We start from the raw sequence: 139,229 nt of genomic DNA, 5'->3' as shown, positions 1-139,229 counted from the left end.
GCCAGCCTGGAAAGGATGCTAAGTCAAAGGAGCCAGGGGACCCGTGAGCCTTGCCCACTCCTCCTTTATCCTCAGGTTAAGTATGGCCCTCAGTTCATCCTTCCCTTTCCCTGGGTGCCCTGCCCCAGCCTGCCCAGCCTAGTCTCCCAGCACCTAACCCAGGGTGACTCTTCCTCGGGAATTCCTGAATTACACACTAGTAGTAGCAACTCCAGATCCCAGGCAGGAAGGGGAGGGAGAATGGGAGAGAACAGGAGGGAAGGAAGGACGGGATCTTTGAGAACTCATCCCCAGTCAGGTCCAAGGCCAGCAATTTGGAATCTGCCCTTCAACTCTGAAAACCCAAGTACAGAGAAAAACGTTTATAAAAGATGTTTAATAATGTAAATATATTTTTAAATGATTGTGCAAGTGTGCACATTATATCTTTTTTGCTTTGCTTTCAGCGTTAACTCATCATTTATAAACATAGTTAAAATTTTAAAATTGTATTAAACAGCCTACAGCAGCACCACTTAGCTAACCAGAACTGAAAGTGCTGCATTCACCTAAAAAAAATAAAAATGCCATTGGGAAGGGGGAGGAAGCCATTCATCAGTACTAAAAGGAAGAAGAGAAGGAAAAAGCAGGCTCTAGAAGTAGCTGCGATCTTAACATCCTAGGCTTAATGTCTACAGATGCCAGGCAGCAGTGCTCTCAAAATAAAGCTTGGTGTTTGCAGTTAGTGGAGAGTAGTGAGGACCATGAGGACTGGAGGGCGATGCCCTGGATTAAAGTGGCTGCAGCCAAGGGGGCAATGCAAGCCCCATGTGGTGCTTTTCCCCGTTCAGGAGACGGGGGAGTCTGGTAGAGTCGGCCCTTTGTATTTTCCCATGCCACGTCCACGGATTCAACTCTGAACCAAAATCCCTGAACTTATCTTCCTGTGACCAGGAAACTCCGAGAAGGAGTGTGTGTCCGCAGAGACTGACGGATGGATTGGAATTCACTACTGTGGAGAGAATGGAATTTTGTAGGTGCAGAGGTGAATTACTTTATCTTGAGCTACTTCCAGTCTCTGGAACAGCCATTCCTTGCCCCACTCTGTATCCGAACTAACCTTGTGGTAATAAATAAAAACTTCCTAGAAACTGTAAATTTAGCAGAGTGCTAGCTTCCACCAATCCAAGAGCCAAGAATGCCATGAAGTAGCATCTTGGGCACATAGACTAGCTCCTCCCACCTCACTGAAGCCGCCAATGTGTTTTAGAGTCGCCTTGATTTATGATTCTCTCTCCATTCTGTAAAAACCCTAAGGAACTGCTTCTATGTTGGAGCATGGAATTTGGGGTAACTGAAATCTGTGTTCCTAGGCCACGGTCACTCAGAAGGGCCCCACAATAGCTCTCTCTTACTCCCTTTATGACGAGAGCTGTGGTTTTTGTGTCGGCACCACCACCATGGATGTGTGCTGTGCAGGGAGGCCTAGGAAGGTATCTGCAATGAACATGTACTATTTTTTCCTCTCATTATTCTCTACCATGTGTAGTACAGATCATCTAGAAATTACTTAAAGTACACAGGTACTATATAAAAAGTTATGTCTTAGACAAGGGACTTGAGAGTCAAGGACTTTGGTGTCCACTAGAGTCCTTGAATTGGTACCTTATAGATACTCAAGGGTAACTATGTGGTTTTTTTTTTAATTTTTTTAAAAGAAAGTTAAAAATGTTTTAGATTTATTTTAAAAGTTATTTTATGTGTGTGGGTGTTTTGCCTGCATGTGTGTCTGAGCACCACATACATTACCAGTCCCTGCAGAGGCCAGAAGAGGGTGTCAGATCCCCTAGAACTGGAGTTACAGACCTTTATTAGCATCTTGGGTCTTGGGAATCCAACCTGGATCCTCTGGAAGATCAACAAGTGCTCTTAACTACTGAGCTATCTCTGTAGCCCTAGCTTATCTATTCCATATATAACTATACATAGTTGTGATATTGAGACAGGTTCTTACAGGCAGCCCTGGCTAGCCTGGAGCTCACTATGTATACTGAGCTGCCTTCAAATTCTGAGAGATCCACCTGCCTCTGCCTGTCCAGTGCTGGCACTGAAGGTGTATGTGCTACCTCACCTGCCCCTCACCCCCCAGCATGCACGTGCACACTCCACACACACACATGCATGCACGCACTCACGCATGCACGCACACAGAGTTTGCACACCACCAGGTCCTGGGCACTCACCACCTACCGGGTGTCTACTGCCAAATCTTTCAAAATCTGTGCCAATGACAGAGACAGCAAGAGTCTAACATGCCAAAACCCAGGCGCTGGCACCCCAGGGTTCTACAAAGGAAACTTCAGCTGGGGTTTTGCCAGGACTCGGTGTGAATGTTTGTGGCAAAGATCTCAGGAGAAATGATTTTTTTCAACTATCAATTCACCAACACCTGAACAGATAATAAACTATTCATCTGCCATTCTGGTTAGCAAAGTTTGGGTGCAGCTGGTTTTCCTCCCCCACAGCATCAAAACAAGTTTTCTCTGCACTTGGGCAAGTGATTTGCTTCTGCCTATTGGAGAAGGACCCCGTCTCTGACCAGTGGGTGATGGAGAGGGGATAGGATGAAGGCTAAAGGAGCCCCGGTCTTTCCAGGCCACATGGTGACTCCTGCCCTGGTAGAACACGAGGCCTCCAGGTCCCCCGGTGTTTCTGACCCCAGATCCTTACTTCTGGGGTCTCCCAGGACCTAGAGAGTGGAGCAACCCTCAATGAGCTCAGGGTCCTTGGAGCTGGGGGTCGTATGCCACAGTGTCCTGAATCCCAAGGCCAGCCACTCTAAAGCCTCACTGTAAGGGCCACATGGTGGTAGAAACCGTTTAGCCCCCCCTCATTCTATCCCTGAGGGGGGTCTGGAGAGCACTTCAGATCTTCCCAAGGTCACTAGCTGGTTTGCAGCAGACTCTGGGCTCAAAACCCTTGCAGGCGGAACTGGACAGAAGCCAACATTTAAGCCGATGTCAGGCGTCAGTTCGATGTACAGCAGCAACTTCAGGAAGGGTTGTGCAGAATAATCCTGAGGGAAGCAGCTGTCTCAGAGAGGCAGAGGAGTGCACATAAGGAGGACCAGGGCTTAGGGATTCTTGCATGAAGACCATGGAGAGACCTTTCGATCTGATAGATCTGCAAATACAACTGCACACTGGCCTCTGACAAATGCGGTCTCCAAAATTCTGTCATGGTGTAGTATACAGCCCGAGGGGTCTCTCTGAGAAGCCTGGTTTATGTTCAGGGGAAGGGGTAGGTCTGAGGAAAAATTCCTAAATCTGGATTCTTGGATCACCCCAGACCCACAAAACCAGTGTGCCTAATGTTGATGCTTCCCCTGGCATAAATCCCCTTTCTGCCCCCTAAATCAGAGAAGAATAGGGACATTTGGCTTGGCTGGGACATCCTGCAGGCAGCTCCTACCTAGTCTTGACCAGACCCCTAGGAAGTACTCCCCTAGAAGTGAGTGCCACTGAGGATGAGGGAAGACACAGTACCTGTCTCCAGGGAACTTCACTTCCCAGTGAATTGGCCTGGTCTGGCTTTCTCTAGCTTCTTGCGCCTCTCTGGGGGAATCTCCTGCAGGCTGATGCCATGGTTGCTGGCCCTGCAGGGAGGAGACTGCAGCCTCAGCAAAGAGAAATAGGGGTGAGGGATGTCAGGACTTGTTATTGCTGCTTGGGATGAGGACCAGACTTGGTGTGGGAGGCAGGAAGAGAGGGCAAAGGCACAAAGGCCCCCCCCCCCCCCCCATGGCTGGCGCCACTGAGTCTCCAGCCATCCAGCTGTGACCCAGCAGGTTCAAGTCAGCCACTCACCCTGGCTGCAGATCCGGTGGTTTGGGGATGGGCTTGTTGAAACCCAGTCTGCCCACAAGCCAGTACGTGTCCTCAGCACCCTTGCCCTGGGAAAACACAAAAGAGGGGGGGCTTAGGCAGACCAGGGTGAGGGATGGAGAATCTTTAGGTCTAGGTGAAACGGGGAGACCCGATATCTGTAGGGTCCCCTACAAAGCAGCAGCGCGTGGGCCACGCACCTTCAGCTCTGTGCGGCCTCGACACTCCATCTGGAAGCCCTGGTCCAGGGCACAAAGAATCCGAACAGTGCTCATGTTCACGTGGATGCGGTAAGCTGAGGCAGTGAGGGACACCATGATCTCAAAATTCACCTCCCATCTCCCCATCCTGGGTCATTTCCCCTGTCCGGGCTTTCTCCACCTCCCCCAGCTCTCCTGGTCTGTTACACTCACGCAGTCCGGTGGACTCCATTCGTGAGGCTGTGTTGACTGTGTCCCCAAACAGGCAGTACCGAGGCATGGTGAGGCCCACCACACCAGCCACGCACGGGCCTGGGGAGATACGCCAGGTCAGAGGGCAGGTGGGCAGAGACTGGGTCAAAGCTGGCGGTGCCCTGCAGCTAGGCTGCACAAAGGGCCTGGAGAGACCTTAGCACCCACCCTCTCTATTAGCTCCCCCAATAAAAACACCCTTGTGTATTTACTTCAAGGCAAGCCCCCTCCCCAGCCCACCTGCAAGCGTTGCCTCCTATCGCTGAAATCTGGCACCCAGAAGCTGGGAGGGGCTGAGTATTTACCTGAGTGCAGACCAATGCGAATGCGCACTGGAACCTCAGGCATATGGCGCATGCGGAAAGAGCCTACGGCGCTGAGGATGTCTAGCGACATGTTGGCAATCTCTGCAGCATGCCGCTGCCCATTCCTTTGTGGCAGCCCGGAGGCCACCATATAGGCATCTCCAATTGTTTCCACCTGGGGGAAGGGGTTGTGTCTGCTCAGTTCTGAGCACCCCTCCCCTAATTCTTAAATCAGTGTCACTTGTCTGGAGGTCTAAACGGGTCAGGGCAGACATCCTGGAAAGCCACGCTGTGAGCTAGGAGTTGCACTGGGGCCTGAAGGAAGAGATTCGTGATAGGAGGGCTGAGGAAAACTAGCTGGTGTCTGGAGGCGGGTGGAACTGCTTCATTTAAACTGATAGAGCCAGGCAATGCCTTAAAACCAGCAGTCGGGAGGCAGAGGCAGGAAGGTTGCTACTAGTCTGAAGCCAGCCTGCTCTAAACAGCAAGTTCTAAGCCACAGGTATACACAGAAAACAAGACTGAAGGGCAGGAGGTTTTGTCTCTGCGCACTCCACCTTGTAGACATCGTGGGCACCAATGATGGCATCGAAGAGGGTATAGAGGTCATTAAGCAAGTCCACCACCTCGATGGGCTCACTCATGGCCGAAATGGTGGTGAAGCCCACAATGTCACTGAAGTAGAGTGTCACCTCCTCAAAGTACTCAGGCTCCACAGGTGTCCCCATCTTCAGGGCCTCAGCCACAGATCTAGGAATGGCAAGCAGCAAGGTCACCTGAAGGCTGCCCCCATCTTCCCACCCTTTCCCCACACTCCACATGGGCACCCACGGAGGCAGCATCTGTGTGAGCAGCCTGTCTGTCTTCTGCTTCTCCTGTTCTAACTCCTCTGTGCGCTCTCGAATCAGGTCCTCCAGGTTACTGGAGTATTGCTCCAGCATCCGGAGCATCGAGTCGATGATGTTCATCTTCCGGCCCTTGTTGATGCTCTTGAACTAGGAGAGGAGAAAGCTAGTAAAGTTGGCTGCCATGGCCCTCTCTGTACTCTCTCATGGGGCTATATATACACCTGAGATCCTGCCCACTCCTACGTATTTGGATATTACTAGCAGGTATGTGGAAAACGAAGGCTCCCTCAGAGAGTTGCTCTGAGCCGGAATTGACAAGGCACTGAACTCAGGCTAAAGGTTTTCCTGTCTCAATAAACAAAGCACATAATCTGACTCTTATTCAATGTTATTGATTTGAATTAAGTATTTCTCCCACTCAGAGTTCTCTTTCCCACTCCAAAGGCCTCCACAAGCCCTCGTTGGCTTTCTAAACCTTCCCTACCAAATTTGTAGTCCTTAGGTTAACCCTAAGGAAAGAGCCTAAAAGGTAAGGCTCCTGCCAGCCTGCTTGTCCATCTGGGACCCCAGGGCCCAGCCCAGTCCCCGCACAGTCCCAGCTCCTGACCAGGTCAAAGGTGTGGTCCATGGAGGGCCGAAGCTCTGGCTGCTCTGCCCAGCACTGTGCCATCAGCCGGATGCACTCCATGGGTGCCTGGTCCATTGACACCAAGGGCCGACACAGTGGAGGAGGGTTCTGCACCCTCTGTATCACCTCTAGAGGCAAGAAGAGACTGTGAGAAGTGGGTGACCCCAGAGAAAACCCACCTCTGACTCTAGCCTAAGATGGGGGCACTCATGATTCCACGCTGGTCTCCAGCTCGCTGTGTAGCAGAGGACCACAGGCTTGTACCACCATGCCCAGTTTATAAGATGCTGGGGATTGAGCTCGGGACTTCGTGCACACGAGGCAAGTCTCGGCCAACTGAGCTTCTTCCCAGAGGGGGAGGATTGTTTGTTTGTTTGTTTATTTGTTTTATGGAGACGAGGTTTTTCTGTGTAGCTTTGGTTGTCCTGGAATTCACTCTGTAGATCAGGCTGGTCTCGAACTCACAGAGATCCACCTCCCCAGTGCTGGGATTAAAGGGGTGTGCCACTACCGCCCTCCTGGATAGGATTTTTTTTTTTAAATTAACACTTCCAAGCCTTAGGAGATGGCCCAGTCAGTAAGTGAGGCTGGACAACTGTGCAAGCACAAGCAAGCGCATGCAAACTCACGGTGAGTAAGCACAATTGGCCAAGACAACCTGTCAGGGGATCAAAAGCACAGTCACTAATAACACGCACTGCTAGCTAATCGCAACACACCAGCAGTGACCGCCAGAGCCAGTTTTCAAAGGCCCAACCAGAACCGTTCCTGTGGCAGCTTAATTTTCCTAACCCCATAAAACCCCTAACCTGTTTACAGGAAAGAGCTTCTGTATGGGAATCTCCTGGAGTCTGTGCATTGACTTCTCGTCTCTTCCCCCCCTCCCCCGGGAAACAGGAACTGCACACAGGCAGCAGCCACAAGCCAGCAAAAACTACAGGTAAGTGCCTGGCATGCAAGACCCAACCTCAGCGTGGGTCTCCGGCAGCCACATTCAGATAACTTTTAAAAAGCCAGGCAGAGTGGAGTACACCTGTAACCCTAGAGCCAGAAAGGCAGACACAGCGGCCTCCCAGCACTTGCTGGCTACCCGGCATAGTTAACTGGTGAGTTCCGGGTTCAGTGAGAGACTCTGTCTCAAAGAACAGAGAGAACCACCAAGGAAGACATCTGACATTGACCTTTGGCCTGCGTTTGCGCACACACACAACTGTCTGGACACGTAAACACACACAGACTCTATACACCAATAAGTAAGTAAATAAAGGCTTTAGTTGGTGGGGGAGTGTGATGTGGGATCTCTAGGCGTAACCAGAGGGCCCTGAAATCTGAGTGGGAGGTGATGGAGACAAACAAACATTTCTGAGCATAAGACAAGTAAGGGCTGGGGTGAGAATCCTACAGATGGTGCGTGGTTTGGATTTGGATCCTCTCACCCCTCAGTTTCTCCCCCTCGGCTTTCCTAGGATCTCTGAGAATCTGTCTGTGTGGTGGAAGAGCAGGGTGGGTTCAGGGTCAGGACAGAAGCTGTTAAGGTCTGTGCCCTGGAACACCGCCTCATGTTTGGCTTTCCCACTACTGTCTTCAGACCCCAGCTTTAAGAAAAGAGCTTCACCTTATTAAAGAGCCACACTGGGTCTGGCCTGGCTGTTTTAAGTGCAGGGTGCCTACCCGGCCCCAAGGCACCTTACCCTCGGGTGTTAGCTCCAGCATGGCATAGGGGGTGCTGCGGCACACGACCTCCTGCATGATGATGCCCAGGCTAAAGACATCGCCAGCTAGTGTTCCCCGTCGCTCCAGGGCAGGGTCCCGAAGCAGCTCTGGGGCTGTCCAAAGTTGATCTAGGAGCGAGAAAGAGGGGCGTGGCTGCGAGAGAGGCTGCAGTGACTTCGAGGTCCAGACCCTCATTCTCACTGGTACTAATTAACCCTATAGCCTCTCAAATATCTCAGAGCAGAGACTATTTGAGATTCAAAGCCTTTCAGAAAAAAAAATCGCCTGCCCTCACGAAGGCTGTGCCTAAGGAAGACTCTACCTCCGGAGCCAGCCTTCAGCAAAGTCCCGCTTATCCGCATTCCCAGAGCTCAGGCTCTCCCTACAAACTCCACGTCCCCAGCTAGATGAACAGTGCAAGGAGGGGATGGAGGGAAAAGCACTTGCAGCTATGCGGATCCTAGGGATGCTCCGGGGCCAGGGAGGCAGCTGGGGACGCCTACCCTCCGCACTGGGAGGCTCAGGCAACACCCTTTGCGCTTCCAGCAGTCGCCCGTGGCCATGATCTGTCACCTTGAGCACGAACCTCCCGTCCACCACGCAGTTCCGAGACTTAAGCCTCCCGTGGGCCACACCGCGATGGTGCAGGTATCTCATTCCCTTGGAAGGAGTAGAGGAAGAGGCAACCTCAGTTCTCTTGACTCCTCCTCTGCCAGCACATCTCTACATCCTGCAAACACGCGCGTGCGCGCGCGCGCGCACACACACACACACACACACACCTTGATGAGGTCCAGCAGGAGGGAAGACTTGAACATCCAGTCCAGCTTTATGTCTCTCTGGGCCAGGAGGTCATGGAGGGAGCCCCGAGTACAGTGCTCTGAGACCACAGCCAAGATGCCCTCCCCAGGGGTGGCAGGGCTGTCTGCTGTCCCTGCCAGGAAGAGCCCCAGGTAGAGGGCCACATTCTCATGCCGGAGCTCCCGCAGCTGAAAGGCAGAAACCAACTGGCATTTTTTTTTTTTGCCCAGAAAGCAATGCATGGAGCACCAGTTATCCCCCCCGTATTCAGTGCCTGTTTGGAGGCATCCCAACTGGGAATGTAGGACTGAATATGGTAAGTAAAATAGGGTGGAGGTGGGAGGACGTCCTTCTCCACATAGTTCTGCTCAGATTATGAATGGCTAAACTAACAAATGAAAAGACAAACACACACTGGGGATTAGGGCCCAGCCAGGTCCCACTTTGCTGAGGGACTGAATTAACTGCAGAGTTAAGTGAAGCCACAGGGGAAAGAGCAGGCAAAGGAGCCACCACCTGCTCTTCCTAACGTGGCAGTCTTTAATGAAGGACCGGAGAGACCAAATGCCATTGCTTTCCGGTTTTCCCCGGGGCCACATGCCCGTTTAAGGGGCTGTTTTCATTCTAAAGACCTGGTGACTTTGCCCACACCCCAAGGCAATCCACTCAAGTCACTGGCAGCTGTGATCACAAGCTCCCGTGGCTGCCTTCTGGAAAGAGGTTAAACCAAGGGTGCTCAGCGCCGGGGGAAGAGGGACATGGAAGCTGAAGGCACCGAAATGAGTTCTTCTACTGCCAGCTGCCCACTTTGTTTTCTATGTCGGCACAGCGGGGGCATTGCACACAGTTGTGTGTCCTCACGGAAGTGGAAACCCATTTAAATTTGTTTCCTTGAAAAAAAGGTTTGTTTGTGTGTGCGCATATCTGCATAGGTGCATTGTGTGGGCACAAATGTGCCATGGCACCCATGTGGAGATCGGAGGGCAGCTTGCAGGAGTCGGCTTTTTCCTTCCATTGATGTGGGTGCTGGGGAACAAATCCAGGTGGTCAGGCTTGATCAGACACCTTGGTCCACTGAACCATCTCGCTGCCTCCTCATTTTTACTGTTTCTTTGTTTTTTAAATCATTTCACTCAACACAAATCCACTGGCCTCCGGTATTCCAGACCTGTGCTGGCTCCTGGGAATACGGTAGCACCCTCATTCGGCTGCCAGTTCACAATGGAGACAGATAAGCCAGACTGTGGTTGACGCGCAACTTTTGTGATAAATTAGCATGTCACTTGCCACATATAAGTTGTGATAAGAACATTAAAGAGAAAAGCTAATGTCATGAGAGAGGATGGTGGGAGGGCCTCTCTGGCATGGAAGGAAAACCCCATAGCCTGCTACAAAAAGAAGCCATCTACTCCCCATCATGGGTTACCTTGGAGAAGGCTGTCTTGGTGGCTGGGCGGATAGCCATATGGCGATCCCCTGGAAATTTCTTCAGCCAAACCCAGTCTCCCTGTAGCAGAAGGTCAAGGGATTCAGTCCTTAAAGCCTCAAGATGCAAGGTGCTCTAGGGAGCTCCCATTTCCACTGACCCAGAACACATCTGTCGTAAGACAGAATATCAGATACAGGCAGCTCAACGTATGCCCGTATGCTCCGCAGGTAGCTGGGTCAGAGCAGTGAGGAAGGTGTGAAGCCGTGCGTGGTGCTCCTCACTCCCCAGATACAGCCATCAACACTCACACATATGCAGCCCACATCACTACCCCTTGTCAGGAGAGAGCACTGTGCTAGAGCCGGCAGGGATTATTGGGAACTAGTTATGCAGGGAGCTGTCGTCCCCCTGGTCCTGGCCTCACTGTCTCTGCCTGCTTGCAGGGTCAGTCCATGCTATGCCACGGTGTGGCCACTTGCAGTGATCTGCTGCTGTCATCTGGAACAAGGAGCCCTTTGTTCTTAATTTGCCCTGGGCCTTGCTAAGAGATGTGAACTACAAGAGAGTCATGAGGACTTGGTGCCGATTCCTGATCGGCATTTGGATATAATGTGAAGATACTTTATAATGGTCATTAAAGACTGGAAGTTGCATTTAGTGGGCATGGCCAGAGAGAAGAAAGGCTTAGTTAGCATAGGCAGAGGGTGGGCCCATGCAAAGAACAACCTGCTAAAAATAACAGTAACGTGTCTGAGAAGCAGTCACTGTGGTCTCAGGTGACACAGTAAGAACTTTTGCTTTCTCTCCAGGAGCTTGGGTGCTCTCCACACTCCTCTTGCTGAGTTGAGTTCTCCGGTCCTCCTCTCAGTATCCCGAGGCACACACGCACATGACCTGTGCCACATTCGCATGCCCTGTGCCACACTCGCATGCCCTGTGCCACACTCGCATGCCCTGTGCCACACTCGCATGACCTGTACCACATTCGCATGCCCCATGGCACACTCACAAGTCCCGTGGCTCACAAGTCCCGTGGCTCACAAGTCCCGTGGCTCACAAGTCCTGTGGCTCACAAGTCCCGTGGCTCACAAGTCCCGTGGCTCACAAATCCCATGGCACTAGCACATGTTGTTAGTGTTCTCTGACATTCCTTCCCTGAAGTAAGTTTGTGAAGCTGACCAGAACTGGTTGGAAATGTTGAGGGGGTGGGGCAAGGGACTCTCAGTAGAGAAGGAATTGGCCTCACTGGCTGCACCAGCTTGCAGGCTGATCCCAGCAAACTCCACAGCACCCCCAGCCTCCAGCTTTTGGGTTTTGGGAAGTCCTCACCTGGACTTGTGACAGAGAGGATTTCCAGATTGGGTTGCTAAGTACGTACCCAGCTTCATCTCCCTGCCTGGAGCCTGCGAGATGTGACCTGACTCCCACCCCCCCACTCCAGCCGGAGGACGTTTCCTCTGACTCTGGTCCCAGCATCTTCCTTTTCCTCCCCTCCTGAAGTACGGGTCAGGCTAACTGGGGATCAGCTCACCTCATAGAGGCCAATGTTGGTGTTCTCTGGGGCCTGGCTGGGGACACTGCGAATGTCTGATGTGCTCCGGGTAACCAGACTGGATCTACTGCCTTGGGCCATCTGAGGACAGAGGTCAAAGCAAATATCAGAATCTATTCTGGGGCTAGAGTCCTGGGGTGAGGCTGAGTTCTGTGGGTGACAGAGAAGAGAAAAAAATCTACAGGCCAGGTGGAAAGGGCACCCAGTGCACCACACTCTACAGTTTACAAAACAGATATGCAGTTTCTAGCTGGACCTTCACACCAGCCCAAGACCGACTGTCACCCCTATTGTGTAGAAGAGGTCTCTGATTCCCAAGGACAAAGCTGGGGCAGGAGCTAAGTTTCTCACGCGGGAGCTGGTGGGTGGGGTGGGGGGTGGGGTGGGGATGGGGAGAGGCTCAGGGAAGGGTCCTATGGATCCTAGCTCCCTGCTTTCCTGACCTTCCGAGAGCTGCCCCCCTGTGGGTGGAGCAAGGTAACATCTTCCAGAGTCAGGATGATCTTGTTGGGGCCCGAGACCATTTGTATATGTAGGAGTCGGTGTCTGGTGCGGGGAGGTGGGCATCCCCATGAGGTCCATAAGAGGCCAGCAGGGGACAGAGCAGAGGGGTGATATTAGTTCAGGGAGGTGGACTGGGATGTAGCTATTCCCCAAATATGCCCTGGAACTCTGCCAACTCCCTGGATGTTTGTGTCCCTCCCCAAGACAACTCGCCCTGTCTTGTGGACCTCACCTGGTGTCTTTGTGGCACAGTTTTACTTCCCCTTCTCACCTCAAGTAATGAGCCAGGAGAGCTCCAGTCAGTCCCATCCCTATCACCAGGAGGAAGCCAACAAAGACCAGGCCTGGCTCCACTCCTGAAGGGACAAAGAGAGGACACTTGAGTGCCTTAAGAGGAAGGAGGCATTCAATCAGTCATGCCAAATCTAAGAAATGGGCTTGGGAGCTGGGTGAAAGATCACAGATTCCTCAAAGGGGGGGTTTGGAGATGCCACAAGGGTCCTCAGGGGTTCTGGAAATCCTTGAGAGGGGTCCTGAGTAAGCTGTGGGCTAAAGGAGAACCTGAGAGAAAAACGGGAATTCCCTCTGTCCTACAGCTTTGTGACTTGTCCATGCTGACTCTTAGTAGGAGCCTGAGGGTGCTCCCAGAGGGTGCTCCTCTCACCTCCATTGCAGATCACATCTGGATTGAACCAGCAGGAAGGATCTGGCCCGGGTGCAGGTCCACCTCTCGGGAAGTGCACTGGGGGCCCAGCAGAGCGCAGGGAGCCTCGGATGGGATCCAGCAGGTGTGTGGTGAAGAGCCGGTCTCCTGATGCATCGGTGTCCAGTAGCACAAAGGAGGGCTCCTCTGTTCTTCCCAGGTCCCCGCAAAAGCCAGAGACTTGGGCTTCCTGAACTTGGCGGGCCACAGATGTGCCTGACACCCAGCCACCACCCACAGCTGCTCTGGCTTTTGTCACTCCTCCAGCCAATAGGAAGACAGCGTCGTAGATGGTTCCGAAGAGTGGAGAGACCTAGAGGAGAGCAGAGAGTGAGGACTTAGAGCCCATAAATGGGTGAGAATTCACTGGCCTGCCTGTCCCTTTATTAGCTCCACTGATTCTGAGGGTTCCTATCTCCATCCACCCCAGTGTCTGTTGGTGTAGACTGCAGCTCCTTTTAGGAGCTGAGTTCTCCTCTCATCATGACCGTGACTCGCCATAGCCTAGACCTTCCCATCTAGGGTTTTGCCTGGCTTATACTTTTAACGCCGTCACCTGTCATTCATCTAAAGCCCCCCCCCCCATTCTTTGCTTATGCTCATGTCTTCCTGTTGTTGTGTATCTAATTTATTGAGTCATGGTCTTTCTACATTGCTGAGATTGACCTTAACCTCATTCTGTAGCCTAGGCAGATGTTGGATCTACCCTTATTCCCGCCTTCCTTCTTTCCTCCTCCTCCTCCTCCTCCTCCTCCTCCTCCTCCTCCTCCTCCTTCTTCTTCTCTCTCTCTCTCTCTCTCTCTCTCTCTCTCTCTCTCTCTCTCTCTCTCTCTCTCTCGCACACACACACACACAGAGGCCTGGAACTTCTGATCCTCCTGTTTCTAGGTGGGAACTCGGCAGACAGTGGTACATCCCCAGACGTTGAAGTTTTGATCCTCCTGCTTCAGCCTTTTAAGTAGCAAGGATTATTTGCCCACATCACCAGGCCTGACTTGGTTATCAGTGTTTCTTCCATGCCAACCCCAAAGAGGCGCTCCCATTGGTACCTCTCCTCACCACTATTCCCAATTCTTATTTCTTGGGATGGTGGACACCATGAAACACCAGTGACACCGCACTGTGTGTGAGTCCTCTGCCATGAGCGAAGTTTCCTTCCGTTTAGGGGGAGAGACAAGAAGGTTAAGGAAGTGCAATAGTGAAGGGGTGGGAAGTGGGAGGGACAAGAAGGAGGGAGGAAGAGGTGGAAGGTTCTGGGAGTAGTGACCCTCCCCCAGGTCACGAATCAGAATTATCTAGGGGAGAATGGGGCAGAAGAAAAACTGAGAGGACGCATTCAGGGAACCTAAAGTGGCTTAGTCTGGCCAAAGCTCATGGAAGGTGTGAGAGAAATGGAGACTCAAGTCCTGCTAGGCCATGTGAGGAGCCCTCCGTCTAGACAGGACAATGGAGGTCCCCAACTCAGGGTGCAGGAAGCCATCCAGAAACAATCAGGAGGCTCTGAAGCACGGCTGGAAAGTGTAGAGCGCACCCCATTTCTGAAGCCGGATCTCACTGGTGTTGGGGAGAAGCTGGGTCACATGAGAGATGGGAGATCCCAGATTTGGGCTCAGAAATGCTGCAGCCGGAGTCTGGGCAGTATCAGCAAGGGAGGAGAGTATGAAGGGACTCTAAAGACCTTCAGGAAGAAAAAGTAACCGGGCTTCATGCCTGGGCTTGTGGGGGACAAAGGGGAGACTGGGTCTCCAGAGTGGACAGCTGGCAGCACTGCGTACTGACAACTTATGAAAGCATCTTTGCCCTCATCTTTCCCTCTCCTTCCACTGACGGACAGATTCCCCCATCCCATCTCACTCTTTATCGATTATTTCCGTTCTTTCTTCCTTTCTATCCCAAATGTCTCCGTGGAGAAGTCTAGAGGCATTGGTGGGGAAGAGTTCAGCATGCTTGCCTCTGCACCCCACTCCCCACCTTAGCCTTCTTTCAGGGGGTCCCTTTTGAGTATGGTTATGGATGTTTATTCATTTGGGAAAAATTGATCCTAAGGCCACACACTATCCCGGCAAGCATCCTTCACTGTGCTGTCTGATCATCTCTTGTTTTTGAGACAGGCCCCTCAGTGGACCAGACCCACCTTGAATTTACTCCACAGCTCAGAAAGGCCCTGCTCTTTCTGTCCTCTTTCCTCAATCTTCCGAGTGTCTGAGACTGCAAACCCACGTCACGATGCCCGGCTGAGTACAACCTTCTTGATTGCTAATTTTCTTCCTACTGATATCTAGCTTCCCTTCAGCCTCACTAGTTTCTAGATTTCCTGTGTGACTGGGGCGGAATTAGGTGATCTGAATTGGGATCCGGGAGATCAAGGAATTCTGATTACTACCTGGGTGTTGGAAACTGCCTTTGGATCTGATTCTAGAGTCCCAACCCCATGTAGTTTTAAGAGCACCGGTGCGACCAGAGAACAAAGTCAAGACCCCAGAAGAATTGTCTCTGGGCTAGGGTGAATCTGTATCTCCTGCCGTTCCCAGAACACCAGCTGCTTGTTATGGAAGTTTTTGAGGTACTGGGTTAAGCCTGCTGTGAAGAAAACTAAAAATGACGTGGCCGTTTAGGATTTACTCCTTGGAGGTGGATTTGCGAGGTCTCATTGCCTACTCTTGGGGGTAATCATAGTAATGAATGCCCTAAGCAAGACCAGAACTTCTACAGCACCCAGACAACTCCAGATCAGTGTGACTACTGACTATTGGCTCCACCCCCACTTTCCCACTGGTTCCACCCTCCCCTTTCCCACCGTCTTCACTTTCCCTTTCCCATTGGCTCCACCCTCCTTATTCCCACAGTCTCCTCCCTTCCCTTTCCCATTGGCTCCACCCCACTGTCTTCACCTCCCCTTTCCCATTGGTTCCAACCTCCTTATTCCCACAGTCTCCTCCCTTCCCTTTCCCATTGGCTCCACCCCACTGTCTCCACCCTCCCCTTTCCCATTGGCTCCACCCCACTGTCTCCACCCTCCCCTTTCCCATTGGCTCCACCGACCTCCCTTTCCCACTGTCTTCACCTCCCCTTTCCCATTGGCTCCACCCTCCTTATTCCCACAGTCTCCACCCTTCCCTTTCCCATTGGCTCCACCGTCCTCCCCTTTCCCACGGACTCCTCCCTCCCCTTTCCCATTGACTCCACCTCTCCTTTCCTGTGGTCTCCACCCTCCCCTTTCCCATTTCCCACTCTCCTCTTCCGGCTGGTTCCATCCTTCTCTCCTTGTCCGTTTTCGCTCACTTCCCTGGCTCTCCTCCCACATCTCTTTTCATTAGTCCATCTACCTGCTGCAGGTTGAGGTCAGCGGGCAGCTCCTGGTGCTCTTGGGCCCTGCGCAGGCTGTCCTGCACGCTGCCTCCCGGAGGACAGTGGCGCGTGAGTGTGAGCACAGCATCGTGTGCCCTGCGAAGCTGGGAGCTGTTGACAAGTGGAGCCAGAGTCTCCGGGCCTGGAGACAATGCGTAGTGAAGAGTGTCGAAGGGCAGGAAGACCAAAGAGCCATCAGCTAGGCCCAGCTCTTCTGCGGCTTCCAGTAGGTAGCGCTGCTCCTCGCCGCCCAGCAGCACCGAGTGCATCACCATGATCACTACTGCAGACACAGAGACTCGCTCGCTAAGTTCCCCGCTACCCGCAGGACCCGCCCATCTCCCCTCACTCTACCGTGGGAGCCTACCTCTAACTCTAGGCCCGTCCCGGATCCTCCTGAGAGCCTCCCGAGCTCCAGACAGGTCTGAGGGCTCCATGGAGGTCACTAGGGCAACTGGCAAGCCCCGGGCCCTGAGTGCTGTGGACAGAGCACGTCCCGCCTCCACCCACAGGTCCTGGGGCGCCGTGATGAGGGCCACGCGCGCCCAGCGGAATGCTCGAAGGAGAACATAGAGAGCATCTGCAGCTGGGGTCACCGCCGGGGCTGTAGTACCCGCCGCCTGCGTGCCTGGGCAGCCCCAGGGCACCAGCGCTACTCCAGCCTCCTGGGCTAGTAGTTCGGCTGGCCGGCAGGCTGCGGGGTTCACTGGACCCACCAGACCAGAGACTCGAGACAGCGCAGAGGACACAGCCCCTAGAGAGCCCGGGGTCAGGCAGGGCTCTGGCAGCAACGCAACCTCGAACCGGGGGCCGCCATCTAGGGCAAGGTCACGATTCAGGCGGTCAGCGGCCAGACGCGCAGCCAGATCCGGGCGGGCCCGGGCAAAGATGGGGTCGCAAACCCAGGGGCCCAGGACTCCCACTTTGAACACGGCCGAGAGGGCAGCAGGCGGCGGGAGCAGTAACAGGAGCAGGAGTCCGGGAAGCCGAGAACCTGACCAGCACAGGACCCGAGAAAGACTGGACGAGGACTGCCACACAGGGACGCAGGACCCGGCCTCGGGAAGCCCACTCGCTGGCAGGAGCCACTCGGTCATTGCCTTCTTCTGTGAAGAAGGGGAGAGTTGAGATTCCCCAGCGCTCCCTTAGGGTTCTCCGCTCCAGCCGGTTTTTCAAATCCCTCCCAACCCTAAGGATGTCTAGGCTTCCACACACTTGGCCCCTAGCTGGGGGCAGGGCACCGTCCCAAGGTCTCTTTGGCCTGGCCTGGCCTGCTCGTCCCGGCTTGTTTATCTTCCCTCCCCAGTCACTATCCTCACGTTCGGAGAGGATACTCCCACGCCCTCACACAGGACCCGAGTCCACCTAGTGGGTCATTTCCTACTTACCGGGTAGTCCCGGGCTGGGGCCTGGCTAAGGGGTCACAGGGTCGATGCCCCTTCGGTCTCCCCTGGCAGCCCAGCCCAGGGCGGGGGTGTGGGAACAGCCCATTGGAGCCCTTAATCTCCTCAAGCCGATTAAGATCTTTTAATCAAGCATAGAGGGGCGGGCTGATGGAGGCTGAGAGCCCCTTCTGTGCCTCTCTCGGGTGGGATCTGCGCTGCTTCCAGACAGCCAGGGCTGCTTAGCTAAACACTCAGGGAAGAAAAGTAACAGAATCAGATCTGTACCGCGTGCAAACTTATTATCAAGCTTTAGACTTACTCGTGAAAATCAAAAGTTTATGTTTTTTCAGTTGTCTCCGCAAAAATTGCATCAGCTAAGAATCATCACTGGAACCTTGAGTGTTGGCGCACACCTTGAATCCCAGCACTCTGGAGGCAGAGGCAGTCGGATCTTGGAATGCAAGGCCAGCCTGGTCTAAAGAGCGAGTTCCAGAACAGCTAGGGCTACACAGAGAAACCCTGTCTCGAAAAACCAAAAAGAATAAAAAATTAAAAAAGAATCATCTGTGGATACTAAAACTAGGTGGGAAATATGAAGACCGTCAGGATGTTTTGTTTCCCATGGTTATAAACCCCATCTATTGCTTATAGGTTGGAAGACAGCAGACAAAAAATTGTTGCAATTTTAATTGTAAAAAAAAAAACCTATAGTGGGTGTTGTGGCCTTTAATCCCAGCACAAGGGAAGCAGAGGCAGGTGGATCTCTGTGAGTTTGAAGTCAGTCTGGTCTACCTGAAACGTTCCAGGACAACCAGGACTACTACAGATCCTGTCTCAAAAGTTACTTTATTTCATATGTATGTATGTATGCCTTAGTACACGTATGTGTTCCACATGTGTGCAGGAGCTGATGGGGGTCAGAAGAGGCATCAGAACCCCTGGGACCAGAATTACACATGGTTGTGAGCCACCATGTGGGTGCTGGGGACGGACCAATGTAAGGGTTTGCACTGCTGAATGGTCTTTCCAGGCTTGTAATGGCTGCAACCCTCCCCGCCCCACCCCTGGGCTGGTGGTTTCCAGTCTACAGGGACAGGACAGTTATTTGCCCCTTCACTGGCTAGTGTAGATTAGAATGTCCTATTTAATCCCTTGCATGATTACTTTCTCTCCCTGCTGCCCTCGCTCCTTCCAGCTCATACACCACCTTTGGGGGAAAACTTTAAACCAGTAAAGATATAAAAATGCTACAAGGAGCCAGACTGTGGTGGTGCATGCCTTTAATCCCAACACCTGGGAGGCAGAGGCAGGCGGAATTTCAGGCCAGCCTGGTTTACAGAGTTCCAGGATAGCCAGACACAGAGAAACACAGACATACACATACTTTAGAAAATAAAATCTTTAGCTGGGCATGATGGTACATGTCTTTAGTCCCAGCAGCCAGGAGGCAGAGGCAGGTGGATCTTTGTGAGTTCGATGCCAGCCTGGTCTAGAGAGTGAGTTCCAGGCCAGCCAGAGCTACATAGAGAAACCCTGTCTCAAAAATAAAAATAAATAAAAGTTATTGGATTTCTTCTGTATGTTAAGCACTATTTTAGGCTCTGGAAACACAGCAGTGAATTAAGACTTTAAAGTTCCTGTCTTCATAGGGCTTACATTCTACTGAGAGCAGAAGACAATGTTTATTACAGTATTATTTACAAGTTCAAAGGGTGGAAAACATAGCACGCCCAGAAAAACATGAAAATCTGTTACATTTCGGTTGGAGATAAATATTTCTTATTTGCTGCACCCTGCAGGAGTTGGTCCAAGGAACCTGAGTGAGGTGACACGGGATACAGAAACCACAGACACACCTACAGCAAGCCTGCAGTTGGGGGGCCCAGGCTCTCTGGGATAACAGGGCACCTAGTACTAACCCAGGAAACCTAACTGGGGCAGGAGTTCTTTGTATACAGCTGAATAAGGAGGCGGGTTTTTGATCCGCAGCCAGAAAAGGATGCAAGGTCCAGCTCATCTTGGTATGAAGTCTCAGTAGGGATCATGCTAGGCTGTAAACAATGGGAGGAGGAAGCTGGGGTGAACTACACTCTGTTAACATTAGGATACCTACCAGAGGAAATCTTCACTATCCCCCCCTCATGCAGTTGAAATATCTCATATAGGTAAAATCCTATTGGTGTGGGACCGTGGTCTGTATTCTGTCTATTACATTTTTTTTGTTTGTTTTGTTTTTCTTTTTTTTTCATCTTTTTTTAAAAAACTTATTTATTTATTAAAGATTTCTGTCTCTTCTCCGCCACCACCTCCCATTTCCCTCCCCCTCCCCCAATTACGTCCCCCCCCCCCTTCAGCCCGAAAAGCAATCAGGGTTCCCTGTCCTGTGGGAACCCCCACCTCCATCCAGGTCTAGTAAGTTGAGCATCCAAACTGCCTAGGCTCCCACAAAGCCAGTGCATGCAGTAGGATCAGAAACCCATTGCCATTGTTCTTGAGTTCTCAGTATTCCTCATTGTCCGCTATGTTCAGCTAGTCCGGTTTTATCCCATGCTTTTTCAGACCCAGGCCAGCTGGCCTTGGTGAGTTCCCGATAGAACATCCCCATTGTCTCATTGTGTGGGTGCACCCCTCGCGGTCCTGAGTTCCTTGCTCATGCTCTCTCTCCTTCTGCTCCTGATTTGGACCTTGAGATTTCAGTCCTGTGCTCCAATGTGGGTCTCTGTCTCCTTTCATCGCTTGCTGAAGGTTAATATTCAGGAGGATGCCTATATGTTTTTCTTTGGGTTCTCCTTATTTAGCTTCTCTAGGATCACTAATTATAGGCTCAATGTCCTTGGTTTATTCTGTCTAATTCAGTTTAAATAAATGCTTATTGGCAGGAAGTATAGGCAGGACAACCAGATAGGAAGTAGAGGAGGGTCAAGGAGAATAGGAGAATTCTGGGAAGAGGACAGAGTCCCGGCCCAGACACAGAAGAAGCAAGATGTGACTGCCTCGCTGAAAAAGGTACCAAGCCATGTGGCTAACATATACTAGAATAATGGGCTAATATAAGTTATAAGAGTTAATAAGAAGCCTGAGCTAATGGGCCAATCAGTTTATTACTAATGTAGACCTCTGTGTGATCTCTTTGAGACTTAATGATTGCGGAAGCCATGCAGGACAGAAACCCTGACAACACCCTATAATATTTGTCCCTTTTAACTTGTTTATTTGTGTGTCTGTGCACACAAGAGTGTGATGCACCCACACCACGGCACACTTGTAGTAGTCAGAGGACAGCTTGTTGGAGCCGGTTCTCACCTTCCACCTTGGGGGACCCAGGGTCAAGCTCAGGTCACTATGCTTGGGAACAGTTGTCTTTACCGGCTGAGCCCTCTAGTGGAGCCTGTCCTTTTTTATATGGCTTATTTCACCCGTTGTAATGTTTATATGACCGTCCCACATAGCAGCATGCGTGTTTCATTTCGATGAAAAGTATTCCATTGAAAATATTTCTATGAATTCTTTGAGAATGCCATGCAGGCACACAGTATATTTTACTTGTGTTCAATCCTCCCACGAAATCCTTCCAGATCCAATCCCACCTCATCTCCCCCCCCCAACTTCATACTTCTTTTATTTATTTATTTTTAACCTGCAGAGTCTAATTTGTGCTGCTCACATACTCCTGGGTGTGGCACCATCACCGGAGTGTGGTGGACCTAGCGGGACCACATCCTTGGAGAAAACTCCCCACACCCAGAAGCCGTCAACTGTCACTAGTTCCTCAGCTTCGGGGAGGAGGTTCTTTTTAAGGCTGAAAAGCGTTCCCCTGGGCACACGTACCACACTTTGTAGATCTGTCCATTTGTCCATCCACTCTTAAGTTGCTTCCACCTTGTCTGCTCCGGAGCACAAAGACCTGAGCTTGGCCCTGGGTCCCCCAAGGTGGAAGGTGAGAACCGGCTCCAACAAGCTGACCACTCCATGTGTGTCGTGGCATGAATACTTCACACTCATGTAGAGAGCAAAGCCACTGTGCCCTTAACAACAAATCCATTCTCTGGAGCTTAGAACCAGAAGCAAAATTTGTGGGTTGTACAGGGATTGATTGAAGAGACGGTGTGGTGAGTTTTAATTTTATTTAATTTCTACTCACTGCACTATTTTATAATCAGGTGGTAGAATATTTAAACCTGTCCTGGTCCTCATTCCAAGATGACATAGGCAGCTGTGTAGCCGCCACACTGACCCACCTTGTTTAGGTTCCTTTTCTGTAGTCTGCTGATTTGTGTTCAATCTGTAACGCACAGAGACAAAACCGCTTCTCCTATAGGAAGGGTGGGGCCGAAGCTTAAAGCAGCAGCCAGCCAAGTTACCAGAGGGCAGAATTATAATTAAATCCGAAGCCTATAAATAACCTTCACTGCCCCAGGAGGCGCAGAAGGGCTGGGGTTTTCTTTCTATAGGAGGAAAGGGAAAAGGTCTTTCTTCCTGCTTCTGAGCCCCTCTCTGGCTCCCTCCGAGACATGGAGGAGTTCACAGGAGGAATTCTTTTCTATTTGTGGAATCACTGTGGCAGCAGATAAGAAAAAAAATTAGTCTTTGAAAGAGGCAAAACAATTGTGTGTGTGTGTGTGTGTGTGTGTGTGTGTGTGTGTGTGTTGGGGATTAAGCCCAGGGCTTTGCATACAAACACTCTAGTATTGAGCTACAACCCCCAAGCCCCAAACAACTTTTGAAAGAAAGAAACAAACTTATCTTGAATTTCAGAGTAGCAGACCTGAGATGGAGGCAATAAGACCTGATATTAAATACTAAATGAAGGGTTCAGCCTGAGTCAGAAAAACCACTGAACAGAGGAGAGTAGAAGCAGGGCTCCATTACACTATAGTTTATAGTGGCTACAAAACAGCAAAGGAGGAACAAAGAAATAGATATCATGTCCCTTTCAATGAAACACGCAAGCGAACCACACACACACATAAAAACAGAGGCATGGGCCGGGCGGTGGTGGCGCACGCCTTTAATCCCAGCACTCGGGAGGCAGAGGCAGGCGGATCTCTGGGAGTTCGAGGCCAGCCTGGTCTACAAGAGCTAGTTCCAGGACAGGAACCAAAAGCTACAGAGAAACCCTGTCTCGAAAAATCAAAAAAAAAAAAAAACCCAGAGGCATGGGCACAGCGCAGTAGTGAAAACATGAGGCCCTGGGTTCTGCTATGTCCTGGAAACCTGAGAGGGACAACGAGGGAATGAGGACGTGACAGACGCTCTTACAGAATAGCTGTGCTCTCTGATGGAGGGCACCTACTACAAATCAGCCTGGGTGAGTTCACTACACAGGGCACAGGGAGGAGTTAGCCAGCTGGCCTGGGGAGGAGTCTCTGTAGAGGAGCAGCAGTCTCAGGCCACACACATCTGGGAGGAGGAAGCTGCAGTCTTTGCTTTCTGTGCGCTCTGTCCGCTGTCTAACATGGATCAGAGGAAGGCCTTGCCAATTCCCGTGAGTCTGGGGTCCTTATCAATAATACACATACAGCAATAATACACATTACTCAGGGTTTCCAACCCTCAGCCTCTATCAATCAATCAGTAAGTAATTTAAAATTCTCTGTGCTCTCTGATTACAGAAACAATGTGTATTTCTCATACAAATCAAAGGATGCAAAAATTAAAAACAAAAAAGCCTTTTCCGGGTGGCTACCATCAACAGCTTGTGTGTGTGTGTTCGGCGGTGTCTATGTGCATGTGTTTGGGTGTGTGTGTATTTAGGGGTACCTGTGTGTGTATTTGTGTGTTTGTTCAGGGGTGCCTTGTGTGTGCATTTGCATCCAGTCATACTTGTGTGTGTGTGTGTATGTTCAGGGGTGCCTGAGTGTGTATATTCAGGGGTGCCTGTCTGTGTGTTTGTGTGTGTGTTCAGGGGCACCTGTGTGTGTGTGTGTGTGTGTGTGTGTGTGTGTGTGTGTGTTCAGGGGCACCTGTGTGTGTGTGTGTGTGTTCAGGCATGCTTGTGTGGAAGTTGGAAGTTAATCTCAAGTTTCATTCATCAGATGCAGTATATCTTATTTAATTTTTTCTTAACAATTAAGACTTTTGTATTAATTCTTAGGGATTTTTCTTTAGAACATTTGAGGTGGGAAGACCCATTCCAATGGCTACTGAAGATCGGCTGAGACATCCAGCCTTGTGCACCAAACCATGGACTATTGGGTTCTTGGGCTGTTGGACTGTTGGACTAGCTGGACCACAGCCTGTAAGTTACTCTAATAAATCCTACATGCATTTATTTATTCTACCAGCTTTGGTTCTCTAGAGAACGCTGACTAATGTGGGGTGTGGTATAGAAGCCCATTTAGTGTTATAAGCTCAGCAGTCTCTACTGAGCTATCTCCCCAACACAGTCAATGTCTATTACAATTCATACACAAGGAAACAGATAATTTTTATGTTCTGCCTTTGTATGCAATGCTGGGAATTAAAACCAGGGCTAGAACATAGCTTATCAACACAGTTCTTGTTTGCATATATAAAATTTAGATAGAGTTTGATGCCCAGGACTAGGTGTGTGTACAGAGGTGTGTATTTGGGTGGAAGCCTCACCCCAGCCCCTGGCATCCATACCCAAAGAGTCTGGATGGTTTGGGTTAAAGCTTCATCCCAAACCCTGGCATCCATATATCCAAAGAATCTGGGATGTTCAGGCGGAAGTTCCACCCAAGCCTCCTCCCCTGGGAGTTGCCTCAGAGCAGTCCAGACCCCACAGCTGAAAAAGTCCACCAAACGACTCCTCCCCAGAGATACTCAAGACCACTCCCAAAGGGCATTTAAACTGCCCCCCAAGAGAACACATGATTTTCTGGTCTTCCTTCCCCATCTCCTCTCTGGGGAGCTGAAAAGCCATTTGGGAGTGTTGGTACCCATCAAACCTGGGCTTTTTCTAATTCCTTTTGATTTGGTGTGATCAGGATTAGTGCACTGGTAGAGAAGCTTATTGGCAGGCAGAAACTTTTCCGTGTGTTTTATGAAAAACAAAATAAATGAATTAATAAACAGTGCAAAGTTTCCCTCCCTGACCCATTCCCTGTCATCTCAGCTGGGCCAAGAGGGTCTATATAACATCTGCAGGCCTTTCTAAAGAAAACATTTTCAACATTTTATTCATTCATTCATTTGTTCATTTATATGCATATCTCTGTGAGTGTGTGTGCACACGTGTACAGGTGCGCATACCTCTATGCACAGAAGCCAGAAGAAGGTGTGAGATTGTTCCAGGTGGAATTGCAAGCATTTTCCTACACGCCTGCCTTATTATACGGTGCTGACATTTAAAGACCATCTCTCCTAGCTCTGCACTGCAAGCACTGTATGCCACTATGCACTGTAGACCATTGAGCACTGTAGGCCACGGAGCACTGTATGCCATGGAGCACTGTATGCCATGGAGCGCTGTAGGCCATGGAGCGCTGTAGGCCATGGAGCACTGTATGCCATGGAGCACTGTATGCCATGGAGCGCTGTAGGCCATGGAGCGCTGTAGGCCATGGAGCACTGTAGGCCATGGAGCACTGTAGGCCATGGAGCACTGTAGGCCATGGAGCACTGTAGGCCATGGAGCACTGTATGCCATGGAGCACTGTATGCCATGGAGCACTGTATGCCATGGAGCACTGTAGGCCACTGAGCACTGTAGGCCATGGAGCACTGTATGCCATGGAGCACTGTATGCCACTGAGCACTGTATGCCACGGAGCACTGTAGGTCATGGAGCACTGTATGCCATGGAGCACTGTATGCCATGGAGCACTGTAGGCCATGGAGCACTGTATGCCACTGAGCACTGTAGGTCATGGAGCACTGTATGCCACTGAGCACTGTAGGTCATGGAGCACTGTAGGCCACAGAGCACTGTAGGCCACAGAGCACTGTAGGCCACAGAGCACTGTAGGCCACAGAGCACTGTATGCCATGGAGCACTGTAGGCCACAGAGCACTGTATGCCATGGAGCACTGTAGGTCATGGAGCACTGTAGGCCATGGAGCACTGTAGGCCATGGAGCACTGTATGCCACGGAGCACTGTAGGCCACAGAGCACTGTATGCCATGGAGCACTGTAGGCCACAGAGCACTGTAGGCCACAGAGCACTGTATGCCATGGAGCACTTTAGATCATGGAGCACTGTAGGCCACGGAGCACTGTAGGCCACAGAGCACTGTATGCCATGGAGCACTTTAGGTCATGGAGCACTGTAGGCCACGGAGCACTGTAGGCCACAGAGCACTGTATGCCATGGAGCACTGTAGACCATGGAGCACTGTATGCCATGGAGCACTGTAGGCCATGGAGCACTATATGCCATGGAGCACTGTAGGCCATGGAGCACTGTATGCCATGGAGCACTTTAGGTCATGGAGCACTGTATGCCATGGAGCACTGTAGGCCACAGAGCACTGTATGCCATGGAGCACTGTAGGCCACAGAGCACTGTATGCCATGGAGCACTGTAGGCCATGGAGCACTGTATGCCATGGAGCACTTTAGGTCATGGAGCACTGTATGCCACTGAGCACCGTATGCCATGTAGCACTGTAGGCCAGGGAGCACTGTAGACCACTGATCACTGGAGGCCAGGGAGCATCGTAGACTACTGATCACTGGAGGCCAGGGAGCACTGTAGACCACTGATCACTGGAGGCCAGGGAGCACTGTAGACCAATGATCACTGGAGGCCAGGGAGTACTGTTACTGTCTCTTTAACTGGCACTCTGGAGATGGTGGCTGAGCCTAGCTTGTTGGGATGTCAGAGATCATATCTTGACCCTACGAAGTCGTATAAAAATGGGATTTAGGAAAAATCAGTTTAATGTGCTTTCTGTTTGCTCTAATGTGTGCATGTTTATTAATCATGTTAACAGATATTGTGGGACAATGTCTTTTATCCTGTTATTTGTATTATTTTTAATAAAACGCTGATTGGTCAGTAGTCAGGCAGGCAGTATAGGCAGGGCAACCAGGCAGGATGTAGAGGCCGGGGAACAGGAGAATTCTGGGAAGAAGAAAGCTCAGTCTGCTGTCATGACCCAGCCACAGAGGAAGCAAGATGTGACTGCCTCACTGAAAAAGGTACCAAGCCACATGGCTAACACAGACAAGAAACATGGGCTAATAAAAGTTATAAGAGTTAATAAGAAGCCTGAGCTAATAGGCCAGTTGGTTTATAATTAATGTAGACCTCTGTGTGTTTATTTGGGACCGAATGACTGCAGGACAGGGTGGGACAGAAACCCCTGTCAACAGATAGATGCACACTTTTTTGGGGGGCGGGTAGGGTGAATTTTTGAAACAAGGTCTTGCTATGTAACTCTGTCCTGAAGCTCACTATATAGACCCGGCTGGCCTCTGCCTCCCAGGTGTGTGCCACCATGACCCTTTATCTTGGTGTGAGGCATCAAGTGAGCTTCCGGCTTTGCTTCCCTCTGGCTGGTGCCTGATCACCCTATTGAATAGTTCACTTTCCCCCTTGTTTTCATCATAAGAACATCCCTGAGTGCGTCTGCATGTATTCCTGGATTTTCTCTTCTGTTCTGTTGGTTTTTCCATCTAATCTGGCAGATCTCTGAATTTGAGGTCAGAATGGTCTACAGAGAGAGTTCTAGGACAGCCAGGGCTACACAGGGAAACCCTGTCTTGAAAAACCAAAAGCAAAAAACAGAGAAACAAACAAAAGCCAGTAACACACTGTTTTCATTAGAACAAAGAATGTTCCTAGCTAGCTAGTACAATTACCCTCTCCCTCTGTCTCATTGGATCTCTTTTCCAAAAATTTCCTTTTTGAAAATAGAAAATTACTATTTTAAAAGTTAAATATGCCGGGTGGTGGTGGCGCACGCCTTTAATCCCAGCACTCGGGAGGCAGAGGCAGGCGGATCTCTGGGAGTTCGAGGCCAGCCTGGTCTACAAGAGCTAGTTCCAGGATAGGAACCAAAAGCTACAGAGAAACCCTGTCTCGAAAAATCAAAAAAAAAAAAAGTTAAATATTAAAAATATTATTTTAAATTAATTTTTATTTATTTATCGATAACTTCATACTTACATACTCTCTCCCCAACCTCGAAACACATTCCCTTCCCCCACCTTCATGTCTTTTTAATAATTCACTGATTCAATCTCATGCATGGGTGTGGGGCTATCCAGCGGAGGAGTGTGACAGGGGCCACAACCCCAAAGAAATTGAATCTCCCTTCCTCAGCAGCCACCAGCTGCCAACAGCTCCTCAGTTAGGGGCGGGGCCTTGAAAGTCCCCCCGCTCCGAGCTGGGATTTTGACTGATTTATTTTGCTTTGGAAACTGTATAAATGGCCGTGTCATATCTAGCCGGGAGCATTAGGAAACACTCCCCCACATCCTCTGACTCCTGTGCTCTTTCTATTTCTTCTTTGGGGATGTTCCCTGAGCCCTGGGGGCGGGAGGTGGATATGGCTGTCCCATCTAGGGACCTCTGAGTGTCTCATGAGCACCCTGTTCGCTTATTAGCAGCCCTCTGACTGCCGAGAGTAAGTGCTGTCCACGCAGACAGACGCTTCTGCAGCAAGACAGAGAGCCGCACAGGTCTGTGGGTACAAACGCAAATATCTGAAAGGCAATTTGACAACATGAGCATCAGCCAACAGCATTAGTAAATCTTCTCCCTAAGGACTGTGGCCTCTTCAGTCTTGGGCTTTTGACCATGTGTTCACTACCTAGTATGAATTCCCTCCTGGGAGGAGACCTCAAATCCAACGGAAAGCAGCTGAATCACCTGAAAAAGGAGACTTAATTGAGTCATTATGGTTTTGTTGTTGTTTTTTGATTTTGTTTGTTTGTTTGTTGAGACAAGGTTTCTTTGTATAGCTCAGACTGTCCTGGAACTCAGAGATCCACCCGCCTCTGTCTCCTGAGTGCTGGAATTAAAAGGGTATGCTACCACCACCCCAGGAGGGAGAGATTATCTTGATTTCTTGGTTGACTTAGTTAATGTAGAAGGTCCAGTCCACCATGGACAGTGCCGTGTCCTGGGTAAGCGGTCCTGGGCTGCTAAGAGCTGGCTAAGCATCACCCAGAGTCAGCAAGCATGGAGTCAGAAAGCTACTAAGCAGCCTGCTACCACGGCTCCTGCCTGGCTTCCCTCAATGACGGTCTGTGGCCAGGAAATGGAAGCCAAATAAGCCTTGTCTCCTCCCTAAATTGGCACAGTTGGAGTGTTTGTGCCGAAGCAACAGAATGAAATTCAAACAGTTTGTCTGTGGGCATGTATATATGATGTGAATCTGTGGTGTGTATATACAATGTGTGTCTGTGGGTGTGTATATAATGTGTGTCTGTGGGTGTGTGTATACAATGTGTGTCTGTGGGTGTGTATACAATGTGTGTCTGTGTATGTATATATGTACGATGTGTGTCTGTGGGTGTGTATATACGATGTGTGTCTGTGGGTGTATATATGCGATTTGTGTCTGTGGGTGTGTATATACAATGTGTGTCTGTGGTGTGTATATACAATGTGTGTCTGTGGTGTGTATATACAATGTGTGTCTGTGGTGTGTATATACAATGTGTGTCTGTGGTGTGTATATACAATGTGTGTCTGTGGGTGTGTATATAATGTGTGTCTGTGGGTGTGTATATACAATGTGTGTCTGTGGTGTGTATATACAATGTGTGTCTGTGGGTGTGTATATAATGTGTGTCTGTGGGTGTGTATATAATGTGTGTCTGTGGGTGTGTATATAATGTGTGTCTGTGGGTGTGTATATAATGTGTGTCTGTGGGTGTGTATATAATGTGTGTCTGTGGGTGTGTATATAATGTGTGTCTGTGGGTGTGTATATACGATGTGTATCTGTAGGTGTGTATATGCAATGTGTGTCTGTGGGTGTGTGTATACGATGTGTGTTTGTAGGTGTGTTTAAGAGAGTTTTTTTCTCAACACTTCAATGTCCTATGTCATAAATAGTTTAAGTAATGGCTGTAAGCTTTCTAAGATGGCAAGTTGGTTGGTTCTCTGAAAGGGCCAGTGAGTAAGCCCTCCACGTAATTGGAGGGGGTGGCTGATATTGAAAACTCGAAAGTTGCCAGGCATGGTCAAGCACTCAGGAGGCAGAGGCAGGAGGATGTCTGTGAGTTTGAGGCCAGCCTGGTTTACATAGTGAGATCCAGGACAGCCAGGGCTACACAGAGAAACCCTGTCTCAAAAAAAAAAAAAAAAAACAAACAAACAAAAAAAAAAAAACAAACAAAACAAAACCCTTTAAAGTCAGCTTGGAATTTGGCTCTGGGGTTTGGAAGTTGGCTGTTCTAAAGCTAAGAAGCCTGAAGAGGGAGGCTGCACCTTTGGTGATGAAGTCCAAGTCCTTGGAAGCAGCTGGTACCGCGGCAGCCGGAGGACCAGGCTACACTCAGTTTTGTTGACAGAGCCTGTCTTTCTCAGTTGGGCAGATTTTCCACACCCATGTGGTCCCAGGAATGCAGAAGTTATTCCAGGTATGTCGGCAGGCTGTAAAGATGCTACCCAAATTTCAGGGAGAGCTCTTGACCACCCCACAAGCTGGGCAGATCTCACTTGGAAGTATTTTATTGCATTTATCTGTTTATCTGGAGAGGCAGCGGCCTGGCATGCTTGTGGAAGTCAGAGGACAACTGGCAGGGGCTGGCTCTCTCCTACCGGTGATGGTGGTTGCTGGCTTCTCTTTTCTGCCCACCGGGTCATCTTGCCAGCCCTAGAGCTCATTTCTAAGTGGGAGCAGGCGCTCCGGGATTTTGAAAGGTTGGTGAACCGCATGTGTGAAACCTCATCTTCTCTGGGCCTGATTTGGTTGCTGAAATCCTAGACTCCAAGTCGAAGCCAGGGTGGCCTATATTTTGCATTTTCCTGTGGGAGGGATGTGGCCAGAGGGTGGGCTTTGAAAGGCTGGATTTTTCTATAGATGGCCCCAACCGCACTCCTCACATCCCACAGTGTGATTCTGACGCTTCTCCGTGAGTATCTGCACCCCCTGCTTTTGGATCTGGGTGGGGCTTGTGGTAATGACAGAAGCCATGTTATGTGGTTTCACAGGCTAGACCATAAATCTCAACAGACAATGTGATAACATGAGGTACCCATGCTGAGAGGAAGCCCAAGCAGGCCGCTCATGCAGAACTGAGGGAGTGACGGGGAGAGAGCGTGCACTCCACAACTACAGGATTTTTTCTTTCAAATAAATTATTAAGGTATAATTTATAAGCTATAAATATACACAGGTTAATCGAAAGAGTCTCAGTTCTAGTATTTTAGTCAGAACATCTTGTTTTATTCTTTTAATATTTATTTTAGTTTTTAAAATTTGAGGCTAGGTCTTACTCTGTAGTCCTAGCTGGACTAGGATTCACTATATAGCCCAGGCTAGTCTCAAACTTTCAATTCTCCTGCCTCAGCTGCCTAAGTGTTGAGGATTATAGGCATACATCACTGGTTGCACACCGTGGAAGAGAGAGGCTAAGTCAGGTCTCTCCTTCCACCATGTGTGGGTCCTGGGGATCAAACTCAGGTCCCAGGCTTTGCAGCAAATATCTTCACCCTCTGAGCCACCACGCTGGCTCCTGCGCTCCAGAAATTAAGCTCTCTTAATTAAATTTTCACACATGCAGTTAGGACTCAACCACGTGACTCACTGGCTCCTTTCCCGGCGCGGTTCCTTGTTTTCCCTCTCTGCTGTGCCCTTCACGTAGTGGGGCTATAAATGTGCGCAGTGTACCCAGATATCCCTGCTGGGGAGACTTTATGCCTGTGACCAATCTCTTTTTTCCTTCCTTCCATTGGCAGAGAGAGAAAGGACATTATCTTGAGAGTTATTGGAAGTTCTGTCTCCTCCAGAGATGTTATCTTTGGAGTAAATAAACCCTCATTTTAAAGTTTGTCTTCTCCACGGGACCTCCCTTATTTTCCCATCGGTTTTCTGAGCAGCATCTGAGCTAGGTAAGGCGGTGACTGCGCTAGCCCCTCCCCCTTCTCTGTCCTGGTCCTAAACCCTGTTGGGTACAGCTCCCCAGGCTTCTCCTGGTTTGAAGCCCACCTTTGCTTACATCCACAAGCTCTGACATCTGACCACTCCCACCGTTACAGAAATCCCCAAGCACATACTACTCTTGCAGAGAATCTGAGATTGGTTCCCCGCACCCATGTCTGGCAGCTCACCAGCACCTTTAACTCCACCTTCAGGAAGTAAATCTTAAGAAAAAGGAGTAGCGCTCCTGGAGACTCTTTGAGAAACCCACACCCATACTCTCAGGCAGGCGTGGCTTTCCTTCCCCTCATTTTAGTTTACAGAATTTAATTTGTTTCACGATTTATTTTTTTGTATGCATGCTTGTCAATGTACCATGTGTGTAGTACCCACAGGTGCCAGAAGAGGGCATCAGACCCTTTGGAACGGGAGCTAATTGCGAACTGACTTGCCTGAGCTAGCAATTGAACCCCGGGGTCTCTGGAAGAGCAGCCAGCGCTCTTAACTGCTCAGTCATCTCTCCAGCCCCCCTTTTCCCTTAACCTTCAAGCTTACGCCCGTTATTGTGAGTGACTGTCCTCAGAGCCAAGCAGCTACTATACTGAGTAGCTCAGCTGTGCCCTCTTGCAAAAGGGGGGCTTTTTTTTTTGGCTGCTTATACGCCCTCATAGAGGGAAAGGGAGGTTCATGGGGCCCTCGCCGGAGCAGCCAGCTGCTCCCTATCACCTGATGTGGCCTCAGGAAGGGGCGAGTGTATGTGGGAGGGGAATAGAAGAGACATTGCATCTCTGAAGCCACGGGGGAGGTCCTCATCCATGCAGGGGGAAAGTTGCTCAGGTTCAGAATGGTGGGGGAGGAGCAGCCACACCCCTGTGCTCTGTAGAGCAGCACAGAAAGCTCACTGGTCCCCCGGAGTGAACGTTAGTGGGACTGTGCCTCAGTTTGTCTTTGGGAGGAGGGGTAGATGTTGTTTATGTTCCCTTCTTAGAGGGAATTTTAGCAACATCTATATTAAATATTTTTAATAACCTCCAATTCTGCTCATTAAAAAAAATGAGCCATGCTCTTAAGAGGTATGGCAACTCCTGACTGTAATCCTAGAATTTGGGAAGCTGAGGCAGAAGGATTGCAGTGAGTTGCAGGCCAGCCTGGGCTACAGAGTGAGCTCACATCTAAGATAAATGGGGGGTGCAAAGGAACACTAGAGAGGACTCAGCACTTACTCTTTAGCCTGGGACAGGGATGATTCCAGGACCTGTGTGAGGAGGTCCACAGCCACCTGTCACCCAGCCCCAAGGGACCCGACCTCTGGTTCCCACACCCAGCTGCATCCATGGCTCTACCCCCGCCTCCTAGTTAAAAAAAATGTCAGGCTCTTTCTCTGTCTCATCTCCCTAGGTCTCACCTTTATTCCTGTTAAGGCTCCCATGCTTGCCCTCACCTTGTTATATTGCTGTTATTATGAATTTGATACATTAATGTGTGTGCGCACACAGGTGAGGTCAGGGGACAGCGTGTGGAGCCAGGTCTCTTGCCTGATGAGCATTCTCGGGATTGGTCTCAGAGCAACAGCCTGTGTGACAAGTGCCTGTACCCACCGAACATCTCGACGGCCCACGGACTCTTTTAACATTGTGGATTAAACACTGTACTTCGGAGTGATCTCCTCCTCCTCCCCCTCTTTTTCTTCTTCCTCCTCCTCCTCCTTCTTCTTCAGACCACAGACTTGTTTGAAAATAGAACTGACTAAAGATGGAAATAATTATAAATCCAAATAGCGTCCTCAGGTTTTTTCTAAGCCGGCTCCTTGGCTGCCTTTCTGAGTCATGCTGATTTTTAAAGCAGCCCATCCCATGATTCCCTGCTCCCATTTAGTTTTCCATTTTTGCCATTATGTTCTAAACTTCCAAGAATTCTTTGTTCTCTGGTTGCTCCTTTTAATCCAACAAATAGTTTTTATTAGCTTTTAACTATATAATACACGTAAACATTTCCATTTGAACCATTTGTAAGTGTACAGCTTGGTGGCAGGTAAGCAAGTGACATGTGTGTGACCACTACCACTGTAGATACCATCTATAGCTACTATCTATCTATCTATCTATCTATCTATCTATCTATCTATCTATCTATCATCTATCTATCTATCTATCTATCTATCTATCATCTATCTATCTATCTATCTATCTATCATCTATCTATCTATCTATCATCTATCTATCTATCTATCATCTATCTATCTATCTATCTATCTATCTATCTATCTATCTACACACTATCCGCCGCTCCATTTTCTAGGAGTCTGTTCCAGATATCTCACGCACTACAGCGCACAGTCCTCTTTGGTCTGTTTCCCCAGGTTATTCTCAGGGCTCCTCCGCGTCGCTGCATACACTGAACCCCATTCCTCTTGCTGCATTGTGTGGATACATATTTAGTACCAAGCTGTTTGTTACAATTCAGGTTTCCGCCTTTAATGGGGGTGGGGGTCATTTTGCATATCTCCCAGTGGAGAACTGGATTGTTCTCCCTTACCCACTTCCAGGACACTGTCACTGATGGGTCTTTAGCTTGGGAGCGGAGGTGTGGGCGGATGCGATGGAGACAACGAGGGGACTATGTGGATTCCTCCAACACGTGCACAGATCATCTTTAACTTCCTCCGATGGGCCATCGCCTCCCCTCAGTACCACCCGAGTACAGAGTAGGGCACCCGGCACAGGCCCAGGACTGGATCACTCACTGAGGGCATCCCCAAGAGTAAGGCGAGGGCACCTCGGGCTTGAGCGGCCAGGGAGACCGTGTGTGCCTGGGGCTCCTTTGCCCACTGCTCTGTGTAGGACATGATGGTGAGTCGCTCTCTCCGGGGCTCAGCCCCTCTGATGGCAGCGACTGGGTTGCGGTTGCAGTTGGGATTTGCTGAGGGCTGCACCTGCCTCTTCAGGCTTCTCAGCAAGCTTCCTTCCTTCTCTTGATCTGCCTCCTAGGCTGCAGCAGAGCTCGGATACTCCGGATATTCCGCTCTCACTGTAAACCCACTGCTCGACCAAGCTTCCTGGAGCCTCCTTTGAGATCAGCCTAGGATAGCTCGGCTCTCTACGGAAAAACAACCCTTCTTCCTGTTTTCTCCGGATGTATTTTCTCCGGTTTTGGATTTGCTGGAAGTGATCGTCTTTGTTGCTGCTGAATTATTGCCTGTCTCTCTTTGCTCATTTCCGTGAGATCTGGGGAGTGAAACCTGAGCTCAGTGAACTCACGGAGTTGGACAGTTCGACTGCCTTACACTTTTCAGTGTCGTTTCTCTTCCGCCACATTTTTCCCTTTTTTTTTTTTTTTTTTTTTGATGGTTATGGCAGTTGATTCCTGATTGATGTTCTGGCCCATTCTAAACTAACTGCACACTTTAGAGACATGCCTTCTTTGGGATCGTGCTTTCGAGCTCCGAAGGACTGTGGGAATGCTCTGTGATCAGGACTATGAGTAGCAGCAATTACATGCTTTTCGAATTAGGAGAAATGTTTTAAATTGACCTACATGCACTATAGGCAGACTACTGGGCCATGGGGTGGAGTGAAATAAAGGCCTAAGAGCTAAAAACAGTTATCCACCAGGGGGCGCTGTAGACCACGTTTGAAGTTTTTTTTCCTTTTCTGGTTTTGGTTTTGTGAGGTGGTTTTGTTTTCAGAGAATTGCTGCTTTGTGCCTCTCTTGAGCCACTTTAGAGCATGGCTCTCTGGGCAGCGGGTTAGTGAGGCCACAAGAACATCCTGGGTAAGGCAGGGGGCCAAGCTACAGTCGTCTGGTTCCAGGGAGACAACTCGGGGTTATGAGGTTTCCCCTGTGACTGGCTTTGTTGACCACGAGGCTTTCCTTTCTTTTTAAAATTTACTTTTTTGACAACTTCATACACGAATATAATACATTCTGGCCCCACACACCCAGTTTCTCTTAGCCCCTCCCCCACCAGCCCCCTCCCATCATCGTCTTTTACTTGAATTTTGTTCCGTGACCCACTGGGTTTAACCAGCGCCACCTGCGTGAGCACGGACACCTCACTAGTGGCTTCGTCACTCAGGACAATGACTCCCTTTCCCCCAGCAGCCATGAGCTGCCCATAGCCTCTTCCCCATCCATGTCTGGATGCTGGCCGGGAGGTCTTGTGTAGCTGGTGTGAGTGCCGTGTGCCGTGAGTGCAATAGCCATCCCAGGCCCAGAACACGGCCCTTCCCAGCTCTCTCTGGCTCTCACCTTCTTCCCCCTCCCTCTTCTGTGGGGATGGTCTGAGGTCCTGTTGAGAATCAAGCACTTGAATGGCAATTGCTTACACTCAGCACTTTGACCAGCCATAAGAGTCTCTGCGTTAGTCAGCAGTCACTGAAACAAGAACCTTCTCTGACAGGGCAAAGAGCAGCACCGGTCTAGGAGTATAAACATATATATTTAGGAGCTAGTCTGACAATATGTCCATTCAGAAAACAGAAGCAGTGTGTTCACCCCTCGACTTCAGACCTCCCCAGCTATGGGCCTTGAACCAGGTACACAGTACCAGGTATGAATGCCCTCCAGTGGTACAGCAAGCTTTCTTGTTGGACTATCTTTGGGCCACCAGCCTGCAAATAATGACATGGAGACTTATTACTAATTATGAAAGCTCGGCCTCAGCTTAGGCTTGTCTCACTAGCTCTTATAACTTAAACTTACCCATATTTTCATGAATCTATATCTACCATGTGGCTTTTACCCCTCTCCCATTTTGTGTGTCTGACTTGTTCTGCATCTCGGTGTCTCTTCTTCCTCTCTCTGCCAGGAAGTCCCACCTATCCTGCCTAGCTATTGGCTGTACAACTCTTTATCACACCAATCACAGCAGCGCATCCTCATACAGTGTACAAATACCCCACAGCACTGTGGGACAGGTCTATTAGACCCACTTGATCACCCCGTAACAGTTACACCGCTATTGCTTCAGCGGGCACGTCTTGCCTGGCAGGTTGGCATGGCAACATGCAAAGGAGGCTCTTCTTTCATAGCGGCAGAAGTGAAGGCCTCCCAGCCTTCCAAGCTTAAAACAGCTCTGCTTGCCTAACAGCCTCAACAAAAGCCTAAAAATTCAGCTTTTGATGCAGAATGTATCCCTAGAAATCTAATCTCCATCAGCTTCCCACCTATGCACCGGAATTGCTTGCATGAGCCACCACAATAGAAATCCATCTAGGTTGGTCACGCGTCCACCTGGAACCTATCTCTGTCATCAGGTGATGTGATGGATCATCCTGGGTTTCCTGGGGCTAAGGATGGAGCTAACATGGCCGAGGTGACAAGAACTAAGAGCTCCACAGAAAAACCCAGCTCTGTCTACTGGGGCTGAGTGGGAGGGAGCTCACACTACGCTGTCCTCAGACAGCAGGCTGGAAGGGGAGGGTGGACAAGACGCAAAACACATAGAGGGGTTTCCTGTCTTGGAGGATGTCTTAGTTTGCTTTCTAGTGTTTTGATAAACACTATCCCCAAAATTAACCGGGGAGAGGGAAGGGTTTATTTCCGGCTTTCAGTTGTCCGTAGTGAAGCGAAGTCAGGACAGTAGCCTGGAGGCAGGAATTGAAGCAGAGGGCATGAAGGAACTCTGTGTTCTGGCTTCCTCTCGTGACTAACTCAGCCTGCTTTCTTATACCACCCGGGACCACTTGTCCAGGGATGGCACCGCCCATAGTGGGCTCCGCCTACCCCGCTGCAATCATTAATGTCCTACGGCCTTGTCTATAGGCCATCTGATGGAGGCATCTTCCCAACTAAGGTTCTTCTACCCAGGTGACTGGCTTGTGTCATGTTGGTAAAATTAGCCAGGACAGGTGAGCAGGCAGGGGTTTATCAGCTGTTTCATCTTTCGTCTTCCCAAACCACATGTTTGGGTAAATTAGCATCACTTGCCTGATTATAGAATTAATCTTAAAAGTCGGTATACTTTGGATCTGAAAGTCCCCTTCAGGCTCACACTTTGGAGCATTGGTTCCTCCCTGGTGGAGTCGTTTCTCAGGCTGTAGGACCAGTTTTAGGAGGTAGGGCCCAGATGGCAGAAGTAGGTCAAAGAAGGTGGGGTTTTTTTTGTGGGGTGGGTGTTGAGATAGGGTCTCTCTACATAGCTCTGGCTGTCCTGGAACTCACAGAGATCCCCCTGCCTCTGTCTCCCCGGTGCTGAGATTAAAGCCCTACACCACCATGCCTGGTGAGGGTGGGCTTTTGAAACCCACAACAAATCCTCAAAAAGTGGTTTAGATTCTGTAAAATGTGGAATTTACCATCATGCAGCCAGTCGGGGTCTCTTGCCTTACACCCCTGGCTCCATGAACCTTCTCAGTCTGACTAGGACCGAGAGGATAGATCTTGTCACTAGGCGTACAGCCAGCTAATAAGGGCTATCGTCTGTCCATACCGGTACTGAACGACCAAGATGATGGAGCTAAGTCCGGTTCAGAGCCAGTTCCCCTGTAGCTGTGGGGCGATCAGCTGTCTAGAGAAGCCGCCGCTCTGATTGGCCATTACCCATCCAGAAAAGAGGTCACTTTCCTTGTGCAATGGCCTCGACGACAGTTTTCACACTGTGACCCATGGGTCCTCGGGTAAGTGGATTCGTGGATTCTCCCTTCGTGTCTCACTCTCTGGAACTGTGTGGAAAGTAAACAATTCTAATAACCACAGAAATGGGCTGGAGAGATGGCTCAGTGGTTAAAAGCGTGGACTATTCATCCAGAGGACCAGGGTTCTGTTACTAACACCCACCCACAACCGTCTGTAACTACAGTCCCAGGGGATCTGATGCCATCTTCTGGTCTCCCTGAGCACCAGACACATGTGTGGTGCACGGATATACATACAAAGAACACATGCATAACTTTAAACACTTAAATACAGAACAGTGGGCTTGTGTTGTCAGTGGCCGAGCGACCTAGCATGTGAGCCAGCCCAGGCTCAGCCTAGCTCCCACAAAACAAACCCAGGTACTGCTAGCTGGTTGTTAAGGTGGCTTCCCTGACGCTGCTGAGTTCTGGGCTCCCAGCTCTGAGAGGGGCTTTCTGGAAATGCCTGCTGCCTTGGGACTTCCTTGTTCTCCCACTTCCCAAAGAACAAGTTCAACTCCACTCTGCTCTGCCGACCATCTCTCTGTCTCAGGAAAATTAAAAATAAAAAATAGATGTATATCTTTAAAAATCACAGTGCCTTGGGAGGCAGAGGCAGGTGGATGTCTGTGAGTTCAAGACCAGCCTGGTCTACAAAGTGAGTTCCAGGACAGTCACGGCTACACAGAGAAACCCTGTCTCAAAGAAACAAAAACAAACAGAAAGAACCACAGTAGTATAAAAAGCCGTTGTGGAAAAACAGTTCTTTCCTTTCCTCCTTCTCTCCCCTCTTCCAGTAAAGGTGACATTTCCCGCAAATGTGTGTTCCTGTCCCTCCTTTCTTTCAAAGAGGCAGCAAGCACTCTCTGTCTGGACCTGCTTCAGTTAGTGGTGGCAGATCAGGAACTCAAATCAGTACCTAGAACTCTCCCTTCTCCCTCCCCGCAGTTCCTGTTATGTTTAGCACATCACGTGACTCGCACATACGCGGTCTCCCATTTGGGTTACTTCCACACTGCGGCTGTGACTGTCTCTTCTGCATAGACGTGTGTATTCCTTACAGCGTGTCCTTGTGCTGTCGTGGGGGGGAGGGAGGGCGAGGCTATCGGCTTCTCGAAAACTTGCCGGCAGAGTCTGTTGTCCAGCTTTGGGCTTGGGGAGCCCCACCAGTCTGTAAAGGAGCCGAAAAACGGCTGACTTTTAGCTTACATTGTATTTCACTTCTGTTCATGTGTTTCATTAACCTTTTAATATTTACTTATTTATTTATTCCGCTGAGTGCCCCCCCCTGTGTGTGTGTGTGTTTCAGAGGGGAACTTTCATGTGTTAGTGTTTTTCTCCCACAGCGTGGGTCCTAGAGATCGAACTCAGGTCATCAGGCGTGTCCTTACTCACTGAGCCATCCCACTGGCCTTCATTATTATTATTATTATTAATTACTATTGATAGGGTCTCTCTATGTAGCCCAGGCTGGCCTCGAACTCACAGAGCTTTACCTGCCTCTGCTTCCTGAATACTATGATTAAAGTCATGCGCCACCACACTGTGCAAAAACTTGTTTTTTATGTAATGGATTTAGTCATTTTATTTATGGTTTCTGGATTTCTTTTCTTTTTTTTTTTACTTACAAACATGCCTTTGCAAACATTTATGTGACCACTAGAGGGGGAACGACTCCGAGTTTAACAGAGAAAAACATCTCCCAACCGCGCCCTTTTCCTTTGGAAGAGTTTAGCCTTCTCTTCAGCGTACTGTCCGTGTCTGGTATGGTTTCTCCCACACAGACTGCACACACTGGGGCTGACAGTCCCTCCTGGGCCCTGATGGCCTTTCCCGTGAGCCCCTGGGAGTAAGCCATCATAAGTGGCATCTAAGCTACTAGAGGTGGTAGGTTTCTTTGCAGTTCCCTGTCTGGACTCTTGGCTTGGACTCTCGGAGGTCAGCTCTAGCCTCTAGGCGCCTCTTCCTGCGACCACGTCTATCTTTTCTCACGGCGGATTCAGGGGCTTTGAAGTCAAACTCATCCCCAGGCGGCTATCGACCGCCTGTCATGTCTGCTGCTTAAGCCACAGTTAGCCAGCTTCCTACACTTGACCCTGTAATTGAATTTCCTAGGGAACTCAGTGACAAGATTGATTCCTCCTAATTGAGTCAGAGATGGACTCCGGGCGCCATTCATACCGTCCTTGTTTGCCTGGGGCTCTCTGGGCGGAGGCCCCAGACTTTCACAGAGTTTACTTCAGCTGTCAAGACCCTTTTACTTTAAATGATGCTGCAGACGTTTTGGGGGGAGGCAGGCCTGAGTGAGCAGAGGACAGAGGAAATGCCTGTTTTTAAGTTTGCTTTGCGTTCTCATTCAAGTTGCAATTCTAAGAAAAGAAACGAACCAGAACAGAACGAAAGTCCAGCCTTGTTCAACAGCGAGTTTGGAAATGAGTGCAAAGTCGGCCGGCTTCTCGCGAGTCAGCAACTTAACCGTTTCTCCTTCTGCCGGGCTCCCGATATGACTCAGTAAGAAAGCACCGGCCAGGGGAGAGGTGGGGCTGGCTGATCCTTGGGGACTAAGTTCCAGTAAGGCGGCCGTGAGCCGCTCTGGCTGTGTGGTGGGTGCTTAGACAATAACAACACACTAATATTCCAATAGGCTAGAAGAAAGGAGCTGGGGTGTTTTCAGCTTCAGTTTTCAGACAACACAGATCAGGAGCCCCTGACCCTCTCTAAGGTTATTTGGCTTAAGATTAAAAATTATCAGAAAAAAGATTGCTGGAAAAAAGTCTTGAACTGTGTGTCAAATCTTTGTCACAAGCGCCCCTTACACACTTCTCCTTTCAAAAGACAGGTGGGAGACCTGATTGGCAGCTGCCGGGCCTTCCCAAGGCCCAGCTGAAGCTACAGTTAACAAGGACAAACCAAGCACCCACCCAGAACTTCGGAGAGGAAGGCTGAAACAGGGTACCCAGCTGTTGCCGCCACAGTTCCTGAGTCCACCATATTACCCCTGCGACTGAAGGGCTTGTGGCCATTCCCACGGAGGCTGTGGGAGCTGCCAATCCAGTAGCCTCGGTTATTTATTTATCCAGCCTTTATCAGGACAATCACTGACAGTTTTTAGACCCTTGCAGCCACCTGCAGGAGCCAGTTGCTGAACTGACGCAGCTGTCTTGACCACCACCCTAAGGCTGAGCTGTGTGGGAGCCTCTGCCTAGGCCGTGGCAACTTCAGGTGATGCTCAGAGGACGACGTCCACTGAGTCTTCCCATGTCCCTGCCCACACGCGCTTCAGCCTTCATGATGACAAACTTAAGTGAATGAGGAAGACGTTGACAGCGAGTGCAAAGGATTGGCTGAGTGAAGGGGGCTCGGCTGGCATTCTGGGGGCTTGGCTAGCATTCTGGGGCCCCGCTGGCATTCTGGGGGCTCTGCTGGAATTCTGGGGGCTCCCCTAGCATTCTGGGGGCTCAGCTGGCATTCTGGGGGCTCCACTGGCATTCTGGGGGCTCCGCTAGCATTCTGAGGCTCGGCTAGCATTCTGGGGGCTCCCCTAGCATTCTGGGGGCTCCGCTGGCATTCTGGGGCCCCGCTGGCATTCTGGGGCCTCCGCTAGCATTCTGAGGCTCGGCTAGCATTCTGGGGGCTCCGCTAGCATTCTGGGGCTCGGCTAGCATTCTGGGGCCTCCGCTAGCATTCTGGGGCTCGGCTAGCATTCTGGGGGCTCCGCTGGCATTCTGGGGCCTCCGCTGGCATTCTGGGGGCTCCGCTAGCATTCTGGGGCTCGGCTAGCATTCTGGGGGCTCCGCTGGCATTCTGGGGCCCTCCTTGCTATAAACTGTCTCTGTATTTTTTTTAAATCACAGATGGAGTTTTATCTAGCTGTCTTTTGTCTTTTATCACAGGTAGAGTAGACCAAACTAGTTGCGTGCAGGGGCTGCTAATCCCAGACACACAAGCCACCCATAGTGGGGGACAAAGGAGTCCAGTGAACAACTGTGAGCAGAGACTTTGGGCAGCTGAAGCTGGGAAGAACTGCTGGGGTGCAGCAAAGGAGAGCGATGTCGGTGATTAGAGACTTCAGAAGACAGAAGGCTGTAAAGGGCCGAGAATAAAGTTGAAAGACTACTGATGGCCAGCGGTAAACCTTCAAAGGTCCTGACAGCTGCCCAGAGCTGTAACACCAGGGCGTCCTAACAAAACTAGAGCTATGTCGCTGGCTGCTGGGTCACTGACACTTACTGCCTGCTTACTGCTCCACAACTTGAATGAAAGCCATTGTCTCCAAAGGTGACACTTCCGGCCCTGAACACCAGGGGGCGTGCGAGATGCTGGTTTCCTTTACCGGATAAACCAATTCTCCAACGGACCAGTTGGGTGTCGTCTAATCCAGTCTTCTAATTCAGCTTGTAGATAGCATCAGATTCCACAGGCTAAGGCCTCAGTCCCCAAAACTGACCCACCATTCAGCACAGCCGAGACTCCAGAAGAAACTGGGTGGGATGGCGCATGCTCAGAACTCTAATACTGAAGACATTCACACAAGCATCCAAATATGACGTCACATGAGTTTCCTGAGAAGATTCTATCAAAGAAAGAGGAGGGGGGAGAGAGAGAGAGAGAGAGAGAGAGAGAGAGAGAGAGAGAGAGAGAGAGAGAGAGAGAGAGAGAGAGAGAGAGAGAGAGAGAGAGATAAAGGAACAGTAGAAAATGGGACTAGCCATGCAGATCGAAAAATACGTTCCTACCTGTCTTAAACAGGACTTTAATGCTATGTTCACGTGACACACGTCTGATCTCTGTAGTTAGTGACTGACTAAATAGCTGGTGTTTATAAGTGATTGAAAACAAAAACAATTGTAAATAGTGTTTTTATGCTATGTTATATGTTAATAAGGATATATGGGCAACAGAGGGAGGGGGAACAACATCCCAAGTCAACACCACATGCTAGCCAACAAAGTCTCCATTACCAGGAATATTTACCTTTTTGAGTTGTTGGTCAATGGGATGCAACAGACCCCCACGAATTATAAACTATTGCCAATACACTCATTAACCCTCCAAAACATGGCAGTAAGACCCCATTGAACAAATATATTGTATGAAATCTTCAAAAAAATTATGGGGCTGGGGGGATGTCTTAGTGGTTAAGAGGAAGTGTAGCTCTTGCAGAAGACCTGGGTTCAATTCCCAGCATCTACATGGTGGCTCACAACCTTCTGGAACTTCAGTTCCAGGGGATCTGACACCTCCTTTGGTCCTCCACAGGCACCAGGTGCACATGGTACACCTGTGTGTGCAGGGGAACGCGTGTTTTTTTTTAAAGGCATGTAAAGGACTTAGCAGTAAAATCATGGCGGCTCCTTAAAGGCTGCAGAGGGGAGGGTGGTGAGCTGCTGGGGAGATGAACCTGGGGTTATTTGAGCCGCACCCTGGGTCTCTCAGGCTTCGACTGTCTCTGAAATTGTGGGGCGTGAAAGCTTTCTTTCTCCCTTTTCTTTGATTGTCTCGTTCTTCCTCCCTCCCCACTCCAGAAGCTTTGTTAGAATTTTTAGACCCAAGTTAAATAGGAGTGATTGTCCTTGTCTTGGCCCTGTTTTAAGGAGGAATAATTCATGTTTCCCCATTAAGTGTAATTTTGACTTTTGGTTTTAAATAGTCTTTTTGTGATGTTAAAGAGGCAACCTTTTATTGCTTGGAGGGAGCATGTCAATGGAGAACCCCCCTTGGGTATTTATAGAAATAACCATATGTATTTTTACAATGCTTCCCAGGAGTATCATTGGTTATGCTAACGCTTGCGCTTTTAAGAGTGGAAAAAGTTAGTAATAAGTATGCTCCTTTTAAAGTTATATCAAAGGGAGCTGAACCAGGACGCAGTGGTATAAGGGGCTGAAGGGGAGTAATGGAACAGGAAGGGTTAAATGGGGTGGGAGGACAGGGGAGGGGGGACAGGGGAAGGAGCTAACACTACAGGCCTTTTGAAAAGCAGCAGGAAAAGCCTAGTACTGTAGAAAAGCCCTAAAGTGGATACAGATGCAGAAGTAAAGGAGTCTAAAGGCAGCTGCCCTGTAACGGGGTGGCTGCCCTGTTAGACACCGCAGACTAAAAGCCAAATGCCAGGAGTGGGTTTCTTCTTTTGGAGCTGTTGGCTAGGAAGGATTACAAGCTATTGCCAATGCTTTTGGTTACCCAACAGTAATCCCCATTGCTGACAATACCATGTACCAGAGTCATAGAACACAGGCAAACAAACCTGATTCTCACCTGGAAATGTTATCCCTTCTAGTTAGCTGTCTTAGTGCCGGAAGGTTCTACACCCACGACCAGAGGAATTGCCAGTCTTATCCAACTGGGGACCCAGCTAAAGCAATGAGTAGCCCTGGCAAGACATGACATCGAGGACAATAGTGGCACAAAGGTCAAGGGAGTAAGCAACCACTTTCTGATTTGCTTTGTGTTCTGTGCCTCACATATGGCATTGATACCAGGGCCCCAAACCTGCGGCTAGACAGACCGTTGATGAGCAGGTCTGCACCCTGAGGTTCAGAGTGGAACTGACTGGTTGTTTTTCATGTAGGTTTGTGATTACTTTAAGATTTCTTATAAGATTATCTTTTGAGATAAGTAATAAAGTGATTGATCCTTTCTTTGTAACCACAAAAATGCAGCCTGCCAGTAAAAGAACTGGCTGAGAAAAACACCTTGCTTGCTTACACTCTGTTAATCTATAGCAAGCTGCTTGGGTGTGGATGTATGTGGGTTCTTGGGACAACTTGTTTTTCACCTGGAATTTGTCAGATGTTCAGTCATGTAAGGGAAATAGAAAACATGCTGTTTTTTACTTGTGTTCATTGTAATCTTTCGCTTAAAAAGTATATTGTAGCCACTTGAAAGAGTTTGCTGGGGTATGTAAGTTGTAAGGAAAAAAGTTAGCTAGAAGGAAAATAAAAGCATAGACACAAGGGAAACATCGGGGTAGACGGACAGAACAGAAAAAGAATAGAGTGGAACAAGCAGAAAGAATAATGAAACGAGGAACAGAGTTTTGGCCCTCAGAGACATCCTCGTGTGTCTGTTTGTCTGTCCAGTAGTTCACCTGTTTGCATCCCCTCTTCAGTTTCTCTGACCCGCTGAAGGCCTGCCGTTCATCAGCACCCTCAGTGAGATCCTGACATGTTGGAGGTGTGTGTGTGTGTTGTGTGTAAATTCGGTCCGATAAGTCAATGGTATTGGAGTGACTAAGCCCTATGGGCGTGGTCTTCTCTGGGTATACATGACATAAGAACTGAGGACCAAGTAGAGAGCTCTCTCTGGGGCAGTGTGGGACTGGCAGAGCTATGGCTTGGAGTTCCGCTTGGAGTTCCGTTTGGCCCTCTGAGAAGCCAAGAGGTTAGCGCAAACAGTGGAGAGCTGTTCCCCTGGTGGGATGTCGGAGCAGCTGGAAACATGGCTCGATTCCTCCTCCTGTCTTGTAGCCACTGTGTGTGGATTTGATTTTTTTTAAATATTTTATTTATTTATTATGTATACAATATTCTGTCTGTGTGTATGTCTGCAGGCCAGCAGAGGGCACCAGACCTCATTACAGATGGTTGTGAGCCACCATGAGGTTGCTGGGAATTGAACTCAGGACCTTTGGAAGAGCAGGCAATGCTCTTAACCACTGAGCCATCTCTCCAGCCCTGGATTTGATTTTTAAAAAGGTAAAACAGTCCCCAGATTTCCCACTTTACATGTGTGTGTGTGTGTGTGTGTGTGTGTTTCCCTTTTTTCACTGACCCACTGACCACGGAGAATTAAGTTTTACTCCCTCAGATAGTAAAGTTGAGTGCTTAGTTTGTCAACTCGTGGCTCCCCCTCAGCCCCTGAACTGCTGAAGGCTGGTCCTCACAGTAGAAATAATTTTTTTTTAATTGCTAGGTGGTGGTTGTAGGGGAAAGGGGCCAGCAAAAGAAACACACCCTGGTTCTGAGACCAGAGTCAGTATAATAAATCTTTAACCCCGAACCCAGAACCAAAGACCTGACCCTGAAACCAGTGCCAAAAAAACATACTTTGGCCATAGAATCAGAGCCAGTGAAGGAAATATCCCTGGCCCTGAAATTAGAGCCAAAAGGCTAACATTAATAAATAATAATAAATAAAAGGCCAGTGAAAGAAACCGTTTGGCTCTAAAATCAGCCATCTCTGCTCCTGACCAACTAAACCAAGCAATCTCTGAGCACAGAAAAACTAACCAATCCCTCGTCTCCCTGGGAAAACTACGCCCCTAAGAAGCCCTGTATAAACGCTGCACCTGCTGCTCCCTTTGTGGCTGCTCTTCTTCCACCCCAGAAGAGGCACCCACTCTCCTTGATTCTTCCCTTCCAATATATCTCCTGAAAGAGGTTTGGGTGAAGACTGTCTTTCTCCCTAACAGAAGAGGTTTGGGTGAAGACTGTCTTTCTCCCTAACAGAAGAGGTTTGGGTGAAGACTGTCTTTCTCCCTAACAGAAGAGGTTTGGGTGAAGACTGACTTTCTCCCTAACAGAGACGGAGTGAAGCAGGGATGTAACACCTTTACTGGGGGATCCTTCCCCTCACAGCACCCAGTCGTTACATCTTCTCTGGAGAAGCTAGAGATACAGGATCAGAGCAGACCAGGGCTGGGGAAACATTCCCTTAGAGTTGCTACACTCCTGAGCATCTGAGTGGAGCTGTTAACAGCTTCGCCAGGGAAGCCCTCTCCTGCTGGAGCAGAGCTGATACACTGGGGAAACCTTTTCCTAGAGCAGGGCTGTAAGCTGCTGTGCTTACCACAGCCTGTGCTATTCCCTGATTTCCAACTGCCAGAACATTCTTCCATCCAAGCTGTAGCACTTAGTATTCCTTGGCTCCCAATTGTCAGGATCCCTTTCCCTCCAAGTAGCAATGCTTATAGTGATGACCCCATGACTTTAATCCCAGCACTCAGGAAGTGAAGGCAGGTGTATCTCTGAGAATTTGAGGGAAGCCTGGTCTATAAAGCAAGTTCCAGGACAGCCAAGACTACACACAGAGAAACCCTGCCTCAAAAAAAAATTAAAATTAATAGCACTACTTATCTACCAGAGTAGCTGAAATGAAAAGTCGCAATGATGCCAACTATGAATTAGGATGGGGAACAACTGGTACCTCTCACATATGACTGGAAGGCGTAGGAGTTAGGTCACCCACTTTGGAAAGTTTGACGGTTACTAAAGCTAACCTAGATTCACCAGCAACTTCATTACCATCTATACACCCTACAGAAATAGAAAATAAGTGCACACACCCACCAAAAACTTGCATGAGAATTTAACATTTCTTATTGCAGCCTTATTGAGAATATTCTCAAACTAGATATAACTCAAATGCCTAGTAAAGGAGAGAGATCAGGTCATTTTGGTGCATTAACAGCAGACTGTAGCTGGGCAGTGATGGTGCACACATTTAATCCCAGCACTCGGGAGGCTGAGGCAGGCGGATCTCCGTGAGTTGGAGGCCAGTCTGGTCTACAAAGTGAGTCCCAGGATAGCTGGAGCTACACAGAGGAAAAAAAATCTCAAAAATAAATAAATAAAAACAAAAAACAAACAAAAAACCAGCAGACTGTAAACTGAAAGGATCAGTTATTAGTGTGTGGAACAGTATGAATGAATCTCACAGATACTGTGTTGTGACAAAGAAACCAGACACAAGACTATATACTAACAATTCAGTTTATGTGAAGTTTAATAACAGGCAAACATATTTACTGATGGGTAAAGTGCTTGTGTGAGTTCAATGCCCAGAAGCCACAGTGCAAGGAGAAAACTGACTCCCGAAAGTTGTCCTGTGACCTAACATGCAAGTCACAATGAGCTTACAAGCATGAATATGCACACATATGCGCACACGCACACACACACACAAATTTGATTTATTAAAAAACATTCATGGCGATAGTAGTAGTGATCATGTGGAGTGTGTGAACCTTAGCCAAGAGGGGACACTCGTGAGTTTTCTGAGTGCTAGAGAGAGAAGCATGTGTTTGGCTTGGGCCGCAGCTACTTGGGCATTTACATATGCAAACCTTCATCAAGATTAGGATTTGTGGGGGGCTCAAGAGATGGCTCAGTGGTTAAGAGCACTGGTTCAATTCCCAGCACCCACATACATGATCTCACACTCTCACACAGAATACACAGGCAAAACACCAGAATAAACAAATCTTTTTTAAAAAATTAGGATTTGTGCACATGTGCTGGGTGTACAACTCAGAGGCACAGCACTTTTCGTCTAGCATGTGCAAGGCCCTAGGTTCTATCACCAGCCTTTAAAAAACGAAAACAAGAGACTAAAAATAAGGACTGAAGTCAGGTGTGTTGTGGAGCTCCTTCAGCTCCTTTAGCCAATAGCCTTTAAGATACCAGCCCACTTGGGCATGGTCTCTTATAATAAATGTAGCTGTAAAGTGTGCACTCACTCTCTTGCTTCCTGCTGCTAGATTCGGTTCCTGCTCCCTGTTCCTACAGAGGACTGTGGTCTGTGAGTCTACCCCTAAATAAATAACCCTTTATTATACGTAATTCTGAACTAGTGTGGGATTATTTTGTAACTTCTGTCATCATGGGAACCAGTCCATACGTTTTGGGATCTGTCCGCCAGCCACATGGCACATTGGGCACTGACTCTCCTGCCTGTGGTTCTAGGTGGCCCTCAGATGCAGCAGGCTGCTGCTCAGCACTCCTTCATGCTGCCTCTCAGTGCATTATACACCAGCCCACACACTGCTGCCTGTGATCCCTGCAGTACATAGAGTCTGCAGCTCACACTGATGGAAAAACCTTGGGTTTTCTCATTATCCTGGGCCCCAACTCTCAGAATCATTTGATTGCCTTAATAACTGCTTTTAATTTGTTAAACAAAGCATATTTTTAAGTACCTAAATAAGTAACACGTGCTGTTCACTGCTGCTAGTGTCTCTTGGCACGTGGCTACAACTGTGACACCTGATAGCCAATAACGATTATTACCCCTACTCCAATTCATTGTAATTGCCTTACAACAGGTAAGATCTGAAAAACTACAAGAACTGACTGATAACATCTGGGAGTTCAATAATTATTTTTCTTATACTTGGCATCCAGACTGGCCTCTTCAGGAGGCAAATATTCAATTCCTATGAATTGGAACCCTATCTCAAGTGAAACAAAGCATGAGATGGGTTGAATGCATAGGGCCAGAAGGACAGAAAGGAAGGCTGAGGCCATACATAGCTAATATTGCAGTAAATTTATGGGGCCGTGACCTATTGCAGAAATGGAATACCCAGGTTAACATTCTTGCAGTCCTCAAAACTCATGTTTCTGGGAAGGATATTATAAGATATTATAAACAAAGGTCACCAGTCATTCAGGTTATACAAGAAAACAAAGCAACTAGCAAACCTTCAGAGGTACCAACAGCCTTTAAAATGGTTAACTGAGAAACCCAAATGGGTTAAACAATGGCCTTTAATGAAAGACAAACTGCAGGCTTTTAGAACAGCTGGTACAGGAGCAACTAAATGCTCACCATAGTAAAGAATCATCCAACCCTTGGAATTCTTCTGTGTTTGTTGTTAAAAAGAAATCTGGAAAATGGAGAATGATGACAGATCTAAGAGCTGTCAACAAAGTCATTCAATCTATGGGCCCTTTACAACCTAGAATTCCTCTGCCTTCTCTATTACAAAAAGGATGACCTCTTATAGTTATTGATTTAAAGAATTGTTTCTTCACTATACCTTTAAAAGAAAAGGATCAAGAAAATTTGCTTTCATAGTGCCTACTTATAATAATTCTCAGTTTACTAGGAGATGCCAGTAGACCGCCCTTCCACAGGGAATGTTCAATAGCCCCACCCTGTTCTAATACTTTGTAAGTCAACCACTGGAAACAATATGCAAGCAATTTCCTAGGTCTATAATTTACCATTACATGAATGGCATTTTGTTATCTGACTCAAATGCAGATACTTTAGAAAGAATGTTTGAAGAAGCAAAGAAATTTTTGCCTAAATGGGGTTTACAAATTTCTCCTGAAAAAATAAAAAGAGAGATTCTGTCAATTACCTAGGTTACAAAATAGGTTTACAGAAAATTAGAACACAAAAGGCACAAATTAGGAGAGACCAATTGTGGACTCTTAATGGCTTTCAAAGATTGTTAGGAGATATTTCCAGTCTACAACCAGCTGTTGGGATAACACCTGACCTAATAATTCATTTAAACAAAACCTTAGATGGTGACAAAGTCCCAGAGAATTAATGGCTGAAGCTTTAGAATGGATCTTTTTACCACATAAAACAAATAAAAAAATTAAAACTTATATGGAGAAAGTCTCCGAATTAATTATAAAAGGAAAATTGAGACTTTGTCAACTAGCAGGAATAGATCCAGCAGAGATTATAGTGCATTTTACAGCTGATGAAATTTAAAAATTATGGAAGACAATGAACCATGGCAAAGAGTTTGTGCTATTTTTTTAGGAGAAATTAGTAGCAATTATCCCAAAAGTGATAGACTTAATCTTTTTTTAACATTTCTTTTTTTAATTGAGATACACATTTTTCTCTGTTTCCCTCCATTTACCCTTCCCTTCTACTCTTTCCAATTATCCCCATGCTCCCAATATACTCAGATGATCTTGTCTTTTTCTACTTTCCATGTAGATTAGATTCACATATTTCTCTCTTAGGGTCCTCTTTGCTATCTAGGTCCTCTGTGATTGTGAATTGTAGGCTGTTTGTTGTTTGCCTTATGTCTCTAGACTTAATCTTATAAAGAGAACTACTTGGATTCTTCCCCAAACTGTACATGACATACCAATAATTGGAGTCTGTACTTTTTATACTACTAATAATAAATCAGGGAAGGCAGGTTACAAATCAGAAGAATTAAGTAAGGAAGAATAAAGCCCTTATAATTCTGTCCAAAAGGCAGAATTATATGCTATTCTCATGGTACTAAGAGATTTTAAAGAACCTCTCAATATAGTTATTGATTCACAATATGCAGAAAGTGTTGTCTTGCATATTGAAACTGCTGAATTTATACCAGATTATACAGAATTGACTTCATTATACATACAGGTTCAAGATATAATCAGGAATAGGCTTTTTCCCATATACATAACACACATCTGATCCCATATCGGTTTGCCAGGTCCTTAGCACAAGGTAATATAGAAATTGATCAAATTATTGATTGGAAGTGTGCTGAAGGCTTCAGAATTTCGTAAGAAACATCATGTCAATAGCAAAGGTTTAAAGAGTTTTCTATTATGTGGCAACAAGCTAAGGAGATTATAAAGAGATGTCCTACTTGCTCTTTCTATAACCAAACACTATTGCCTGCAGGGAGTAACTCAAAGGGTACTCAAAGAATGAGATCTGGCAGATGGATGTGTTCCACTTTACAGAATTTGGAAAATTAAAATATGTACACCACATCATTGACACTTATTCAGGTTTTCAATGGGCAACTGCCTTGAGCTCAGAAAAGGCTGATTCAGTAATCATGCATTTATTAGAAGTCATGGCCATCATGGGTATACCTGTACAAATAAAGACAGACAATGGTCCAGCATATGTATCTAAACATGAAACAGTTTTTTGCTTATTTTAATATAAAGAAAATTATCGGTATAACAAAAAATCCTACAGGTCAGGCATTTATAGAAAGATCAAATCACACTATAAAGGATATGTAAAACAAACAGAAAGGGATAGAAAATGCCCCCAGAAATAGATTACATAATGTTTTATTAACCTTGAATTTTCTTAGTGCTGATGAGAAAGGAACAACGGCAGCAGAGAGACATTGGACAATAGAAAAAACTTTTGAATTAAATCAGCTGGTATATTTCAAGGATATGCTACCTCACAATAGAAACCAGGAGATGTGCTACATTGGGGAAGGGGTTTTGCTCTTGTTCCCACAGGAGAAGAAAAGCTGTGGATACCATCAAAATTAATAAAGATTCAGTTTGAAAAAGGGAAGCCTCTTGAGAGAGAGAAATGACAGACATCCACAGAGGTGACAACTATAGAAATGGTAAGAAAACCTCATAAGCGTTGGGCCAGTCTGTTCTTGTCTTTGCAGGAAAATATTCATCTTCAAAGAGCTGAGAGACCTTGGACCTCTAGATGCCTAAAGATGAAAAGATAGCTATCCAGAAAGAATCAACAAACAAAGAAAAATCTGACTTATGATCTGCATGGTAAAATTTGATTCTCTGGATACGTATACATCTCTACTTAAAAATAAGAGCTGTCTTTGGAGTTGGACAATGGCTATCCTTCTCTAAATCTAAGCCTGTTGTTAAAAGAAACATTCAGAATTTCTGACTCATGTCAGGAGCCATCTGGTATGAGATAGAAAGAAGATAAATTTTAAGGAAATATTCTACTTTTCTCCATGCCCATTTTGTCTACATCATATCTTTTATTGAATATGTCTATATGAATAATGCTTGGGTTTTCACAAAAACAGTAGATTTTCCTGCAGCAATCTTTGAAGCTTCCAGGAAGAGGATGGGGCCCTATAACAACTCCACCTGGCTGACATGACGTCATGATGCTGATAGCGCTACTATGAGACCGGTTTTTGGGTACCAGCTGCAGAAATGATGCACCTTCTTACAACGTTCTAGCCAGAACTCCAAATAAGAACTTCAACAAACAAACCAACAAAAAACCCTGTTGACTACTCAGAAGCCATTTGCAATTATACAAAACGGCAATCTTGGAACTTGACCATCATTTTACTGTTACAGGATCCCATAGAAAAAACATCACCCCCATGACAGCAGGAAGCAATTCTAGAAGAGGACATCCTTCTCCCAACAAAGTTTGTCCTCGGGGTTAGGGGCACCATTTTGGGGTCGATTATTACTCGCATTCTGTTGGGGGTTGGGGTGGAAATTATGTAGGCCTAGAGATCTCAAAAAAAAAAAGAGGGAAAATTGAATGGGATAATAGGTAGATTAGTGTGAACTTATTCACATGAATGGTAATAGAGTTAATATTTGTGAGCTATTATTTATATACAATTTTCATTGATATAGATTTTTGCATATTGATACAAATTCAAATTATATTTGTTATATTGAATATACCCCTATTTCTGTATACAATATTTGTACACCTATACATGTCAGATTGTATGTATGCATGTTTCTACCTCTGTTTAAGACATTTTGTATATTGATACAACTTTAGGATATATTTATTATATTGCATTATATACTTCTACCTCTGAATAAGATATTTATACATTTTTTACATTTTGATGTCATTGTCCTCCTTTATTGTACAGTTGTACTTCCCGCTTTCTCTTCTATAAGGTTCAGTGTAGCTGGCTTTATGTTGAGGTCTTTGATCCATTTGGACTTCAGTTTTGTGCATGGTGATAGATATGGGTCTGGTTTCATTTTTCTATATGTTGATATCCAGTTATGCCTGCACCAGTTGTTAAATATGCTTTCTTTTTTCCATTTGATATTTTTTGCTTCCTTGTCAAAGATCAGGTGTTCAAAGATGTGTGGATTGATATCCGGGTCTTCTATTTGGTTCCATTGGTCCTCCTGTCTGTTCTTATGCCAACACCAGGCTGTTTTCAGTACTGCAGCTCTGTAATAGAGTTTGAAGTCAGGGATTGTGATGCCTCCAGAAGTTCTTTTATTGCGAAGGATTGTTTTGGCTATCCTGGGTTTTTTGCTTTTCCATATGAAGTTGAGTACCATTCCTTCGAGGTCTTTGAAGAATTTTGCTGGGATTTTGATGGGCATTGCGTTGAACCTGTAGATTGCTTTTGGTAAGATTACCAAAAATTAAATGATTTTTTTTAAAAACAAAAACATTTGGGGGCTAGAAAGATGACTCAGAGATTAAGAGCACTGGCTGCCCTTCCAGAGGACCCCAGGTTCAACTCCCAGCACCCACATGGCGGCGGCTCACAACTAATTGTCCATAACTCCAATTCCAGGAGATCTGACCCCTCACACAGACATACATGCAAGCAAAATACCAATGTACATAAAATGCAAGTAAATAAATTATTTTAAAAATAAATAAATAAAAATAAATATCTATGGGGCCCAAGGAGGCGGCTGAGTCAGTAAAGTGCTTGCTGTGTCGTTGGCCCTGGAAACACAAGGCATTTGTGCAAAGGCTTTGCACTCCTGTTCGTCCCAAGTGTTGGAAGTGAGAGCTGCCTGGAGCTGGCATCATAGCCTCTGAAACCCCAGGGTTCCTTGCAATGAGCTTTCTTGGGCTCAAGCCAACAAACTCATTAGGATGTTTAATAGAAATTCCCAGACCTCCGTGGGGGTAGGATTAGGATCTCCCCATAGGAACAGGGGAAGAAGAGTCAACCTGGCGCTGTGTCTGCAAGGAAACCATTTCCTCCAGGACTCTTCCACGCTCCTCTGGGGGCTGCGAACAAAGCTGACGCGGGACAGAGAACAGACAAAGCTCTTCTCTTCCACATGCAGCCCAGGCCCCTCACTGCAGGTGGGGACTTACAGACCTGGCGAGGGGGCTGGAGAGAAGGCTCGGCCTGTAAGAGTATTGGCAGCTCTCGCAGAGGACCCGGATTTGGGTCCCAGCACCCACAAGGCAGCTCACAGCTGTCCTAACTCCAGGTCCAGGGCACCTGACGCCCTCTTCTGACCTCCCTGGGTGCTGCATGCAGACGGTGTGCAGGAAAAACACGGGTATACATAAAATACCAAGAAGTAAACTTTAAAGGCCTAATTTAACAGGAAGTATCTGTGGGAAGAACAAATGAATTTCTCTGTCCACAGCAATTAGTCTCTCGTGGGAGAACAGACAGGGTTTGTTTGCCCAGGGGTCAGTAGTCCGGAGTGGGGCTGCTGGTGGATCACTCTCCTCTCCTTCATGGATGTGAAGTCACCACAAAGAGGGGTTTGCAGCTCTTTTAACGCCCGGAAGTATCTGCTGTGAGACAGAGCAGGTGGAGTGGACTGAACCTCTTCGCAATGGCTGCTTCTCAAGTGTCTCCACTCAGAACTGTACGCCACCGTATGATAATTTGTGCTGTCCTTTTCCTCACACAGAAAGGGAATATTCTGAAGTTTCATCAGCTCACACCCTCCCCCTGTTTTCCCAGTAGACCTCTCTCTCTTCACTCATGCTGGTTTGGGCTTTTGTTTAATTTTTTAGAGAATATCTATGCAACCCAGGCTGCCTCAAATTCACTAGTAGGTAAGGATGACCTTGAAAGTCTGATCCTCCTGCCTCCACTTCCCAAGTGCTGGGGTTGCAGGCGTGAGTCACACTTCTCTCCAGGGAGCAGAGGACACATCTGACTACCTAAAAAAAGAATGGAATGAGACGATCCAACAACTTTTAAACTTCCAAAGTCTGTGCCCTGCGGAAAATAGTCTGGCCAATGAGGTGTGAGCGAGGACAGGTCCCCAGAACTGGTAGAGGGAGGAGGGAGGAAGTCTTCAAGTTAACACCCAAGGTCAGGGACAGAATCAGAAATCCTGGAGACAGAGCTGGTTTGGGGCAAAATGCAAGATGGAAAACGATCCCAGAGTAGAAACAGCTGGACGATGAGCTCAGATCTGGGGGTCTGAGGCAGATCCCAAAGAGGTGCTGGTAGTTCAGCCTGCAAGAGTCTCAAAGGTCTAGGGAACCCCTCCTCACCACGTGCAGCCATCTGAGATCTCAGGGGATGTGAGATCCCAGTGGGATGAGAATCCAGGGCTCAGCAGGGACACTCAGGTGACTGGCTGTGATGTGATGAAGGCGAGGAGGGACACGAAGCTATAGACTATGGGACTCTAGCTTTACAAGGTCTTATCAAGTAGAATGCACGGAGAGAGCTGGGAAGGAAGGTCTGGGCAGACCCCAGAGAGGCTCCAGAGGAATCACTGACAGAATCTGGTGACTGCTATGGCCCCCTTAGGCTTACGTTTGGAAAGCGTGGGGACTTTAGGAGGCTGAGCCTGACTGACGTGAGGTTGACGAAGCAGGACTCCGAAGCTTGTACCTGCTCACCAGTTCCATCTCGCCCTCTCTGCTTACCGGTGTGTAGTGAGAGAAGCTCCCAGGCATCCCTGGGAGCTGCTCCTCCCCCCCACCCGCTGTGCCCTCCCTGCCATAGTGCACTGAAGTTCTGACAGCGTGAGCCCCATATGCCATTTTCCCCATCAATTATTTCCCTCGAGCATTTTGTTCATAACAGGACAGAAGGAACAAATGCAGAAACAAACCGCACAGGAATAGCAACAGAGAGGGGGCTGGACTGAGAGTGTGGGCGGGACCCCTGAGAGCCAGAAAAAGAAAAATGAACAGCCATGTGGCTGAGCGGTGTCTGTGAATAGACACAAACTTGACCATATCTCCCTGCAGCATCCAACTCCTCAATAACCTCCCCGAGACCTTGAAGGAAAGGCAAGGAGCCACCGCACGGTCTAATCCCTGCCAAACGCTTCTAAGAGATCCCACCACACCAGCCACATGGCCATCCCTTTCTCAGTATCCTGTCTGTCTTTAGAATCCCACCAATGGCCAGTGAAAGTCTAAGTTGTCACACATGGGAGACAAAGAAACGAAAATCATATAAAAAGCTCTGTTTCATGGCACTGAGCCTGTCTGTGATAGATGTTTCTCAGATGTTCCCCAGGACAGCTGGGGCTACTCAGAGAAATCCTGTCTTGGAAGAAAGAAAGGAAGAGAGAAAGAGAGAGAGAGAGAGAGAGAGAGAGAGAGAGAGAGAGAGAGAGAGAGGAAAATGTACAACGGAAGGAAATGAATAAAACCATCCAAGACCTGAAAGTGGAAATAGAATCAATAAAGAAAACTCAAACCGAGGGAAATCTGGAAATGAAAAATTTAGGAACTCAAGCAGGCACCACAGAGGCCAGAGGCAGACTTCACCAACAAAATACAAGAGATGGAAGAGAGAATCTCTGGCATTAAGACATGATAAAAGAAGTAGATATCTCATTAAAAAAAATGCTAAATCTAAAAAACTCCTGCACAAACCATTCAGGAAATCTGAGACACCATGAAAAGACAAAATCTAAGAACACTAGGAATAGAGGAAGGAAAGAAACGCAAGTCAGAGACAAAGAAAATATTTTCAACAAAATCACAGAAGAAAATTCCCCTAACCGGGGCTGGAGAGATGGCTCAGAGGGTAAGAGCACTGGCTGCTCCTCCAGAGGTCCCGAGTTCAATTCCCAGCAACCACATGGTGGCTCACAACCATCTGTAATGAGACCTGGTGCCTTCCTTGCCATTGTATGCTAAATCAATCAATCAATCAATCAATCAATCAATCAATCAATCAATCTTTGGGAAAAAAAAAAGAAAATTCCCCTAACCTAAAGAAAGAGGTGCCTAGCAAAGGATAAGAAGCATACAGAACACCAAATAGACTGGACCAGAGAAGAAAATCCCCTTGGTATAAAATAACCAAAATACTAAAGGCATAGAGTAAAGAAAAAATATTAAAAGCTGCAAGGAGAAAAAGCCAAGCAACACGTAAAGGCAGATATACTAAAATTATGCCTGACTTCTCAATGGATACTAAAAGCCAGAAGGCCTGGACAGATGTGCTGCAGACTCTAAGAGACCACAAATGCCAGCTCAGACTACTATACCCAGAAAAACTTTCAATTACCATGGATGAAGAAAACAAGACATTTCATGATAAAACCAAATTTAAGCAATATCTACAAGTCCAACCCTACAGAAGGTGCTAGAAGGCAAACTCCAATCTAACTACATCCAAGATGTACTTGGTTAACTACATCCAAGAAAACATAGGTAATAAATAATCCTAGACCAGCTAAATCAAAAGAAGGGAAATACACATGTGCACGCATGCACACGAGCACGAACGCACGCGTGCACACACGTACACATACACACAACATCACAATCACCACCACCACCACCACCAAAATAACAGGAATTAACAATCATTGGTCATTGATCTCTCACAACATCTACAGTTTCAATTCCCTAATAAAAAGACACAAACTAGCAGAATGGATGCGAAAGCAGGATCCATCCTTCTTCTGCATCCAAGAAACATTCCTCAGCATCAAGAGTAGACATTACCTCAGGTGTGGGGGACCAGCCTCGACAAAAATACATCTTTCCAGGGTAGAGGTGTGTGGATTTAGAAATATAATATAAAGAATATGAAGGCAAGAATGAAAATAATAATATGGAGAAACATAAGATAGTATCAGAGGGAATTCCAGTGAGTACTGAAATTCACCTGCATTTAATTTCCAACTGCTTAAAATACCCCGACCCCAAAAGCTAGAAGACAAAAGACTGCATTAACATGATGCAAGGAAATAAACATACCAATTGAAGGTTACATTCATAGTTAAACATTCTATTGCTTTAACAAAACAAGTCATGTTCACACCAAAACATTGTGTAGGCAAAACACTCCCTGAGTGGAATACTAAGTTATCTTCATAAAGGGAACTGGAACTTAGTTGGATCCTTAGACTTTTGTTTGAGGAGGACATATCTACTTCTCTATTCCTTAAGTACAAGGTCTGGCTATTAGCTACACCTGTTGACAAGAACCTTGAGCAGCAGAACTCTCTGGTCTACATCTAGGTGGAACCTTTGTTTGAGGCAGAAGCACAGTAACCTTGAAGGAACTAGAAGTAAGTTCCAACTCTCTGACCTTTGGTCAATGTGGAAATAGGCTCACATTTTAGGGCCTCCACACTCAGGGCAAAGGGTTGGAAAAAGATATTCCAAGCAAAAGGACCTAAGAAGCAAGCTGGTTTAGCCATCTTAATATCTGACAAAATAGGCTTCAAACCAAACTAATCAGAAGAGATAGGGAAGAACAATATATACTCATCAAAGGAAACATCTGCCAAGAGGACATTGCAATTCTCAATATCTATGCTGTCATGATCTGCTGGCCTGGTCTGGGTACACTGGGTCACCTGGGTACACTGTCCCTTTAAGATATAAGCCCTGCCCTCTCCCAACCCCTCCACTTCCACCAAGGGAAGTGGATATCCTGCCTCCTGCAGCTTCTGCTCTCTCTCTTTCTGTCTCTCTCCCAAAAAGGTAACTTCTGTTTTCTCTCTCTCTCTCTCTCCCTCCCTCTCTCTCTCTCTCTCTCTTTCTCTCTCTCTCTCTCTCTCTCTCCCACTCCCTTTCTCTCTCCCCATCTCCCAACCTTCCCCCTCTCTATCTGCCTCTCTCACTTCTTCCCTCTTCTCCGCTTCCCCCTTTTCTTTTCCTTCATAACCCACTAAATAAACTCTATACCCAAACTCTCTTCTCTACATGGCATCTGTCTGTCTCTCACCCAACACAGTCTCCCACTCACCAAGGTGACCTGCCAAGGCCTCAGGGGACTGGACTTACCAAGGCCTGGGGGATCCACTAAGGCCTTGGATCATCTGCCACGACCCCTCGTGGGACCAGCTGCCCCTGGTGGGACCGGCCTCCCACCATTATATCTTTGAAAAAGAATAACAAAGACACCAGGTTTGTAAAAGAAACAGTACCATAGCTTAAATCACATATTGACGTCACACATTGATAGTGGGAGACCTCAACATCCCCTCTCACCGATGGACAAGTCATCCAGAGGAAAAGTAAGCAGAGAAATACTGGAGCTAGCAGATGTTATAAACCAATGGACCTAACAGAGAGTTACAGAGCATTTCACCCAAACTCAAAAAAATACACCTTTTTCTCAGTACCTCATGGAACTTCCTTCAAAACTGACCACATAGTTGGACAGGAAGAAAGTCTCAACAGATACAAGAAAATCAAAGTAACACCCTGCATCCTATCAAACCACCACAGATCACAGCCAGATATCAACAACAGAAACAGCAAAAAGTTACTAACTCGTGGAAACCGAACAACTCTCTACTGAATGAAAAATAGGTCAGACAGAAATTAAGAAAGAAACTAAAGACTTTCTAGAACTGAAGAAAATGAGTGCACACCATCAAACTCATGGGACACAGTGAAAGCCGTTCTAAGAGGTAAGTTCATAACTCTAACTGCCTACATTAAAAAAAAATGGAAATTGGGCAGTGGTAGTGCACATCTTTAGACCCAGCACTCAGGAGGCAAAAGCAGGCAGATCTGGAACTCTGAGTTTGAGGCCAGCCTGGTCTATAAGAGCTAGTTCCAGGACAGGCTCCAAAGGCACAACAGAACCCTGTCCCGAAACAAAAACAAAAATGGAGAGATCTCGTACTAGCCACTTAACAGCACACCCGAAAGCTCTAGAACAAAAGAAGAAATCACACCCCCAAAAATAGTAAACAGCAAGAAATGATCAAACTCAGGGCTGAAATCAATGAAATAGAAACAAACAAAATCAATAAAACAGAGAGTTGGTTCTTTAAGAAAACCAATAAGATTGACAAACCTTTACTCAAATTAACTAAAAGGAAGAGAAAGAATAGTCAAAAACAAAACAAAACAAATTCAGAAATGAAAATGAAGACATAACAATAGATACCAAGATATCCAGAGAATCATAAGGACGTACTTAGAAAATCTACGCTCCACAAAATTAGAAAATCTAAAAGAAAAAAAAGGGATGTTTTCCTTGATACAAACTGTAATAGTCTGTCCACTGAGGCAAGCTGATCTTTAACTTCCAGCCTGAGTCTCTCTCTTTTCCACCTCCCTCTTGAAGAGGCAACTTCTGTCTCTCCCCTCTGTCTCTGTCTCTCTCTGCCTCTCTGCTCTTCTCTCCTTCTTCCTTTCCCCTCCATAACCCACTAAATATCCAACCTCACCCTGCATGGCGTGCCTGTCTGTCTCTTACCTGCCACGTGGTTCCCTGCCTGGGACCAGCCGCCTCCCTGCCTGGGACCGGCTGCTCTCGGGACCCGCTACCCACTGCTGCCTCTTGACTTGCAGTGTTTCTGCAGCTGCAGCCACTTGGGGATCCGCAGCTTTTTTTTTTTTTTTTTTTGGATTTTCGAGACAGGGTTTCTCCATAGCTTTTTGGTTCCTGTCCTGGAACTAGCTCTTGTAGACCAGGCTGGCCTCGAACTCACAGAGATCCGCCTGCCTCTGCCTCCCCGAGTGCTGGGATTAAAGGCGTGCGCCACCACCACCCGCAGCATTTTTAATTAATCCATTACGTCGGTGCCGTGTGAGATAGGACAGACCATTACACCTAGTGAAGACTCGCTGAACATAGCGGACAATGAGGACTGCTGAAAAGTCAAGACACTGGGTTTTGATCCTACTGCACATACTGGCTTTGCGGGAGCCTAGGCAGTTTGGATGCTCACCTTACTAGACCTGGAAGGAGGTGGGAGGTCCTTGGACTTCCCACAGGGCAGAGAACCCTGACTGCTCTTTGGGCTGATGAGGGAGGGGGAGTTGATTGGGGAAGGGGGAGGGAAATGGGAGGCGGTGGTGGGGAGGAGGCAGAAATCATAAATAAATAAATAGAAATGGTCATTAAAAGTCTTCCAGCCAAAAGAAGTCCAGGGTTAGATGGTTTTAGCACATAATTCCACCAGACCTTCAAAGAAAAGTTAATGCCAGTACTCCTAAAATTATTTCACAAAGCAGAAACAGAAGGGACATTGCCCAATTCATTTTATGAGGCCACAGTCACCCTGATACCCAAACCACAAAAAGACCCAACAAAGAAAGAGAATTACAAACCAATCTCACTTATGGGCATAGATGCAAAAAAAAAAACCCTCAATAAAACACTTGCAAACCGAATTCAAGAACACATCAAAACGATCATCCACCATGATCAAGTAGGCTCAACCCTAGGGATGCAGGGATGGGTCAACATATGTAAATCAATAAATGTAATCCACCCTACAAGCAAACTGAAAGACAAAACACAGGATCACCGTATTAGATGCAGAAAAGGTCTTTAACAAAATCAAACACCTTTTCATAATAAAAGTCCTGGAGAGATTAGGGATACAAGGTACATACCTCAACATAAGACAGTTTACAGCTAGCCCATAGCCAACATTATCTTAAATGGAGAGAAACTCAAAACAGTCCCACTAAAATCAGGGACAAGCAAGGATTCCCCTCTTTCCCTACCTAATTAATATAGTGCTAGAAGTCTAAGGTACAGCAAAAAGAAAATGGAAGGAGATCGAAGGGATGCATACTGGGAAGGAAGAAGTCAAAGTATCTTTATTTACAGACAATGTGATAGTACATAAATGACCCAAAAAATTCAGCCAGGAAACTGCTATGGCTGATAAACATCTTTAGTGAATCGACTGGATACAAAATTAACTCAAAAATCAGTAGCCCTCTTATACACAAATGACAAAAGAGCATCTTTCACAATAGCCTCAAATCATATAAAATATCTTGGGGTATTTCTAATGAAGCAAGTGAAAGATTTGTATGATAAAAACTTCAAGTCACTGAAGAAAGAAATTGAAGACATCAGAAGATAAAAAGATCTCCCATGCTCATGGATCGGTAGGATAAATATAGTAAAAATGACCATCCTACCAAAAGCAATCTACAGATTGAAAGCAATCCCATCAAAATTCCAACACTGTTCTTCACACATCTTAAAGGAACAATTTTCAGCTTCATATGGAAACACAAAAAGCCCAGAATAACTAAAACAATCCTGAATTGTTAAAGAACTGCAGGGGGTCTCACCATTCTCTATTTCAAGCTGTACTACAGAGCTATAGTAATAAAAACAGCATGGTATTGATCGAAGGAGTTAAACTGAAGAGCCAAACATAAATCTACACACCTATGGACACCTGATTTTTATAAAGAGACCAGAAATCCACACTGGAAAAAAGACAGTATCTTCAACAAACCGTGCTGGTCAAACCAGATGACTGCATGTAAAAAAAAAAACTAAGATCCATATTTATCACCTTGCCCAAAATTCAAGAACACTGGCTGCTCTTCCAGGGGCCCAGGTTTGATTTCCAGCACACAAAGCAGCTCACAACAGTCTTTAACTCCAGTTCCAGGGATTGACCGCCCTCTTCTGACCGCCACAGGCACTGCATGCATATGGTACACATACATACTTCACCTATACATATAAAAATAAATACATTTTAAAAATAAAAATAGGGGCTGCAAAAATGACTCAGTGGTTAAGAGAGCTTGCTGCTCTTCCAGAGGACCCAGTATCAGTTCCCAGCCCCCATGTGGGGGCTCACAACTGTCTGTCACTCCAGTTCCAGAGGATCTGATGCCCTCTTTTGGCAATCATCAGACACGGACACGTGCATGCAGACAAAACCCTCATAACATGACCTGTGGTCGCAGCTGAAACAGGAGGGTCATTTGAGTCCAGGACTTCAGGCCCACCTGATGGCACAGTGAGCCCCATTTGTAAACGACACGGTTTACTGGTGAGTCCTCCATTCATGTGGTCAGACTGCAGTGGACACCCCAAACTATAGAAAGTCAGCAGCAGCTGGCTGTGGACACCCCAAACTCCAGAAAGCCAAACTGCTTATAAATGGGTGTACAGTATTTAGAAATTGTTCTGAAGAATGTTAAAATGAAATCATAATGGATTGATTAGGCTGACCCTAAATCCAGTAAGTATAATGTCCTTATACAAAGACCAGGGAGGTACAGGGACACAGGCAGAATGTTGTGACGATGAGAGAGGCAGAAATGACATTCTGCATGTCAAGGAACTTCACAGGCTGTTGGCAGGACTGGCGGAACCCACGGAGACAAAGGAGACCCTCCTCACAGCCTTCAGAGAGCGTGGTCCTGCCCCTACCTTGGTTCAGATCTACGGCCTCCAGAATAGTAAGAGAGTAATGTCTGCCCTGTAGAGCCACCCAGTTTACGGTCATTCAGTATAGCAGTCTTGGGCAAGAAACACGCTGCAGACAGACTTACACAGCTTGCATTCACGTGTGCCTCCATGTTTATCTCCACATATTGAATACACCACGCATGCAATCTATTGCAGTAGCAGAACTGGCTCCTTTCCTCTTCTCCAAGAGCTTGGCGCCCATTATTCGGTCACCTCCTCCCGAAAAAGTAGCAGTTTCTGCCATACGCTCCCCTCGGTCACCCTGTCTCGCCGGGCGCTGCTCTGACTTCCTTGTCCGTCCGTTCTGGCAGACAGACACACGCCTCACTTCCAACCCCCTGAGCCAGGTGAGTCCCTGTGCTGGTTCCTTCTCAGCCACCGCTGCCTCTCGTAGCACGTGCTGGCCCAGGCTACTCCACACGGATTTTAACATTACGTAAGCAGTATGTGTTGCCCGTTTCCTCACGCGATTTGCATCCTCACTCAGCGCCGTGTTTATGAACTTCACTCAGACGGATAGATGCCTGTAAGGCTAGCTCACCCATCTGAGCTGCTGGGTCGTATTTCCTGATGTGAATTGCCTCCGTGGAAGGACGTTTGGTTGTCTGCTTCGTTTCGTTTTGTTGTTTTTGTTTTTTTCTTTCTGTGGCAGGCATGGACTTGCCTCCTGGTGCAGAGCAATTTTTCCAGGGCAGGTCTCCAGGGGTGGCTTCACCGCATCATCGGGCGAGTATCACCACGTCAGGCACTGCCAAATGTTTCCCTAAATACTCTGTTTGTCCCTCCTGGTTCTCGAACCCGCAGAACAACTGCTGTTGGCCCATAGTTCAATACCGATGCATTCAGATCTTTAAAATGCTGCCTGTCTGGTGGGGCAAAAGAACATTGTCTCACAGTCGGTCGCTACTAACTATTGGCTTGGGCCAACTTCCTGGTGAAATGTTTCCAATTTCCTTTTAAAATTATTTTTATTTTTGGTTTTGTTTGTTTGAGGCAAGGTCTCACCACGTGGCCCTGGCTGATCTGGAACTCTCTGTAGACCAGGCTGGCCTCTAGCTCACAGATCTGCCTGTCTCTGCCTCCCACCGGTTAGTTTTCAGGGCCAGTCTTCTGTAAGGCGACTGCTAGGCCAACCAAGATCCACGACACCCCCAACCCCCCCATCACCGTCACACAGCAACTGCTGCACGCACGGCAGCCCCGTTAGGCTACCTGAGACCTCTGCAGCCTGATGTAGCCAATGGCGACCACCTTGCCGATGAAACAGCGGCAAAAGCCAGCGCATCGTATTTCCAGCTGTGTCTCAGGACAATGGAGCCCTACAGATCTTCCTCTTGCTTCACTGTGTGAACGGTGCCAGGGCGGAGCAGCAAGACAGCCGGCCCCAGGCCCCAGAGAACACGCGACTCACACTCCAGAGCCCCCTAAGCCCCTCCAGCCCATGCCCCTGAATGTTCTGAGATGAAAATCTCGTTATCAGCACCCCATCCACACCAGGTGCCTGAGCATGGAGGTTTTCTTCAACTCTTTCGGGTTTTTTTTTTTTTTGTCTGTTTCCCTTCTCAGTATTTTCCCAAGATAGCCATGGAGGATGGAGGTGTTGGGTGGGAGTTGGGGAGTTGGCCTTGATTTCCTCCTCCCGCCTTCAGTGACAAAGTGGACATAAAAATCAAAGCTGTCCTGCCAGGATGACCTCCCAGAGTGGTTAAGTCGGCGCTGTGCCCTTTCTCTCTGTGAGCTCTTTTAGGGACATAACCTCCAGCCTACACGTCAAGAAAAATGTAGGGCACGCTGGCTGACGGAGGCAGGCTGGAGTCTGGGGATAATGAGATACGAACTGAATGTTCATTTTGCCAATATTTTTAAAAAGTGTCAAACCAACTCTTATTTATTAGTTCGACCAACAGATCAGTTTGGTTGAACTAAACATTCCTAAAGGTGGGGCTAAAGAGAAGCCCCTGAGCCCGGTGCTGTCCCTGTAGCCATTTGCCTCTTATTTCCTTGCTTGTACACATCAGAAGTCCTGAGCCAAGCTGCGGACCCAGTAGCCTAGACGGCAATGAGCAGGGCCACACAACTGCCTAGTCATCTGCTCCCATCCCCTGCCCCTTGAGAAGCCCAGGTGCCAGGGGACAGAACAAAGGTAACACTACTCACCGTGTGAAGCTATCCGCTGGCATGGCATTCTTTCAGTCTGACCCCAACTGCCTGCTTTCTACTCTGTTTAACTCTGGGCTTCCCCCCAAGACTGGTGCCTCAACTAAGAAGTTTCATTCTGCTAGTTTTTGAGGTGATTCTCATTCTGTAGTCCAGGCTGGCATGGAACTAGGTAACCCAGGTTGGACTCAAACGTGGCAATCCTCCTGCCTAAACCTTCTGAGTGTTAAAATACAGGCACAGGTCACCTTGACCAGCTGTCACTTCAGTCCCTAACCGCTTCTCCTTGTTCATTTTGGTGAACACAAGGATGGAAGGTTTTGAAAACGACTGTTACTTTCTTGTCAGAATTTATTTAAACGTTTTATTTATTCATTTAGGTTTTTTTTTTTTTTTTTTTTTTTTTTTTTTTTTTTTTTTAGTTTTTCGAGACAGGGTTTCCCTGTGGCTTTGGAGCCTGGCCTGGAACTAGCTCTGTAGACCAGGCTGATCTCGAACTCACAGAGATCCGCCTGCCTCTGCCTCCCGAGTGCTGGGATTAAAGGCGTGCGCCACCACCGCCCGGCTCATTTAGGTTTTTTAAAGACAGGGTTTCTTTGTGTAGCCCTGGCGGTCTTGGAACTTGCTATGTAGACCAGGCTGAGCTCAATCTCAAGAGATCCTCTTGACCTCTGCCTCCTCAGTGCTGGGATTAAAGGTGTGTGCCACCACTGCCTGGCTTATTTCTGTGTTTTAGAGCTGTTGAGTTTACTGTCCAAACAAGTCTATTGGCTGGACAGGGCCTGTGAATCTGAATCCCCAGGGCCACCCAAAAGACTCATATGACCTTAGAAAACAGAAATGCCATGCACACTGGCATATGCTTGTAACCCAACAGGTATGCAACTGGGGGGGGGGGGCTATAAATCTGCAGGTAGCCTGAGCTACACGGAGAAAAACCTAGTCTCGAAAACAGAAAACAGTTAAATTTCACATAAAAACAATCTAAAACGTTTTAAAAGACAAAACTTTCTCCCCAGCATAAAAAGGTTTTCTCAAACATTTTATACAATAATTTACTTTTATTAAGTTTATAAGTTTTTGATTACCCAAGTAATACATACTTATTTTAGAATACAAAATGTACATATATAAAAAGAGCCACTCATAATTTTGCTACTATCGGTTAACTGCTGCAAGCAGACACTGAGCCCGGCCCACTCATCCTTCTGGTCACACATCAAAGATTCCATACATTTTCTCATAGGAAATAACAAAGATACTTTTTAAAAAATACTCCAACAGTATTTTTAAAGGTTTCTTTACAAAGTAGCTTCCTACAAATTCTCCATTTTCCCAGTTCCTCTGATACAGACAAAGACTATGAGGCATTTATGAACATGAATGGTGAAAGAGGGAGAACAAAGCGGGGAGAAAGGCGGGCTCATCTCCAGATGCCTCCCCTACTCCTCATGCTGCTAGGGGCAGGGTGCCCACTTTTCTTCCGTGCAGGCTTCTCAGACTTAGGGGCTGAAGCCAGGCGTCGAGGGACAGCCTGGGAGGGGATCTGAGAATCGAGGGGAAAGAAGAAAAGTCATTGTTACATACCCTCACTTCCCCAGCCAGAAGGGCCCCAGCCAGTGAGCCCAGGGAAGGAGATGCATGTGCTAGCCAGTGGGGAGTGTGAGTGGAGGAGCTAGGTGGGGTAGCAGGCCAGCCAGGGAGTGTGGAGCGCTGAGGACCAGTCAGACAAGAGCCTTGCTCTCCCCTGGTCCCTGCTGACTTTCCCTCACCTCTTTCCTGGGGATCTCACCCAAGCGGGAGTCTGTATTTCTTCTGGAGACAAGCTCCCCTTGGCCATCGGTCCTGCCATACAGAACAGATCAAGGGTGCGAGTGAGGACCATAGCATAGCTCTGTATGGTCTCTTAAGAGTATGAGTCTCAGACGGAAGAGTGTTCAACCTGCCAACATGAGGCCTAAGGCTCAATCATCAGTCACAAAAAGAGAACTTGAGAATGGAATGGAACTGGACACTGTGCGGGATGAGACTTGGTAGGACCTAATGAGTTACTCTGGACCCAAGCTTCAAGCTTCTCTCTGTCTCTCTGTCTCTGTCTCTGTCTCTCTCTCTGTTTCCCAAGATAGGATTTCTCTGGAATAGCTTTTGTAGACTAGGCTGGCCTCGAACTCATAGAGATCCGCTTGCCTCTGCCTCCCGAGTGCTAGAATTAAAGGCGTGCACCACCACTGCTTGGCTGGGCCCAAGTTACTTAAACTGAGGTACAACTAGATATGAAGGTGAAGAACTGGAAAACGGAAAGGTTTCTGGATAAGGCACAATCAAACTTTAATTCAAAATCAAGCCCCAAATGAGGACAAGGTGCTTCTGGATGCAGCTGTGTTGTGAGACTTCACTGCACCCTGGTGCTAAGCACACAGCACACATGCTTTACACCGCGCACTGCCTGGAACAGCTGGCTCTAACTCGGTCCTACTGAACATCGTAATCACAGTGTTCTTACTGTACAGAGGAGTGTTCTGCTCTCATGGGCACAACAGTTTAATTACAGAAAACAAGGACTGTGTTTCTGTACGTGTGTACCAGGTGCACACATATGTGCGCATGCATGTGGAGACTAGAGGACAGACAGCCTCCTCATGTTGCTCCTCAGGAGTTGTCCACCTTAATTCTTCTTGAAACAGGGTCTCCCCATGTGGCTGGCCTCAAACTCACAGAGATCCACCTGCCTCAGCCGCCCAAGGATTAAAGGTGTGTGCACCACCACTGCTTGGCTACCTTAGTTTTTGAGTCGGGGTCTTTTATTGGCCTGGGGCTCAGTGATTTGGCTAAGCTGGCTGCAGGCCAGTGAGCCCCAGGGTCTTTTCTGTGCGTTCTGGGGTCACATGCAGCTCTTGTGTTGCCAGCACTTCACAGGGGCTGTCTCCCCAACACTGCCATTCCCCATCATCTACCAGATTAGCATATCTTTGAGTTGCATTCACATATCTGTTGTCTGAGTTGCTAACTTCAAGTTTCATTTAAAAAAAAAAATCAAGGCAGGCATGTTCACACATGTCCCTTTAGTCCCAGCACTTGGAAGGCACAGGCAGGCAGCTCTCTGAGTCTGATGCCAGTCTTACCTATACAGTGAGTTCCAGGCTAGCCAAGGTGGCACAGTGAGACCTTGTCTCAAAAATATATAATAAATAAACAAATAAGCAAATTTCCTTATGATTTACTATGAATTAATGTTTGATTTGTTTAAAAAAAGATTTTCTCAGGTAAAAAGGGTCACGTGGAAAAAGTTTTAGAAGATCTTCAATAAATAAAAAACCTCCTAGGATTCTGAGTTTTGAGCTTCTGGGTAGAGAGGAAAGAAAATTGGGGTACAGATACGTGGGTGGGAGTTTAAGAAGAAAAATTAGTAGAAATGGAAGTAAAGAGATGGGGAAATTGTGAGTCTACATTTCATCCCTCATCCCTCTGTGTCCCCACCCCCACAAGGACAAAAGCCTGCATTCAGTGGATACACTGGGCCTGATCACTTCCCAATCCAAATTCCTCCCATCCCAGGCTCATACCCGCCTTGCTCCAGCCTCTTCAGGTACAGCAGCAGGTCCTCGGCAGGCAGAGCACCCCAACCCCGAGCCTGGTACAGTCGTAACAACTCGGACACTTCCATCTGCTGCCTCGGGGAGTTGAGGCCCTCTGTACCTGAGAGGCGAGTGGACACCATTACTTGAGGGCTCCTCTCCCAGCCTTCATCCATTTCCCTAGGAATGGTCTGAAGGAAATGGTCTCGAGCATTTCCTTTTCTTTTTCTGGCAAACCCTGGCCTGCTTACCTCTCTCTGGGGAGCCAGTGCTGAGACCACTGCCTTGTAAATGGGATGAGGGAAGCTCGTGGGCCCTGAAAAGACTAGACGCCATGGCTATGGGAACTTTGGTCTTATGGACAGGAGGTGGAAGGCGTGGCACTTGAGGGGCTTCCTCCCAAGATGAGATGGTCCGAGAGCCTAGCAGTAGGACAGATGTAAGAATGAACGTGGGCACAGCTCACAGAAAGCAGCTCAGAGGCACAAATATAATGGCATGGAGGCCCACATCCACACTCTCAGTGCCTGGGAAGTAAAGGCAAGGTGATCGGGGTCCCCAGTCACCTCGGACTGCATGAGATCCTGTCTCAGAAAGAAAATGGCAATCCTTTCTTCCAATCACACTTTTCTATGTCCTGGGTTTTATGTAATAAAAGAATAGTAAGTATGACATCCAGTGATCACCATGTATTATAGCATAGGTGTCTGGACATTTAAGTGAGTCCTTTTAAATTTAGCTATATTAGTTTAGCAGTTATTAATATATTGAAAAGTACCAGAAGTTACTGTTTCTAACAATACCAGGTAAAATATAAATTCATTTAGAAATGGAACCCAAATTCAAGCTGGGCACTATGACTCAGGCCTGTAAACCCGGTGTCTAGGGGCCAGGAAAGGCTACTGCTGTGAGTTTAATCTGAGTAACAGCAAGTCTGAGGCCGGTCTGGACTACAGAATGGATCCTGTCCCAAAAAAACATTCAAACAACAACAGAAGAAATGGAATCCAAATTCAAATAAATGTATATAAAATCTCTCTACAGAAAATGACTGTGACCTTGTGTCTAATTCAGATTTGTTTTCTATGCTAAGACAGGTAAAGGAGAGTCAAGTCCTACCTCCTACTTCATCCTAGATTGTCAATTCCCAGCCCTGACCTTCTTCACAGTTGGGACTCACCAGACTTAGAGGGCAACAGGTCAACAGAGGGGTTTTCATTGCTCTGAGGTGCTGTCTCCAGCAGCTGAGGAAATAAGACAGGATGTTCCCCTAGAAAACTGGTAGAAAGAAACCTAGGGTCCAGGGGAACAGGGAGTCTAGGGTAGAGGCCTAAATTCCAGAGGAGAACCATGGGCTAAGAATGAGATAAACTAACAGTTAAGATAAATAACTGGTCCTAAAAATAAAAAGGCAAAGAAAGGGCTGGGGAGATGGCTCAGTGATTAAAATTCATATTGAGCAAGCATGGGGACCTGAGTTCAATTCCCAACACCCACATAAAAGCCAGGCACAACTAACAATGGTGGCACATGTCTTTAGTCGAAGCACTGGAGCCAGGAGGATCTATGTGAGTTTGAGGCCCCCCTGGTCTACATAGTGAGTCACAGGTCAGCCGGGGTTATATAGTAATGCCCTGGTTTTTGTTCTTTTTCTGAGACAGGGTCTCTGTGTGTAGCCTTGTCTGTCCTAGAACTCACTTTGTAAATCAGATTGACCTTGAATTCACAGAGATCAACCTGCTTCAGCCTCCCAAGTGCTGGGATTAAAGGTGTGCACCACCACAGCCAGCTGAGGCCCTGTCTTTAAAAAAAAAAAAGCCAGGTGTGTTGTAGGATGGGATCATTTTGCAGCCTCAGCACTTAGGAGGGAGGGAAGAGGAAGCCAGGCTAGTCCTGAGGGCTTGTGGTCGGTCACTCCAGCCAAGCAGACAACTCAGGGTCCAGTCAGAGACACTGTACCAAAAAGGGGGGGGGGGCCTATAGGATAAAACAGCTGACACTGACTTCTGGGTCACTTCACAAGCATGCATTGCGTGTACACACACACGAGCACAAGCACAGCCATACACCACACACAGGCACACACATACAGACAAAGGCAAGGACTCCGTCAGGCACAGTGACAACCCTGTGATTCCTGTTCTTGGGAGGCTGAGGCAGGAGGGACACAGATCTGGACTGGATGCTAATCTAGAACAAATGAGTCAGCAGGTAAGAAAAATGGAGTTCTAGGTAGAATTGCTCTTACCTGCTGCAAAAAATTCTTAAGGCCTTCGAGCTGAGAAGCAGGAGGCAACCCTGGTTTTAGAGAGCCATCACCGTCAGATCCAGGGTCTTCCTCCAGAAATGGTCGCTCTGCCATGTGGTCCACAGTGAAGGCCTCCAATGCAGAGAAGGGCCCGGCTGTAAAATGAGACAGGTGCCTTGGCATGCACGTGTGCTGTACATGGGAGAAGTCTCTCCAGACGTGAACCTGCCAAATGCTCCCAAAGAAAAGGCCATAGAAGGGTGGGGGCTGGAAGTTAGCTCAGTGGCTAAAAGTTCTTCCAGAGGACCTGAGTTTAATTCCTAGCACCCACATGCTCTCAAACATCTTAAGTCCAGTTTTGGGGATCCAGAGCCCTCTTCTGGGCTTTTACAGACACTGCATACATGTAGTCCACAGACATAGAGGCAGGGAAAAGATCCACATTTTTAAAAATCTTTTAAACAAATTAATAAATGTAAGAGGGACACCACAGCTAGGAGATGACCCAGGAGGTTTAAAAGCTGGAGAGGAGGAAAGGACTTGTCTGGAATATCACACAGCTGAATTTTAAGACAGAAATACAGACAGAAGCAGAAAGTTGTGGCACTTAAACTCTACACGTTTACCATAAACTCCTTAAAGAACACAACAAAAGACATGCTCTGAGGACTGGGAAGTGGCTAACAGAGTGCTCACCTAGCAAACACGAAGCACTGACTGGATGTGACAGCACCCCTGTAATCCCAGCATTTGAGAATCAGAGTTCAAGGTCACACACTTGGATATGATAGTGAATCCAAGGCAATCCCCACCTTCTTTTTTTTGGTGAGCTTGCAAGATGGCTCAGCCAATAAAGGGACTTGCTGCCAAACCTGATGCCCTGAGTTTGATTCCTGGACCCCACATGATATAAAGAACAAATCAACTCCCATAGCTCCACATAAATACCAAGGCATGGATGTGCCTGTAACATAGAGACAAGTAAATAATGTAAAAAAATTACAGTTTATGTGTGCAGTGTACAGAGGCCAGAGGACATAGATCCCCTTTACTGAACCAACCTGGAACTGTAAGCCCCAGTCGTCCCCAACCCTGTAGTGGTTTAAATGAAGATGGCATCCACAGACCCATAGAAGTGTGGCTTTATTAGAGGAAGTGCGTCACTGGTGGTGGGCTTTGAGTCTCAGATGCTCAAGCCAAGCCCAGTGTCTCTCACTCTCTTCCTATTTCAAAGGTCTGGACTACAAGTGGATTCACCCACTTCAAACCAAGCAGGAAATCTCTCACAGGTGTGCCCGCCATTCCTGGATTTTAGTTCATTCTGGGTAGAGTCAAGTTGGCAACCAAGTGTAGCCATCACAGACCACGCCCCCCCAAAGGCTGAGGTTATCAGTGATGATCACACACTAACTTTCACATGGGTGCTAAGGTCTGAACTCGGGCCCTAGTGCATATAGAGCGAGGGCTCTTACTCCAGCCAAGCCCGCACTTCCCTCTTCTGCTGCACTAGGGACTGATACTAGAGCCTCGTATGAGAGGCAAACATTCTGCCACGGAGTTACAGTCTCAGCCAAGGCCTGGGACTCTTTTATCCTCCTGCCTCTACCTCCAAAGTGCTGGGATCACAGGAATGCGCCACTATTCCTGGATCTACTATTTTTTTTCCTTTTCTGATAGGGTTTCATGTATCCCAGGCTGGCTTCAAATTCACTATGTAGGGCTAAAGAGACGTTAAAGAGTGGTTAAGAGCACTTGTTGCTCTTAAATAGAACGTGGCTTCAGGTCCCAGTACTAGCATGGTGACTCACAATCATCTGTAACTCCAGGCTCAGGGGATTCAATGCCCTCTCTGGTCTCCACAGGCACTAGGCATGCATGTGGAGCACATATATGCATGTAGGCAAAACACTCACACACATAAAATAATAAAAACAATTCTAAAACCACCTTACTACACAGCTAAGGATGACCTTGAACTTCTGATCTTTTTGTCTCCACCCATTGAGAGCTGGAGACAGAAAACGACCCAGCAGGTGGTTTCTGTGATGCTGAGGGTTGAACCCAGGATGTCACACGTGCTAGGCAAGCACTCTACTGACAGCTAAGCTGCCAATCTCAGCACTCTTCATTCTAAAGTCACAATCGATCAACATGTTTGAACCACAAAGAAACCCTATTCATCAAGTCACAGCTCACTACACCAGGGACGGCCACCCTTCGGAACAGCCCATCAATAGGTAAGTACCACCTATCGTCTGGATTCTTTAAACTGGACCTAAGAAACTATTAAGTGTCAAGAGCCTGGGTTAGAGTGAGTGTCAGGACTGGTCAAGTCCATACATAAGCCAAGGTTATAAAGAAAGAGAGCCACTAGTGTGAGAGGTCAGAGGGAATGGTAGCCTTTTACAGAAAGAAGCAAGGGTGTAGAACAAGGCAGGCAGGAGAAATATATTCCCAGAGAGGTAACACGGCCACTACTCCTGCCGTCACCCGCTTATGACTCCAGTCCTCAGAAGTCCATGTACTCCTATGACATCCTCTTCCCTTTACAGAAGGAGCTTCTGCTAAGACATCAGAAGGAAGCTAAAGAAGCCATTCATGCATGGAAGAACACCAGTGGCTTCTGCCCTCGGTTACCTGCGGGTGGAGCCACGTCAGGTTTGGGCTCCAGGGGCTGGAAGGAGTTCTGGTTCTGGAAAGGGGGTCCCAGCAGGAGGCTAAGATCTGGGGAGGTGTTACAGAGAACAGAAGGTACTCCAGGCAGATTATCCCTCACTTCTCGGCTTTGTTGCAACACAGGTTTCAGGGCCACAGCCATTGGAGGCATGGCCCAGGTCCTCTTCTCCCCCTTCTCTGGCTCCAGAGGCCCAGGGCTAGAGGGCTCAGCGGGAGGAGCCTGGCCAGGAGAGAGAAAGAAAGCAAGATCACAGCCCGGTGGGCTCAAAGTCTTACTACAGGCATTTAAATATGATTACAAGCTACTCCAATTTCTTTCAAGGAGACTGGGTAGCACTGAATTTCCATCAAATTTTAAACTGATTGTTTTTCACATTACAATTCTATTTCCAGAAATTTTATAGTCAAATTACATAATTACATGCATTTTAATATTTATTGTAACACTATAAATATAAAATACAGAAAACTACTTCGGTATCCAGGAATATGTGCTTAGGCATATATAAAGCTATACAGCCACAGGCAGAGGGTGCAGCTGGTGACAGAGTTGAGGGAGCAGGGGAGATGCTGAAGACCAGCTCATGCTACCTCTGGGGAAGGGACCTGGACACAGAGGCTGGGTCCTGGGGTAGGATGGAGGTCACTTTTTACTCTACACTTTTTTTATTGTTTAGACTTTTTGTTTGTTTTTTACCACATACATGTTACTAACTCTAAAACATTCTAGCCAATAATCACATCACAAATAAAAAAAAAAGTAAGAGATGCCAACATAAGAAAGATTAGGAGTGAGGGCCCCTACCTTACTCTAGGGCAGGACTTAGCAACAGTGTGTGTGTGTGTGTGTGTGTGTGTGTGTGTGTGTGTGTGTACGCATGTGTATGTGTGAAGGCCAGAAGTTGTCAACCTTGAGTGCAGTTCTCAAGCAGTTACTTCGGTTTTGTTTTGTTTGTTGGGTTGTTTGTAAGTTTGCTGTGTTTGCTCTTCCTTTGAGACAGGCCCTCATGCAGCCTAGGCTTATCTTGAGTTTACTGTAAAGCTGGAGGATAACTTGGAGCTTCAGACCTTCTGCCTCCACCTCCCCACAAGCAATTATGCCCAGCTATGGGTTTTAACATTGGTTTTAGTGAAGTTTAGTCAGCTCCTCATGCTTGCAAAGCAAGTTTTCTCCCTAGCCTTAGCAACAACTTACTGCCATAATTAATTCAGCCACTATTACCCCAAACTAGTATCACATATTCATTCATTCATCATTCATGTCTTAATACTGGAATCACAGAACTATGTCCAATGGACTGGGGCTAGTATCAGGTGAGCTACAGTCATGGAAAAACAGTTTACTTGGGCAGGACAGATGTTCTCTGGGGCAATGCCTACCTGAGGGTTGGGAGGCAGGAGCGTGGTACTTAGCAGCTGGTTGGCCTCATCCCAGTGGGCCTGCAGCATGGCTTGAATCCTTTCTACCAGCTCCACCCGCTGTTCCTCCAGCTGCTGGTTGCCACTCTTCAGGTCACGCACTCGAGCTTGCTCCCTTGCCAGTCTGAGGAAAAGAGAACAGCTGGAGAGATGGCTCAGTTCATAGCCTGCCTGCTGCAGAAGTCCGAGGACCAGAGTTGGGATCCCCAGTAAGGGCAGGGTGTGGCAGCGCACATAGGGAACCCCAGTGCTGGGTGAGCCTAGGGATCCCAAGAGCATAACAGCTAGACAGTCTAGCCAAACTGATGAGTTCCAAGTTCAGTGTCTCAAAAAATAAGGTGTAGGAGACATCTGATCTGACACTGACCTCTGGCCTACACATGGCCCAAAGGAACATACACATACTCCCCATACACACACACTAAAGAGGTGACTTAGGGATTTTAAGGAAACAGAGTTTAGAGGACACGAGCCAGGACACCCTACCAGACCTCTGAAGTTATTATTAGGGGAGGCCCTATCTTCTGAAAGGCCATTCTTTGTCATCCCCAATCTGGGTGTTACTCACTACAAGAGGAACCCAAGTCCAGTACCTGAGCTCATAGTCCTGAGCCACCTGCTGCTGCCGCTCCTCCCGTTCTGCCATTTCTACCTTGAACTGAGCCAGCTGCGTGGCCAGCTCCTGTTGGTGCTGTCCACTGAGTTCCTGTAGCTGCTTCCTAGGAAGGCCCGGGGGAAAAAGACAGACGACAGATGGGCGATGCCACCAGGGGGCTGGAAAGGGGCTCAGGGTTTAAGAGTGTGCCACGTGCTGCTCTTGCAGAGGATCTAAGCCTGGTTCCTAGCACCCACACTGGGCCGCTAACAACGGCTGTGACTCCAGGCCCCTGTAACTCCACAGGCATCTGCACCCACCCACACACACCTAAACACAGACACGTGTGCTGTAAGGAGGCCGCTTGTTGGTTCCCAGCTGCTCAGCCCCAAAATAATCACACAGAAACTATATTATTTAAATCACTGCTTGGCCCATTAGCTCTAGCTTCTTATTGGCTACCTCTTACATCTTAATTTAACCCATCTCCATTAATCTGTGCATCACCACGAGGTCGTGGCCTACCAGCAAAGTTTCAGCATGTCTGTCTCAGGTGGCAGCTCCATGGCTTCCCTCTGACTCTGCCTCCTTTCTCCCATCATTCAGTTTAGTTCCCCCCCAGCTCTGTTCTACCCTATCAGGCCAAGCCAGTTTCTTTATTAACCAATGGTAATCACAGCATACAGAGGGGAATCCCACATCACATGTGTGTATCTACGTAATTAAAAATAAAGCCACTGTTAAACAGAAAGATGTGATCAATGAGATAAAGATGGAATGTGTGTAGGTAAGGGGAGATGTGGGAAGCCTGACCAACTAAGACTTTCTCAGAGGCCCAATGAAAGGACAAAGGGAGCTTTAGTCCTTGTCCTTGTGGACTTGGCGAGGCCAGTCTAGGTTTGGAGCCAGTGTCTCCTCAGACAGTCAAGAGTCAAGGTTGTAGGTTCTGAGGACCTAACTTTTCCCCCTTGGCTGTGGTTATCAGTCCCCAGGTATCAGCTGTGTCTGAGGTATCCTATGTTCTCTTTGCCAATATTGTCTGACTTAGCTCGCAGCTGACCTTAGCCACACCCCCACAAACAGTACGTAAGATGTTGTACTTCTTCTTCTTCGTCTTTTTTTTTTTTTTTTTTGACAGGGTTTCTTTGTGTAGCCCCAGCTGTCCTGGAACTTACTCTGTAAACCAGGTTGGCTTCAAATTCAGAGATCCACCTGCCTCTGCTTCCTGGGTGCTGAGATTAAAGATGTGTGCCACCCCCACCCAGAGATGCTGTACGTCTTAATAAACTTGCTTGGACTAAGTCATCAACTTAGGCGAGACCTGCTGGTCCCAGCTGCTGCTTCTTTTTTCATTTTTCATCCCTCGTCTTCCCACTCAACTCTGCACCTTTAGGGACCCTTATTCCTGTGGGTTCAGGTGAGGGAGACAGCTGCAATCAACTGGCCCAGTCACAGAAAAGGGACAGGTAAGAACAAAGCTGACGCTACAGAATGTCTTCCCAGGAGCAACGCTGCAGTAGGGATTTATGGGAAATCAATAGATCAGCTAATCAGTTTGGTTTGGTTTGTTTGAGACAGAATCTCACTATGTAGCTGAGGCTCATCTCAAATTTGCAATCCTCCTGCCTCAGCCACCCAAACTGGGATTACAGGACTGTAATCCATGCCTAATTGAAAATGACATACTAGAAAGTATTTCCAACTAGTGCTGTGTCACACGCCTCTAATCCCAGCACTCAGGAGAAGGCAGACTTCTGTGAATTCATGGCCAGTATGATCTACATAGTGAGGCCCTGTGTCAAAAACAAACAATACAAACAGAAAGAAGCTCTTCTAGAGCACATGGATAAGGGCTGGGGTGAGAGGAGGCTGGGATGGGAAGGAGGCTCATCACATGCCGCTGTGGACAACACACTTCAGCACTATCCTGTCCCCAGTGCCAGCTAAGGGCTATGCCTTATGGGGGAAATCCTGTAAGCCTCTCCATAAGCACTTCATGGAACTCTCCCAAGAGGGACTAAGATCTTAGAGGCGGGACTCAAAGTATGCTGGGAGTCACACTGGATGAGGGTAAAAGGCTCTGAGCACATGGGCAGGAACATTTGCTGCTGCCAGAGAAACACTTCTCTCCTAAGTTCAAGTACCTGTGATGGTCCCTTAGGGAGGCGGCCTGCCGCAGGCTGCTCTCATGAGCCTCTGCCAGGCGCTCGGTCACCCGCTGCTCCAGCTGTACAGCCAGCTCTGACTCCATCTGGATCCGCTGGCTCTCATACCGGGCCTGGGAGTAAAAGAAGAGGGGACTGTCAGCTCAATTCTGTTTGAGCTTACTCCTCTAAGCGGTGGAAAATTAAGCAAAACTAGCACCAACAACCCTGCGTCCATCATAAGGATGAAAAACAGGAAATCTGCCTCAGAGGGTGACACAGGTTCCCTTTCTTTCTTTCTTTTTTATTTATTTGTTTGTTTATTTATTTATTTATTTATTTTGGTTTTTCGAGGCAGGGTTTCTCTGTAGCTTTGGAACCTCTCCTAGAACTAGCTCTTGTAGACCAGGTTGGCCTTGAACTCACAAAGATCAGCCTGCCTCTGCCTCCCAAGTGCTGGGATTAAAGGTGTGAGCCACAACCGCCCGGAGTCCCTTTCTTTATTGAACCATAAGACACATCAAATATACACACAAAAGTGAAAATGGCTTTGGACAGAAAAAAAAATAGATATATTAACACAATGAATGTGTAATGATTTGCCTGCAGATATGTCTGTGTACCGTGCTGGAGCCTGGTCCACAAAGAGACCACAAAAGGGTGTTGGATCCCTTAGAACTGGAATTACAGATAGCTGTCAGCTGTCACGAGAGTGCTGAAAGTCAAGCCTGGGTTCCTTTGAAAAGTAGCCAGTGCTCTTAACTGCCCAGCCATCTCTCCAGCCCCAGAAAGGATTTTGGCTGTTGTTTTAACCAGTACTAGGTGGAATTGAACCCAGGGCCTCATACATGCTGAGTATATGCTCTACCACCAAGCTATGTCCTAGCCAACCTTTTACTTTTGGAGACAGGATTTCATAAGTTGTCTAGGCCATCCTTGAATTCACATTAACACTGTAACCCAGGCTGGGCTAGACCTTGAGATGCTCCTGCCTCAGCCTTCTAATTAGCTGGAATTACTGAAAACTGTTTTCAATCTAGTTGTACCTGACAGTTTTTGGTACTATTTTGTGACATGTTATGAGCTATTACCGGAATTTCCCAACTCAGAGGTGTTGGATAGTAACTGGGCTGGTTAGATGGCTTAGTAGATAAAAAATATTTAGCATATAACCCTAAAAACCTAGGTTCAATCCCAAAAACTCAAAGGAAGGAAAAAGTTGTTTTCTGACCTCTACACATGTGTATACTTACCCCACACACACACCACATATACCACATATATAATGATAAATAAAAATTTTAAAAGATAAAAAGTAGGGGTTAGAGAGATGGTTCAGTGGTTGAGAGCACTGGTTGCTTTCCAGGGTAGCGGGGTTCAATTCCCAGCACCCACAGAGCAGCTCACACCTGTCTGTAACTCCAGTTCCAGGGCTTCTGACACCCTCACACAGTCATACACGCAGGTAAAATACTAATGAACAAAAAAATAAAAACAAATTATATATTTTAAAAAGATAAACAAAGTAATGATAAATACAAAGCAGACCATAACCAACTGGAGTCAGGTCTGACCAAAGCTTCCAACTGCTCAGTCAGCGCACACAGCAGGTGAGTCTCCATCATCTCTTTAAGGGCAGTGTAAGGGGAGGCTGCGGTCAGGGTGGACTATATAACAATAGTATAAGGTATCCCAGATTTAAACCAGGGTGGTCTAAAAGTAACAGTAAGCTAGCCCACACTGTGGGAAACTGTCCTTCAGTGAAACAGTAGAGTCTAAGACAGTATTACCAAACTAACCATGGTAAGTCCCAAATACCTGCGATGGGCAAGTCTTCCACAATTCCCAGAAGTCACGGTATGTGCTCAGACCTGCTTTTCCAACTACAGAAACCCCCTAAGAACCTGCTGCTCACCTGGACCAAGCTCATCTCCAGCTGCAGTGCGTCTCTCTCTCTCCGGACTGTGTCCAGCTCCCCTTCCAGCCGCCGCACCTCAGACTGCAGCTGGACCAACTGCTGCTGAGCCTCCCGAGCTGCCTGGGCCTCCCTCTGGCTGTTCCCCTAAGAAGGAAATCCAGTCTCAGGGCGTGCCTCACCTCCCAATTCTGGGCTATGGATCCCAAGTCACACTCCATCTCTCACTCCTCCCATCTGTCCTGTTTCCCCATCCCTGTTTATTGTCACTCTTTGGCCTGCCATGTACCTGTTGCCCCCAGACCTTCCCACTGGTCCTCAACTTCCACACAAAACTCTTGATGCTCTGTCCTTGTTCCCTGTTAACCTCCATATTCTGTCATCTCATCCTAGATAGTAATTTTCCCCAACCCATGCTTCCACTTCCCTACTCTTCCAATAGCCACTTCTACCTTCTCTCTTTCCAGCTGAGTCTGGCCTTCCTCTTGCAGAGCCCGAAGGTGTTCCTTCAGCTTGTGCTCCTGCTGGGTCCAGGACTGCCTTTCTTCTTCTAGAGCAACTTGAAGGGCCTCCAGCTTGCAGCGCTCATTGAGCTGCCCAGCCCGAGCCTCATCCCGCTCCTCCTGGAGGGCCCGGCACTGCTGCTGCTCCACCTCCAACCTCAGAGTCAGGGCTTGCCTTTCTTCTTCCTAAGGCCCCAGGAGAAAGCCAATTTCTTTAGCATGTCCTCAAAGACCAGCAACCTGGCAAACCATCCCCATACAATGTGAGTGTCAAGAATTACGGTCACTAAAAACGTAACAGCTGACTCATTCACAGGATTATAATACAGTGGGTAAGAAATCCATGCCACTGCTCCACAGGAATGAGTGCACACCTGATACTGTAAACCTAGCAGAAATCCAAAGCTTGACGAATATGGGGGTGGGGGTGGGGGGGGCGGGTAGCTACTACTACTGTCTTGTTAAATGAACATGATGTCAAAATGTCCTCTAAATATTTATGTTGAAGGGTTGGAGAGACAGCTTAGTGGCTAAGAGCATCAGCTGCTCTTCCAGAGAATCCAGGTTCAACTACCAGGATTCACAAGGTGGCTCACAATTGTCTGTAACTCCAATTCCAGGGGGACTGAAGCCCTCTTCTGGCCTCTGTGAGTACCAGGCATGCACATAGTGCACAGACATATATACAGACAAAACAACCACACACATAAAATAAAAATTTTAAATTCATGTTCAAACACACAGATTTGTGGAGCTCTCAACCTTGGTCAGAGAAGGTTCACTCACTCTGCAATGGGAAGCACTCAATTCGGAAACTCAACTGGCAACACTATTGCAAACAGTGACTACTAAGGGCTCAGCCCTAAACAGAGGCATCTCTATCTTTATCAACCCCCTCCCAAGGCTCAGGAAACGTCAGGAAGAATGCATGGAATGGCAATTGCACTCATGAGCACAGCAGTTATGGTTACCTGCAGAAGATCTGTGGGTAATCAAGCCAATGAGATCAGGCAACAGCTGAAAAGGTAGCGCCAAATGGACTAAGTGGGTTATCCCCAAAGAAAAGGAGACATACTGAAGGCCCTCTGGGGGAGCGTGAGGATTTGAGGTGCATTTATCAAGACATTGTTTATATGTGCAAGACTGGTAAAGAACAAATGAAAGATATTCTACTTTAAAAGCAGACACGCCTTGCCTTTACCAAGTGAGGGTGCTATTAGAAGCTACCTGCTCACAGCCAGAAACAGCCTGCCCAGCACATTGCTCCTGGCGTGTAGCCTCACAGCTTGAGAGAAACTTACATAAGGCCCCAGTCAGCAGCTTTCCACCCCGAGAGACTGAGTACACTAATGCAGGTGTGTGTGGAAGGAGCTGGAAGGCCTCATGCGGCTTGTAAAGGGAACACAAGGCCAAGAGAAGACAATGTATTGTGGGCTGTGAGTGTGTGATACAAACATCCTGCTTCTTATGAAATCTTCAATACAATTTTGATTTTCTTTTCAAACAGAATTTTATTATGTAGCTCAAGATGTCCTGGAAGCAGGTAGACCAGGCTAGTCTTAAACCCACAGAGATATGTCTGCCTCTGCCTCCCAAGTGCTGGGATTAAAGGTGTGTGCCTGGCTGACATTTTTTTAGATAAAAATAATAAGTATATTAGGTAGACCTGGGTTCAAATCTCAGCCTGAATCCTACTTTTCATGTGTGTTTACTATGTGGTTTTTGAGTCAGTTTGGCTACGTAGCCAGGCTGAGTTTAAACTCACGACCCTCTTGCCTTAGCCTCCCAGATGTGCTGTTGTGATTACAGGTGTATCCCACCATGCCCAGTATACTGTGTGTCCTCAGATACACACCATTATCTGTAAAAGGAAGACAAGCACATGGCCTTGTGAGGACTAGAGTAAAAAGTGTATATAAAGCATTTAGCAGTGTCTGGCACCTGTCATTATCAAAAAAACCAAAACAGTCCAGCCTCCTCAGAAGCTAGCCGAGGGGCTCCACCACCCACACTGTCAGACGTAGTTGGTAAGAACACAAGTACCCATCTGCATGTAGCAAGCATGTGTCTGAAAGCAACATGTTCCAAGGCTGGCTACTAACTCACACAGGTATTCACGTGACCCCTCCAGCTCTAGGAGTCCCGAATGAGTCTCATCCTACATTGTTTTAGGCTATGTAACCTAGATCAGAGTTCCATACCTGACTGAACAAAATCACCTAGAAAATTCCTGAAACCCACAACGTATCTGTTGAGTCTCAGGGGTAAGAAACTGAGGGTGTAGCTCAGCAGTAGAACTTTTGTCTACCATGTGTAAGGCTCTAAGACTCCAGGGTCCTCTAGCTATTAAAAGTGGGGGGAATGGGGCTGGAGAGATGGCACAGCAGTTAAGAACACTGGTTGATCTTCCAGAGGACTGGGGTTCAATTCCCAGCATGACAGCCCACAACTGTTTATAACTCCAGTTCCAGGGGTTCTGACACACTCATTCATACCAATGCACATAAAATAAATTATTTTTAAAAAGTGGGGGAAGTGTTCTAGGGAATGTGTGTGTGTGTGAGAGAGAGAGAGAGTGTGTGTGTATTTGGAGATAGGTTTCACTATATAGTCCTGGTTGGCCTGGAATTCTCTATATAAACCAGGCTGGTCTCAGACTCATAGAGATCCATCTGCCTCTCTCTACCTCCAGAGTGCTAAGATTAAAGACCTGAGACACCACACCCAGGTCCTCAGATGGGTTTACTGTTTTAGTAAGGATATAATTTTCAGTCTCTCCAATTGGCCTGGCGGCAGGGCTGCTTTCGGTAGACTATCTAGCGGATGCCAGCAGAACTGTGTCCTGAGGATGCACCTGAGCAGCACTGCCCAGGGCTACTCAACTGTACATTCCTCTAGATCGCCCAGACAACCCATAGGCCCCTAGACACGATCACCTCCTCCACTGCAACCAGCCAGCTGCCTTCTTACCAGTGCCTCTCTTTCCCTCTGCTGCAGTCTAGTACCCTCCTGCTCACGATTCAGGGCTTCCATGGCCTCAGACAGGCTTTGTTCCAGCCGGGCTACTGTCTTTCAGGAGAGAAAAACAGAACAATGAAAATGAGGAAAATGCCTCTACTTCAGAAATAACAAGCAATGTAAACTTGAAGCCGCAGTGTTAACTAACCAAAGAGAAGATGGTATGAGGAAGGGAAACCGGGAAGCCACCTCTAATGTAAATCTGACAGTGTATGCAGTAATAGAGGAAAGGGGGGGAAGAGGGGAAGATCGGCAACCACAATCAGAGGCCAGACTTTTGGGAACCCTAATACCAAAGCCATTTCTCCCCATCTAGACATCTAAGGCCTAGGCTCTAGTGCCACATGAGCCAGTCACGCACCTCCTGCTGCTTGCTTCTGGTGAGCTCTGCTACCTGGCGCTCCTCCTGAAGTCCCCGCAGCACCTCTGTCCGCTCAGCCTCATGCCGATTCCAGCCCTCGACCACTCGAGCCAGGGTCTCAAGAAAGGCAAGTAAAATGGAATTTCAGAATTGTCTTTTGCCCTCTTTTCTATAAGTCATTAGCCACATCCTTCTCCCAAGTCAGAAAACCTGCCCTCTCTCCCTGCTGTTAGCATGCACACTCAGTGGTTAAGCAGAGTATGATAGTTCATACCTGTAACCCCAGCACTTGGGAGGCTGAGCGGGGATGGCCACTAAAAGCTCAAAGGAAGACTATGTAACGAGATCCCACCACCCCATTTATACCTCCACAGTGCCCTTCATGGGGAGACCCACCGATGCTCGCTACCCTGTCACCTTATCTAGTTGTTCAATCATGATATCTTTCTTTCGGTCAGCAGCCACAGCCACCGCTAGCTGTTGTTGCAACTCTAGCACGCGAGACTGCAGGCCCTGGATGTGGCGCTCACAATGCTGGAAAGAAACATGAGATCTGTGGGTGCTGCTCGTTCTTATTCTGACACAGCACCAGACAGTTCAGATCTGTAAGGAGCAATGGGCTAGAGGCAGGAAGCTTGGATCCCCAAAACAGAACTGTCTGAAAAGAAAGAATCAGGAATTTTAGAGCAGGAACCTTAAGAACCAAGACCTCCAAACACTTTCTTCTACTAGCTCAGGAAATGGTTGTTAACTTCCACGCTCTTCCCTTTCCTGGATTTCCTTTAAACCATTTGGCAGAGGTGCAGCAGCAACCTACACTGTAAAGTGTGGGACGTTACTCCTGCTCTAAGGAGCTCACTGATCACAAAGCAGAAAGCCTTTCATTCATAGCTCAGCATTTAAAATGATGGGGAGAGTTCCAAAACTGACAACCAGTGACTCTGCCTTTTCTTCATTGCTGTTCATCTCTCTGTCCCCCCAGATATGAAGGCCGACAGCCATGGAGGGAAGAGCACCATGACATAGCTCTAGAGCTCTGTGTAAGCCAATGACATTCCTGACCATTCAACAAACAGGGGGTTTCTCTCTGTGTTAGGCGTATTCTAGGCCTTAGAGAGCCAGTGCTGAATAGGACAAATACTGACCTTTGAAGAGCTCAGATTTAAAGGGAAGAACCAACAAGATGTGTATGAGTGATAAGCTGATGGAGGGAGTCAGGGATCTGATGATTCCCTACAGGGAAGGTGGCACACACTACACAGGACAGTCACTGAGGGCCTTGCTGAAGACCCAGCATTCAGGTTTACAAACCCTCATGCCCACTTTTCCACTCAAGGCTCCTAATTTCTAGAGAACAAAGCCTTTGCTTCTCACCTTGCGGCGTGTAAGTTCTGAGTCCAGCGCATCTCTCAGTCCCTGAAAATCTGGGGGGTTGGTGGGGGGCCCTGGTCGAAGGCTGGTATAGCGGGGAAACAGCTCTTCCAGTGCCTGGGCTGAGCTGGCTGGAGAGAGGTCTTGCAGAGGCCGGGTGCTGAGCAAAACAGATAGAGAATGTCAAAACTGGGAAAACCTTTGAGACTCACTGATCCTACTGTGGTATTTGATACATCAGGACTTGCCCAAAAACATAAAGCTAAAGCTAAGTAGAGCCATCAGCAGCACAGAGGCCTGTGATCGGCTCCTGATGTTCCTTCCTCCGTATCACAGCTCCTAGAATGAGGGCTAATAACAGCAGAAACAAGAATATTCTTCAAGGGGAAAATGGGCTAAGGATAGAGAGCGCTAAGTACTAGACAGCTCGGGTTCCAGAAGGAATAGACAGAAAAAGATGAGAACTCAGGACGAGCTTCTGGCTTCCCTAGAAAGTAAGCGGTGACAGGGAATGAGGGGTGGAACAAAGCAAGGGAGCCACAAGACCTCAAGGCCAGGGACCCTCCAAGGAGCACTCACTTGAGCAAGGTAGCCGTGCTGTCACTGTCAAAGGAGTCCTCTTCCTGTCTCTCTGAGCCAGCTCCTGGAATGAGGGGATCCCCTGCTTGCAGCCCAAGAGACCCCAAAGTAAGGATCAAGTAGGAACAGAGGCCATCTGAAGAAAAGTGGGCCTCCACTCCCCAAACCCCTTCCCAGAGAATGGGTGCTTTCTCTTGTCTCGAGTCTTGCCTCAGAGGCCCATCTCCTGCCCCAACACCTCAGCTTTCCTCCAGTATTCTAAGGCAGGGGCCAACTTACGATAGGCAGTATCACGTGAGGTATGGAGCATGGTCTGGAGCTGACCCCGAACACTTTCCATCTCAAAGATATGTTTGGACCCATCCTAGGGGAGAAAAAGCAAAGCCCACAGAAGTCACATTTAACCTGTGTAATCTAGTCTACACACTTCCAGGGGAGAATTTTCAAATAGGCCTTTAGAAAATTGAGGAAAGCAGTTAGACACAACAAAAAAGATCTTAACCTTGAACCCAAAACCCAAATGTTTACAGAAGCCGGAAAGGAGAGCCAGTGAATAAAGCAGCAGCCAGCACACAAAGCTGGGGGGTACTGCTGTCAACTGTAGAGCAAAGGCCTTGACCGAAGGCTGGCGCAGCTTCCCTACTGGATTCCAAACCACCCTATCTGCCGATCAGGGTACCTTTCCCACTGGTACAACTGCCTTCTCTAGAACACGCATGTTTAATGACTCGTATGCCACACAATAAATGTTTGAACTGAGAGGACCTTTACATACTTTGCTGCTGTCCTTAAATTGCTCCGGCTCTCACTTGAGTCCAAGAAACCTAATCTCCACTTCCAGGGCACCAACTACTCTACAGTGCAGATGTCTGACCACGTAAAAACAAAACACTAGAAACCATGGCAATTTCTCAATCTGTTGTTTCATGCCATTCCCTCAAACGCATCTTCTAGGAGATGAGAGCAAGAAAACCTGTGTACTTAGGAGATAATTTACATCTAATAATAGATTCAAGCCACAGCAAAGCTTAACCTGAAACACCAGAGCTAATGCTCTCTAATACCCGGATCTCCAAGACATACCTCTCTCACCTTTTTCTTCAGGTTGTTCTCCAGTCCAACTGACAAGCTGCGGCTCAGTTCTTGAGCCAAGCTGTCTATGCCCTCATTAGGAGGCGAGGAGGCAGAAGCTAAATAGAGCTGGGCTCGGGCTGTCGCCTCCGCCTGTCGGCTGAGATGCAAAGAGGTATAGAGCTGGGAGGTCACCTCAGAGGACACCTGGTTCAACCCGGGAGGCTCTGATGAATCGCTCAGGAGGTCCTCCGGCCGGAGAGGTGAACTGGGGCTGGGAGCTGCTGTAGCCATGTGCAGTGAACAAACAACTGGACACAGCAGTAAACTGGGAACTCCTGACTGAACTTGTGGATAAGTTCACCGAGAAGGGAGGTTTGTAAGAAAACCCCGTGGTGGAGCCTCAGTAAATAAGGGTATCAGGGCTTTCTGGTTAGAGGAGTGTCCACTGGCTCCAGGGGCCATGGAGAGGGCAAAGACATCCCTTCTGGAAGTCGCGTAAAGCGGATGTACAGGACTTTCGAGGTGGTGGACAGAAGACCCGCTGGGCAAGGGCACCGCTAAAGTTCCTTCCTAACCGGAGTGCTGGAGGCGGCGGATCAGCTTCGGCAACAGCTAACTGGATAGTTCTTTTTCACACTCAAAATGTGCAAACACAGACCCCAAACCAAATCGGGCCCAATGTTTGTCCCTCAACTGGTTTTAGTGCAGAAAGAAGCAAGACTTCATTGCCACACCACCCTCCCGCCCCTACTTCACCTGTTCCACTCAGAATCGACTCCCTTGGATTTCCCCTCCAACCCTGCCTGGAAAGAAAGCCACAGCAGAGGTCCGCAAGAATTCTTCCCTAGCCTACCCTAAGACAGCTCTATAAAAGGTTCTAGAAAACACGCCGCCCCCCAACCCGCACGGCCCGCATGGGATCCTCTACCGCGACCACCCGGTTCTGACTGCTCTGAACATGTCGGCCCCTAGTTTGCCAAGATGAAGAGAGCTGTCCCCCATCCCATAACCTCGACAGAGAAAAACCAAAGACCAACCCCCCTTCCAGACGCAACACTCGGCTCTCAAAACCGTTGGCAACCTCCCGCCCACCGCCTACAACTCCGCCTTCCACGAGTTACGTCACGCGCCCGCGAGACCACGCTTCCCCACACCTCCCAGGGCTTCAGAGGCCTGGCCGCGCATGCGCGTGGCGTCGGTGCGCAGGGATTGGCTGCGAGAGAGAGGCGGAGTCTGGTAAGACTATCGGGGCGGAGTTAATGCTCGGCTGGTGAGGCTTGCGTCCCGTCTGGCTGTGGAAACCGGAAGCAGCTTGTCACCCTCACTCGCAGCAATTCCGGTGAGTCCGGAGGTGGGGTTCCCACCTCACCGAAGGACCCGTTTCTGCAGAGTCGGGTGCATGCCATTGAGCGAGGCTCTTTATCTTGCAGATGACTGTCCACAATCTGTACCTATTTGACCGGAATGGAGTGTGTCTCCACTACAGCGAGTGGCACCGCAAGAAGCAAGCGGGGATCCCTAAGGAAGAGGTGATCGGACAGTCCCGGCATACCCACAAACGCACATGATCCCATCCCAGCCCCTTTTCTCCAAATCCAGGTTCCTTCCCACTCCCATCCTGTCTCCTTCCATAGCCGAGTTCTAACTCTACCCCCTTTTCCTCCAGGAGTACAAGCTGATGTATGGGATGCTCTTCTCCATTCGTTCGTTTGTCAGCAAGATGTCCCCGTTAGACATGTACGGCCCTGTTAGAGGGGGTGTTGAAGGGAGGGCTAACTAGCCTTGGGAGTGGGAGATACTGTTTTGAAATGGAAGTGGCATGTGGCCCCAGAGAGGGGAGGGGAATATTAGCGAGAGAGAGGCTGAATCTGGAACTAGAGTCCTGAAGCTGGCAGGAGCGTCTGAGAGTAGGGCAGGTGAAGGCAGCAGCAACTAAGTCGAGGGATGATGGAGATGATGTTAGGTGTTTTATTCAATGAGGCTACTACAAACCACCTGTTTATAATGAATAGGAGGGAGTTGACCTTGAGGGGAATCACAAATATTTCTTTGGGAGCGATTCCACTCCTGTTTCAATACCTGTTTTTGCAGGAAGGATGGCTTTCTGTCTTTCCAAACTAGCCGGTACAAACTCCATTACTACGAGACGCCCACTGGAATCAAGGTTGTCATGAACACTGACTTGGGCGTGGGCCCTATCCGCGATGTGCTGCACCACATCTACAGTGCGGTCAGTGTCAGCCGGGAACCCTTCTCCCAGAGTCCTAGGAGTCCCAACCCTTCTGTGTTCTGTCCCTATTGAACTGTTTTCTTCAGCGCCTTCAGCTCCTTTAACAGTGATAGCTTTCCTAAGGGAGAGGTTGAGTGCTCTTAACGATTTATTTTTAATTTTCATTATATGTATTGTGTAGAGGAGGTGTGTGCGTGTGAGCACAGGTATTTGTGGAGGGCCGGAGAGAGTGATAGAGTCTCTGGAGCTGGATTACAGGTAGTTGTGAGCCGCTCACCATGAGTGCTGGGCACTGGCTACCTTCTGCAAAAGCAGTGTGCCTTTTTAACTGCCCAGCATCTCTCCAGCCCCGCCCCCTTGTGTATTCTTACATCCCTGGGGTTATACCAGGTTTGAGACTGAAAGTGAGACGTGCCCCAGACCTGGCTCACACACCCTCCTCTCCACAGCTGTACGTGGAGTTGGTCGTGAAGAACCCTCTGTGCCCGTTGGGACAGACAGTGCAAAGTGAGCTCTTTCGCTCCCGGCTAGACTCCTATGTCCGATCTTTGCCCTTCTTCTCTGCCCGAGCTGGCTGACACATCTACCTCACCCCTCAGAAGAACCTGTGACTGTCTGGACCCTTGTGACTTGTGGCACTGTGAATCCTTCCACCTCCTTGTCTCCCCCTAAGAGCTTCAACCTGAAGGCCCACCGCCCACTGCCTTCAAGTCATGAGTGAAGCCCGAAGGGGTCCTTGACAGTTTTATCCCCTGCTTGACTCCACGAGAAACAGAATAAACTTTCTGCCACCCTCTGCTGCCTGCCTGTGAGTTTCTGTAGCCCCTCCCAGTGTGACTCACACAAAGATGAGACCTCGGGTAGCCACACATCCCAGAAGCCCATGAAGAGGTTTTCCCAGCAAATTTCGCCATTCTTTTACTGCTCACATCTTACCAGCTGGATAATTCTTCGTTGCATTTTAGAATTTTAGCAGCAACCTTTGCTACCACTTGCTAGGTGTAGTACACACATCCTGCCTCACCTCTAGTTGTCACAATCAGTGTTCCCAAACCTTGGTTTTTGAGGGACCAAAAAGCCCCTTTCGAATGCACACCACTGACCGGGAGGAATGTTGACATATTTCAAGTACAGAAAGTGAGAAGCACGTTCCTAAAACAAGACGTTCTGACCAAGGCACACTGATTGTTCGGAAGCCTTCCTCGGGCGGAGCTTATGCAGATAAGGTAGCCTGTTCGGCTGGGAGGCAGGCGGTTCCATGCAGATTAAGGGGCGGGGCCTGCATGTTGATGAGCTGGGCTCGCTGCCGACGCGGCTGGGAGCACAGCGGTCCCGCAGCGGTTCCAGCTGAAGTGGCACCCGTCTTTCGCCACCCCTTGTTCCTGGGTCTCTATCCTTGAAGACCGTCCTCGACTTTATCTTTATCCTTACCCGTTTATCCTCCTGCTCCCTGCATCACAGCCCCCGGCATCTGAATACCACTCCTGGCACCCCGCACGGTTTTCCTTTCCCGCCGCAAACCCCGCGACCTCCAGCAGCCCGCCCCCGCGGCCCCATCCCGGTTGGCTGCTTTGGCTGCAGCCTCCTCAACCTTCCCGCTCTCTCAGGGTCGCGCTACTACCACACCAGTGTCTGCCCTCGGACTTCCCGGCTCCCTCCTCCCTCCCCCAGAGCCCCCTCCCCCGCCCTGGCCGGCCAGCCGGCATGCAGGTGTCTATCGCGTGTACCGAGCAGAACCTTCGCAGCCGGAGCAGTGAGGACCGTCTGTGTGGACCCCGGCCGGGTCCTGGGGGCGGTAATGGAGGGCCAGTGGGCGGAGGGCATGGGAACCCTCCGGGGGGTGGACCCAAGTCACGAGCTGCGCTGGTCCCCCGACCCCAAGCACCCGCTGGGGCCCTTCGAGAGAGCACCGGCCGAGGCACTGGCATGAAATACAGGTATGGGATGGCCAGGCAGCCTACCTATTCGCTTCCCTTTCGGGACCCCTGGGTTAGTCGCCACGACCCTTTCAAACTTAGCTTAAAAGGCCAGTATTCATTTCCCCTCTTCTTTCTGTCTCTGGCACTCCCTCACTCGGTCTCTGTTAGTTCCCCTAACTATGAGACCAAGTTTACTAAGGTTGACAGAGTCCTGTCGGACCTAAACAGTGCTCCCGAACTGCCCTCCTTATCCGTAAAAAAAAAGGGGGGGAACCCCTGAATCTCCAGGCTGCTTCCCCCCTCATCCAATGGAGTGTCCTTGGGTTGGCGTCCTGGGGAGAGGAGGGAAGGAAACAGCAGCTCACTCTGGCCAGTTGGGGCGCCTGACCCAGATATTGCCCCCACCAGCCCTGAGGCCAGTCTCCCTCACCCTTTCTAGGGTGAGGTCAGAGCAGGAGAGGGGAAGGGGGATAGACTACATCTTTCATCCCGTGCTGTAAGGCAAGAGTTGGGTGAGAAAGGCTCGGGGGACTGCTGGCCAGAGACTCTCAGAACTCAAAATGGGGTGGGGGGGCACTTCTTGGGAATATGCTGAGGTCATTGATGTGACCTGCCTTTGTCCCAGAAGTATTCAGCCCTCCCCTGTAGCATCCCTGATTAGGAAGTAAAGGTGCCTGTTCCATCTGTGCCTTGAGAGGAGTCAGGATTTTTAGTTCAAGCCTCAGAAGTCAATGAAGAGAGGAAGAGACTTTCCCATCAAATCCTCACCAGTCCTCACCCACATCGGCCTTTTCTGGGGCTGAGCTCATCTCTGTGCCTAGTCAAGCGACTGAACTGGAGTTGGTTTACATCTTTCTATTGTCACCCTTTTAGTGGCATTCTTTGACGGAGGGCCTATTCTCAGACTCACCACAATCAGCCACACTTTTCAAAGCCCACTACTCCACACATCCCAGAGATGGCTCAGACACAGACAGGAATGCACCCAGAAGGAACAGACGATAGGAATGGAGGTGCCAGACAGTGGCCCTCGAGTTATAATCGATCACACTATTTGTTCACTTGTTCTTTCAATAATACCCTAGGGCCTCTGCTATGGGGGTAGCACTGCCTATCCCATCAGCCCACTGGGTCTGCTGTCTTTGGACTGGGACCCTTGAGGGCTTCTCAGTTCGGAAGGACAGGAGCTGGGGACTGATAATCCAAGTCCCCAGTGGAGGCTTCACCCCTTCCCCGCTGCTTCTGTATCCTGCAGGAACCTAGGAAAGTCTGGTCTCCGGGTGTCCTGTCTTGGCCTTGGTGAGTTAGGAGAGACATTAAAGAAAAGGGGCATTGTTTTATAGTCCGACTCCTGCAGTTCTCATGTGTCCGACTTCTGTCTTGCAGGTACCTGGGTCACATTTGGCTCTCAGATCTCAGATGAGGTATAAGTGGTGGGTAGAGGTGGTTATGGGGAAGGGGTAAGAAGAGGAAGAAGTGGATCTGATTAGGGTTTGGACAAGCTTGGGGGGTATGAGATCTGAGGCTGGACGATGGGCAAAGGAGAGAAAGTGGGGGAACCAGGACTGAAGTGCTGGGTTAGGGTGCAGGGAGGGAAGTAACTGGGGGCAGCCGTTCATCTGTGATGTTTTCTCACCTCCCTAGACAGCAGAAGATGTGCTGACAGCAGCCTATGAACACGGTGTAAACCTGTTTGACACTGCTGAAGTGTACGCGGCCGGAAAGTAAGAACCAGGGTGAAAGAGTCAAGTTAGAGATCTGGGAATTCTGGGAACACTAAAGTGCAACTTTCAGGCTCATAACACCGCCCCCCCCGTGTATTATGGGAGTTGTAGTTCGTAGTTCTCACAACACTTCCCTCTCTAGAGGTCAGCAGACATACTGTGCAGCCACATTAACATAAAGCCAACGATTCTATCCTTAAGATCACAAAGCTGTGTTTTCAAACACACCGCATCATATCACGCCTATGACTTGACTTTGGGAGTAGCCAGAATCCAGGGTGACCTACTCGGCCTCTTTATTTGAGAAACATTCTTCTTCAAGATTTAACTCAAATGTCAAATCATCCGAGAAGCATTTCCCCAGCTGCCCAGAGTCATAACCTTCTGTGAGCATCCGTGACACCCTGTACCACCTTCTGTGAGCATCTGTGACACTCTGTCCTATCTTCTGACATAAAGGGAACGACCGCTTTACACAACAGTTGCTGCTCAACCCAGAGGCTTCCACCTCCACAGAAGTCATCTTCCCAAGACTCTCCAGAGAGGCCATCACCAAAGCCCTCCCAGTTTCAGGGAAGAGGTCAACATAACCTTAAAAAGGATTCAGCCTAAGTGATTAGACGAACAAGGGGCACGCGAGAGCCCCAACACTGCAGAGTGTTTCAATACTTTAAGACTTGCCCCAAGTTGGGCCGTAATTGTGTTCTAACGGGAACTGTGTCGGCTGGCCGTCATGACACACACCTGCAGTTCCAACATTGGATGGCTAGGGGAAGAGGGTTGAGAATTTGAGGCCAACATGGGCTACAAACTGAGACCCTCTTTCCCAAAGGGGGAGGGAGGAGGATATGGAAGCTGGTGAGAAGGATTCACCATAGCCTGGCATTCACTGGCAGATTCAGAGCTGGACTTAGGAAGATACCTGCTGTTTTACAGAGGCAGAGGAAGGAGAGAACAGCCCAGATGACAGGAACCAGAAAAGGCAGTGTCCTCCCTGACTCAAGTCCATTTCTCTCGCCCCATTATAGCCTACCCCTTAAGCACCCACAATAGGGATTGGTACATAGTTGATAGACAACATGGATGAATGAATAAAAAATTATATGGCTATACTGCTAGCTCAGAAGCCCCTTTCCTTTGTCCAAGACGAATCTGAGACTCCAAATTGGCTCCTGTTTCCCCACTCCCCTTTCTCTCTATTAGAGGGAACAAGCTGGGAGAAGGGGAAAGAGACGGTCTGTCCTGCAGAGATCAATGTCCTTACCTTGTCTTTGTTTCAGGGCTGAAAGAACCCTAGGGAACATCCTCAAGAGCAAAGGCTGGAGGTGAGACTGGTTTTGTGGGTTACTGGAGACATGATCAACCAAGTATTCCTGCTGGTACTCTCGTTCTGTCTTCTCCAGGAGATCAAGCTATGTTATCACCACTAAGATCTTTTGGGGAGGACAGTAAGTAATTGGGGAGAACACTTACAAAGAATATGTGGTATATGGGATAGGAGTAGGGGTTGCTCTCCCACGTCATCCCCTGCCCCCCCCATTCTGCCCGTGAGGATTCATGCCATCCCAGTTTCTCGTAGCTCCAGATAACCCTCATCCTTGACAGTAGCCTTTCTACAGGGCAGAAACTGAGCGAGGCTTGAGTCGCAAACACATCATTGAAGGTGAGGATTGGTGGCTGGCTAGCCGAGGTGGGTGGGCACGGAAGCCAGAGAAGTTGACCATAACCAGGAGGTATGGTCTGAATTTTTTAGCAAGTTGAAGGGGAGATATTTACCTCCCCCCTCCCTCCACCTCTAGGCTTGCAAGGATCCCTGGACCGCCTTCAGCTGGAATACGTTGACATAGTCTTCGCCAATCGTTCAGACCCTAACAGTCCTATGGAGGGTAAAACCGGAATCCCTAAACCTGACAGCCCTTCAAAACTGGGCACTTTCTCAAACTGGCATTGGGAAGCCAGCCTCCCCCACTCAAAAGTCCCCCAATCTCCATAGCAGAGGCTCAGACCCTAGGACCTAAACAAGGAAGGAGGTGAAGAAGAGAGATGACTACAGACCTGCCCGGGTCTTGGTGGGGTGGACAGTCTAGGGTTCCACGGATCAGACATTGAGGCCTTTTCTCTCCTGTGCACCTAGAAATTGTGAGAGCCATGACCTATGTCATCAACCAGGGCCTGGCCCTATACTGGGGGACATCCAGATGGAGTGCTGCAGAGATCATGGTATGTGACTCTGACTCCCCACCCGACACCCGCTTCCCTTTTCTCGGGACCAGTCCAAACCTCACTGTGCTGAGAAGGAAGACAATGGAAGGGTCGCTCTGACCCTGTCTCCTTTCCACACCAACCCAGGAGGCCTATTCCATGGCCAGACAGTTCAACCTGATCCCGCCTGTGTGCGAGCAAGCGGACAACCACTTCTTTCAGAGGGAGAAGGTGGAGATGCAGCTGCCCGAGCTCTACCACAAGATTGGTGTGCAGACCCTCATCCCCACCTTTCCCGTTTCACTCATGACATAGGTCCCTGTCCCACACCAAATCCTCTTGCTCTTAGGTGTTGGCTCGGTTACTTGGTCTCCCCTGGCGTGTGGCCTCATTACTAGCAAGTACGATGGTCGAGTTCCAGATACTTGCAAGGCCACTGTCAAGGTGAGATTTGGTGGCTCAGGGAGGCAGGTCTGGGCTGCCTAGGCTGCTGTGTGGTCAAGAAGGGAGTCGGGCCTTGACGGAGTCTCCTTGGTCTCCAGGGGTACCAGTGGCTCAAGGAAAAAGTGCAGAGTGAGGATGGCAAGAAGCAACAAGCCAGAGTCATGGACCTTCTCCCCATCGCTCACCAGTTAGACTGCACTGTGGCCCAGCTTGCGATAGGTGAGACCCTGCAGGGGCCTGCCTCCCTGCGAGACTTCCTACACCTATCTCTAGAGGAGGGCGTCCCAGGACAGGACCCTCTTCAGACACTTCTGGACTCCGAGTGCCCAAGCTGATCCACATCAGTTTCTTTTCTTTTTCCTCCTCTGGTTCCAGCCTGGTGTCTCCGAAGTGAGGGTGTCAGCTCAGTCTTACTGGGGGTGTCCAGTGCAGAGCAGCTGATGGAACATCTGGGCTCCCTACAGGTGAGTTGGCGATTCAGACTCCCCTCACCTGAGAGTCAAAGCCATACTGTCTATCCCTGAATGGACTGAAGTGATCACAGAGCTGTCCCTGCAAAGTCCAGGGAGACAGGGCCAAACCTCTGAAAACTTTCTTATTGGGTCCCACTGTGGCCTTCATCATGCCCTTCCTCAGTGTCCCAGCAAAAACTGTCCTTTTCATTGCCCATTCTCAAGGTGCTGAGTCAGCTGACGCCGCAAACGGTGATGGAAATAGATGCGCTCTTGGGGAACAAGTCGCATTCCAAGAAATAGTTCTTTGGGGGCGCGGGGACCCAACGCGGAGTGATTGCACCTGCCGGAAAACCACTTTCGAGCAATGGGCCCTCTAGTGCCGGATCTCTCCCAGCCCCCAACCCTGCTCCCACGCAGCGGCAGAATCAGGGTAGCCCCGCCCACCAACGAGTCCCGGCTTCGTGTAGCGATTCGCATGAACAAAGCCATATCCTTTCGCCTTGGGGCTTGAGAGAGAAAGTAGATCTCCCACCCACCCTCTACGCCCCTGCTGTGTGTCCTAGGGCTAGGCCTTCTCGCTAATCCCGGGCATGAGCCGTCTTCTCTCAGCCATTTGGCCTCGCTCGTTTCTTTTCCCTATTGCTGAAACCCAGAAAACGTCCAGCAAAAAAAAAAGAAAAAAGAAAAAAAAAGAAACATTGAGAGTACCTCAAAAATGAGCCTTGAAATGTCATCAAGGTGGCAAGAACCTAGTGAGTTATTGTGTTAACTGGAACACGGGAAACGGGCCATACTTAGTAGTACTTGTTCAATAGAAGCCGGGCTGGTCCTGGCAGAAAGTAAATGATAATCTTTGGGAAAACCAGAATCCTGCCTCCTGCCTGGAAGTGGAGGACTTAAATCTAGAACTAGGGCCATACTTTGTGCTTGCAGAGAGGGGATAAAGGTGGGGAAGACAATGTTGCCAAAGGCAGAAAGAAATTTGATGGCTGTATCCCAGAAATGGCAAGGTGATCCTTAGAAAACAAAATGATTAGGGGGATATAGAAACGTGAGGTTGTCAAGGTCTGGGGGCAAACCCAGGCTTGAAGTGGATTTAGTATGCAGCGTCAGAGGACTACAGTCTTCTTCCTGGCAATAAACCTAAAGCAATAAAGATGGCCCCTCTGCTGTAAGACTTCCCAGGGAACTGTAAATAAAGTCTCAGCTTGATCCTCACTGTGTCTCAGATTGCCTGGCTGAGGGTGGGGCTTTCGGGGCACCAGCTCAGGTAACCTTTCCTCTTTGTTAGAAGGCTCTCAAGGCTGGTTTCCTCTCCACTCGTGAGTGGCTCAGGCATCAGACCCCTGGTTATGGTTCTCTTGGAGGATCTAAGCACCAGGTACCCCTGGCACAGGCCCTTTCCCCTTCTTTAGAACCTGGTGCTGCGCCTTCTTTTCTTCCTAATGAAAGCTGTCCTTGATAACACCTTTCACCTTTCTTTACCTTTTTTGTTTTTTTTTTTAATTTCTTATTGGAGGTAGGGTTTCTCTGTGTAGCCTTGGCTGTCCTAGAACTCACTCTGTAGACCAGGCTGGCCTCAAACTCAACAGAGATCCAGCTGCCTCTGCCTCCCGAGTGCTGGGATTAAGGGTGTGTGTGTGTGTGTGTGTGTGTGTGTGTGTGTGTGTGTGTACACATTGCCACAGTGCTCTTGTGGAGGTCAGAGGACAATGTTTGGTTCTCTCCCTCCACTGTGTGGGTTCTAGGGGTCAAACTCAGGTTGCCATTGGTGACAGCAGTCTTCACCTGTTTAGCCATCTTAGCCTGCCCACCCTTTAGTTTTTATTTTATGTGTGTGGGTGCTTTGCCTGTGTGTATAGTTTATGCACCGCTTGCATCCTAATGGCCACAGAGGCCAGAAGAGGCCTTGGATTCCCAGGGACCAGAGTTAAAGAGTTGCAAGCTGCTCTGTGGGTGCTGGGAACTGAACCCATGTCCTCTGCAAGAATAGCCACCTCTCCACCACCGCCTCCACCTAATTTGTTTTTTTTATTTTAATTAATTTATTTATTGAGACAGGGTTTCTCTCTGTAACAGTCGTGGCTGTCCTGGAACTAGCTCTGTAGACCAGGATGGCCTCGAACTCACAGAGATCCGCCTGCCCCTGCCTCTCAAGTGCTGGGATTTTTATTTTTTAAGAGGTTTTATGTGTATGAGCATTTTACTTTCATTTGTATCTGCACACCACATATGTGCCTGTGCCTAAAGAGGACAGAAAGGATGTCAGATCCCCTGAAACTTAAGTTATAGAGGACTGTGAGGCACTTGTAGATACTGGTAACCAAGTCCAGGTCCTTTGCAAAAGTAGCCAGTGCTCTTGACCACTGAGACACACACACACACACACACAAACTTCTGGTCTTTCCCTCATCTTGCATCTTCAGGTGCCCAGAAGTGAAGCAGTTTTGTTGTGGCTGGATGGGAAAGGTCCCAGGGGGTGTGGTTTTGAGATGTGATAGGGTAAGAAAAGAGGGAAACCAAGAGGAAAGGAGTCAGAACTTGCAAGGGAAAGCAGAGAAAGGTTCCATGGGAAGGCAGCAGAAACAGTCCAGTGATGCCCTTGTCTCCTTCCTCTATGGACTGATTTCTTGGAGGGAAGGAAGTGGGCGGAAAGTCACAACCTGCAGGGATCACAAGGGCAAGGGAGATGACTTCTGCCACCTTAAATATAACCTCAGCGGCTCCCTTCTTCCCTGCTCCTCCTGCCTCCACCCTAAGCTGGGAGTGCAGAGTGGAACCCATTTCCCGGAGACTGAGCAGCCTGCCTTTACTGACTGGATTAGCAACCATCAGGATCCACTAATGAGCACTTACAGCCGCCCCTTTAGTCTCCCACTCATTCTGGAAGACGGCAGAACCAAGGGGAAGTGTATAACTAAGCTATGATTAGTTCTTCTGTGACAAACATACAAGAATTTATCAATTCAGAGCAGTACTCTCCTTAAATAGTTCCCGCGGAGAGCAGTGTGCTCCTCCTGATGCTGCCTCCCTAATGCTCAACGGTTTTGTTTCTTCTTTTCCTTCTTCTGTTCCATACATTTTAAAACCTCCCCTTAGAATTACCTCAAGGCAGTTTAGAAGTCCCTTGTAAACAGAACCTTTATTGTCACACATCCTTGTCTGTAAACATTTGCTGTATTTCTCAACTACCTTATTGAAAAATTCAATGAGTATTTTGGGCATCAGTCCTTCTGTGGTGGGCACAGGGATATGGAGCTGCCTTTGTGGAGTTTGCTGCTGAGAGAGACAATCACGTGGCCACTGCTCCGGTGCAAACTGCTGTTGTCCAATGTCCAGAGGGAAGCACACGGGGTTAGCAGCATCTGGAGTGGGTATGTGACATGGGAGGCAGCCCAGAGAGGAGGTATTGACAGCAAGAGTGAGGGGAGTGAGGGCCTAGCAGAACAAGGGGACATGCGCACTGTATCAGACAGCTTTCTGTGCAGAGACAAAATTCCTGAGGTAAACAAGCAAAAAGGGAAAGTTTGTTCCAGCTTAGGGGTTGTTTGCAGCACACAGTTGCTCGGCACATTTGCTTTTAAACCTGTGGCAGACCATCATGGTGGATAAGATGCTCACTTTATAGCAGCTGGGAAGCAGAGACCCTTTCAAGGCCACACCCCGTAACCTAAATTCTAACAGTTTCATCCCCTCTCCAGTGTACCATCACCTGGGAAGCAAGCCTTCGACACATGGCTTTGCATCCACACCATAACAGAACCCAACAGTCTCTGAAGCCCGAGTGTCCACAGAGAAAACGAGTAAAATGTGGGGCACGCTGAGGTCAGGGCACACAAGGCCTTCTGGGTAGTATCTGTTTCGATTACTTGTTGATAAACACACAAATCATCCCAAAGTCTAGTGACTTGAAACAGCTTTTAAAAGTGAATTTGAGGTGAGGAGAGCTAAAGCGACGACTGAACAGTTAAGGTGCACAGTGCTCTTGCAGAGGACCCACGTCTTTTGTGGCTCCTCAGGTGTCACACCCCCAAAACTCTAGCCCCGGGGTAGCATCTGACACCCTCTTTTGTCTCGGCAGGCACCTGCATGAACACACACACACACACACACACACGGAGGGAGGAGAATTAAAAATAATTAAAAACAAATGCATAACCAACTTACACATTTTTTCATGGTTCTGTGGGCTGATTGGGAGTCCCTCTGCTGTTTCACGTGGCCTCCTTCATGTGGCTGTATTTGCTAAGCAGGCTAACTAGGCAGGAATATTCCAAATGGCTTCACTAGCTTGTCAGGCAATCAGCACTAGCCATTGCCTGGAGTGCATCCATTTCCCTCCACAGGGCCTCACCTCCAGTGCTTAGGTCTAACCCTACTGCCTTCTATGGTGGTTTGAGGGCAGCCTTCCAGCAGACAGAAGGTGCAATGCTGTGGAAGACTAGGCTCCAGAACACACACATGATTTCTGCCTCGTGCTATTAACTGGTCAAGGCTGGTCACAAAGCCATCCTCCTCTGCAGAGATAAGGAAGTAGATTGCTTTTGTTTGGAAACAGCCTCACTATGTAGTCCAGGTTGTCCTCAAACTCAAAAACAGTCTCGGCCTCCTCAGTGCTGAGGTTACAGTTATAGCCACCATGCTTAGTCTAGGCCCTGACTGATGATGCGGTTGCAAAGGATCTGGATGCCATTCAACACTCACTACCTTAAAAGATTTTAAACGGGAGCAGAAGCAGCGTTGGGCAGAACGTGATTGGTTTGAGACTGGAGAGCTCTCTGTAAATAACATGCAGGGGAGGCCTGCAGAAGGCCTGTGCGTTTGTGTTCATTGGATAGGGAGGTGAGAGATGACAACAGCTTGGACCAGGAGGATGAGCAAGAAGTGGAGATGAGTAGGTGGATTAGCTATTAAAGGGAGAAATGACCTTGGATAATAAAGGAAGGTGAAGGGAAGGAGAAATTAAGAATATTACCCAGGGTTATGAGCTAGCCAAGAAAGGGAAGGAAAAACTGGAAGATAGTCTGGCCTAGAAATGGGAGCTCATCAGTTTGGGTTCTTGGTGATAAGGCTGTTGAGCAGGTGACAGGATAGTATAAATCATGGCTTAGAGGGACCCTTGGCAGTGACACACTCCAGACTCCTTTTATTCTACCTTTGATGATTAAGATTTGGGTTGGGGAGATGACTCGCTGGGTCAGGCGCTTGAAGGCAAGTGTGGGAACCTAAGTGCACATCCACAGACCTCACATAAACTGAGTGTAATGATGCAAGTGTCTGTAATCACATTTCCACCACAGTGGGTGGGAAGTGCATACAGGAGAAGCTTCGAATCCCAGAAGCTTGTGGGCCGGCTATCTTGGCATACAAATCTGTGAAATTCTGTCTTTAGCAAGGTAAAGAGTTAGTTAGGCTGGGCATGGTGGCACACACTTTTAATCCTAGCACTCTGAGGCAGAGGCAGACAGATCTCTTTGAGTTTGAGGCCAGCCTGGTCTACAGAGTTCCAGGCCAGTGGGGCTACACAGTAAGACTCCACCTCCAGAAGGGACACACCCACTACACAGTAACAACAGGAAAAGCCAAGCAAGGTGAGTGTGAGGAAACCTGAGGTCATCCTCTGATCTTCACACATTGCCATAGCGTGAATTACACACAAGAACCCACACACATTCTTTACATATACATACAAGCACACAGACTACAATTTACCATCATTTGAAGTTTGTTTTATGTGTATCGTACATGTATGTGTATGATTTCCAGGTGTGTGCAGGTGCCTGAGGACTCTAGAAAGGATCCAGATCTGAAACTAGGGTTACAGGCAATTGTGAACTGCCCAACATAGGCGCTGAGAACTGAACTCAGGTCCTCTGGAAGAGCAGCAGGTGTTCTTAAGCACTGAGCCACCTTGCCAGCCCCCTAAAGATATTTTACTTTTTATTTATTTATTTTTGGTTTTTCAAAATATTCTGTGTAGCAGTCCTGGCTGTCCTGGAATTCACTTTGCAGATCAGTCTGGCCTCGGACTCAGAGATCTGCCTGCTTCTGCCTCAGAGTGCTAGGATTAGAAGTGTGTGCCACTATGCCCAGCCTAACTAACCCTTTACCTGGGATTAAAGGTCCTGGAAGCTGAGGTAGGAGGACTGCCATGAGTCTGAGACCAGCCTAAGCTACACAGTGAAGTCCCAATTAGACCGGAATAAAGATTACTTTGCTAGGCACAGTTTTGAATGCCTTTAATCCCAGCACTTGGGAGGCTGAGGCAGCCAGACCTCTTGTGAGTTTGAAGCCATCCAGAACTACACACAGAACTCCAGACCAGCCTAGGGCTACGTAGTTAGACCCAGTCTCAAAAACAAAACAAAATAAAGATTATCCTCTAGGTTAACCTTACAAAACAAAACAAGCTCGACCTTATCTGTGATGAACCAGAAAATGCTATGCAGATAGAGAAACCCATCTTGGACTAACCAAGAGATGGTGTATGTGAAATACTGGGTACCCCAGAAGTTCAGTGAAGACAAAGCAGGCTTGGAGCCAAGGATGATCAGGACAGTGACTGCTGTTGCTTGTCTGGTGTTTACAGTGTCCCAGGCATCATTTAAACACCTTATAAACACAAGCTCTTTCGAGCCTTACTATTATTATCCAGATTTTGTAGATGAGGAAATCAAGGCCCAGAGAAGTTAAGTAACTTGCCTGTGATGTCACAACTAGGCTCTGTACTGGAACCAGCTGTGTCAAGACTGTGTTATTATCCTCCGCAACAGAACCTGGGCTCCAAGTGCAAGAGAAGTTGAGAAGGCAGCTTGGGTGTGGGTGCTAACATCGGGAGGGAATGTGGGTTGTGAGCACCATGTCCTGTTTACCTGTGCAAGAAGTCAGACCCCTGAGTCAGAAGTCATGCAGGGCTGCTTTGCTTCAACCATCATCCTGTGTGGGTGTCCAAGCCTGGATACTCTGGAAGGAAAAGATTCCCAGCATTCCTAAGGCCATGCTCCTGGAATCTAAGTCCCTCCTTAGGCTGAGATGTTAGCTGGAATCAACTCTCTGAGGGAGGATGAAATTTAGGGAGCCTTAGGAGAACCCAAGAGGTCATGTATAAAAAAGGGAGGTGAGAGCCGCATCAATTACGGCTGGGCAGAATCCAAACATCCAGAGAACCAATTAAAACTGGGCAGAACCAACAGTAAACCTGGCATACGTAGCCTGATTGTGGGGGGTTGAGAAAGAGTGTGAGCACGTGACAGATGGGCTACTTGAGACTTGGGCCAGCGACTGTGTGCAAGAGGGGACCTGAGGATCTGCTCCATTTTAACGATGGCACCGGTGTTTTGCTGTGGGTGAGAAGTTTGCCAAGGGGGCAGTGGGTGGAGCGTGTCCCCCTTTCCCTCGGGCAGTTGTGGCATCGTGTGGGCATTCACCTCACTGTGTCCCCACTCGCATTCCCAGCCACACGCCTCCACCGCCCCAGACGCGTGCCACGGACGGGAGCGGCTGATCTGTGCGTGACGCCTCCAGGGTGGGGCCTCACTATTAAAAGGGGACAGAGGCGGCGGCGCCGGCCCCAGGCCCAGCCCAGGCCCAAGGAGGGCCGCTTGTTCAGTCTCCCAGCCGCCGCGGGATCGACGTCGTTGGGTCACAGCGGCCAGGATGCAGCTCCTGATGAGGGTGCCTTCTCTTCCCGAGCGGGGTGAGCTGGACTGCAACATCTGCTACCGACCCTTCAACCTTGGGGCCCGCGCACCCCGCCGCCTGCCTGGCACGGCGCGCGCCCGCTGCGGCCACACGCTGTGCACCGCTTGCCTGCGCGAGCTGGCGGCGCGGGGCGACGGTAGCCGCCCGGCCGCGCGCGTGGTGCGCCTGCGCCGCGCTGTCACGTGCCCGTTCTGCCGCGCGCCTTCCCCGCTCCCGCGCGGCGGCGTCTCGGAGATCGCGCTAGACCCCGACTTGTGGTCACGGCTGGAGGAAAAAGCGCGGGCTGAGCGGGAACGAGACCCGATGGGGAGCCCGGCTAAGAAAAGCGGAGACAACGGAGAGGACGACGACGACGGGGAAGACGAGAGCGCGAAGGGGGCGGGACCTACAAGTGCTGGCTGGCGCGCGCTTCGCCGGATCGTGGACAGGGTCCTGGCGCCAGCGCGCCGCTTGCGGCGTCCGTTGCCTAGCAATGGTGAGGGGCCGCTTAGGGAGGATGCTGGGTACAGAGCGCCGAAGAATGCTGGGTCAGGTTGCATCCTCCTGTTGCCACTAACCCTTCTTCTTTCCTCCAGTGCTCTACTGTCCAGAGGTCAAGGACATTGCCCACATGACCCGTTGCACGCTGTAACTGAAGAACCTGGGAGCTGTGGCAGAAGGCTGGTGGGAGTTGCATCTTCGGGCATGCTCTCATACAAAGGGTTGATGTCAAGACTACCCTCTCTGATGCTGGAATTGGTACGTTCGTGATGGAGTTGAACGGAAAATACCCTAGGTGGCGTGAATTTTGAGCGGTGGAGGCTCCTAGACTGTGCCGGCTTTACATTGTATTCAGGATGGAAGTGGCCAAAGGATAATAATACAAAGCATACCATAATGTGGGAAGAAAACATGCAAAAGCTTTGGCGTTTGTTCACGGAGGCTGTGGTGTAAGATCCCATTTTAGCAGTGGTCAGTGGTTGGAAATGTTTACTTAAAAAAAAAAAAAGACAGGACAGGGGACAAGCTAATTATCATGCGATTCTCGCCTATCTGGTTATGTGTGTATGCTGGCATGCCATCTTCCCACTCTTGGTTCCTTGTTCCAGAAATTACTGAGTTGCCTCCCTGATTATGATTGGAAGCCTTGCTTCAGCTTGATAAGGCAGGTATGAAAATGTCCAAGGAGTGTTTATATGAGGCCTTAATTAAGGCTTATCAAGGATGGGTGAGCCATTTGATAAAGGAATCAGAATTTAACCTTATCTGTTTTCTTTAAAGACTCTGTAGCAATATTAAAAAAAATAAGATGTTCACATAATTTTAAGTTTGTGTCCCATGATGGGACATTGCTTATTTTATGTGATTCGTTCTATTTTAAAGTCCTGTAAATATCTTACCATAGACTTAAAATCAAGACCAACAGTGTTGGTCTCACAGCTTGCTAGAAGTGCAGAATTTCAGGACCTCAGTCCACATTCCCTGACTCCATTTTCAGAATCCCAGGTGATCTCTGTGTATATAAGTTAAGAAGCACTGGTTTAGATCTTCGTCACTCTGGGATGTCATCATCATCTGTGGGTGGAACATTTAACACACTATGACACACTGCCTTAAAGTTCTGAAGTGACATTCTATTGTGGAAGGAAACTTTTTTCTGAGCTAAAAATGTGAATTGACAAGAGGCCTCAGTTTTCAGAGGTCTTTAAGAGCTTTTTACTGACAAATAATAATGTATCTAGTTGTAGAGTGTAAACCTGTTTTAGGAATGTCTTGTCATTTGCCTGTTCTTAATGTCAGCTTCAGTGTTCCCTTTTGGAGGCCAGCGCGCATCTACTGTGATGGGCCTTTTTGTTACATTTCTGTATGTGTGCTGTCAGAGTGAATGCTACATTAATCTTCTAATGTTTTATGTTTTGAGTGTTTCCAGAGTGTAAACGCCAAATGACTATCTCCAGAGCCAATAGCAGTGTTAATGTATATGTACTCAAAAAATGTTTGCTGAATTTACCCATTTTTATTGTAATAGTTTGGAGAATAAAGTATCTGTGCTTACTTAACCTGTGGAAGGCTCTTACTGAATTATATTGTCTCTCAGTTTAAATCCTTCACAGATGACACCAGACTGACCTGAACCTTTCTGCTTCGCAGTGGAATTGAACCTGTGGAGCAGTAGTGACCTCTACTGACTCTGTAGGGAAGCAGTGACTTGGAGGTGGAAAACAGTTTCAGTGTTAGGCACCTCTCCCTCTCTGCCTGCCACTTAGCATTGTGGCCTTAGGGATCCTGCTGTTCACCAGCTCCACATTGAGCTCGTGATGTGGTTGGTACTGGGAAGGTCTTCCACACTCGGAAGGCAGAGGCAGGTGGATGTGAGTTCCAGCCAGGGATACACAGAGGGACCCTGCCAGTGGCAATGGGGGTGTATGTGGCTGCTCCTTTGATTCTTGAATGGTTCAAGAGATCAAAGCCAGCCTTGGCTACAAAAGAAGTTCCAGGACAGCCAGGGCTAGAGAGAAACCCTGTCTCAAAATCCAAAATAAAAGGGGGGGGTTATTAAGATGAAACAGTACAAAGCAATAATCTTACTTTCCCTCCATACAAGAAAATCCCCCTCCGCAGGCAAAAATGACAGCACACAGAAAGGAAAGTATAATTTATATGTACAACCGATAACCTGATACAGAAGAGGGATTGGGACAGCCCAGGAGTGGGAGCGAAGAGACTGGGACAGGGGCAGCAAGGAGGAAGTGGGGGTTCCCCATGCAAACTGCCGCTCCCTGGCCCCTCCGTGGAGGGAATGTGCCCATATCTCCCTAGCCTGTTAGCCACTATGTTGCTCTGGTCCCACAGGCAAGGTAGTCTCCTGACTAGGCACCTGGCCTGACCTACTCAAATTTAGTCTGTATCCAGGCCTTGAGGAGGGAGGATTTAAGTCCCCCAGAAACCTGAGCCCCAGAGTGGGGGTCTTCCCCCATGTGTGGCCCTCTGTATTCTCTCCCACCCTTTCTAGGGTTCCTAGAACAGGCTGGGAAGCTCCTCTTTGGCTTGGGGGATTATTACCCAATCGTTACTCTTTGGGGGGGGGGGTCCTTGGTCCCTAGGGAGGAGAAAGGTTCCTAACGCAAGATGCTGGTACACACAAGGTGACTGAGCCACTAAACAGCGCCTTTATTCTGAGGCTGAACAGCAGTCAGCTCCCTCTCTTGCAGCTGCACCCTCCATGTAGAAGAGGCAGCCACCTCTCCTCTCCCCTTCTTTCTCCCGGTGCTATTTCCATCCCTCTGTAATGAAGTCCCCTCCTTTCTGTTATTCTTCTCACAAAGTTCCTATGGGCCAGGCAAGGCTAATCCCCCACTTTGGTAGGAGGCGGAGGTGGTACTGCAGTAAAGGACTGGAGAGGTGCCACCTCTTCCCTCCCGACAATCATTTAGTGGGAAGCTGTGTATTTGGTGTGGGGAGTAAGGGTACTGGAAGACCCCGCTAACCATCTCCCACCCAGACCTCTTCACACCAGCACAGTCTTCAAGGTTTGGTGGGAAAGGTGTGTGGAGGTGGAGAGAGATAGGGGTCCTTCTTGAAGGGAGAAGTTATAGAGGGGCAAAAGGGCTCCTAGCCCAGCGGTGGCCCAAGGGGTGGGGAGGGTGGAGGGTTGGCAGCAGGCCCCAAGGCCTGAGATGTGGGTCGGCTCCGGGGCCGAGGCCTAGGTGAAGGGCAGGCCTGAGAGCCAGTCAGTCGTCTATACAGATCACCTCCCCTGCTCGGGACTCCTTCCGATCCAGCCCGTCTGACACCAGCGCCCCCATCATTTCCTTCTCTTTCTTCACCAGCACTGGAGGGCCGTTGGTGGCTGTTTGGGGAGACAAATTAGGAAAGGTCAGCCTATCCTTACTGCCATGTCACTTCCTGTCACTCTGACTTGTCTTAGGGACCCTCCTCCTCAGATTCCTCTTGTGCCAGCACGCGGCCCGGCCGGGTCTGATTCCCCAGCCTTTCTGAGTTCACATTCACTCTCCTTAAGGAAACCAGGTAGAGGGAGTTCGAGTGGGTTAGGCTTTGGGTTTCTCAGTTTTGTTTTGTTTGAGAAAGAGTCTCTCCACATAGCCCTTGCTGTCCTGGAACTCAGAGATATCCCAAGTGCTGGGATTAAATGCATGTGCCACCACACCAGGATGCTTTCCCACACAGCCCAGGCTGGCCTGAGGACTCTCAGGAATCCTGCCTCGGCCTCCTGACTGCTGGAGAGTTTTGTCACGGGGATACAAGGAATGGCTGTAACAAGCCCAGAACTACTCTTCCATAAAACAGTAGACACTTACAAGGAAGAGAGACGGGTTTAAAGCAGGACAAGGGAGTCAAGCAGGGATGAAGTTTGGCAAAAGTGAGGGAGAAGCAAGGAGTCAGAACCACATCTAACCTGTGATGAAGGACCCTGCAGGCATCTGGCTGTAATTGGCGCCTGCGGCGGCCAGGGCCCCTACGGGTGCAGCGCTGAAGGCTGCCCCGTATCCCGGTGGAGTGGCGTAAGGACCCGGGGGAAAGGCCTGGAATAGAGAGCAAGCTGAGGTTAGTTAGTCCATAGTCTAGAGGAGAGGAATCACGCTCCAGAATGACTAGAGGTTGTGGTGCAGGCAGGGAGACTCAAGGTGAAGCCTACTGTAACAGGTTGTTTCTCCACATATGTAGGATTCTGATGGAGTGTGTGTGTGTGTGTGTGTGTGTGTGTGTGTGTGTGTGTGTGTGTGTGTGTGGCACTGACAGGGTAACAAGTTAGGGAAAGAGGGTTACCGGTGTGGGGTGAGGCTCTGTGCCCTTGCTGGCCAGCCGGCTGAGGATGCTGCGCTCGGACATCTGAAGGCGGGCTGCGATGGGGGGTATTCGGGACAGCGTGGCTGGCAGGCGGGTCACATCTGCCTTCATGTCGCTCAGCAACTCCTCCAACTGGTTCAGAACTGGGGCCCGGGCCACAGAGAAAGAAGAGCAAGAGAAAGATGGAAAGAGAGAGATGGAGCCAGAAAAGTGACAGTCAGATGGACAAGGACAGTCAGAAAGAGAGGACACAGACATGAAAGGACCACAGACCAAGTGACAAAAATGACAGGAAGTAGACAGAAAAAGAGTGATTCAGAGGAGGAAAGTTTCAGGCCAGATACCACATAGGACAGATGGAAATAAAGAAGAGAAAGGAATATGGAAAAGAGGAAGGGAAAGACATTGGAAAACATGGGGTCGGGGGTTGTCAGAACATCCCATATGGGAAAAGGGAGGCTTAGGGGTTGGGGATCGTGGGGAGGAAACAGGAGGCATGGGGTAGTATGATTTAAGGAATCAGTTTTAATACATAATAGGGGAGAGAAGTTAAGGGTCAGTGTTACATAGAAGGACCTAAGGCAGACATGTTCTGTTAGGTGGTTAAGATGGCTCTGGGACTTAAGCTACAATTATCAAGGTAGAAGGATATGGGAGAAGAGGTTGAGGGTTAAGGAAAGTTTTATGGGGTACGGTCAAGGGTGGATGGGCAGGAATTTTTACTTCATGGGATAAATGAGGTGCTAAGATAGTGATCTGTGGTATCAAAGCTAAGAACATTTGTGTATAAACACATAAACTAAAACTATCAGGATCGTGGCAGGCGCACTCCCAGGGATGAGGTCTCACTGAATAAGGTGACTGGTACCTACTGGTCACTGATGTGAACCCTATCTATCAGGTAGGGAGAATGGGCTTGGACAAGGAATAAAGGTTAAAACCCAAAAGGATGCCAGCTGGGTCAGAGGTGGGGTTAGAGGCCAGAGGGGAGTGGTTCAGAGGGTAGAGGGGTAAGGGGGCAAGGGTGTGGGTAGATTTTGAGGGGTGCGGGGTGAAGACTTACGCAGCGTTGTGGGCCCTCCCCCGCGCGGGGCCACCGCGGCCCTTACCCTTGTGCAGGACGGCGTTGGCTGGCTTGTTCCCTGCCAGCGACTCCTTGGAGAGGTGCTGGTGGCTCTCGGCTAGGCACTCGGCCTCGGCAAAGCGGGCGTGGAGGGCCATGGCGGGGTGCGCCGGCTCCTGTGACAGGTTCAGGTAGGCCGCCCGCCGCAGCTGCTCCTCAATCACCAGCGCCTGCTCCAGGAGCTAAGGGCACAGGATAGAGGTGAACACAGAGGTGAGCAGAGGGACAGGACACAGCACTAGAGAGCTACTCTGTCCCACTCTTGGCCCAGGAAATGCCACATGCACTCCAATGCAGACCACAGTTTCCATCACTTGGGTCTTAGCCAACTCTCAAGATGCTAACGCTCCCTTTGGATGACTTCTGACCCAAGGCCTTTCTCACCCTACTTCTTTCCTCTTTATCCCCACCTTGAACCTCCGGGCCAGGAATTTATTTTTCATCTCCAGGAAGTTCCCCTTATTGGCTTCAGTTTTGAATGGTTCATTGATAATGGCGAACTGAGCATCATTCTGGATGTCTTGCCACCGGGCATAGCCATGACTGCCAGCAGAGGAAAAGGAACTATCAAGGAATTTAACTGAATGGTCTTGACTGTGAACATTTCTTCTTATTGGCCAGATTTCCCCAGACTGGGGTACAAGTCTCTGCCCTAAGTGTAGGCCCTTCTTCAACCCGTAGCTCCCCTCTGTCCTGGCTAGTTTTTCTCATTAGAATTATATGGGGAGTGGAACCTCAATAGAGAAAATGCCAAAATAAGGTCTGGTTTCAGGCAAATCTATAGGGCATTTTCTTAATTAATGATTGATGTGGGAAGACCCTGCCCATTGTGAGTGATGCCACCCCTAGACAGGTGGTTCAGGATGCTATAAGAAAGCAGGCTGAAAAGCAGCCTACAATTCACAATTCCAGAGAACCTAGACAGCAATGAGGACCCTAAGAGAGACATACATGGATCTACTCTACATGGGGAGTAGAAAAAGACAAGATCTCCTGAGTAAACTGGGAGTGTGGGGATCATGGGAAAGGGTAGAAGAGGAGGGGGAGGAAGGAAAGGAGTGGAGAAAAATACACAGCTCAATAAAAACAACTAAAAAAAGAAAGAAAGAAAAGAAAACAAGCCGAGCAAGCCGTAAAGGGCAAGCCAGTAATCACTCCTCCATGGCCCCTGCATCAGTTCCTGCCTCCAGGTTCCTACCTTGAGTTCCTGCTTCAAGTTCTTGCCCTGACTTCCCTGGAAGACGCATTTTAAGTTGTCAGATGAAATAAACCCTTTCCTCCTGAAGCTGCTTTTGGTCATGTTGTTTATCTCAGCAACAGAAACATGACCAAGACACCTCTCCCAGCTGAGAGACCTTTCTTAATCGTACATGTGTACAAGGATACAGGACGATCCCAGCCAGGAGCCAATAGTCATGTCTTCGGTGCCAGATTTCGTTGAGCTTCCCCGAGGAAATAGCTGCCCTCTCTTCATTCTGCCACAGTGTGTGAAGCTCTGCAAAGAGAGAAGCATCAGAGGCTTGTGACCCGCATCTACCCCAGTAGGCATGTATGGATGGAAAGCTGAGTGAGGGCAGAATGCTAAATGCTCCCTAGGAACTGAGTAGGGTGTGGGTAAGAGAGGTGGCTCAGTGGTTAAGAGCACTTGTTCATACAGTGAACCAGAGTTCAGTTCACGGCACCCACACGGTAACTCACAACCATCTATAACTACAGTTACAGGGATTCAGCACCCTCTTCTGACCTCTAACGGTTTATACACACGTGGTGCATACACATACATGCAGGCAAACACACAGACACATAAAACTGAAAAAAATTTAAAAAGTGGGAAAACATTATGTTAGGCAGTAAGAAATAAAGTTAATTAAAAACATAGCAGGGCGGTGGTGGCGTACGCCTTTAATCCCAGCACTCGGGAGGCAGAGGCAGGGGGATCTCTGTGAGTTCGAGGTCAGCCTGGTCTACAAGAGCTAGTTCCAGGACAACCTCTAAAGCTACAGAGAAACCCTGTCTCGAAAAACCAAAATAAATAAATAAATAAATAAAAAATAAAAACAGGCTCACATCAGGGTTAAAACAAAAAATCGTATTAGAGATGAGAGGGAAGGCCCATTGTCAGCATGCACCATCTCACTGAAGGACTTGGAATTCAATGGAGCAGGCAGCCTCAGGCACAATGAGAAAGCCCAGAATGGACAGTGAGGAGCAGGTAACAGTCGACAATTCGCACCTGTAAAACCACCATCAGCAATATTGAACATGAACCTCGGCTTCTCCACTTTCTCCTCACGGCGCCCATTGGACCGTGGCTCATCTCGAGGAGGCCCAAGTCGGAGCTCCCGCTCAGCTTTGACATCCTCTGCTAGGCCAAAGAGAGCAAAGCTCACACCTCAGGACAGCCTCTACTAAGTCCCAGGACTACTTAATACATAAACAACTACCCACCCAAGGCTCAGGCATTTGGTTTCCCAAGATTCCACCTCCCCTGGTTCCCTTAGGGACTCAGGTATCCAGTCCTTCCTCCCATTACCTCTCTTGCCCAAATCCCCTGTTTCCCCCTCCGGCCTCTCCCTGTGTTCCTGTACATCCAACGGTTTCTCCTCCCCCCTTTCTGCTGGTGTTGGCTCTGAGGCTGTGGAAAGAGTCAAGAGATAGGAAGGGAGGATGTTACTCTCATCCCAACTCCAGAAGATGGAACTCCGAAACTCCGGAGCACTGGGATAATCACCCACCGGACTTCTCTCTGTCTCCTCGGTACCCAGGTTCAGGCTCCACCTCTCCAGTCACCCCTGGTGCTTCATCCTCTAAGAGAATCTTCCTTGGTTCTAGCCGTTCTCCAAGTGATGGGGCTGGGCTGGGAGAATCAACCTGGTGAAGGACAGTGGAGTCAAGATGAGCTAAAGGTAGCTAGTTACCAAGAGCCCTCCAGACCTTCCACTCCGCCTCCTCAGAGAGATCTAGGTGTCCACACACCTCTGTCTCCACCTTTTCCCCCATCCTGCTATTCTTCTCTGGCTTCTCTTCTGGGTTTTCAGTGTCATCCTTCTCCAGAGGTGTCCGTATCCCATCTCCTTTCTCACTCGGAGCGGGAGTAGCTGTGGTGAAGGCAGAGTGCTATGGTTTGGATATGGCCTGAGTGTTCTCCAAGAGTTGGTTCATGTGCTGACATTTAATGCCCAGTGTGAAGTACTAAAATGGTAGATTCTGAATCTAAGGACAGTATTTACAGGTGGGTTTTGGAGGAAATAATCAGGATTGGGTAAGGTCAGGGGTGAAGCCCCCCACAACTGAATCCTGTTGACTCTTCAGAAGACGGAGAGGGAAGAATCTACACACATGCTCTCTGCATTTCAGCATGCGATATCCTGTGTGACCTTGGGATTCTGCAAGCAAGAAGGTGATCACCAGATGCAGCTGTTGACCTCAAACCTCTAAAACCATGAGCCCAAATAAATGTATTCCCTGTATAAAGTTGTTCATCTTCATGTATCTCATTACAATCACACAAACAGCCTAATTCGGGGAACCAGGAGGGGAAGCGGGTCTTCCACCCTGACATCTGACTGCACTTCTTCCCCCACCATCCTGACTCCCAATTACCAGGTTTAGAGGTGCAAGGACTGTTGGTTGTAGACGCCTCGGGGGTGGTGGGAGATGTTTTGGTTGGGGAGGAAGCCCTGGAAGAGCGCTTGGAGTCAGCACTAGGATCAGGCATGAGCTCCGGCATTGACCAGCGTCCATTGATGTGCTCAAACTCTTGCACCTGGGGAAGGAAGTGAGCAGGCACAAGGGTCAGTAACTGGTGCTGGTGTGCAGGAAGCCCTAGTCCCTCTGTAGCACACCAGCCGGACCTAGAAGGAAGAGATGAGAGACAGAGGAAGGACAGAGACCAAGCAGCTGCCCAGACGCTTGAGTGAGGAAAGACTGATACCTTCTTCTTGACAAGAGACATGACTCCAATGCGGGTCAACACCTGCTGGCGGCTCAGCCCCTCCCGAGGGACCCCATCGGCAAAGGTTTCTGAGCCGTCTGCTCCAGGTTCACAGAGATGGCGCATGAACAAAGACACATAGGCCCTGAAGAGCGTGGGGGTAGAAGGAAGATTGCAAGGTCTTAGGGGGTGTTCAGGAAATGAGGGAGATGCAGAGATCACTGACCTCCTGAACTTTAACTCCCCATAGGCCTCTCACTTGTGTCTCCCTCCATGTCCTAACTCATCCATGGACCTTCCCCATCAGCCCAGCCCCCCACTGCATCTCCTGGGACTTGGCCCCATCAGTCAGTTTTTCATCCTGTTCACCAGCTCCTCCTGCCAAGTTATCATGGCCAAGTAAATGTGAGGCCAGGCTAGCCTGGGTGAGGCTCCTTCCTCAAACACCCTTCCCATGAGGGAGAGGCTTGGCCCCTTTACTCTAGGCTCTGTTGAGGGGAAGTGGGGTAGGCTGAGCCCACATCCCAGGAAATCGAGCCTGGACGTGTTTATAAGGTAGGAGGTGGCGCTCAGCTGAGTAAGGTCACATCATATGGTAGCCAAGACAAGAGAGGAATACCCAGAGCTCTGAGACCCACTGAATCCAACCCCACTCACTTAAACTCTTTCTCGGTCTTGCCCCTCAGGTCCCGCACTAGCCACTGTGTGGTGAAAGCATCCTGTGGCGGCATCCCCCAGCGCATCACAGCGTTAAGGAACGCCTTCCGCTGTCTGGTATTGAATCCCAGTACCTGAAGGTGGGGAGGGGCAGGGCCAGGATTGATTAGAAGTCTGAAGTCCTTTCTACCCCCGGTGACCCAGTCCTCAATCCTAATCCACTCTCCACCTCCCACTGCCACCATTTTCTCCTTAGAGATCATGCAGGGGCCTGGGCCAGAGTCTCACCTCAATGTTCCCCCCAACTCGAGCCAGCAATGGAGGCAGCGGCTTGTCCTTTTCATTTCGGAGCTGCCTCTTTGACTGTCGACGCCCTAAGGGGAAGGGTGGCACTGGTCAGTGGTCACCACCTCCCCTAAGGCCACAGTCTTCCTCTGCACCCATCCCCGTAATACATAAAACCCGGGGCTAGCCTGTGTCATGTTTCTAATTCTCTTCCAGGCATGTTGCCAGCAATACTACCTAGCAAAGCTCAAAGAAGTCATATTCAAAAATTAATAACAAAGATCTGAGAGACAATGTTACTCATGGGAAAGTAAAATAACAATCTTCCTGTTTAGTTTTGGCATATGTGTGTTTGTGCTTTCAGATGAGGTCTGTGTTGCCCAGGCCTCCAACTCCTGAACTTGAGCGATCCCGTCTAAGCCTCCTAGTATCTGGGCCTGCAGGTACGCATCAGCAGGCTTCACTACCTCTCTTGTGAAAGCATCTGATAGCACAGGGCTGGATGCTCCAAATGTGACACAAAAAGAAAAAAAATAGTGGGCTTAGAGAAGGCTAGGAAGTGAAACTGAAAGACTGAGACAGGAAGTCAAGACAAGAGGCCACCTTCAGGACGCTCATCGAAGTCCTCATCCTCCTCCTCCGACCCCACTGAGTATTCTGACTGGTTATCTGTGAGGACAGAGGGGTCCACGGTCAGCGGTTACCATACTGAGGCCCTCCTGGACATTTCTCCACCTCCACCCAGGCCTTGGTCCTGCTGGAGATGCTGGGTTGCATCCTTTAGCCCTATGTCCATAGCCATCTTTAGTCTCTGGATACCTCCTATTTACCAGAGGACTTCCGTCAAAGTTACTCTAAGACTACTGTGAAGTCCCAGGGTCTTCACAGCCTTCCTCCTGTAGTCACTAAATAGTGAAATCCCCACAAATCCATCTGGCTTAAAAAAGTTCCTTTCGACCCTTCCAGATCGCTGGCCTCTTGCCTGCTCTATAGCCCTGACCTCCATCAAAAGCTCCATCAAAGCTCTCTCCATCACATCTTCCCTTCCCATCTCTGGTCAGGGGCAGCCCTCACCTTGATCCTCCTGAGCAGCATCATTGTAGTTAACCTGCTTTCGAACCCGCTTGCCCTTGCCTAGGTTTCGGGCAAGGTCTTCTTGCTGCTGCTCATAGTGATGCCTCAGCAGCTTCTCCCAGTAGTCGGGATCCACATTCTCCTCCTGCTTGATGATCTCTCGCTCGATCTCCTCAATCTGAAAGGCAGCAGAGTCAAGGCTGGCGCCTCCCTCTCACTTTGGCTGCATCAAACTCCTTCTCTCTTCTACATAGACCAAATCCTGCTCAATGCTGCCTGACCTGTCTTCGGGTCTGCATCCAGCTTCTGGACACTGCACCTTTTCTCATCACCTCTTCCTTGCAATGTGCTGGCTCTGCTAAATCTCTCCTCCACTTCCCCTTGCTTCCTCCCACAGACTCTAGTAGCTCTGTGACTACCAGAACTTTCTGTGTCCATGTCTCTCTCCAAAGTCCAGTCTCATCTATAGGAGTGAGAAATTGTTTGAGGTCTACTGCTGCTTTTTGCTGGGGGCCAGGATGAGGGAAATAATCCAAAACTAAGAGTGCAGAAAATTTCACTGCCCTTCAGAAATGGCCTTGGAGAGACAGGGTGTGGCCCCAAAGCCTCTTACCTTGTCTTCTTCACGCACAACATACTGTGCCACCTTGAAGGAGCTGAGATACTCATTCATGTTCTGCACATCAGTATCCTCGGTTGCATCCTGGTTCCGGTCCAGCAGTCGAGCGATGGCTTCGTTGTCATAGTGGATCACACTGCTATCTTCCTCCTTATTCTCTCCTGGCAGAGACATGGACAGAAAAGACTTGAGGCTCTAGCCAGAAGATCAGGTAGCTTAGGATGGGTGAGATGCTCCACTCTTCTTCCTCACTGGGCCCTGGAGAGAACCGTTCCCATGACATGGGAATGCATGTCAAGGGTTCTTTGCTTTGTTTCCTTAGGTGGCCAGCCCTTCTCTCAGGACTACTAGACAGGGTTTTTTTTTTCCCCTCACAGGCTGAGAGAAGTGTTTTTTTTTGTTTATTTGTCTGTTTGCTGTCTGTTTGCTTCAGAATGTACTTTTCCTCAGAGGAGAACAGGGACTACCTTTAGGGAGCTGTAGAAAAAGCTCTCACCCTCATTTTCATCCTTGAATAGCTCCTCAGTGCCAAATTTGAGGATGTCATCCAGTTCCTGCTTAGACATGGAACCGGCCTTGGAGCCCAGGCCTGGCCGCACCACCAGATGCGTCAGCATCATTTTCCTCTTCGCCACCTGTGTGATCCGTTCTTCCACAGACGCTCGGGTCACAAAACGGTAAATCATCACCTTGTTGGCCTGGCCAATCCGATGGGCTCTGCTGAAGGCCTACAGCGGCAGGAGAGGATGGGGGTCAGCCAGGGGAGTGGCACAGAGAAGCTGGCACACGGTCAGAAAAGGAGGCTGGTAGGGAAAGGCCTTCTCCTCTTTCCTCAAACCCACACCTGAGCAGGACAGCCTCCTCCATGAACCCATATCAACCTGCTGAATGTTAAGAGGGGATTTAGGGTGCAGGTTCCCACCTGGATGTCATTATGGGGGTTCCAATCAGAATCGAAGATGATAACAGTGTCAGCTGTGGCCAAGTTGATGCCCAGGCCCCCAGCTCGGGTGGACAGGAGGAAGCAGAATTGTTGGGCACCAGGAGCTAGGAGGTGAGAATTAGGCCAAGTTTACCACCAGCTGCTAGATGCTCTAACTATAAATCATTATATCACAACTCCAAAGTCTAAGTTTCCACCATCCCCCATCCCAGGGACATGGCTGAAGTTCTCAGGCCTTCCATATCCACAGGGACCAAAGCATTCATCCTCACCATTAAACCGATCAATGGCCTCCTGCCTAAGGGCACCAGTGATGCCGCCATCAATGCGTTCGTACTTGTAGCCTTCATAGTCTAGGAAGTCCTCCAGAAGGTCTAACATCTTGGTCATCTAAAACACAGGACAGTAGGAGTCCAAAGGTCATGACAGTAGCTTGGGTTTCAGTTCCTACCCTTCCAAGGTCAGAGCCTGGGCCCAACAACCCAGCTCCACCCCTCTGCTCAACACAGACCCTCCCAGAGAATCAGCCATGCGCTCAGCTCCCTGCTCGTGATGTTACCATGGCAGCCACAGGGAAGAGGTACGGGTGGTTGCAGCACTTCTTAAGGTCCATCCCCAAGTCTTGTACTGAAACCCACCCCGCCTCAAGCTCCCAGGAAATTCATACCACCTCCCAAGTTCTCACTGTTCTAGTCAAACTCTTGATTTAAGACCATTTCTTATCACCATGAAAAGGTTTCTGAGAAACCTATAAATATTTTGAAAAACTCATAAAACTGGACTGTAGCTTTCTCCAAAGTGGAGGGATTCTTTCATCAACATCCTAACGGGCCAGCATTCCCTACCGGTATTTTCTCACAAGGCTGACGACTATACTAGTCTTAGAACAGGGATCAGATGCAAGGATGAGCCAGGCATGTCAGGCCTTTTGTTTTGTGTTTACAGATGAGGATTTGCTGTGTCGGCCTGGCTGAGAGGTATGCACCACCTCAACCGACCCAGACCTTCTTCATTTCATCTTATTTGTTTTCCAGAGCTAGGGATCAATCATAGCCTCCTACAAGCTAGCAAAGGCTCTCTCAATGAAGCTTCTCCAGCCACTTGTCCTCCCTTTTCATTATTTGAATATAGGGTGTCTCTATGTTTAGACTGGCTTCGGCCTCAGCATCCCAACTTCAGGGATTGCAGGCATGTGTTGCTTTGCCTGCCTGAGTCAAGACATGCTTATGAGCAGGATCTCAGTCTTTCATATTAGAGCAGCCACAGGAATGAGGACAGGGCTGGCGAATGGCAGCGGAGGACAGCGATGGAGAGAGCAGGCGGGACAGGCACCTGTGAGAAGATGAGCACTCTGTGTCCTTGCTCCTTCAGCTTTCTCAGCATCTTCTGCAGCAGCATAAGCTTCCCTGATGACTTAATGAGTGCCCCACCCTCATAAGCCCCGCTGGGCAGTTTTGGAGACTCCTGAAAAGTGGGGGAATGGAGAAGAGGGTCAGGAAACATACTCCTTACTCCTGCTACTTTGCCTAGAGAAGCCAAAAGCTTAATACAGCTCCCACACTTTTCAGTTCCTACCCTTCCAAGGTCAGAACCTGGGCCCAACAACCCAGCTCCACCTCTCTGCTCAACACAGACCCTCCCAGAGAATCAGCCATGCGCTCAGCTCCCTGCTCATAATGTTACCATGGCAGCCACAGGGAAGAGGTACGGGTGGTTGCAGCACTTCTTAAGGTCCATCATGATGTTAAGCAGGGACACCTGGTTCCCGCCGCCTCGTGAATTCAAGGCCTCAAAATTTCGAGTTAGGATGTACTTATAGTATTTCCTAAAGACAAGGATAGGGATATACAGGGGATAATAAGAAAGGAACCACTTCTTTTTCATTTTTCTTTCTTTCTTTCCTTCCTTTCTTCTTTCCTTCCTTCCTTCTTTCCTTCTTTCTTTCTTTTGAAACAGGGTTTCTCTGTGTAGCCCTGGCTATCCTGAAACTCACTATCCTGGAACTGTAGTCCAGGCTGGCCTCAAACTCAGAGATCTATCTGCTTCTGTCTCCCAAGTGCTGGGATTAAAGGCAAGGGACACCACTCCCAGCAGCAACCACTTCTAATGCGCTACTTGGTCCCAACTCTTGGAAAGATACTATCACCCAAACCTCACTCCCAAGTAGAGAGAGCCTGTCCCAAGTCTCACTTCTGCATGGGGCTGAGCTCCACTCGGACAATGAGCTCCGTCTTGGCCGGCATGTTCTTAAAGACATCTGCCTTGAGTCTCCGCAGCATGTGTGGCCCCAGTAAATCATGTAGTTTCTTAATCTGGTCCTCTTTGGATATGTCAGCGAACTCCTCCAGGAAGCCCTCCAAGTTGCTAGCAGACACAGAAGTAAAACAACACACAAGATGAGAGGTCCCTGCTCTGATCTCAGGCTCTACTTCTTACGTCAGATGAATCTTCTACTGGAACTCCTGGTGTTGCCTTTCCTCCCTGCCACCACCCTTAGCGAGCCACTTACTTAAACCTCTCGGGAGTGAGGAAGTTCAAAAGGTGGAAGAGCTCCTCCAGGTTATTCTGCAGCGGGGTCCCCGTCAGCAATAGCTTATGATCTATCTTATAGCCATTGAGGACCCTGAAAAACTAGAAAGTGAGACAGGGACAGGCAGGAGAAAGGGTTATCAGTGGCAAGTGACTGCCTCACCTCACAGACATTTTCCTAGTGCCAGCTCCTGAATTCCCATTTCCCTCCAGATCAGAGACCCCCAAATCTCTAGCTTCTCCCAACACAGTCCTGTCCCCAGATAGTTCAGGAACCTTCCTTCCAGGCTACAACTCCCCCAAAGGATTTAAGGGTCAAGACACATGAGGGTGCACAGACTCCGTCTGGAACCTCACTCACCTTGGACTGGTTGTTCTTGAGTCGATGAGCTTCATCCACCACAAGACAGGCCCAGCGGATGGAGCCAAGCGCTGCCTGATCGATGGTGATCAGCTCGTATGACGTCAGGAGAACATGGAACTTCACCTGAGCCTCTCTCTGCCAACATAACCACTTCCCATTCAGCTGCCACTTAACACACACCTACCCACACCCCCAGCCCCCACCTTTACACACACCTACCCACACCCCCAGCCCCCACCTTTACACACACCTACCCACACCCCCAGCCCCCACCTTTACACACACCTACCCACACCCCCAGCCCCCACCTTTACACACACCTACCCACACCCCCAGCCCCCACCTTTACACACACCTACCCACACCCCCAGCCCCCACCTTTACACACACCTACCCACACCCCCAGCCCCCACCTTTACACACACCTACCCACACCCCCAGCCCCCACCCTTTACACACACCTACCCACACCCCCAGCCCCCACCCTTTATCAAGAACCATAGCTCTCAGTTTCCACCCCCATGCCCAGTACTGACAGACTCAGGCATGCTTCCAGAGAGTCGACGATGGACTACAGAGGCACAAAGACAAGGAGAGGAATTCCTTGTTGGGACAAAGAAATGAGAGACCCGAGGATCTTGAAGCAGGAGACAGACTCACCTTCATCTTAAAAGCCTTCTTCCCGCCTTTGATGGCGTTGTCCTCAAAGGAGAACTCATTCTCTCGGATAATGGCCCGGCTGTCCTTGTCTCCCGTGTATGTGACCACATAGAACTTGGGTGCCCACATTTGGAACTCTCGCTCCCAGTTGATGATGGTGGAGAGTGGAGCACTCACCAGGAAGGGACCTTTGGTGTGGCCCTGGGAGTCAAGGGTGGAATCCCATTAATCCTGGCTCTAGGACTACACACCAGTCTGCCTGCTACCTGCCAAAGCCTTCCATCCTCCATGCCAGACTAGGCTAGGACTCACACCCTCGGGGCCTAGACTCCATCACACACCTCCTTGTAGAGTGAGTAGAGAAAAACAATGGTTTGGATGGTCTTGCCCAGGCCCATCTCATCAGCCAGAATGGTGTCAGTGCCTTGGGCCCATGAGAAGCGCAGCCAGTTCAGCCCCTCCAGCTGGTACATGTGCAGCGTGCCTCCTGTGGCTGTGATGAACCGCGGCTGGGTCTCATATTTCACTGTAGGCTGAGGAGTGAAGACATCACAAGGTTCAAGGGAGCAGCTCAGGGTTCTTCCGCTCTGTCCCAAGCTGGATTACAATTTCCTAAGCTACGGCCTGAGTTGAGTTGTAATCTTCAGACTTCCCCCCTTGGCCCCTAAAGCAAACCCAGCACTAGGAAGGGCTAGCTCAGAGGGAACTGGGCTCCACTTCTGGAAGCACTCCAGCTCCCACAGCAAGTCCCTAAGCCCTCTGAAGAGGGCAAGAGTGCACGATGGAGAACAGCAACTGCTCAGAGCCGCAGATGGCTTCGGGAACTCAGTCCCACGGCTGTAGCGACCGGAGAGAACTTACATCATTAGTAGGTGAGCTGGGAGGCCCGTCTCCCTGCAGCTCCTTCTTCTTCTTCTTATACTTTCGAGGCTGTGCAGGGTCCTCTCCCATAATTAGCTCACTGAGGAAAGAGTGGGTGTCTGAGCAAGGCCTGGTCCTCGGGAGCCCTCCCACTTTCCTAAATCTATTCCAGATCTGCCTCCCTCTGCCCAAAACCTCTGCTCAAATTCTCTCAGTTTCTTTCTCCAAGGATTTTTTTTAAATCTAACTACATGTAAATTTTGTGTGTGCAGGCACATGTCAGGGCCTACATGCAGAGGTCAGAGGACAACTTGTGAAAATTGATTCTCTCACTCCACCATGTGGATTCTAGGGGATGAAACTCAGGCTGTCAGGCGGAATGGCAAGTACCTTTACCCACTAAGCCGTCCTGTGGCCTTCTCCCAAGCCTTCTCCCCTCACTATACCTTGAGAGTCAATCCTCCTTCTCCAGGTAACCTCTTACTCATTTCTCAGACCAGATCCCATTTCCTCTTCTCATGTTTTTATATTTAGTTTATTTTTATTTATGTCTGTGTGATTTCTATGCACATGTCTGTGTGGTGGGTACCCTTAGAGGCCAGAAGGAATCTGATTCCCTGGATCTGGAGTTACAGAAGGTTGTAAGCCTTCAGATGTGGATGCCGAACTCAGATCCTCTGCAAGAGCCCTTAGCTGCTGGGTCATCTTTCCAGGCCCGGCCAGATCTTACCGCTCTTCCTCAGACTACTGCTACCAGAGCCATCAAAGGCTGAGCCCAGGCTGCCACTGCCCTGGCCTGGGTCTGCGTAAAACTGCATTTGCAGCCTAATTTTCAGGTTCTATGTACTGGCTCCCTCACCGATGTCTCCAGTAGCTTTGTTTATGGTCTTCATATTCAGGGATGTTCATCTCATCCTCCTCCCATGTAGACTGGTCATAAGGCAAATCCTTCCATTTCACAAGATAATGGTAATTCCCCTTTTTATCCATACTGTTGGGCAGGAGGCCAAGAGGAGGAGCAAGAGAGAAAAATAGTATGGTCACATTGCACAGCGTCCTAGTAAATAAAGTGCCAACAAGCACAGCATCTGCCACCTTAGCCTTCTCAAGATGGTATGTAAAAGTCAGCCATCACAGCGCATCCCGGAGAGCTCCATCACTCACTGACCCAGACAGGATTTCTGAGTGTCTAATATGACACTCATGGGTAGAGGCACAAGCGAGTGAACCGACAAATACCCCATCTGATCACTCGCGCTCTGGCATAAATGAGCTAGTGCTAGGCAGAAGTAGAACCTACACTGCGAACACTCACAGTTGGCTTTCCTGTCCCATCCCCGGCCCTATGCTACTAGAAACAAATAAAGAATCCTGGGCTGGGCTTTCCTCCTGGCTTCTCAAGTGCCCCAGAAGAACAAGGCCAGAAGGACTGGAACTGCAGAAACAGTTACCAAACGTCAAGTGGTCATTTGGTGTATGTAGGGCCATCGCCAGAGTAAGAACATGTCATGGTCCAGGTGGGCCTTTCCAGGGACCAAGTCTCACCTGTGGTTGATGATTCGGTGGACGGTCATCCACTCTGGCTTGATGCCAAACCGGTAGTACTTCTCCTCCATCTCAGCATAGTGAGGGTCCTTCACCTTGCGCTTGTCACTCTTCCCGTCATCCTCACCAGAGCCATAGTCCAGGGGTGGCGGCTCATCCATGTCATTTTTCCGTTGGTAGTTGCGATACATTACCAAGTGGAAGATTTCCAGCTGAGAGAGCAGAGAGGGAGGGAGAAGAGACAGCGTCCAAATTCAAAAAGACAAACGGCAGCAGGGAAGAGGCTAGCAATGTGAGCTGTAGAGAAGGGATCTTTGAAAGCAAGTGGATAAAAAACAAAGAGTAATAAAAGCAATAGTGAAAAATAAATAAAACTGATAGGACAGAGTTAGAAGACCAGGCCTGGGGGAGCAGTTAAGGAATGTAAGAGGCAAGACAAGGGGGATTAAGACAGCAAAGACGGATAAGAAATAAAAAAGTAAGAAGGAGATGGCAGTGAGGAAAGGGGTGAGAACTACAGAGATGAAACGAGACCAAAAGAACCACAGAAAGAGTGTGAGGCCTGAGGCCTAAGCCGAGGGGGAAGGAGATGGAAACCCAGAGGAGAGGGGAGGAGCGAGCTAGTGACTGACAGCAGAATCCTGAGGGTAGGACAAGCAATAGCCTTTGTACCTGAAGCTCCTTGGCCCAGGAGCAGTGCCAGTAGGACAATCCCACCCATTTGACAAAGAACTCTCGCTCTGATCTGCCTTGAAGAGGACGAGGGGGTGGGACGTCTGGATTCCCGTCTGTTTGCTGGGGTGCTGGCATTGCAACAGGCGGCTCCCCCCATCGCCAATGCAAGATCTTCTGAACACGGCCCTTTAGCACAGGACACTTCAGGATGGACACATGAGAGAAAAAGGAAGGAAAAAGGCAAGGAGAGCCTCTTGTTAGGTAGGACAAAGGTACAACAAAGGGTGGGGGCTAAGAAAGGAAAAGCTCAGTGTTTGGGACCCAGGAATGGGTGAAAGTTGGGGCTCAATGGTGAGGTTAAGGACAGAGTCCCACTTACTGTACATCGTGGGCACAGCCATTCACCGTTGGGGATGTCAGGCAGCGGGGGGTTCAGACAGTGGATGTGGTAGGAGGAGATGCAAGCATCGCAGCACAGCAGCTCCCCACCGTCCTTGCACACTCGGCAATACTCCATGTGATCGTCCTCTTCCTCCTTCTCTCCTTCCTCCCCCTCCTCTTCATACTCTTCCTCCTCTTCCTTGGCCTCCCATTGTACCCCTTCCTTCTCCTGGGAATCAAGAGCAGAGAGAGAAAAAGAGAGAGAGAGAAGATAAGGAGAGACTGGAAAATTGAGGCAAAACCAAGATGACTGAGTCCCAGAAGTGCACAGAAGTCTCGTGGGCCCTACCAAACAGGTTATCCCCATTTTCCAAAAACACTGGCTCTGTCGAAATAGGGTTTGATGAAAGGACCCAATCAGGACTCCAGAATCTTGTTTACCTATTACCAAGAAGCCCAGAAGACCATAACAGAAAGCAAGAAGAAAAGAGATAGGTGGGACCCTGAGGGCACCAGGTACTCACACAGTGGGGACAGCTCCATTTGCCCTCAGGAGCCCGGTCAAGCTCAGGGTCAAGGCAGACGAGGTGGTAGGCACGAGGGCAGGTGTCGCACAGAATAATTTCCCCACCCTGCTGGCACACCTCACAGTAATCCTGGTGATCCGTCTCGTAGCCATCAACCTCCTCCTCCCCGGCCACTGCGGGACAGCCCAGGACTGTCATATACCCCAGTCAAGTCAAAGGGAACAGAAAAAGAAAGAAAGGGATTCAGGGGAGACAGAGAGAAGGGTTGAATAGAGAAGTCAAAATCTGAAGTAAGAAAGACAGCAAGGGAAGAAGAGGGTGGACAGAGGGGCTCACACAGTGACAGCCTTACCCTTCTTCTTCTTCCTTCCTGGCCGGCCTCGCTTCAGTTTCTTGGCACGGACAGGGCCATCAGGCCGGCCTGAGGCACTATGGACGCTACCACTGTCCAAGTCTGACTCCTCAGCTTCTGGATCCGGGCCCTCATCGCTCTGGAAAGCATACTGCCCATAGCCCCGCTGCCGTCAGTGAGGCATGCTGGGTTCTGCTCACCACCTCCTCCACCCCTAGACTGTGGGTTCCCCGCTCAGCTTACCTCATGGACTACCCATGGATCTCAGCCCTTGACACCAGGATGTTTAGCAGACAAGGAAGAGCCACTCACCGAGCCTGCCTTCTTCCTCTTGCCACCCAGCAGCCCCAGCTTGATTTTGAGTGGTGCCATCTTCTTCCCTCGAAGCTTCTTGCGTCCATCAGGTACTCGGGGGTTCTTATTCCGCCTCTTGTGGCCTGGACCTGAATGAGAATAGGGAGGAAAGGAGAAAACCCATAGGCCATGACACATCCTGGAAGAACAAAAGTCACGGGAACTCTGGACTGCGCCTTGGGCTACGGCTTTCCTCGTGTCCCCTTCACGGGCAGCAACCCTCTCTCCCCCCAGCAATCAAGGCTGGGAAGACTTGAGCTAGTCATGAAGCCATGCAGTTTGGAAAGCAGGGAAACAGAGGTTGGAAAATGAGGGTTCCTACCTTTGCCCTCTTTGGTTTTGGCTCTTCTGATAGGTGGGGGCTGGATTTCAGGAGCAGGGGGTGGTGGGAGGGCAGGGGGGGGTCCAGATGGTGCTATGGGGGTGGCTGGGGAGACAGCAGCTGACACCTGCTCGGCTACAGCTGCTGCCGCCGCTGCCGCCGCCGCCGCCACAGCAGCTGCTGACCCTTTGAAGGGGTTATTGGCGCTGAACTCTCTCCACTTGGCCCCCAGGATGGTCATCATCTTCGACATTGGGATCTTGGGATTCTTCTTAGCAATTAGGGGCCTGGAAATATAGAAGCAGAAAATCCAGACCTTTCACAGATGGTCTGGGAATACTGCCATCTTCCCATATCAACTAAGTCTGTGCTAACTATCCTGGGTAGGGGGAATACATCCTATTAAGAAAAACATTAAGTAGTAAATTAAGCAAAAAGAAAAGGGAAATAGATCCTGTTGAGCACCATCCTCACAGTGGCACAATGGCACTCTTGCTTTGATTTTTCTACATTTTACTTAATTCTATGGAACTTGAAGAAAGTTTCCTTTGGGATAGTTTTGTGTGTGTGTGTGTGTGTGTGTGTGTGTGTGTGTGTGTGTGGTTTATCGAGACAGGGTTTCTCTGTGTAGCCCTGCTGTCCTGGAACTTGCTCTGTAGACCAGGATGGTCTCGAACTCAGAGAGATCTGCCTGCTTCTGCTTCTTGAGTGCTGGGATTAAAGGCGTGCACCACCACCACCCAGCCTCCCTTGGGATAGTTTGAAAGAGACAGACATTGCATCTTCTTCAAAGGTGTGTGTGTGAAAATCCTATGAGGACACCTGCGACGCTCAGTGCTGGGAAGCAGGCTGTCTCTAGCAGGGGTGTAAGCAAGACATCACTAAGGACAGCTACCAATTAGCATCTCTTGAGTCTAGGTACCAAAGGTTTTGAGTCTAGGTGCAAAAGGCTTTGCATTCAACTTCCCACCAAATCCACACAGGCTCCTACAAAGTATGTATCATTTCTAGTTTACAGATAAGGAAACTGAGCACCAAAGAAATTAAGTATCTTGCCCAAGTGGAAGCCAAGGCACTAAACTGCTGTGTTAAACCTCAGTATGGGCTTTCTCCATAGCTAAAATCCCACTGCTACCAATGCATGATGTGTTGTTACTAGGACTAAAGAAAAGGTTGTAAAGACTTGAAATAAAAACTCTCAGACAACAGTGTCACCCAGGTCTAGTCTAGAGAAGCTACAGCGAGGAAGATGGAATTACTGGAGCAGAAGACTCAATCCTTCCTGTCCTCACTACCTTCTAGTTCTGGAAAGTTCTCTAATGTGGTACTAGACTCACGACTTCTGCCCTCACAACCTTAAGGAAAGACAGACTCTTAGCTGGGACTGACAGATCCCAAACCAAGAGTAGACTGAAATTATGTGAAAATGTTGTGTGCATATGCCATGAATTTCTCTGGAAGCATTTTCTTAGATTTTAAACAGATTCCAGAGAGGCCAAGCCCGCACACCAATAGTAACCATTCATCTGAAAGGATTCCTAGTTCCACTGTACCTCATGAACTGACTGAAGGCTTTATAGTTGGTAAGTGTGTGGTAGTCCTCCTCGGAGAACACATGCTCCACATCCTCCAAGCCCCAGGTCAGAAGCAGCGCAGCTGATGACTTCTGTTCCACCTGCTGATGGGGACAGCGGGGGCGGGGGGTAAGGTGGGGCTGCTTGGCCCCTCTCCTCTCATCCATCAATGTCTCACTCAGTCTCCACCAACTTCCTGACCCCTCTGCAGCCCAGGCCCCGTGCTTTATCAACCCCAGTTCTGGCCGCACCCCTCTTCGCCTGCACCTCTGATGCAGACCCCTCACTCTTCCTAACTGTACTCACCTTTTGCCCCCCATCTCCTTCTCCCCTTTTCCTCCTCTTTGTCTTTTTCTCTTTTTTTTCTCGGTGCTTCCTTCTTCGTTTCCGACCTGGTCCAGTTCCATATTCGCTGCCTCCACTCTCTGACTTCTCCCGGTACTCATCTCGCTCTGAGCCAAATTCCTCTTCACTGTCCTAAGGAAGAGAAACAAAAATAACATCTATTAATTCTTGCCATGTGCCAAGAACTGTTCTCAGCACAAAACATATTTTATCTCTTTCCATCTTTTTTTTTTTTTTTTTGATTTTTCGAGACAGGGTTTCTCTGTAGCTTTTGGTTCCTGTCCTGGAACTAGCTCTTGTAGACCAGGCTGGCCTCGAACTCACAGAGATCCGCCCGCCTCTGCCTCCCGAGTGCTGGGATTAAAGGCGTGCGCCACCACCGCCCGGCTATCTCTTTCCATCTTTACAACTATCCCATGAAACAGTAATTGATCTATAGTTATTCACTTTTTTACAGAGGAAATTGAGGCATGGGGAGCTAACTAAACTGCCCAGGAAGACAGAGGACTTCTAGGCTCTGAATTCACGCAATCTTCTTCCAAGACTGTGGTTTTCTTCTTCCCTCTGTATTGGGGATTAAACCCGAGACTTAAGCATGTAAGGCAAGTTCTGTACCACTGAGCTGTCCCTCGGCAAGCCAGCGAGCTCTCAACTGTTTCTTTCAGATTGCAGGGCAAGTTACAGTGACAACTGGATGTTTTACCAGCTTGGAGCACGTGAGGTTAGGGTTCCAGGTCCAAGAGATGCAGATGAAATAAAGGAGGGAGGGAATGGAGTCTTTTGACTTTAAGAACACCTTTGCTCAGGCAACCAGGGACAGAGAAGATGTCGTCTCTGGGAAGGGGACCCCACCTTGTTACAGCATTAGGGACCCTTGGTACTCACGAGCTTCTTGCGTTTCCGGGGTTTGCCTGGCTTGTTTTCCTTCTGCTTTTTGGGTCCTCGCTTTCTCTTCTTCACACCCAATGCTGAAGGCAGCAGCCGGATATCATCCTTATCTTTGGAGAGAAGAGCACCAGAAAACCTAAACTTGAAGCACCCCAATCCCTGAGGTTCTTTATTGTCCTCTTTCTTGCCGATTCAGTCACACTCTCTAGGAACCCAGGCATTAATTCCTCTAAATTTCACTGCCCTCCAACGGATGCAAACAGAGTGTTTCTAGTACTCTGGGATCCTCTGGTTCTGAATGGGAGGTCAAGGGTCAGAAAGGAAGAGCAGCCAAGCCACTCCCTTTTCTCCCCTCCTACTAACAAGGGACCAGACTCTAGGCCACCGGCTCAGACTGTGGCAGGTCCTTTCAGTCCTCGCCAGGGCTCCTCCTGCCTTCCCCCTCACTTTGCCAGCTGGCAGCTTGCCCAGGAACCGGGGAAGCCATGCCCAGCTGCTGGCCTGGCCTGACCCCAGCACTTGGAGTAGGGAGACACAAGCTGGCAGCTCCCTAAGCCAGATGCTGAGAAGGGAGAGCCAAAGGTGGACACCCGGGTTCTCACACTAACACCCTGGGGCTCTGACATCCTTTTTGCCAAGAGGGAGGCCTCTATTTACATTTTCTTGGATAATCACCCCAACACAGCACTGGAGAAAAAGAAATTCTCAGCTAGTCATTCTACCCTCTTGCCCACGGGACCAGTACCTGCCTCCTTCATACCCTAACTCAGCAAAACGAAGTCTGTGCAATTCCCTAAACAGTCCTTCTCCCAGAGGACTGGAATCTGCCTCTAAATCTCTTCCCAGAGGCTGTGCCCTTTATCCATGGCTTTACCTTTCACTTCTGTATTTTTCTCAGACATGCACACACACACACGCTCACACATACACACACACACACATTACAGGGACACAAACAAGGATATAATCACAGACAGACACATGTGACATGTGCAGTCTCAAATTCATTTACACACACACGTGCACACACACACACACACCTGTGCCTGCTTCAGCATAGCTATGTCCCTGGCTCTCTCCCCAGAAGGTTTTGACAGAGGGCTCAGGACGGGTCCTTCCCTGATATCCCACCACCCCATTCTCCCTGACCCCTGCCAGTCTGCTGAAGCTTGGGGACCAGAGTGGTTTCTTGCAGAACAAGCCCTAATGCCCCACAAACGGATGTCACACAGAAACGGTGCTCTAGTTCACCTACCACCTCCACAAATCACTAGACTAACCAGCCAGACCTGTCTTGTCCAAGGAAAGGCAGCTGCAGCCTGAGGGGAAAGCCAGGGCTTGGCCCAGGCTCTCGCTCTAGGACACACAATCCTCCTCTCAACAGCCAAGGAAAATTAGCCACAATTAACACCCCAGGCCTGGGTTTCCGATCTGATGCTACCTTTCCTTCTACCTCCACCATCCCGTGTCCCTGTGAGCAAAGACACTCTAAGATGGGGGTGTGGGTATGCAAAGAGGCTGCCTGTAGAGAGGCCGTGTGTGAAAACTGATCCACGGCTGTAACAGGACGTCAGACGTCATGCCCAGCAGCTGGCTCCCCTTAACTCTAGGGACTTGGGTTAACACGAACATGGAAACGAAGACCGCGGGGCAAGTGGCAAGGGCAGGCCAGGCTACGCCAACTGGCTAAGGATCAGGGAAGTGGCCCGCCGGGTCACCCTGGGTGTGTGGGGCGAGTAAGCCAGTGAACTCCACTTCCCACCCAGTCCAGCAGGAGGTTCTTGGTTTTAGGCCGACGTCGGTGGCCAGCAGAGGGGAAGAAAGGCGAGGAGAGGCAAGGGAGGGTAATAAAGCAAATCTAAGCCCCAACCTCTGTCTCAGCAGCCTCTCAATGCTGGCCGCGAGCCCAGACTCTCCCACATCCCGGCTCAGATCTCGGGAAGGTGGGGAGGGCGAGGGCGGAGTCTGGCGGGAGGGCCTGTGGGAGGAGCCTGGGTGAGAGCGTTCCTCCCGCCCCTCTCTCCTAATCTCGCCATCAATCTCTCACACTTATATTTATTTTTTTCTCAAATTCCCCTCCCTCCCCCACAACGAACCTCCATAATAGGTCTGCCGCACATGCGTACTGAATGCAGGAGGTGGGTTTGTATGTTCAGACCTTTTGCAAAGAAACTACCAGAATTTTCCGCACCACCCACAATCATTTCCCCACCCCCATCCCCACCCCCCAAGGAATCACATCTATATATTATGTTATATTATTTCTCTAGACTTGCCAGAAGGGGGAGGGGGAAGAAATGAGGTTTTTTTTCTTTAGCTTCCTGCTCCCTTCCCCCACCAACACGAATGCTGTTATTTTAAACGTTTAACAATGTAAGGAGACTGGAGCGAGGGGGGAAGGGATAAAAATTGGTCTTGGGTAAGAATGTAAAACAAAATGGTGAGAATCAAAGCAGTCGCAATGAAAAACAATGGAAGGCTCTCAAGAGTACAAATTCATATTCCAGCAAGAGACGAGGGCGGGCAGCCTGAACAGGGCTCCTTAGAGGAGACTTATTTTCCCCACACTTAGGTAGACGGATAATGAGTACGCTAAAAATATTTTTTCGAAAGTTTTGCCTCAGAAAATCATCTGAGGGGGTGTATCTGGGTCACTTATTTGACTTGGAGGGCTGGAATGGGGGATGAACTTGCCCCGAGAGACAGAGGAGGTGAGGTTTTATTTCAAATATAAAAATGTAAAAGCATTTGACGTTTCTCAAGGGTTCAGAAAGCAAAGAAGGGGGAGGGAGGACGCCACACAAAGACCCATGTCGACCTTAGACTCGTTCATTCTCCTCTCTTACAGGCACACGGTTCCTGGGATCAAAACCAGACCCGAGTTCCGAAGAGTCAGGCGAGAGTTACCGGTCCCTTGACTCACCTGACGAGCCTCTTTCCCCTCTTTTTCACACCTTGCCGCAGGCAGCCCTGCGGGCAACCCTCTCCCCAGATTCTTTTATTCCTCCCCCCCCCACCCTCCGCCCTCCAAGCGAATTCTGCGGGCTCCGTGGAATAACTTTTTTTCTAAACTTTTCCCCTTTTTCGGGTAAGCCTAGCAGGGGTAACGGGCTTTTCCCAGAAAAGCATTAAACACATTTATACCCCCTCTCCAAAGGCTATCTCAACATGTGCGACACAAAGTCACACTGGCCAATATGATAGTTTCACAAATAACGTTTGGAAGTTTGGTGCATTTGTGCTCCTCGGCCGCCAGAGACTTGGGGGTGTGGATGTCCCCAGTCAGAGGTTACGGACACCTATCCTAAAGAAGACAGAAATCGCTCCACCGGGGGAGGGGGGTCTGCTGGACGTCTGTCCCCAGCACAGCTGGACGTGCTGCTCAGAATACCCGATGACTTGTCATCTCGGAGAAGGGTGCTGAGCGACGGTCAAGCACAGAGCAGCTGGGTGGGCAGTTCACGCCCCCCAACGTGGTCAGGGTGTGTGGGTGGGTGGTTTCATCAAAAGAGTGACAGTGAATGGCAGCCACGTGAGAGTCACAGCTGGGAAGTTCGGCCACCCCAGACTGACGGGGTCACGGGGGATAGGGGCCTGCACTTGACACAAAAGAGCCTGGGGCAGAGATGCCGAGGGTGGGGCCAGAGGCATCAGGCTCCCCAGACACTTTCCTGTCTCCCCTAATCTGAAGTGACCTGAGATCTCCACGGCCCGCTGGGGGTAGTGGAGGGAGGGTAGGTCTAAGTCTTACTCCAGGAAGTGGTCTGCGTGGAGTGTGGTCACCACCTGCCCCTAGACATCAGCCGCCACAAACATTCACACGCCCCCTCCCCCGCGTGCCACCGCACGCCCCTGAGTTGGCGGGCACCAAAGTCCCTGCAGGTGGAGGGGATGGTCCGCCGGCCACCGTCCCACCTCTGCCTGCCCAAGTCCCGTGCGGAGGACGTCGGGTGGCCGTCGGCGCCACCCACGGAACCCCACTCAGCTTCAGTGCGACCCCACCGGGGCCGAGCCCGAGGGGCGCTCACGCGGCCGCCCCTCCCCCACGCGCCCCTCCCCCCACGCCGCCGTCCGGTCGCCGGGGTCTCCGCGGTCCCTCGCTCGGCCGGGGAGGGGGCCCCGGCTTCGCCGCGGCCGTTTCCTGCCTACCCCCTCCCCGCCGAGGGTGAAAAAAAAAAAAAATCTCCTCCCCCGAAAGCCGCGACCAAGTGGCCCGGTCCGCGCGCGCAGCTCGCTCCCAGCGCTCTCCAGCCCGGGCGGCGGCGGCGACCGCGGTAGCGGCGGGGGAGGGGTGCGGCGGGGGAGGGGAGGAGGCCTGGCCCCGAGGCCGCCGCCGCCCGGACCGCGGGGCCCGTCTGGACCGGCCAGGCGCCCGGGACTCGCCTCGGCTCGGCCGCACTGTAGGTGCCCGGCTCGGCGGCTCCGCTCGGGCCCGGGGAGTCTGGCGGACGCTTACCTGGCGGCGGGGGCGGCGGTGGCGGTGGCGGCAGCGGCGGCGGCGGCGGCGGCGGCGGGAAGAGGTGGCAGCTGGGGGGGCTGTGGCGGTCGCGGCCCCGGTCGTGGCCCGGCCCGCGCCCGAGTACTCCCTCTTCGTCCTCCTCCTCATCGTCCTCGTCGGCCGCCTCCACCTCCTCCTCCTCCTCGTCGCCCTCTTCTTCCTCCTCTTCTTCCTCCTCCGACACCACCATCTCCTCCTCCTCCTCCTCCTCGTCCCTCAGAGGGGAAGCCATCCTGTGGCTCTGGCCCCCCCACCACCCCCCCACCCACCGCCCGCCCGCCTCCCCCACCGCTACCACCACCACCTCCTCCTCCTCCTCGGCGGCGGCGTCCTCCTCCTCCTCACCGCCTCCCCCAGCCCCCCAAGCCCCCGGGCCACCCCCCTCCAGAACACCCACCCCGGGGGCTGGCGTCTGAGGAGGGGGGCCGCACCACCCCCAAAAATGTTCTTGGAAAAATTTAAGGACTTTTTCCCCCTTCTCTCTTTGCTCCCAAGAGAACAAGAAAGGGAGATCGTTTTTTAAAAAAATTATATATATGTATATAAAAGTTTTCGACTTCTCTCTACCCCCCTCGGTTGCTTTAAATATATTTAAATTCTGAGGGGGGCGCTCAGAAATATTTCTCAGAGCTGAGGCACTAAGATGGCCGCCTTGAAATTATTTTTAAAACAACCCCCCCTCCAGCACCGCCACCCCCTCTATAAAGAAAGAGAGAGGGGGGTAAAATCCCCTTTTAAAACAAAATGGCTGGCTTAATATTTCATTTTTCATACACCCCCCTTCTCCCTGTTACATCCCATCTCCAAGCTTCTACTCAAAAGCCCACTAATTTCTCCTTTTTCATAACTGATTAGTGCACAGATTAATACATTTTCCTTGTGTATTGAGGGAGAGAGAGAGAGAGAGTGTGTGTGTGTGTGTGTGTGTGTGTGTGTGTGTGTGTGTGTGTGTGTGTGTGTTGGGGGGCATGAAGGATTTCTGCATAAAACAAAAATGGCTGCTGTGACTTAACTCCCCCCCCATAAAAATCTTTGGGGGGCATTAATCAGTACTCATGCTCAGTCTGACATCAGCATAAATTGTTAAAGGTTAACTAGTTAGATACTAGTCCAACTAGATTGAATTTTTCTTTTCTTTACTAGTCTTGTTCCTCCCCCCACCTCCCTTCTCTAAAGAAAAGGTTTTTTTTTTTTTTCTGAATACTTCAGAAGGGAGTGGTTTGATGTGAAGGTTTTTTTTTCCCTTCAGGCATTGAAAAGGAAAAAGATGAAATATATGTTTATATATAACTCTCTACATACCTCATTGAAGTCAAAATGCATTTAATTGTGTACGTAGCTTTTAAATGAGAAGCAGTACTATATTTTTTTTTCTTCTTTCTTAAAAAAAAAGTGACAGAAATCCTAGTGACTTTTGGGGGAGAGAGATGAATAGATATGATGACTGAGTTTTTTCAAGGGAGTCCATGTTTGATTCTCTCCTTCGCCAAGCCTTTTCAGGGTTTTATAATTGTTGTAAATTTTATCTCTACTCTTTCTCCCTCCCCTCCCCTGGTTGGCAGCTTGTAAAATCGTCTGACTTGAGAAATTAATTTAGGGGTAAATAGGACAGATTTTTAAAAAAGGAGTCAAATCTGGAGATTGTGAAATTCTTTTCTCTTTCTCCTGTTTCAGTGTACAGCTCTTCCTCCATGATCTTCACCACTGATAAAGCAGAAGAAACTGAGGCACGGGGAGAAAGTAGCTGACTGGGAAAAGCAGAGGTAGGAGAGCAGCCAGGCCCTTGCGTTAAACTGGCTGACCCATAATTTCCAACTGGATCCCAGTGTTCATCTTAAAGTTGTACCAGGGGTCAGATGGAGAGTTGACAAGGAGTCCAGAAGTAAGTTTTACCCACAGAGATTTGACAGAGCCTAGACTAAAACTCGCCAAGAAGCAAAGGAGGAAGGGCAGACAGTTGGGGTCCACCTTTTTGGTCTCTGCTCTTTTCTTCCTCTACCCTCCTCCCATCCTTTTGATCTGTCATGTTGCTTCCCATTCCTGGCCTGGGGAAAACATCTCCTGGGTCATTTCTCTATAGTCCCTCAGCTTCACAGTGTTCACAAGGACCCCAGAAAAAGGTAGGCAACAACCGAGAAAGTATTGGTGACTAAGGAATAGTCTACAAATTTTTGTTTACAATGCTAAAATATTTATGACGTTCTACTCCCTGTCCCCGCTGCACACACTAGCACTTTATTGAACTTTGGTTTCTGGTTTTTTCTTTCTTTCTTCCTTCCTTCCTTTCTTTCTTTCTTTCTTTCTCTTTCTTTCTTTTCTTTTAAATGTGGAATTCTGTTGCCTATAGTCCCATACTGTCCCAAGTCCATCCTCCCTCAGTCTCGTTACTGGTCTGGGCAGGTATCCTCTTTCTATGTATGGGCTCCTTCCTCTGTACGTGTGTTTTATTCCTCACTGAGATGGAGGGCTTCATCATCTCTGTGACTTTCCATCTCTGTGCCTCTCTCTTCCGGCCCGTGAATGCCTGTGGTTCTTCGTGTATGCCTGATTCCCCCCTTTTCTGGCCTGAGTACATACATGTATGTACATCATCCTGAGATTGAGAAGGGTGTCGACACGTGTGCGGGCCACATTGCATAGCATGTGGCAGCAGTCTCCTGTGTGCGGCACCTCTGCCTGCCTGCCACATGTGTCCTGTTCAGCAGGTGTAGGTGTCTAAAGGTGGCAGTGTGCCTGCCCATGCTGGCCTACATCCTGGTCTCTTTAACCTTGTCTCTTTAGCCTTGCTCATCTGCCCAGCTCCCTTCCTCGTTCACCTCCCCTCCTGTGCCTGTTAGCACTTGCTCCTGCTCTTTTTGCTTACTGGTGACCTCCTGATTTGTCTTCTCGCCTTGCTTCTGCCTGTCTCTCTACCTGCTCGCTTCTGTTATGGTGTCTGCCTGCCTGCCTGTCTGCTCCTCCCTCACTGGCTGGCAGCTTCTTTCTCTCCCTGGTTGTCTGTCTGCTTCTCTGGCTGTTTGCCCACCACTCTCTCGCTCTAGCCATCTGTCTGCCCGCCTGCCTGTCTCTGTCACTTTTAAAGCCTGAGTCTCTTGGTTTGTCTACCTTCCAGGACTTGCCACAGTTTCCCATAATGGTCTGCCTCTCATCGTGACCTTCTACTTGTTTCCGCTCGTGTCTCCGCTAAGTTCATCCCTTCCCCTCCTCCTTTAAGCTGTGTCCTCTCGCCTGTCTGTCTTACTGTCTGCTGCTCTCGCACTGTTTAGTGTTTGTGGCTTTTCATTCTCCTTATCAGCTTTTTCTCCCCTGGCTTCCAGGGGTGGTGTCAACAAGCCTTCAATGGGGTCAGTTTCTCTCCCCAGGCCTTTGGGTCCCCCCTCGCCTTAGGAGTCTCATCTGCATTCATAGCATACCCTACCCCTTCCTTCACATCTTCTCCTTTTTAATTATCTCTTTCTACCTTGCTGCCTTCGCAGGCATTCTGCCTGCCTCACTATTTTCGTTGCTTTCCCAGTCTCTGTTTTCCTGTCTTTTCACTGTCTGCTTAGTCGGTTCTGGCTGTCCACATCTCTGCTAGCTTTTCTTTCTTCTTGCTTGTTTTAGGTATTTTTCCCCAGTCAACTTTCAGATAGACGTAAGCATGGTATGATATCCTAAAAACCTATACTATAAAGAGTCAGTCTCAGGGGCTAGAGAGGCAGTTTAGTAATTAAGAGCAATGGTTGTTCTTCCAAAGGACCGGGGTTTGGTTTCCAGTACTGACATGGAGGATGGCAAACATCTGTAACTCCACTTTCAAGGAATACAACGCCCTCTTCTGGTGTCTATGAGTACTGCACACATGATATACATACACTGAGATAAAACACTCTTACACATATTGAATAAAAATTAGGGACTAGGGGCTGGAGAGATGGCTTAGTGGTTAAGAGCACTGGCTGCTCTTCTGAAGGACTTTGGTTCTTTTCCCAACACCCACATGGCAGCTTACAACTGTCTGTAACTCCAGAATCTTACACCTTCACACAGACATACATGCAGGAAAACACCAATGCACATAAAATAAAAATAAAATAACTTTAAAAATATTAGGGACTGGAAAGATGCCTCAGCCATCCAAAGCACTTGTTGCTCTTGCAGAGAACTTGAGTTTGGTCCTTAGAGTACACATGGCAGCTCACAACCACCCTTGTGTAACTCCAGTTCCAGGGAATTTAACACTTCTGCCCACCGAGAGCACTAGGCACACGTGTGGTACACATACATTCATGAGCAAAACCACTCACACACATCAAGTAAATAGATGCCTTTTTAAAAATAAAACCTTTAATGAAGAAAACAAAAGAGTAAATCTCTCGTGTATCCTCTTCCAGGCCAAGATACCCTCTTCCTAGAGTCAGTGGCCATCAGCTTTTTCAGATGCTGCTCCAGGGCTCCGCATGTGTGACCCCCATCACTCCTCTGCACACAGGTGCTCCCATTACCTTTGCTGTTTCTCATTGTCGCTCTCCCAGTTTGCTACGTCACTGTCAGTACTTCCTGTCTCCCCGGGTTCCCAGGTTTGCTATGTACTCTGTCTCCCCGGGTTTGTGCCTCTTCCCTCTTGTCTTTCTGAGTCTTCTTTTATACAATGTTTGGCCTACATGTCAGAAGAGGGCCCCAGATCCCATTATAAATGGTTGTGAGCTACCATTCAGTTGCTGGGAATTGAACCCAGGTCCTCTGGAAGAGCAGTCAGTGCTCTTGACTGCTGAGCCATCTCTCCAGCCCGCTCTGGTTCTGCTTTGTAGGTGTGACAGAGACAGGTGTCATCTTTTATATTGACTGGTTGCTTACTTTGACTACCAAGGAAATGCTTAGGAAGGGCTTACTCTGCCCTCATCTGTCCTTTCCGACCTGGTGAGTTATCTGGATGGCAGCCCCCCCGTTGGCCTCTTCACCACACGTGCACTATGAAAAGACACGCCAGCGCTGATCTGCGCGATTGTGGGGTAAACTGTGCTGACGTGCACATAAAGTGCGTGGACGCCTGCTCTGCCTTTCTTGTCTAGGTTTACATACTTAAAATTTTTGCCTGCTTTTTTGTTTTTTGTTTTTTCAAGACGAGGTTTCTCTGTAGCTTTGGTGCCTGTCCTGGAACTAGCTCTTGTAGACCAGGTTGGCCTCGAACTCACAGAGATCCGCCTGCCTCTGCCTGAGTGCTGGGATTAAAGGCATGGGCCACCACTTCCCGGAAATTTTTGCCTTTTTTAGGAAGACAAAATGTTGCTATGTAGCCCAGGCTGGCTTTGACTTGAAGATCTTCCTGAGCCTCCAAAGAGCATATCTGCGGGCACACACCCGCCATGCATGCCTAGGCCTCCACAGATTCTTTTAGAGGCCTGGGACTCTGGATCTTGTTGGGTTTATTGACTTAGGTCTGTCCAAGAAGTTTGCCTTCTTCCTTATCTAAAAAATTTGTTCTGTATTAAAACCTCTTCCCCCAGTCCACCTCATACTCTTTCTTCTAGCTCCTTCCCATATGTCTTAGAGGCAGAGACTCGGGCAGTAACCCGTCTTTTGTTGAGACTCTGGTAAGGCTTCACACAATGCACTGTTCTTTCATTTTGCTTCTTAAATGGCCTGTGTTCCTGAGCTAGCTTTGTCTAATCA

At 48.9% G+C, this 139,229-nt stretch overlaps 6 protein-coding genes, 1 long non-coding RNA gene and 1 other non-coding gene across 23 annotated transcripts; 4 read left to right on the top strand and 4 right to left on the bottom strand.

Moving 5' to 3' along the window:
• Positions 1-3,524: 3,524 nt before the first annotated feature.
• Gucy2d (guanylate cyclase 2D, retinal) lies at positions 3,525-17,299 on the bottom strand. Its single transcript, XM_075942405.1, has 18 exons — positions 16,514-17,299; positions 16,125-16,429; positions 12,760-13,111; positions 12,367-12,451; positions 12,035-12,137; positions 11,571-11,672; positions 10,037-10,117; positions 8,592-8,798; positions 8,313-8,469; positions 7,788-7,937; positions 6,076-6,224; positions 5,452-5,615; positions 5,178-5,370; positions 4,621-4,795; positions 4,277-4,375; positions 4,064-4,158; positions 3,846-3,931; positions 3,525-3,634 (listed from the first exon to the last, which is right to left on the bottom strand). Exons 1-18 carry the CDS (start codon positions 17,241-17,243, stop codon positions 3,541-3,543), a joined length of 3,327 nt encoding a protein of 1,108 aa, XP_075798520.1. The 5' UTR covers positions 17,244-17,299; the 3' UTR covers positions 3,525-3,540.
• A 21,811-nt stretch (positions 17,300-39,110) lies between these two features.
• LOC142860598 (uncharacterized) lies at positions 39,111-44,036 on the top strand. Its single transcript, XR_012912365.1, has 4 exons — positions 39,111-39,196; positions 40,512-40,661; positions 40,986-41,372; positions 42,044-44,036. It is a non-coding gene; the product is annotated as an uncharacterized LOC142860598 (long non-coding RNA).
• Positions 44,037-67,172: 23,136 nt separating this feature from the next.
• On the bottom strand, positions 67,173-88,694 carry Cntrob (centrobin, centriole duplication and spindle assembly protein). 7 transcript variants are annotated; one of them, XM_075992067.1, is made up of 19 exons: positions 87,623-88,694; positions 86,810-86,894; positions 86,531-86,612; positions 85,955-86,111; positions 84,998-85,114; positions 84,581-84,697; positions 84,172-84,270; positions 81,151-81,387; positions 80,699-80,845; positions 78,784-78,917; positions 76,638-76,763; positions 76,006-76,168; positions 74,587-74,845; positions 71,950-72,104; positions 70,882-70,945; positions 69,953-70,123; positions 69,690-69,822; positions 67,899-67,971; positions 67,173-67,672 (listed from the first exon to the last, which is right to left on the bottom strand). In XM_075992067.1, exons 1-19 carry the CDS (start codon positions 87,893-87,895, stop codon positions 67,550-67,552), a joined length of 2,715 nt encoding a protein of 904 aa, XP_075848182.1. In that variant the 5' UTR covers positions 87,896-88,694; the 3' UTR covers positions 67,173-67,549. The 7 variants fall into 7 exon arrangements, 6 of the variants coding, with proteins under 6 accessions (XP_075848182.1, XP_075848183.1, XP_075848181.1 ...); XM_075992068.1 differs by having other exon boundaries at positions 86,531-86,594; positions 87,614-88,686; XM_075992066.1 differs by having other exon boundaries at positions 87,614-88,021.
• A 122-nt stretch (positions 88,695-88,816) lies between these two features.
• Positions 88,817-90,630, top strand: Trappc1 (trafficking protein particle complex subunit 1). The gene is made up of 5 exons (XM_075992065.1): positions 88,817-88,943; positions 89,035-89,133; positions 89,271-89,341; positions 89,696-89,834; positions 90,284-90,630. The coding sequence occupies exons 2-5, from the start codon at positions 89,035-89,037 to the stop codon at positions 90,410-90,412; spliced, it is 438 nt and encodes a 145-aa protein (XP_075848180.1). The 5' UTR covers positions 88,817-88,943; the 3' UTR covers positions 90,413-90,630.
• A 500-nt stretch (positions 90,631-91,130) lies between these two features.
• On the top strand, positions 91,131-97,274 carry Kcnab3 (potassium voltage-gated channel subfamily A regulatory beta subunit 3). The gene is made up of 14 exons (XM_075992064.1): positions 91,131-91,771; positions 93,009-93,052; positions 93,140-93,177; positions 93,398-93,477; positions 94,758-94,802; positions 94,881-94,925; positions 95,097-95,140; positions 95,277-95,363; positions 95,612-95,697; positions 95,827-95,947; positions 96,029-96,123; positions 96,222-96,342; positions 96,499-96,587; positions 96,801-97,274. Exons 1-14 carry the CDS (start codon positions 91,539-91,541, stop codon positions 96,876-96,878), a joined length of 1,206 nt encoding a protein of 401 aa, XP_075848179.1. The 5' UTR covers positions 91,131-91,538; the 3' UTR covers positions 96,879-97,274.
• Positions 97,275-103,854: 6,580 nt separating this feature from the next.
• Positions 103,855-106,318, top strand: Rnf227 (ring finger protein 227). Its single transcript, XM_075992063.1, has 3 exons — positions 103,855-103,924; positions 104,034-104,754; positions 104,855-106,318. The coding sequence occupies exons 2-3, from the start codon at positions 104,235-104,237 to the stop codon at positions 104,908-104,910; spliced, it is 576 nt and encodes a 191-aa protein (XP_075848178.1). The 5' UTR covers positions 103,855-103,924; positions 104,034-104,234; the 3' UTR covers positions 104,911-106,318.
• A 581-nt stretch (positions 106,319-106,899) lies between these two features.
• Positions 106,900-133,832, bottom strand: Chd3 (chromodomain helicase DNA binding protein 3). 10 transcript variants are annotated; one of them, XM_075992052.1, is made up of 40 exons: positions 133,536-133,832; positions 129,077-129,189; positions 128,153-128,323; positions 127,826-127,950; positions 126,273-126,559; positions 125,909-126,039; positions 125,597-125,747; positions 125,242-125,435; positions 124,716-124,946; positions 124,334-124,537; positions 123,662-123,873; positions 122,976-123,107; positions 122,117-122,216; positions 121,597-121,788; positions 121,256-121,456; positions 120,593-120,730; positions 120,212-120,333; positions 119,893-120,066; positions 119,386-119,527; positions 119,035-119,166; positions 117,975-118,092; positions 117,682-117,806; positions 117,256-117,487; positions 116,754-116,920; positions 116,141-116,318; positions 115,670-115,735; positions 115,070-115,155; positions 114,782-114,915; positions 114,125-114,269; positions 113,794-113,956; positions 113,167-113,288; positions 112,926-113,061; positions 112,724-112,825; positions 112,424-112,555; positions 111,577-111,685; positions 110,601-110,733; positions 110,131-110,372; positions 109,047-109,210; positions 108,676-108,802; positions 106,900-108,108 (listed from the first exon to the last, which is right to left on the bottom strand). In XM_075992052.1, exons 1-40 carry the CDS (start codon positions 133,807-133,809, stop codon positions 107,871-107,873), a joined length of 6,345 nt encoding a protein of 2,114 aa, XP_075848167.1. In that variant the 5' UTR covers positions 133,810-133,832; the 3' UTR covers positions 106,900-107,870. The 10 variants fall into 10 exon arrangements, with proteins under 10 accessions (XP_075848167.1, XP_075848172.1, XP_075848168.1 ...); XM_075992057.1 differs by having other exon boundaries at positions 110,177-110,372; XM_075992053.1 differs by having other exon boundaries at positions 112,424-112,552.
• LOC142832071 (small Cajal body-specific RNA 21) lies at positions 114,526-114,664 on the bottom strand. The gene has a single exon (XR_012907162.1).
• Positions 133,833-139,229: the final 5,397 nt, after the last annotated feature.

The sequence above is a fragment of the Microtus pennsylvanicus genome, chromosome 11 (genome assembly GCF_037038515.1).
Source record: "Microtus pennsylvanicus isolate mMicPen1 chromosome 11, mMicPen1.hap1, whole genome shotgun sequence".
NCBI lineage: Eukaryota > Metazoa > Chordata > Mammalia > Rodentia > Cricetidae > Microtus > Microtus pennsylvanicus.
Note: the sequence above shows the minus strand (reverse complement) of the source record. Positions and strands in the feature narration are given on the sequence as shown.

What these genes read in the sequence shown, in the direction of transcription:
- Chd3 (XM_075992052.1), bottom strand. Translation starts at nt 133,809, where the DNA reads ATGGCTTCCCCTCTGAGGGACGAGGAGGAGGAGGAGGAGGAGATGGTG. An exon ending in CTCACTCCCGAGAGGTTTAA is followed by an intron (nt 120,067 to 120,211) that starts GTAAGTGGCTCG and finishes TGTGTCTGCTAG; the next exon opens with CAACTTGGAGGGCTTCCTGG. An exon ending in TGCTGCTCAGGAGGATCAAG is followed by an intron (nt 115,736 to 116,140) that starts GTGAGGGCTGCC and finishes CTGTCCTCACAG; the next exon opens with ATAACCAGTCAGAATACTCA.
- Cntrob (XM_075992066.1), bottom strand. Translation starts at nt 87,895, where the DNA reads ATGGCTACAGCAGCTCCCAGCCCCAGTTCACCTCTCCGGCCGGAGGAC. An exon ending in TGAAGAAAAAGGTGAGAGAG is followed by an intron (nt 86,895 to 87,613) that starts GTATGTCTTGGA and finishes TTTCTCCCCTAG; the next exon opens with GATGGGTCCAAACATATCTT. An exon ending in CCAGAAGCAAGCAGCAGGAG is followed by an intron (nt 84,271 to 84,580) that starts GTGCGTGACTGG and finishes CTCTCCTGAAAG; the next exon opens with ACAGTAGCCCGGCTGGAACA.
- Rnf227 (XM_075992063.1), top strand. Translation starts at nt 104,235, where the DNA reads ATGCAGCTCCTGATGAGGGTGCCTTCTCTTCCCGAGCGGGGTGAGCTG. An exon ending in GCGTCCGTTGCCTAGCAATG is followed by an intron (nt 104,755 to 104,854) that starts GTGAGGGGCCGC and finishes TCTTTCCTCCAG; the next exon opens with TGCTCTACTGTCCAGAGGTC.
- Trappc1 (XM_075992065.1), top strand. Translation starts at nt 89,035, where the DNA reads ATGACTGTCCACAATCTGTACCTATTTGACCGGAATGGAGTGTGTCTC. An exon ending in AAGATGTCCCCGTTAGACAT is followed by an intron (nt 89,342 to 89,695) that starts GTACGGCCCTGT and finishes CTGTTTTTGCAG; the next exon opens with GAAGGATGGCTTTCTGTCTT. An exon ending in TGCACCACATCTACAGTGCG is followed by an intron (nt 89,835 to 90,283) that starts GTCAGTGTCAGC and finishes TCCTCTCCACAG; the next exon opens with CTGTACGTGGAGTTGGTCGT.
- Gucy2d (XM_075942405.1), bottom strand. Translation starts at nt 17,243, where the DNA reads ATGACCGAGTGGCTCCTGCCAGCGAGTGGGCTTCCCGAGGCCGGGTCC. An exon ending in CCAAGACAGCCTTCTCCAAG is followed by an intron (nt 8,799 to 10,036) that starts GTAACCCATGAT and finishes TCTGCCTTTCAG; the next exon opens with CTGCGGGAGCTCCGGCATGA. An exon ending in TGAGCCTCCCAGTGCGGAGG is followed by an intron (nt 7,938 to 8,312) that starts GTAGGCGTCCCC and finishes TCTCGCTCCTAG; the next exon opens with ATCAACTTTGGACAGCCCCA.
- Kcnab3 (XM_075992064.1), top strand. Translation starts at nt 91,539, where the DNA reads ATGCAGGTGTCTATCGCGTGTACCGAGCAGAACCTTCGCAGCCGGAGC. An exon ending in GGTGTCCTGTCTTGGCCTTG is followed by an intron (nt 93,053 to 93,139) that starts GTGAGTTAGGAG and finishes TCTGTCTTGCAG; the next exon opens with GTACCTGGGTCACATTTGGC. An exon ending in CTTGCAAGGCCACTGTCAAG is followed by an intron (nt 96,124 to 96,221) that starts GTGAGATTTGGT and finishes CTTGGTCTCCAG; the next exon opens with GGGTACCAGTGGCTCAAGGA.